This window comes from Streptopelia decaocto (genome assembly GCF_964273445.1).
Source record: "Streptopelia decaocto genome assembly, chromosome: 2".
NCBI classification, from domain to species: domain Eukaryota; kingdom Metazoa; phylum Chordata; class Aves; order Columbiformes; family Columbidae; genus Streptopelia; species Streptopelia decaocto.
In genome coordinates, this window is record NC_138655.1 from 76,132,371 (window position 1) to 76,276,549 (window position 144,179).

Consider the following 144,179-nt stretch of genomic DNA (forward strand, 5'->3'; position numbering starts at 1 on the left):
AGAGTCCAGCAGACAGGACAGGCCTACAGGTTATAGACTGCTGTCTCTGGGTGACTGCAAGTCCAATAGCTTTTGCTTAAAGGTTAAGTCCTTCCTCCTACCCCTTAGCTGATATTTTTTTCAGAATCTTTCTCTGTCTCTCTTTCTTTTCTCCTGTGTAGTTGCTGACAGGAAAGGCTGTGAACCCAGAAAAAGTCTCACCCAAGTTGGCACTGAGCACGTGGAAGTGATGACCCAGCCAACTCCAGCAGATGCTGTCAGTAAGCTGCACTGGGATCAAAGATTTGTTCTTAAGAAGCATTTCTGTTAAGTTTGCAGAGTAAAAACAAGTTCACTTTTCCTTTTACACTTGAAGAGCTTTTGCTGCACAGCTGATGGAAAGCAAAATGTCTTCAGCTGTATTGACATTAATGCCAGCAAATATGGCTGAAAATAACACAGTGTGGAAAATACACAGGGCTCATATTCATTGGTTGTAGCTTATATTACCCATTAGAACTATAAGGCTATCGAAGTAATTTTCTCCATTTACATCAGCTCTAGCATTTTACCTTGAGTACATATTACAAGCTATCAAAATGCAGTGGCCCATAATGAGCACAAAGGTGCCATCTTTATTTAGACACCTTCCAGAGCAGTAATGCTAGGTCACTAATGATATTTAGAATTGCTTCTCAGAGTAATTGGTACATCTTTTCCTCCTGAAGTGCTATGCTTTAATCTTTTCACTCTATAATCTCAACTCCTTACAAACAGCCACAGAAATAGTTGTATTTTCAGAACATAAAGGACAGTAAATCAAGAGTGAAGTTCCTGCTTGATTCTGACTATTAAAAGCATTTCAATAGTATCTTCAGGCTGAGAAGATGTCTTGCCAATTGCTTTGCAGCCTTGTTTGATTACAGGCAACAGAACATATAAGTAAAGGAGAAAAGGCAAAACAGTAACCCTGGGACAGCTTTTGTAAATTAACATGGAGTTCATATAATTTTTTAAAGAATAGCTGTGGTAGGGCTTGTGTTTGTTTCTGCTGAAACTTACTGTACACTTGTTTATTAGGAACTGCAAAATTAGGACATTTTCCCCTAGTTATTAAGATCAGGTAATACTGAATTTTACAGCATGTATATGTAAAGATGCGCATGTACACCTGTGTGTTATAATAGTGATTATTTTTTCCCCCTTCCTATCTAGTAAGCTAATGTATTCTGAAGGATTTTGTTCAATTGTTTTCAAAATAACTCAGGTTGTCACTCTTACCATCTTTTCTTCAAATTTGCTCTTCCAGCAAGGAGCACTGCATAGTCAGGTACTCCTCCCAGGGAGCTCTGTTGAATTCCAGTCCCCTATTTTTGAAATCATGAGACTTATACAATGACAGACTGGGGTAATATTTTGCATGACAAATTTAATTTCACTCCCTGAAGTGACATCTTTACAACATGTTTGGGAAAAGCCCAGAAACCAACGTTTACAAAGTGGCTTAGTAGCCAGCAAACTGCAACTGAAGATGGGAGATAAAGTCATCTAACACTGACATTCCTCTGCAGATCTTCACAAGCACAATCCACATAAAGCAAAGGATCTGCCCGCGAGTCTTCTCTGCCATTTTTCAGGTTGACATGTCCTTAACAATGTCTGAGAAGACAGATATTTGGAAGTCCCTACCTCATGTAAAATAACTAGTTTGACACTCACTCCAGTCCTGCAAAATAAATCTGAAGTTACCTTATTTTCTTTGGAGAGTATCACTGAAGTTAACAGGACTCCATAAACACAAAGTAGAAATCCTCTCTGAAAGACTAGTGGCCTTCATGAGATGGGAAAATAACCTGTCTTAAAGAAAAATAATCCTAAATCTCCTAGGGGAGGAAACTGTTGAGATGCCATTGGTAACATTTTCTATACCTTCTCAGGTATAGACTCTGCCTTTTAAGATTCTGCCTTTTAATATTCTGCCTTTTAACCTGTTCCCACTGAACAAAGTTGTATCTGTTGCAAAGGAGCGACCATAAGAGGGTGACGCGCTGTGCACAATGACAGCCAGGAAAAAACCTGTGTCTGTAAACAAACTAAACATACAAACTTAGAAGAGAGGAATATTGTGAGTCATGACAAATAATCAGATCACACTCTACTATTTCCGTAAATATTTGTCATAGCAACAATTGGCTAACGGTGAACCAGCTATTAGCGTGCAAAGTAGAGCTCTCGCTCCAGCGTGTACATTGTAGGAGCTGTTTGGTGCGGTGAAAAGCGAGGCTGTGTGTTTAACAATTGTCCTCACAATAAGTTCAGTTGAATGGCTTATTTAAGGCTTCAGCCTTTCATTCCAGACCCTTCCAGCTGTCACAACTGTCACATCAGCAGTGGGGTAATGTTTATTCTGTTCTGGATGATAAAGCAGGCCCTAAAAGAGAATTCCAGCATTTGCTATTCATTATCTTTCATCCAGAGAGTAGGAATTAGATAAGGCTTCTAATGTAGGTTTTTTTATTAGCAACTCAGATTTAATACAGTGAAAAGATACCTGCAAAAAGGATGTAGAAGGTTTTCACCCAAACTGTGTGTTCTAAGGAATCTGATCCCACATTGCTTAATTCCTCTGAGATGAATAAAATATTTGATTTCAGTTCCTAAAACTGACTGTTCTTTCTCTTTGTAGGTACACACACGCTAGAATATTAATGAGGTCTCAGTTCAACTAGAATATGTCTCAGTTCCACATCCTACATGCATACACACCCAGCACTAGCTTTTGCAGCAGAGAAATATTATATATTTATTTATACTAAATCTTGTAGGTTGAAAGAACCATAAATTTGTTAAAATATGTTTGTATTTCCAGATTTTCCTCATACAAAAGTCTCTCCCATGCAAAAAGATTCAAGGACATGTAGATTTACAAATCAATGAATTGTATTTTCAGTACCTAATTAGGCAGTGGAAACTGAGGTTACTGAGCAGCACAAGAAATGGTCAGTATCCAGCTCTGAAATGAGGTGATAGCTCAGTTTCTCTTATCATCTTCTAACAACAGTTTTGCAGAGCACAACTGAATCCACTTCTGTGCTAATCCATTTACTATTCTAGTTTTAATACTTGAGGGTTTACTGATTTAGTCACAACTACTGTTCACTGCAGATTTAAATATATTAAGAAAAATATTTAAAAAAAAATGAAGTGCAGAACATTCCACCAGCACGTGCCCCAGTCTACTGGTCTTCAACAGGGAAAGCTACAAGACCTTTAGCTTCCTCGGAGTTCCCCACCATGGCATTACAAACCCAGCTGACCAGCCCTGCCGCTGGGGACAGGCCTGCTTGGAGATGACCAACTGAGGTCCACTCAGCCCATCTGATACTCTCATATCAGATACCAGAAAAAAAACAGAGGGAGGTGAAAAAGATCAGGCCCATATGTCTGCTCTGTCCTGCTGATTCAAGACTGCTGTCCCCACCCCTGTCCCTGACATCCTGGGCCTTCCCTGGCAGCTGAAGGTTGCCCGCTGCTTTGTATCACCTACCCTCCTTGTGAACCACTTCTGTGGGCTCTCCCTTTACTCCTTGACATCAACCAACATTAGGAGTCTCTTAGCAGGAATCTGCTGTACATGGCTCCTGTTTGTGAAAATCTGCTCTGAATTCACAGAAGCAATAATGGATTAGAAAAGCTTTTTAAAGAAATGAACCACGAGGTCAGAAGAACTCAAACAGGTTGAAGTTTAACCCTCACTGCAGAGTGACACGTCGCTTGAAAAATGAAGTGAAGCCTAAGATTAGGTGTACATGATTTTAGAATAAAGCTTAAATTAAAAAAAAAAAAAAAAAAAGCAGCAAAGTTTTCAGATAAATAGAGTAGATTCACAAGTCAGTGTAAAACAAGGAGAAAAATGATGCTTCTCTTCCTTCAGACCCAAACACAGCACGCTGGTGCAATTTTACTCAAAATAGCATTGAGCATATCTGTGGTTTCAATCACATCTGAAACACAATGAGATACTAGTCACCCTGGAGGTGTTTAAAAGGTGTATAGATGAGGCTCTTAGGGACATGGTTTAGTGCTAGATTTAGGTTATGGTTGGACTTGATGATCTTAAGGGTCTCTTCCACATGAAGAGATTCTATGAATTCAGTTGCTGGCAACATGCAGAGATTAGTAGCTCACTTTTGCTTTTCATTTAAACTAAATTCACCATTCTGTATTTCAAAAGACACTTCTGCTTTAAGAGGGAAGCCAGGTCAGTTGCTGCACTGTCCACTGCACTTCCTTCTGTCTATGTAACAGTGATGTCATTATCCTTCTTAACCATCCACACCTGAGACAGCCTGCCCAAACAGCTTGTGAGAAGTTATTTGACATACCTGCATAACCTGCCACTTGTTTTTCAGCCAGAAAGAGGCACAAAGAACATTTTGCTGAACCAGCTTTAGTCACAACATTGTGAGAATACACCAAAGGTAACACACGTGTCCTTACCGCTGGCTGTAGGGAGCTCACAGCTCAGTAACAGCTAAACAACTTTTATAATCCTTAAAATCACCATGGATTACAAATGCTTTTCTTTTTCTAAAGCCGCGAGTGACCTACAGAATGCCAGCCACTCGAGTTTTCTAAAAATATCTCCAATGCAAGCTGGGCAGCAGAGATTGTATTACAGGGCTTCATTCAAGGTCACTTGCAAGATCTATGCTTGCAATGGCTTTAGTACCTGTGCTTCAGTTGTGCTTCGGTTGTGTCCGTGGCAGCGTTGGGAGTGTGTTTTGCAAAAAAACGTCAGCATTCATATGTGTTCATCAGCTCCAAGCAGTAATAAATTGCATTCTCAGAAAATGGTATTGTATTATTGGTCTCAGTTCTGAACAGCATCCTGAAGGGAAGGGAAACAGTCTCTGCAACAGAGCTGACTTCTTCATTCATGGAGTGCTTTGTCAAATATGTCCCATCCCGCCTCTCCCCTCAGGCCTCCCATCTAAACACTAGTGCTACTATTTTATGAAAAGACTCAAAAAATAGTATGCACTAGATGCAGTCTCTTCTTTGACGGGGGATTCTTAAAGCAGACCCAAGAACACAGCAACAAGCAAAATACAAACCTCCACCTTCCTAAGAAACACATGTGCATGCCAGAGGTGCAAGAGAAATTTTGAGGAAAAAAAGAATTCTTCAGTAAAGCAGATCAGGTACTCAGTAATTACCTTTACTAATTCTACATAATACAGTCATGAACAGCACTTACCAAAGGCTATAGCTACAATACAAATTTATTTCACCCACCTGTTGAAGAAGTCTGATGAAGATTTACTGCTGTAGACTTGACTCAGTTTCTTCTCACCGAGACTCCTTCAGCCACTATGATCTGCATTCCTCTTTTACTGACAGAGCACATAATGTTAGCTGTAACCAGTCATATTTAAGCATGTTTATCTTCTAAGGGAGGAGGTTTGTGAGCAAAGAAATTCAACTAAAACAGATTTATCTTCTAAAATCTTTACATCGTTGCAGCATCAGATGAGCAACACCTCTTCCCGCTCTAAAAGTAACTGCTCCCTTACTGACATCCCCACATTTTCTAAAATGCAATTAACATTTCTTAATCCTATAGCTAAAGGCATTGGCCTAGACTTAAATGTCATTTTAAACTTGATATACCCAAATCTGAAGGAGACATAAGAAGTGATTTATAAACCCCACCTCCCTCCTCTGTGAAGGTGATGAGTATTCAGAACAAAGTTATTCCAAAGGGACAAAAATGTATGTCCAATCCACCCCCTTTACCTTTGTATGAAACAAATTGCTGCGAATATTTTCATTAAACAGCCAGAAGCATGTCATGATCATACTACCATAGATAAAAGTAAAGTCTTATTTTTTAAGACATCCAATGACAAAAGGGGAAACCATACTGTTGAAACTTGAAGTAAATAATTTCTGATTACTAATAACATGTGCAATACTGCTGACAGCAGGGCTATAGAACTTGCAATAATTATGGAGAGCTCAACCAGCAGCACACCAGACGTCATGCACATGCATTTTCCCCAAATTTTAATGAAAAAAACAGTTTTTGAATAATGTAGCACGTCATTATGTGAGTGTTGAGTCTAAGGATGCAACACTGGAATAGTCTCGGGGCAGTAAATCTATCATGTCTGCACTATATCACATATTTTTTATATTACATATACACTACACATATACTAAATATAGGATGTTTTAAAGTATTAGAAAGCTTCCAGAAACACCATGGCCATTTCCCCAAGGTCTTCTGTGAATCACTTGTGTTACGGCATGCATTATGTAATTTTAACTGCAGTTTTATGAGAAGCTTACCACTTCTGATTACAATACTTTCTTTTCTGAAAGAAGATTAGAACTTGAAAAGCAATGGAAAATGTTAAATTTAATTTCCTTTACCATACTGATGTATTACCAATCTTAGATTCCATAGCTTTGCAAAGATCCAGTGAGGATCTCCAATTTTGTAGTCGAAAAGAGCAACTCCCATTCTAGCTGGCAGCATCTAGTTCTTATTTTGAATGAGACTGGACTATCCAAACCAGCTCATCCACTGTGTCATAAAATTTCCTAATAAACTTCACTATCTATAAAGTGTTGATTAGTTGTGCCACAATCTGTAATAAAATCCCATAAACCCCACAGAACTGCACCCTGCTGATTTACATTGTACTTACAGGAAAAAAAAAACCAAACAGCCCAATATATATCTGCATGCTTTATTGTTACATTATCGCCACATTGACGATTACAGAAAATTTATTTTGCAATCATTTCAAGATAACATCTGAACATCTCCTGTGTTTGTATGTTATTGTAACATACTTTAAAATATCAATAATCATCAGTAGGCAATCCAGATCACGATTCTTTATTTTGGGCATGGTAATGCTTTGGTAAGGACACCAATGTATAAACATGGATACCTGCAAACAATATATAATATGCTTTCATACAGTGACATTTTCTAACCATATAGGAATTCCTGCACTCTAAAAGCCACTAAAGCTATCTTGAGAGTCATACTCCATTGTACAAACTTACATACTCATCTAAGTAATCAAAGACAAAATTCAGGTATTGTCTATATATATGTTGTGTACATTGCATTAACAACCAGAAGCAGTAGTTTGTCATTTAAAAGCATCCATGTTCCTAAGTTTCAGTACTAGAATGGAAATGTGGTGTTGCTTTCAGAAGACAGAGATATGCATTTCTACGAGCACATTCTGTGATTCTGTGTGATTTCTAAACACAGAGTAGAGGTACCCAGCCCCATCTAACCGTGTGCTCCTACCCTAGGTTATGCTTTGTTTTCCACTGCAGTCGACGGAGTCAAGAGTGACCCAGCTCATCTTGAAAGACACTTCCATTTGGTTGAAGACGCCATACCTAAACTCTACCAACTGTCTTGACTACATCACCACTGACTACAGCTGCAGCAGAGACGCTACTCCAGATGTGGGCACAAAACCATCCAGCTCACTCTCAATCCAGCAGCTACCAGTACCAAACAACTGTGACAATCTGCTTCATCACTGACGCATCACTGACAGCTGCTGGCTGCACCATCAACGAGATGCCACCACTTTCTGTCCTGAATCTGCAAACGTTCCTGCCAGAAAACTACCTCATGCAGATATTCCATGAGACTCAACAATGCTCCCCTTGTGAATGAGTTACTCATGTGTGAATCACTTCTACACTCATCAGTGGCTACGAACAAGGCCTCAGACGTACCAACATCAAAAGCAGAAAGCATATTTTACAAATTATGCATATTCTAATACAGAATAATTCTTATAAACAATACTCGTTCCCTAAGGCAAGTATGGTTATTTAATTAAATTGAAAATAAGGACTGCATATACAGATTGTACATCCTTCCTTGGGTGTAGAATAAATATATCCACGCATATCCTTTCCAAAACATCATTTCCATTTCAAGCCTATGAAGAGATGGAAATGCCAAGTCTCTCTCACCCAGATCCCACTTGTGAAATGGGCCATATTTCACATGGTTTTTTTGTTGTTGGTATTTTAAATCAGCTACTCGGGGAATTAGTATTTAATCTGCAGAAATTTTTAAACATATAGTATTTTGAAAACTCTCCTCACTGGTTTACTATAGTATTTGATTTGAAACATAAATGAACTAGTAAAACCCCAAGTGAACCCAAACTTCCACTGATTTGCCAGGTGTATGCTTGCAGTACTAGCTCCGGTACCCACTTTTTTGACATTATTAGAAGTTTTGTAAACCTAGAGAGTACTAAAGGCTTTACTGTATCTATAGTCGGTTAAAAACGGCAGTACACTTTCAAAATGTAGGTAGAATGTTTAAAAAATTTTTTTTCTGGGTTTTACAGAGATGAGTTGCAGAAGCAAAATAATACAGCTAAATGATTTTGAACTGTGCAGCCAAAAGATTTAAACTAACCAGATTGCTCTATTTGAAAAGTAACTTTTTTATTCCCTCATGTTACCACTGTCCTTATTCACAATAAGAAGACTAGGAAAAAACACAACAGAGGCTGAGTCATAAAGTTAAAAATATTTACTAATGATATCTCTTAATTTCAAACGGTGTCCTCAAACTGCAAGTTAAAAAAATAAAACATATTTTTCATCAGTTTATTTTCTTTAAGTTCAATTCTGGAGGGTCCTGAGGTCCTTCAGTTTGCTATTGGAATTGAGAAGTCAGCACCTCATAAAAATACAGCCCCCAGTGAGACCCATGAGACCACAAATCAGTTGCTTACAGCAGCAGCGGTCTCGTAACCTTGATTTCTCTCCCCTCTCCACACCCACAGACCTTCAAAGACTGTGCAAAGGGGTGTGAAGAAGATTCAGCTGGATTTCTGCCCACTTGAAAATGGTTTTGGGCTCTTTTTTCATCTCACTAGTTGAAATCAGAGGGCACAGCTACTGGGGTGTAACACCGTAGGCTACTGAAGACTCCAAGGGTTCTAAATAATCAAGACAAACACCAATTTGTCTCAACAAACTCCCTCCAGATAGTCAAGGTACCAATACAAAAGGGCTATTCTTCCTTACTAGCTTAGCATAAAAACTACATTAACTATCTGCTATTGTGACTTCACAACTAAAAGTACAAGTTTTAAGCTCATTAATCGTACTAAAGTTTTATCTTGGCAATGAGAAAATCTTATTAAAAACCCACCCTTGATCAGCAAATACTTAAAAGAGAATTTTCCATGTGGGATAACAACTAAACAATGTCTTCATTTTTATTAACCCTTGAGAATTAAAGTAAAAGAAACAGCATATTATTTTAGTGATTCGACAGTGTGAATCCTAAAGGGTTTTGGTCTTATTTTGAAAACTTATTTGCTGACGGCAGTTTGGTTGAGATCTTGTCGGAGAGCTCACTTGCGAGGCTGGTGGATGTGCTGTTTGACATGTTGCGGGTGAGGAAGCTTTTCCACAGAAGGATGTGGTTTCTGATGAGCCACCTGAGCCGCAGCTGGAGGGAAGTCCTTATCACCCTGTTCAAAGAACACACCAGGAAAAATTTAAGAAATCTCGAAAGTGTACTTTCCAGTTCAAATGTATTTAAGTTTTAAAAGTGTGAAGAGCAGATGGAAAACACTGTTGCATGTTTCTCTCAAGTCCCCTTGTACACATCCTATCTTGACATTCTTTTAGCCAGCTTCAAAATTTCACTTACACAAGTTTCACTTCTTCCAATTACACACGCCATGCAAGAATGCAGTATCTTAAAATGATCCAAGGGAAAAAAAAAAACCCTCTCCTATCTTCAAGTGCTTAAAGGCTCCTCACGCTCTGCCACTTTCACTGGTATCGTCAGATCTCCTTGACTTATTTGGTTTTCACAGAGCCACTGGTAAGAGGAGATTACTTCACCAGCAAGGTAAGGTAGCATGAAAAACTGCCTGCAGAAGGAAACCTACTGCAGGAATGCCAGTTCCGTGGGAAGAAAGGTGGGATCTAAAACTACTTTTGGCCCCAGTCTTAGGGGTGGCTGGCTTTTAAGATTAACGTGTGCTTTTAGCCAGGTCTCCCAGCGTTAGTTCTCAAGTGCCACTGCTAGGCAGGGTCAGTGCAGGTGTAACCCTTACGCCACCTGTTAACAACTGTCATTTCTAGAGTCAGTCCCATGAGGTTTTCAAAAAATAGCGGGAAACAACTGCTGCTGGTGCTCAGTGACGGGGGAGCAAAATAGCACCACAACTTCCCTCTGGGACAAACGTAAGTCAGAAGCTCCCTGTACGCCATCGGCTCATGGGGTGACAATCTTACACAGGCATATTTTTTATAATATTTTTTTATGAAGCTTATGTTTCACATGGCCTGTTTCACACCTGACCCCATTTCAATCTACTCCAAGTTCTTCCTTTCTGTTCTGACACGACTTTTTAAAAAATTTTAATCACTAGGTTAACTTCTTACATTTTTTCACTACTCCAGTAGTTTTCAAACTTCTCCTCTGCTCAGACTTGACATTTTATACCTTCTTTCCCCCTGATGCTGCTGTTTGCTTTTTCCATGCCTCTTTGAACCCTCACACCTTGTTGTCTCAAACAGGTGATGTGAATGCAGCTCTTCTATGACTCGTGGGTACTGTAACAGTTGAGCAGGTGACAGTCAGTCTAGTAAGTACGATAAGTACTGTAAGTGCTAGCAAAAAATGCCTATCTTCAAATCATAATATTGTAAAATAATTCAGGTTGGAAAGCATCCCAGGATGTCTCTAGTCCAACCTCCTGCTCAAAGCAGAGCTAGCTATCAGATCAGACCAGCTTACTCAAGTTGATTTTCAAGACCACTAAGGACAGAGAGTGACTAGCCCCTGTGGGCATTTTCAAGCTTTTGCATGCCCACGAAACTGGAGGCCTGTGTTTTTTAGTCTGAGATTTCCTCTATCACTCATAAAAAAATACCACTACCCTACAACTGTTAAAGTGCTATAAAAATTACTAAACATTAATGCAATAATTAGTTAGAGGTTAATTAGGCATCTAAATGCCTAAAGAGGTATCCACTTTGGTGCAGATGGAGCTCCAAGAAATACAGCAGTCCCTGTCTACTTACCCCTATGGGCTGGGGAAAATGGCATCAGCTTACTCTTTCCACCTACGTGATCTGACACAACGATAGCATCTTACAGGTAAACCAACCTATTACACACCCCAGTGGTGTTAAGGCAATCATGATAAAGGTACTCATCAGGTAAAGCCATGATAAAAACCCTGTCACAGCACACAAGACATGAATTACTGACCATATGATTAATGGCTAGTAAATACTAATGATTTAGCTTATGGATTTCCAGGTCCTGCCTGCTGTTAAAATCCAGGGAACAATGCCTGGAAATCCAAGTACCTCAAGGCACATATGGCAGCTGAAGCACATATCTTCAAACACGTATCCTTGCAGGCAGGAGTGTTGCTCCTCATCACAGATCAAGCTATAGCAGCATATTACATGCAACCACTTTCAAAGAAAATGAATGCAGTAATATCTAGCTTAGATATGAAAAGAAGATCCAATAAACTGAAAGTGCTAAAATTCAAAGTAAAACGGTGGGAGTAATTTCAATAAATAATTTCAATTTCACACAAAAAGAATGCTCAAAGGGAATTACACAAATACACAAAACATTAAGCCTCTTCTCATGAAAAAGGAAGGGGAATGAAAAAGCTTAATTTTGCTGTGATCAGTGATAATTCTGGAAAGCCTACAATCACTTTTCTATGATTGAAAGAAATTTAATGGTAATCTTACCCTAGCAATGACACCGGAGATGAACACCGTTGGTTTAGGTGGGCTGAAAAAAATAATACAGATTATTCGTACAAATTATTTAGCAGGTAAAAATGAAAATTATATCACACATAGAAGGCAAAAACCAAGTTGCATTTTTGGCATTTAATGAATGTTTCAAACAGACAACACAAATTTCCTCTTCAAATGACTATTGCCTTGGTATTTACAGCCAAGAACAGATCTATAGGTTTTGGCTGCTATTCCTTCACATTAATTGTGACAGCAGTAAAAGGCTAGTCCAACAACACTCTGCTCCTTGCTTAAAGCTGAGTGTCTTTGTTTGTTTGCACTGGTTTCTTAATCCTCAAATTTCATGTATAAGCTGCCAGCAGTACTTTAGGCTTAGTATATTTGTATTGCAACAATGAAAACTATAGTTGGACTAAACTTACTGCTATGATAGAGAATAAAATTAAATTCAAATTTATATCTGTCAAACAAATGGATTAAGATTCTGAGTCTCAGGAAAACAACACCCAGTACGTTAAACCGAGATTCTCAAGCAGATATTTATCTATTCTGTTACATAGGAGAATCATGTCTGCAGTAAAATAAATGTTAAAAAACGTAAAGCAAAGTCTGCCCTGCTTTTTCATTGCAGACCTTCATCCATGCCAAATGAAAAAGACTCTCCACAGCTGAAATTCGACCCTGAATTCACTAACAAGGAGTGTCTGGTTGAAGTCGTAAAGGTTGAGGGCTGCCTTGGCTGCAGAGACCATGAAATGATGGCGGAGTTCAGGATCTCATGTAGCAGGAACAGAATACCAAGCAGAATCGCGACCCTGGACTTCAGTAGGGCCCGCTTTGGCCTTTTCAAGCAATTGCTAGGGGAAATCCCATGGGTAAGGCTGCTTGAAGGTAAAGGGGCCCAAGATAGTTGGTTAGTGCTCAGGGACTGCTTCTTCCAAGCTCAAGATCAGAGCATCCAGACACGTAGGAAGTCAAGGAAGGGAGCCAGGAGACCTGCGTGGTTAAACAGGGAACTGCTGGGTAAGCTCAAGTGGAAGAGTTTACAGATCATGGAAGCAGGGGCTGGCCACTTGGGGAGAATATAAAGCTATTGTCAGAGGGTGTAGGGAGGCAACTAGGAAAGCTAAGGCCTCCTTAGAATTAAACCTGGCGAGGGGGGTCAAAGACAACAGAAAGAGCTTTTTCAAATACATGGCAGATAAAACTAACACCAGAGGCAATGTAGGCCTACTGATGAAAAAGGTGGGTGCCCTGGTGACAGAAGATACAGAGAAGGCAGAGTTACTGAATGACTTCTTTGTCTCTGCCTACTCCGCCAGAAGCTGTCCTGACAAGCCCTGTACCCCTGAGGCCCCAGAGGAAGGCTTTAGTTGATGAGGACTGGGTTAGGGACCAATTAAGCAACCTGGACATCCATAAATCCATGGGTCCAGATGGGATGCACCCACGGATGCTGAGGGAGCTGGCTGAGGTCATTGCTAGACCACTCTCCATCATCTTTGCCAATTCTTGGGAAACGGGAGAGGTGCCTGAGGACTGGAGGAAAGCAAATGTTTCTCCAGTCTTCAAAAAAAGGGCAAGAAGGAGGACCCGGGTAACTATAGACCGGTCAGCCTCACCTCCATCCCTGGAAAGGTGATGGAACAACTTATCCTTGGCGCCATCTCAAGGCATATCAAGGATAAGAGGGTCATTAGGGGCAGTCAGCATGGCTTCACCAAGGGGAAGTTATGCCTAACCTATCTCATAGCCTTTTATGAGGACATAACCAGGTGGACAGATGATGGTAAAGCAGCGGATGTGGTCTATCTTGATTTCATTAAAGCATATGACGCAGTCTCCCACAGCATCTTCATAGCTAAACTGAGGGAGTGTGGACTGGACGATCAGGTAGTGAGGTAGACTGTGAACTAGCTGAAGGAAAGAAGCCAGAGAGTCGTGGTCAAGGGGGCAGAGTCCAGTTGGAGGCCTGTATCTAGTGGAGTGCCTCAGGGGTCAGTACTGGGGCCTGTATTATTCAATATATTCATCAACAACTTGGATGAGGGAATAGAGTGCACTATCAGCAAGTTTGCTGATGACATCAAGCTGGGAGGAGTGGCTGACACACCAGAAGGCTGTGCTGCCATCCAGCAAGACCTGGACAGGATGGAGAGCTGGGTGGGGAAAAATTTAATGAAATATAACAAGTGCAAGTGTAGAGTCTTGCATCTGGGCAGGAAAAACCCCAAGTTCCAGTATAAGCTAGAGAACGACCTGCTAGGGAGCAGTGTAGGGGAAAGGAACCTGGGGGTCCTGGTGGACAGCAGGATGACCATGGGCCAGCACTGTGCCCTTGTGGCCAGGAAGGCCAATAGCATCCTGGGGTGTATTAGAAGGGGGGTGGTTAGTAGGTTGAGAGAGGCTCTCCTTTCCCTCTACTCTGCCCTGGTGAGACCACATCTGGAATATTGTGTCCAGTTCTGGGCCCCTCAGTTCAAGAAGTACAGGGAACTGCTGGAGAGAGTCCAGCGCAGAACCATGAAGATGATTAAGGGAGTGGAGCATCTCCCTTGTGAGGAAAGGTTGAGGGAGCTGGGTCTCTTTAGCTTGGAGAAGAGGATCCTGAGGGGTGACCTCATTAATGTTTATAAAGGGTGAATGTCACGAGGATGGAGCCAGGCTCTTCTCGGTGGCAAACAATGATAAGATAAGGGGTAAGGGGTTCAAACTGGAACACAAGAGGTTCCACTTAAATTTGAGAAGAAACTTCTTCTCAGTGAGGGTGACAGAGCACTGGAACAAGCTGCCCAGGGGGGCTGTGGAGTCTCCTTCTCTGGAGACATTCAAACCCCACCTGGACACATTCCTGTGTAATCTCGTCCAGATGTTCCCGCTCCAGCGGGGGGATTGGATTAGATGATCTTTCAAGGTCCCTTACAATCCCTAACATTCTGTGATTCTGTGCTTCTATGTGATTCTGAAGCCTGGTCAGCATGAGGGATCAGTTTCCCTGGGCCACTGATCTATTGAACTGACCACCTCTACAGGGAGGCCAAAGTACAGCCATGTCTAACAGCTCACACATGGTGGTGGGCATTGCCACAGTGCCTAAATTATAAATACTTAGCAACTTCAGTCGTCTAGCGGGCAAGTAAAACCATACATCTGCATGGGGTCTGCAGAAGGATGGAGACCAGGAGCTCCAGAAAATCTCCACAATAAAGATAATACTTCTGTCAGAAAACCATGTAACCTGAGGCATTGAGAAGGGAAAGAGGGTGCGGAGATGAAGTTGTGCCTCCCTCTGAGCACGTCCATAACCAAGGACTCAGAGCAGGTAGTTCATTAACTGGAGCACAAGAAGGATCCCTACTCTGTGATGTTATTGCTGACAAGGTTGGAACAACACAAAGCAAATACAAATCAAATGATTTATTAGAGGAATGATAAAGATTATTATGATGCACTTTACAACTACACAGCTTGTAAAGATTTATTAATATGATGCTATGTAAAGTTAAGGTAACAAGCAGTACAGTATTAGACCTTGATATAATAGTCTAATAAATATTGTCTGAGCCCTGTTTAAGTTATGGTTTTGCTACACAGTCTCTTAATACGCTAGTTATTCAATAAGACTCATCACCCCTTCAAGAAATCTTTGAAAGTCAGAAGGAGAAAGACAGGAGTAGAAAAAGGGAGAAAAGAAGGAAGTTCTGCTCTAAAATACCTCCATTTAAGAGTAGCAGTGATGTTTCCTGCACTGAGAAAGAATATTTTGATAGCTATATTAGACTTCTTCAATCTAATCTTCTGCCAATATAAACTAATAGGAAACAAAAATCAATAGGAAAACACTCTCATTTTATCCTAATCGTACTGAGCCAAGGAGTATGTTACAGTTTGCATGGGATTTCCTGGATGCTGAGTAAAAAACTCAAAGAAATAACTCTGACTAAGAAAACACAGATGTACTGCAGTGGCTCAAGGTACCATTCATAAACTAACACCATGACACTATAAAGGAAATCGACAGCAAACAGAAAAAAAAATGCATGGCAAGTTATTCTTCAACCATACATGGAATCTGGCTTTAGTCACACTCAGAGAAACAGTTGATTGCTTGAAGTCACATTATTATTAATATTGTATAGTGAGAAATTCAAATCAGATTATTTTTTTTCCTTATGTTCTTTCTATGACCTTTCAGTGTTCACTATGCTTGGATGACACATGAAATTCAAATAAATGTTTCCCAAAAAGAGCCTATATTTGCTGAATGTGCTACGGCTTGTCTGCCTAGCACCAGGCTGTATTATCTGCTGTCTGTTCCATACTTCCTGCTTTAAAAACAAGATAAATGCTCCCTGGTTTTGGCTAAAAATGACAACCAGAAGGAACCTCGAGCGCAATGGCTGTTTCAAGCACAGCTTTTCCCACTGGAAATCATAAAAGTCTTCTCAGAAACCCTACTATCAACATTTAAAGGACCCGAGTTTGCAAGTGCCAAGTTCCCTGGGTACACAATAAATCTGGATAATGTTAAAATATTTGATACATTTTTGTACTTATTTTTACTTAGTTGTACGTTGCTTTGTCTAAGGAACTAAGCTGATGATCCTACAAGAAACATTTTCAGAATTAGTTAAAACCAAAAATCCAGTCTGAGATTTATGCTTCAGGTAGCACTGCGGAATTAGCTAGCATATCATTATAAAAAAGACAAGAATCATTGGTACCATTTTCCTGGTAAAAATTATATCTTTCAGATATAAAGCACTTGAACACTACCATAAATAACATATTTAGCCCTGGTGCTTGGGACTGTCTTCAGCTGCACTGTCTTAGAAACAGAATGCTAATGAGGACAATCCCACAGGTGCATGTAAAACACCTCACACTAACTCACCTAAGGTTAATGTGGAACATTTTAGGATAGCACAGGGCAAACCACTGACACATCAGGAACAACCAAACAGTAATCCAGAATTGTAAAAATGTATCTACATCTCTATGCAGCTGAACAGATATATCCTTGACTTTTATCCTCTCCATGGCTTTTTGATTGGACTCTTCTTGCATTATGCTAGATTTCCAACTTCTAAATGGAAGAACGAATGGGAACGCTGATGTGGCTTACAGCTCAAACACCTCTAACCTTCATCCACAAAGATCTTCTGCAGAAACCCCAGGACTCATTTCTGGCTGACCTGAGTTCCCACACTCAGCTGCAGCACATGCTGTAACGAGGCTGCACCTCTCTACTTCACTAATTACAACGGCAAAATGCTTTGTGCCTATGGAAGATACACCAGCCTCTTATGGAGTGCATTATCATGCATTATTCTCTAGCAGGACAAAAGACAAAAAGCTGGCCAGAAACTTGAATGATTGACTGTGTCTATATTTATGTTCTGGTAAAGCCACTGGCTTTCCCCTCAATTTTACTATATTGTCCCAGAAAAGATCTTTAAAAACTTAATATTATCAATTATCTTTGATAATTTATAGAACCAGAATCAGGCCAGAGCATATATAATCACACATCTATACTAATGAAGAATTAAACAGAAGAGAGAAGGTCTAGATATTCAGTCGCTGATTCACACTTCAATTCCATTCTTAATGAAAAAAGTATTTCTCCAGATTAACTTCTTCGCAATAAATTCCATCTCTGCTGCCAGACTCTCAAACCATTGGCATTTTCAGACCCAGATTAGCTGCCAGGACTATAAATCCATAATTGCATTCTGGGACATCTACTGGGATTGCAGTGTTGCAACATCACTCATTATCTCTCCCAAGTACCCACCGAAAATAGAAACAAAAAGGGGGAATATGCACAGGCTATCATCGCTACATTTGAAAGCACTTTCAAGTGCTTTAAATTCTATTGGTGTTTTATGCGAAGCACAACCTACATTCCCAGTATTTTGTAAGCTGTGATGGTTGCTTTGAGGATATACTTAATCTGATGAAAATCGGTTTGACAGATGTTGTTTTGAAAACGCACCATTCCTTTGTCTAGGCATCAGTAAACAAGACAACGAAAAAAATATTACTTTCTGACAAAAACCGATTTTGTTTATACATATATGTGCTTTAAAGCTATTTAGTATTTAACTTTAAATAAATATGTGTATTAGCCACAGCCAATATTGTGCAAGGAAGACAATGGTGTGCTTGCCAAGACTGCTTAGAGTGTGTGTCAATACTTCCAGAGCAAATCTTTATTTTGTTATAACATATGGAGAAAAAAAACCCCACATCTATTAATATCTGAGTGTTCAAAGAACTCACTCTGATTTTATATGTGCCATGCTGCTAAGAATTGCACCTGTTTAACATCAGACTCTCTACTGGATTAATTCGTCCTGATCGTGTTCAAATAAAATAAAGATTTCTATTATTTCATAATACATAGCTGGAATAAGATCTTTATCTGACATTGCAAGTATATCACAAAGAAAATGGAATACTTGAAAAGATCATTAACTAGCTGAAATGAGGCATGAATAACATTAAAATCTCATGCTTTCACCTTAGAGGGATTGGTTGAACTGAATTCTGACAGACATACTGTAAAGACAAACACAGTGACATTGGGATTATTGTGAAATCTCCCACAGGTCACAGAACACACATAGGGCAGATGAGTATTTATCCAACTCCATTTAAAAAAGAAAAACAGAATAAATTACTTTTCTACATTAACAGGGCATTTTATAATTACTCACTGTATCCATCTATATATCCAGTGTATGCGTGCACACACGTGCAGAGGCTATGCATGTATACACATACAGATCACACAGATTCACAGCTGTCTAAGGGTGGTCCCAAAGGCAGGGAAGAGCGCAGCACATTTCCACAGCCATGTGGGGGATGAACACCCGTGGCCACTCTCCCGTTTGCAGCATCTGAACCCCCGACGGCACCATCATCTGACGGGATGGGTCCGGATCTGATGCCGGTTTCCAGTGGCGAGTTGAATGGCAGATTCCATGTGGAGAAAGGACTACAAGCATTGCTCACAATGTGATCCAGAACAAAAGCCTACATTTAGAGTCGACTAACCAGGAAACAGAACCATGCACATGCATCATCCCTTTCCACATGAACTATAAAAACTCCTCAAATGGGATATGGGTCTTAAAACAGCCAGCTGGTGCAGGAGGCGAGTGCTCCATGCTCACTGGTGATCAGAAAAAAAAATGAAACCAACATGCTAAGACAAATAAAGAATGAGAACAAACAATGGTAAAAATGGATCCTCACAGTATACCTCATTTAAAATACTGTATTCAGTCCAGGAACACCATAAGTAAAGAATCAGACCAGAAATAAAGGTGGAAAAAATAGCTGAGAGAGCATAGAGAACCTTCTCTCCGAGCAGATAGCTAAGAACTATTTGCATATGGTGTACAAAAGAGTGAAGAATATTGTTCCCATTTACCTTCATTATAGTAAAAGTAGAAAACTACACTTGAAGAAAGTAAAATACATATTTAAAAATAATAATAGCAGATGGCTTTATAATACCATAGGATTAAATGCAGAACCTCCTGAAAATAAGGCAGCATCAAGATCAAGAGTTCAGTGAGATTCAAAACCAGAATTAGACATTTATATGATGCAAACCCATTCACATCAGTTAGATTAGAAATGCATAAAAGTTGTATGAATGCTGATGCTCCAGGGCTCAAGTTATCTTTAAACTGATCAGGACTACAAAGAAAGCTCTTCTGTGCAGAGGTTATACTTAGATATTACCCTTTCTGTCTTCAACTAAATATCACAAGAGATTATCTTCCAGATACATATGATCCATCCAAAATTCATATACATACTGTAAATCAGGGTACAACCACAGTCTCAAGATTCCCAATATGCCAATATTTAAAACAGGTTAGCCTACTTTAAAAAAGACAGAACTACACAGATGTAAGGCTTCTGTTAGGCTAGAAGATATTTCGTTAAAATAGATCAAAAAATTTTAGATACTTTAAAACATATTAAGTTAATCTTCTAATGGGAATGATTCATATTTGTCTTTTCATATTCATGGGAATTAATGACACGTCTTATCGTTGGTGATCGCATTTTGCTGTTTAAGTGGGCCTAGCAAACAAACATATGAAATATAATAATAATAGCATCACATGTTTATCAAAGACTTAAGAACCACAGATCACATCTTAATTTAAGTACCAGAGAATAACGGTGGTGTTTGTAATTTGATGTTTCCTCCCTTTAATCAAATCACGCGGTGGGATGTACTGCGGCTCAATGTTGGCCTCCAACTGTGGAAAGCAAAGGAGAAATTCCCAGGACAGGCTGGGAACTGAAGAGGCACCTACCTACACAGAAGCCAGAGCTGCACCCAGCTCCCAGTACGGCGGGGCATGGGCAGCATGCGGGCAGCGCGCTCCCCCTCCCACCAGCACCCCAAAACTGCAGGCATCTGAAAAATGAGTAGAACCTTCTACTTGCCCATTATTTCCTTGCCCATTTCCAAATAATATATGTCATTCACTCTCGTTAACAAGTTGCTTAGGCAAGCAAAATGGAAAACCTATATGAAACTGTATGATTTGCAGTTACCCATTGATCCTCCAACTGTTACCTAATTAGAGCAAGTTCTGCTATTTTCTACCTTGTCCTGGCATGGTATTCACTCTGTGAACAGAAGTTCTCCAAATATTCTGAGCAGAATTTGATCTACCGTCGACAAAACTTCAGATTTTAATCCTGCTCCAATCTTTCTGGAATAAAAAGCAATTTGGCCAGTTGTTCAAACCATCCAGCTAATCTTCAAGGTTGCCTGGGAATTCGTATTTTCTGTGAAACATGAAAGCAAACTAGTCGTAATTTCAGTCTAATGCCTCTTTAAAGATGTCCAGATACTTCTTTATAGGGTTGCTTATTTGAATTTACATAGTTGCCTTTGATTTTGGCATTGTCTGCAAAAATAAATTCCAAGATGATTAAAAACACACTCAGATGATTAAAACCACATTTCTCAGCAATCGAGTAAAACTAACAAGCACACTGCTCATCAGCTTGCCTGAAATACTTTCCCATTGGTTATTTAGGTTATTAACTTTCTGGACAGAAAAGGAATAATTAGTCTGACTGACTACCAGAGGGAAATACTCTCGCTGATTGCATGGGGACACACAGTATCTGATATTCTATAATAACTTATCCTGCTGAGGTCATTTATTTATCTGCCATAGCTTTCAAACCTTTAAGATCACCCACAGGATGGCACTGTTGAACCTCTGAGTATTGTGTACAGTAAGTAGGGAACAACCTCAAAGAAATCCAGGTGCTCTGGCAAATACTACAACAAGTAAAAAGCAATACTTCCCCTTGATGCCAAATCTTGATGAAATGCAGTACATATATACACAAAACACAAATCCATTCACATACCTACAGACACTGCTTTTGGAAAACAATTTTCTTGTCTTTGTGTATAAGTCTGTGCCCTGATACACCCCATGGGAGACGTTCTACTCTGCTAAATTGCTCCTCCTCATATGCAGGCAAAATTAATGTGTTTGATGGAAGAACTCAATGCCCTATCAGGAAATTTTAATGACTATTTGTTTTGCTATTCACATACAAGAAAATGGGGTGTCCTGATCTTTTAATGAGGTGGTAAATTACTGGCCATTCTGTTTAATAGCAACTGACTGACATTCATTGTTCTTACATTCACTGTTAATGTATGGCAGCATATGGCCTGATTAATCTCACCAGCTTCTCATTCATCTTTGTTTTTAGTGATGTGTTAACCATAAAAGAAAATAATTTAAGAAACATATCCACTATCTCTTATCTCTATTGCTGTACATGACATTGCTATCAGAGAGCAAATTTCTCTTTCATGCCTTCTTCTGATCACAAAATGAAGATTTAAGTATTTCACCTTTTCTACAGACTTAGAGGATTTAGAACTAGTCTGTAATTCTCCAACTGCTGGTTCATTTATTAGGGTTCAACCCTGTTATCACAGTATCTACATTAGCTCCTAGTGAACACCAGCAACAAACTTCCCACAGGCAGTGACGGCAGCACTAGCCCACTTAATATTTGTAGCCCTGTAGCCACTTAACTGTGGAAAAATGAGCGCTATGAAAACTGACATAGCAAGCAGTACTTAAATGGTGACACAGCTCAAGGGAAACTAAAATACGCAATGAAATAGGGTAGACCATAAGTATTTGCAAAATGGCCAGCAAAAGCCACGGTGCAAAGGGGAAAGAGGACCAAATCTTCCACATACGAGTCAAATGCTGTAGCGTATGCACCTCCATACAGAGAATATAGCGGCTGTGGGCCTGCACTGCAGTGTCTCAGCTCGAGACACATAAGCCATCTGTGGCACGGCTGTAGCTCCTCCATCTCCCGGAAGAGGAAAGATGGAGTGGAACCAAAAAAATGATGTGACACTGTACTGGGAATACACAATGTGAATGCAATGAAGGAGACACAGAAGGCAGGAGCTAATGAGAAGGCGAAAATCTTCTCACTCCTGCCCAGGTGAACCTGTGCTTGTCTCAGAGAGACACAGCAGTGGCCCAGAATTGCCCAACTTTTCCTGTTAGAGTTTATATCTGAATCTTGCTTTCCAATGCCTCGAGCCACTAACTATTCAGTAGATGTGCACCTCTCACTCTTCTACTGCTTTGAACAATTGCAATACCACTTCTTATTACCATAAGCTACGTTGCAGGCACTCAATGTACATGTGTCTGCACATGCATAAATTCTACATCATCTTCCACAGCCACAGCACCATTGCGAGGAGTCCTCTCAAACAATTTTACACCATGCATTCTGCATGGTTTCCGTTCTGCAGTTGCACCCTACTGTTACGTGAAGCTCTCCAAAGCAAATGCTTAATAAAATCAGCATTTTTTCACTTCTGTGGCTGTTCATGGCTCCACCCTTAGCAGAACAGACCCTGACAAAGTTCTTGCCCATTTCAAGGCTCTGAGCACAATCAGAGGCATTATGGAAGGTCATGAAGACCTAGTATCAGATCCCATGCTGACGACTCTGTGAGTTGGCTGTACTGGCCAGGAACTTGCTTTAGTTCAAACCCTGTCAAAATTGACACAATTCTCCCTATTCTCCAGTGGCAAGTGGCATTTCTAGAGGCATACATCTTGTCATAGGAATGAGAGACCAGTAGATCCTGGAACCTGGAATTCCTCTTAATTCAGACAAAGAAAACATTCTTTAAGTATGCAATCTTATAAGAGCTCATAAAGGAACAACAGAAGACAGAATTAAAAAAATGTTTTCAACTCAACAGTTTTCTTTTAATAGTAAGAAACCACCTAGCCCCTAATAATGTAGTTCTGTAGTCCAGCTAGGTTTTTAGTGTGACAAAAGACAAGGAACAACGTACTCTAAAAGGGATTAAGACAAGGGTGTATCTTTGTTTAAATGAACTTGGAGAAATGTAATTTCTCCACAGAGAAACCAACCTCCATTGACCTGAAAGGATGCAACTATTTCATTCCTCTACTCCCATTACTACACCTGCTGCTGAGCTGTGGCAGTCAGAAAGGCAGCATCTTCATTTTCCATTTAGAAACATCTAGTCACCTGAATATAATCAGAACAGGCTGTTTCTTCCTTCCATATTTATCTTAAGGATTTAATCCAGAAGGTCAGCATCAGCTATTACTACAATAATCTGCAAAACTTCCAATAATGTCAATGGGACTTGAACTTGGTACCAAAAAAATATACAGAAAATAACCTTGAAGAAATCAATAGCAATGAGGTTCAAAGCATTACAATCTGAAGGGTTTCAAGAGGCATTCTTAGATGGTAAAGCTTTTGCTCATGCCTAGCTTTTAAAAGTGATAATAAAAGCTATGACAATGCAAATGGGTAATAGATCAATGTGCTGTTAAATCTGAATATAGTTCTACAGTAGTAGCCATTGATTTCAATGGGATGTAGAAATTTTAAAGCAACTACATACTCCCAAATGTCAATACCACTAGTGATTTTTCTATTAATCTAACAAAAATGACTGTTAATTTTCTAGTTCAGTCGTTAGATCTGTCACGTCCTCGTTCTCCATTTGTTTGAATGGCTTTTAATTGCTTTAATAGCTAAAGCAGTTCATTTCCTTAAAGAAGTAATATAGCACCTGCAAGATGGCAACTAATCACTTGCCAACATTACCTTCTACCATACAGAACTGGCTTAGATTACATTTTTTTCCTGTTGGTGATGCACAGGTAGCTTTGCTTCTTTGTTTTGCTTCTACAGGACAAATAGATCACCCTCTCTGAGGAATGAAAAAAAGAACAAGCACACCCAGTCTCAGCTGAGTTTACATCTATTAAATAGCAACAACAGTGTTCGTACTTTGTCCTGGTAGTTTGTAGTAGTATTTTATTCTGGTCATTTCCATACAGAGCACAGCAGAAAAGAAAAAAAAAAAAAAAAAAGAAACTAAAAATGACTCATTTTAATTTATCCACTACCTGGTGGCACAGTTCTGGCTACAGCGCTGTCTAAAGTTTTGTTTCTGTAGTTCTAGCTGAAGGGCGTCTTCAGTAAGAACACAGTCTTTCTGAAACATCTGCCTAGTGGTAGTACCTCTGGCCACCATCTGGATGTTATAACAAGTGACAATACAATAATAGGAGTTGACTTAAGAATCATTAGCTTACTCACCTTTGAAATCAAGGACAATGGGCATAAGTAAAACACATTTCTTATTTCAAAAATAAAGTGTACTTATCTAAGTACCAATTTAGGTTAGATTAGCAAAAAAACCTCATTCTAAACCTTCCTCCTTTCATCTGTATGCGTCAAAAAACTATTTCTGTCATCCTTTGCGTACTTGGACACAAACATTTTAATTAATAGATTTGTATTTGCTAATGGACTAGAATATACCTTTTGTGGAAGTCTATTAACATGCAAATGCAGAGATCTCTCCTAATTCAGTAGGTCATTTTCACTCTATGTAGTTCCAACAGTGTAATGGAGTCCCGGTACAACAGTTCGAAAATTAATGAAAACATATGACATCATGACAACAAGATTTTCAAACAATTAAGAAGTGGACATAGTAATTGTCACAAGTGCACCTTCTGTCATACACACAACGAGGAGTGCACATTTGTAAATGCTATACTGCCGTACTTTTTGTAATGTGGTATGACTTATTGACAGCTTATTCTTTTCAAATTTTCACATTGTGAAGAAACATTTTGTAAATATGAGACATTTCCACCACAAAAATGTATTTATCTCTTGATTCCATTAGATTTTCTTATTTCCATTCCAATTCCTAAATCTGCTGGGATATACAGTTAAACATCTGTGTAATGCTGAATCTTCAGTTTAAGAATTCAGTGTAAAACACATCCCCATTTAGTTTTTGTTACAAAAGCAAGAGGTTAGAGGGAGCTCAAGATCTGCAGGAGCAGGAACCAGAGGAAATTTTTAATGGCATTTTTTTCACAGAGGGTACAGGAGAAGTAATGATACTCTCCTTCTCTCCATCCCCTGCATGTCTACCTACCTCTAACAGCCTCTTAGCCCCCAAGGGCTGGCTCCCAAACCAACAGGTTTTTTTATTGTTTTTAATAATAACACTTTAACCGTGCACAACTGCAAGTCAATCACCAAATTGTTTATTTTCTAAGGTGTGATGACAAAGTCAGTGCTTTCCTGACAAAACATCTCTGTAGCATAATCACTTCACATGGAAACAGAGAAGATCAGGAATTTGGAGCTGATGGCAACCAAATTTTGCAGCAGGCTGGAGTGTAGGATGATACACTGTCTTATTCAGCTGAACTCTTCTAAATTGACATGATCTTAGAAGCAGCTGAAAACCTCTGCAATGAGAAGTCTTAAAAATACTTTAGAGGAAACACACCATTTTGAACCTTAACTTCCTTCTTTTTTTAATCATAGACTTAGGGAGAAAATTAAAGATACACTGGCCTGGGATTGCTACATCAAAGAACACCAAGAAAGGATTCAACTGGTTAACCTGCTTGCATCAGGAAAACATACCATGAAAGAGTGTGAACAGTGAGAGACAGAGACAGTAGAAATCATACTGATAGAAATGCATGTATCTAAGAAAGGTCTCAGACTCCATTAAGGTTCTAAATTCTGGTTTGATAACTTACAATATAGATAAAACTTTAAAATTGGGCACTCAAAAGAAAAAATCTCTAAGTTTTAATTTAACTGAAAATTAGAGACATTATTTGAACTTGTTATCTGGATGAGACAAAAATTCCAAAATAGTGAGGATGCATGGAAAGCAACAAAGTTAGATGTAACGATAATGTATTTGGGGAAATTGTTTATATCTGTGGTCACTTCTCCCCAGTGGCATAGTGACTTCCAGAGCACGTACTGCACGGTAGGTGCAAATCACTTGGTGAAGCTGGACTACAATTCAGGCTGCTCCCAGACACATAATGCTGGGGTCCAATTAATATCTAGTCCCTGATGGGGGCTGGAAAAAAAAAAAAACACACCCCAAAACCAACCAAACAACCAAAACAACCAAACACCACAAACAACAAAATAACCCCCACAAACATAAAACAACACAATCAGGTGGATTACGACAGGTTTTTGGTCACAACCTGATAGTTATATTTAAGAATCCAACATAAGAAGATGAGAAGTAAAATTTATACCTGATACATTTACTACTTTTACCTGTATTTACTTATAATTTTAACCCTCCTTTCACACTATTTCCTGAGATGACATTTTGACAAAATGATTTGTGCAAACTTTTCTAGCAGCAAACAATTTTGCCTACCTCTTTCATGTCAAATACCTACTCATTCATTTTGAGTTTATCACCATGGAAAAAGCAAAGCAGCTAGATCTAAAGAGAAAATCCTTGATTTATAAAAAGGCCAACCTATTTTCTAATTTCCATCCTCCATTTTTATGGCAAAATTTTATATTAACCAATGTGGCATTCCTATTATTAACCTGCACTTTCAAGAGAGAAGACAGGCCTCTTGTGTATACCTGCTTGAAACACTTGCCACTATGACATTAAAATTGACAGAAGGGTATTGGGCTCCTGTCATATTTATTTAAAATCTTTATAGAGGAGAAGCCCATGGAGACATATTCGAGGCACCCAGATGACAGCAATGCTATTGCAGCAACATAACGGCCAGCTGCGAACTGAAGTTTAATTTCATTTTTGTCTATCAGAGGGATCTCTTCTAGATACTTCCAGTTGCAAAGAAAGAGACGTTTCCACAGATTTTACAGCAGCGATCCTAATTCATTACTGTTACACATCAAGGGAAGTAGAAAGTAAAAAACTGTACAGGAGGTTTAAGGAAGAAAAAAGCAAGCTGTGTTATGAAGCTCTTCTGTGAAGAATGGTAACGTTTCCTGATGCAACACAGAGAGGACAGTAGCACAATCCACAGTTCAGAAAATACATGGTGCAATCACGCTCCTTGATCTGTGAGTGGAAGGAAAAGGCCAAGGACAGATAGCTCGAGAATTTTGTGAGTACTGGGCAGAAGTACAGCAGCAGAAGAAACTGTAGAGGCAAGGGAAAGGAAAAGATGGAGAAAGGGGATGAAGAAAAATGAAGAAAAAAAGGGGATCCTCTCCTTTGGCAGTACTACTGAATAAGTATCAGGAGATTTCCTAAAACACAGTGGAAGTGTAAGGTCCTCTGACAGGCCTACATGACAGAGCAGAAGAGACATCCAGGGACACTCTTCATATTACAAGAACTTGGTATCTTGTTTTATAGACAATATTAATACTAGAGAAAGCATATGAAAAAACATTGCAAAAATGCCACTGATTTGCCCATGAAGTGCTTTGATGTAGATACCGCAGAGTATCTATCCGTGGGTTTACGGCCTGATCCAGACAAAAACCTCATCTATGACTTTGTTAAGCATACAAAGGCAGACAACACTGGTGCACAAATATTCTCTCTCCTCTCTCTTTTCTGTGTGTTTGGGCTAACTACAGTTGCTTGTATGTCACATGGAGAAATAATCCAAGCACTCTTATTCCCTTGAAGGAGAGCACCAAAAGACAGATTTGCAACTCCTATAAAAAGCACTGATCAGCCATCAGCAGTAATGAACCACAAGGTATCTACATATGAGTTCTGGTACCTCTGCTATTTCCAGAACCCTAGCTTCCATACAGACCACTGGAGATTCCCAGTCTTTTAAGAATCAAAAGGTTATGACTTGAGGATTTGAAATAGGAAGCCCATAGCTGTCCACAGCAGAAGGAAATGGCCCAGTCTCTGTACCTGCTCTGTGCTGGCATGGTACAACCAGGATGTGTAATAGAAATGACATACCTAGCATTGTGTCAAAGGGGGAGCTATGATCATCCATGGAAGTAACAGAAGTCAGGCTGATTTTAGTATGCATTCGCTTTGCAGAGCTTCATGTAACAGAGGGGTGTTAATGCAGAACTGAAACACTACAGAAAACATGAGCCAGTTCACTGTTAAGAAAGTCCACCCTGAAGTAATTCTTGTCTGTATTTCTCCAGGCCTCACAGACCAGCAAGCAGCCTCTCCTAACTTTCTCATCAACCAGTCGATGTTCAGAAAGTCTCATTTTGATTTCACTTAGTGTTAACTCACTGTCATTCTTGGCATACGAAGCAATTTGATCAGCTGTTACCATTTCTTTTAGGTATGGTAATCTTGAGGAACAAATTAATTGAAAACTTAAACCAGGCTGACAAGTGTGACTATTCAATGGTGTTCTTTTAATGGAAATGCTTATTTAGAACTTCAGAAAGGCTTGTAATTATTTCAGGTAGGTCAGATTTTGCATCAGATCTAAATATTAATATAGCAATGTGAAGGTGTAATTTGGTAGTGTTTATGTCCTTGGAAAATCTAAGGAAAACCTATTCAGTATCTCAGCTATTGTGCACATAATATAACAGTTTCAAAAGCAGATTTAAACTTGAAGTCTGGGTAGTTTCATTAATAGACCCTTCCGCAATTTCCAAAAGGGTTAGGCATTCACAATTTCACTTGACGTAAACAGGAACACTGCACCTCTGAAAATTAAGTGAAGTAGGGTCCTTGCACTTGAGAAACCATTTATGAATTTTCAATAGAATGTGTAACAGCCTGCATAACCACCGTTAAAGCAGCGTGACAAAAGGGAAACATATGATACACTCCTTGGGGAAAATCTGAAAATAATTTGAGCATGAATGCACAAATAAAACAGGACAGAGCAAAAGAACTGGTTGTCCCCCAGCTCACACTCAATCTTGGGCTTTAGACTATGTAGTCTCATTTTCAACAGCTAACCAATATTTTTCTATAAACAATTTGGTTGTAATGATAAGGAAATACAATATTGTGCAAAATGTGGACTCGACAGCTCGAAAGATCATAGCCCTTTAAAGTACAGAGCAGGCATTGCAAGCAGAGGCCAACTCAAACACCACTGCTGAAGTGTTCTTGTACTTGGACCTGCATTTCAGTACCTTCCCAAGTGGTTTATCTGCCTGACTGCAGCTCAGGCTCTGTTAGCAGTGCCCATAAGCACACACCAGGCCACAGACAACACTCTCATCACCACAGTGATGCACTGGTTCAGTGCTCAGGGCAGGCTGTCTCTGGAGGTTCAAGTGCCCATGGCAGTTTGCAGCATGTTTCACTCTCAAAATCACTGCCTTTTCTCCCTTTGTGGAGCACGTCAGTGCATTAATAGTTTTTTTTTTTTGGACACAAAATGCACTCATCTGAACTCGCATCAGACAGTTTGGATCTGTAAATCTGTAGAAATAACCGAGAGGTGGTTCCATGTTATCCCAGCAATTTGTAACACCTGGGGATGCCTACATACAGCATCACTCTGAAAAGGCTAGGTGGCTCTCCTGGATCATCCAGTCTATGTGCTGCTTGTGTGGCTCCTCCTGGACAGTGGCACAGAAGACAAGTGCCTCCTTGAAGACCACTCTTATAAAAGGTCTGTCACTACACGCTGGATTGATTTAAAATTGCTGTCTTGGATTATATCACTCCTTTAATCTAAGTCTCTGAAGTCTGCTCAGAGTATTGGAAACACTCATTCCTAACCTATTCCCTGGATATATTATTTACAGAGTTCATAAATCAAAACTGTCTTCAAAGATTCCACTTATTTTTGAGAACTGGACAAGCCAAGACTAAAAGACAAACAACAATGAAAGAACTAATAAAACAAATTACAGAACTGTAAGTACAGAGCAGTCCACAACAGAACCACAGAATGGCTGAGGCTGGCAGGGACCTCTGGAGGTCATCTGGTCCAAACCCCTACTCAAGCAGGGTCACCTATAGCTGGCTGCCTAGGACTGTATGTAGATGGCTTTCGAATTTCTTCAAGGAGACTCCACAACTTCCCTGGACCTCCCGTGCCAATGCTCCATCACCTTCACAATAAAAACCAAGCAAACAAACCAACCCCAAACCAACAAACAAACAGCCCATAAAGCCAAAAAAGGCATTTCCTGATGTTCAGAGAGAACCTCCTCTGTTCCAGTTTCTGCCCACTGCCTCTGGTTCTGCCACTGGGTACCAAGGAAAGGAGTATCCTTCCCTCTTCTTTGCACCCTCCTTCTTCTCCAGGCTAAAAAGTCCCAGCTCTGTCTAACCTCTCTTCATAGGAGAGATGCTCCAGTCTCTTCATCATCACAGAAGAATCACAGAAGAATCACAGAAGAATCACAGAAGAATCACAGAAGAATCACAGAAGAATCACAGAAGAATCACAGAAGAATCACAGAAGAATCACAGAAGAATCACAGAAGAATCACAGAAGAATCACAGAAGAATCACAGAAGAATCACAGAAGAATCACAGAAGAATCACAGAATGTTAGGGATTGGAAGGGACCTCCATCTTTGTGGCTCTTCACTGACTGGACTCCCTTCAGTAGTTTCAGCTCTCTTGTACAGGGGAGCCCAGAACTGGACACAATGCTCTGGCATACCAGCCACTCCTCCCAGTTTGGCATAATCTACAAACTTCTTGTAGCTACACTCTGCCCCATTATCCAGCTCATTAATGAAGATGTTGAACAGGATTAGACTGGACCCAGTACTGACCCCAGGGGGTACACTGCGAATTACTGGCCTCCAGCGAGACTTTGTGCCACTGATCACCACCCTCTGGGCCTGGCCATTCATCCGGTTTTCAATCAGCTTGGCTGTCTGATAATCCAGCCCATGCTTCATCAAATCCTTGCTATGAAGATCTTACAGCAGACAGCATTGAAAGCCTCACTGAAGTCTAAGCAGACAATACATAAGGCTCTCCTTTGTCTACCCAGGCAATATTTTAATCACAGAAATTTAACGAGTTTGTCAAGCACAACTTCCCTTTGGTGAATCCATGCTGACTACTCCTATCATATTCTTGTCCTTCTAGTGCCCAGAAATTGTTTCCAGGATTAGCTGCTCTATCACCTTCCCAGGGACTGAGGTGAGGCTGACCAGACTGCACATTCCTGGCTCCTCCTGACTGCCTTTTTTCAACTGCTTATAAATATTGGGAAAATTCTTCTTTGTTGAAAGAAATACAATTGTTACACTAAGAGTTTCTCTTAAGTGTTCTCTTGTTCTCCATATAGAGCAACATTGAGATACATACATCAGATTATGCAGTGATTATTCTACAATAAATACCAAAGATAATTACAGAACTATGAACTCATGAAGTGATCATGATACTCACATTTTTTATGGTTTAGAATTAACTATGTGCATGTACATTCCTCTATGAAAAGCAGCAGAATAGGAAATCTCAGCAGTATTACACTTGCCCCATGAAATAAACTTTTTATATAGATAAGGTCTTAAAAGTTATTATCTACAAAAATAGTTTTTACATAGATCTATTTGCACAATGGAATTCAGTTTCCTCCTTCCTTGTATTTATGAACTCAATTCCTGTGTAAAACAGTTCAACCATTCTAATATCCTCATCTAACAGATGAGAGACTTCTGGGGTATGGAACCTTCAGGAATTATTATATGGAAACATATTTGAAGGGGTAGGTATAACACTAAAAATGTACTGTATCACTGACATAAGGCCTAGATAAACCTTGAGCTCCTGAAACTGCCTGGGCAAGATTAATGTAAAATTCCTGCAAGGTAAACAACTGGTGAAGCATGGACATCCACAGTTAAACTGTTCATCTTCACAGAAACTGCACTGATTAAGAGATGTTAGAAACTTAAAAGAAAACTGGTGAACTTGTGACTTAGCAGCATCTAAGTCCTGTGAAAATTAACTTGTAAACTATTCTTTTTTTCATTTGTGTTTTCATGCTAAAATAAATGGTACAAAGCTGTCCGAAGGTTGGGTGGTTGCTGTTTAACCCCACTCTGTGGTAGACCAGAGTCATGACAGAGAAAGTGAAATCTCTGTCAGAGTTAGACCAATAAATTCAAATATAAAGACTTTAAAAATCCAGTTCTGAGAGCAGAGAATAGGGAACCACTGATAAAAGTGACACACAGAAATAATTCTAAAACTGCAACAAATACATATAGGCAAACAAACAAAATTAGTGCCTAGGAACTGCCTTTTACTTTAGTAGGCCTGAGGTGCTTCATCCTGTTTATAGCTCAGACACAGGAACCTCCAACATCCTCTTAAAAAGGAATACATAATACCCTTCACATCAAAGCTTGCCCCAGCTGAGATGATTTCCATAGCCAGGAAAAAACGCACATTCCCTAAATTAGACCAATATCAACACTTTAAATAACAAGTTTCTCTTACTAGAAGACATAGAGCAAACTTTTTCCTGTTGAAAACACAAAGCTGTGAATTAAAATTTCTGTCCATGAGAAGTTATCCTTATGTTTACACAACAGTCCAGATTTTTAGAGCTTATTATCTGAAGAAAAAACACACCGAGGTAACCTCAGGCGTTCTACTTTTCTGTGTACTGAGGTCAATTAATCCAATGCAAAAAAAAATCCAGTGCATAGCTGGACAGCCATTCCTGTGCTGTATTTTGGCAGCATAAGTTCAGGCACTGCAGATGACTTTATTTAACTATGAGAGCTTCATCCAAGATAATGTATGTCTCAGTGAGAATTAATCCCTTATCCATGGCAAGAAGTGCTCTCTGAGGTGCTGAACTGTTTGATTGCAAAAGATGGATGACAATCTCACGTTTTCTGTATTACTATCATCTGAATTAAAAAAAAAAAAAAAAAAAAGAGAAAAATTACATCTGTTTCTCCTAGACACCTTAAGATCAGGGGACTGATTAGCTAAGGGTTGTTTTCTGGGATCAGCTGGTTCTTGGAGTTCATCAGCTAAGGGAAGATAAATGCAAAAAGATACAGACCTTTAAGAGATGTACAACAGAAGTCATGGGGTGGGACTTACATGACATTATTCACTTGGACACCTCTAGCTATACAGAAGTCAGAGTATGTTACCTCTTCACTTTTTAAAAATTCATCCTGATACTTCTTGAAATATTCATGCGTGACTGACAGCAGAACTGAGACAGTTTTCACCAGAATTTGACTTTCTCCACATCAATGAGATTGCCTACCCTCTGCAGGTAGAAGAAATCTCTACCACAGAGACTGCTGATCCCCTGGGAAACAGGGACGTCGCCCAGCTGTTTGGATAACTAACTTCAAGGGAAGGTAAGTTGTTCTGCCATACTGAGGGCAGAAGCAACTTTAAGAAGCAGTAGCATTGCCACAGCTTATAGGAGACTCTCAACTGCCACTTCTTTGTCAAGAATCTTCCTCCGGCATTTGTGAGCGTAGCAAAAAACCCATGAGATCTTGAGATGACAGCATTGTTCCCATGATGGCCTAAAGGCACAGGCAAGGCAAGATGTGTAGGCATCTTGAGGTGTGAAATGTAAGTCTGAATATTTCAAATATATGAAGATCCACAAATGCAAAAGCTCATCTACATTCCTAGCTATGATAGGAGGTCTAATGAGATACACCATCTGTGCTTGTAGGTAAGGCATTTGTGCTTGAATGTATCTGGTACACACATGCTAAGGCAGAGCAAATACAGTTCACCCCGTGAAAAATTCCTCAGTTTCATGGGCCAAATGGGACTGTCCTGCAATTTCAGCAGACAGCAATATCCCCCAAAACAACATATAAAACACCAGCTATTCCTTATCATCATTGCTTCTGTGTGCTGTCCCTACTATACACTGTTACGGAGGAAAATCCCAGGAGATCTGAGTGCAGAAAATATGAGCTTCACAGGCCAGACAGGAATGGATTAAGACAAAAGACTGAGATTTGTGAAAGAGAGGTAAAGCCACCTGAAGCTAAAGTGGAGAGAAACATAACAGAGAGTGCTAAGTGGTGAAATACAGGCTGCAGATGATGAGGCTGAAGAAGACATTAGACTAAATTTTACAACTAATAAGCTACATTTCTCTCATGGAGTCCTGGTGAACAGCAAGCCAAACTCAAACCAGCAGTCTTCCCTGTCGGCATGTAAAGCCGGGAGTATTTTGTGCTGGATATTATCCCCGTCTGCTGAGCACTCAGTAGACCACATCTGGAATACTTCATCCAGTTCTGGGCCCCCAACATAAGACATCAAGGAAGTGGAGTGAGCTCAGCGAGGGCCATCAGGACCCTGAGGATGTTGGACCACTCGCCCTGTGAGGAAAGGCCCAGGGAACTGAGTTTGTTCAGCCTACAGGAATGAAGGCTTTGGGGGAATCTCACAGCAGCTGGCCAAGGCCTACAAGGAGGTTACCAAGAAGACAGAGCCAGGCTCTGAACAGTGGTGCATGGTTGCAGGACAAGAGACAAGGGGGATACAGTGAAACACGGGAGGTTCAGATTGGCTGTGAGGAGAAATTTACCATGAGGACAGTCAAGCAGTAGAACAAGTTGCTCATAGGGACTGCGTAGCCTCCATCTCTGGAGGCTTCCAGCACCTGTCTGAATAAAGCCTTGGGTATTCATTCTGGTCTGACTTCATAGTTAACCCTGCTTTGAGCCTAGACTGCAGATCTCTTGAGGTCCTCTCCAATCTGAATTATCCTATGATCCAGAGCTTGGACTGCATTCATAATATGCTATGGTTTACAAGAAGCTTAGAAGCATACTACTTTAAACCAGGTAATCTGCACCAGGTCATTTGTTTCTAATAGTGACCCAATAGCAGATCTCTAGCAAAAATGTTCTTATTAAGGAAGTATACAGTGATCACTTCCCTGCTATTAATCTCATCAACAGCTTTTTGTCTTCATCTAGTCCCATCATGCTTGGTAATCAGTTAAGAGATAAGTCTCATCATTGCCTTTGCTGCCAGCATACATCTGAAATAATATCCAAATTAACTTACTCTCCCATCCAGGATGTATCCAGGTAGAACACAAGATTCTGCTAATGGTATGTACATTGTTTAAAATTCAACAGACTGTTGAAACTGATAGAAGAGTGGCATGAAGGTATGTATGAACTGGATGTTACTTCATGGAATTTAGATGACTCTGTCAACTAATAAATAGAAAATAAACAGAATTAACAAATTGCATTGAATGCTCAACTCATCTTTTATACTATACCCTTATATAACTCTGTCTTCAGCAAGCAGAACAGACCTTTGGTGATGAATTATGCAGCCCTGTGCAGAAGGAGTTCCTCTTGCTGTAGCAGTTGGAAAGGGTTTAGCAAATAAGCTAGGGAATGCTCAAGAGAGAAAACATCTAGGACTAAGGGCATCCAGTGATTTCCCAGAGAACGTGCCAAAGCTATACTTAGCAAATCACACAACCAAACTTTTCACAGATTATACGTTTTTTTCTTTTTTAAATGGTGTCCAACTTTAGATCCTCAATTCAAAGAAAGAATGGCCAACACAAATAAAGGTAATAGGAGCTATGGTTGGAAGATACAAAAAGCCACATGCAAGCTAAGTATTCTAATATGACTGCATCTTAGGGTCAAGCTGGCCAGCCAATTAATTGTACTTTCTGCACTTTTAACATTAAACTCAGCCTCTTCATACCTTAAGAACTGATGCTGGAAGCACCACTTATAAGCACCATGAAAAAGCTCATGAGGAAATAATCCAGAGACCGCTGTGAAAAAAGATTTTAAAAATGTAATAAATAGAAACTAGAGCCACAGGAAATTCATTGGGGATTAAAAAAGGTTGAGTGAGCAGCTGCTTAATGGCATTAATTCTGTGAAATAAAGCAAGTTCTGAAGAAAACTTGGAGAGCTGATCATGCAACTAAGTCTTTCAGTGAATATATAGATGGGAACAGATTTAACCCTAATTCTTAGGTTTTGTTTGTTTGAAGTCTTACTGTTACTTTAAGACAGCTTTTGCGCATATAAAGGCATATAAAGCTTCTGTCTAATAATCAAGAAAAGTTAACTCTGAAACAGTTGTTATTCACAAACATCTGGAAGAACAGACAGGTTTTCCACAGCTCCTGCTGCTTTTAGAAGAAACCACCAAACCAAACCTCAATAAAATTAAGTAGATTTTTTTTTTTAAAGCTTAGTTTGACCTAGTAACATAATATTTCTTGCAGCAAGGTAAGAAAAAGGAAGCTGGCTTTTTTTATACTTCTGAAGATCACTTTCACAAGGGATGCAGGGCTGCACACAGCTCATTAGATGGTAAGCCTGCAGGGGGTGAAATCTTCTGCAAGTTTGTTTTTAAAAAGCAAAGTGGGAAAACAAATTTAATCAGATAGCATCATACTGACCATCACACTGATGAAGATTTGTAGATTGTTATATTCACTGAGAATATCAGTTGCCTAAACCAGAAGAGTAAGTGATAATAGTAATGAGCTGTCATTCTCTGCACTGGCATGAGGTAAGGACACTCTGCTAACATCTTGTGCGTAGTTCTTGGCCACAAAGGAGCAGTAGAATTAGAAGCAAATAAGCTTTTCTGCACTCCCTTCTGTTTCTTGAGTTTAATCCCTTCTGCCATTCCACTTTGAATCTTGATTTTGATCTCCTCCTTCCTCTACCCCTTTCTAGCCAGCTCCTTCTTAATTTCACCAGGCTTCTCCGTTTTCTGCCCTATCTGGTGCAGTCCAGGTCTTCATGTCACACTTAGACAATTCCACCTTCCCATTATCTTTTCAGACAATTACAATCTTTTCTTCTGAGACCCTCCTCCTACTCCCTGAACCTCCCTTCTTTGTCCTAGAAGGATCTTTAATTCTTCCCCTTATTATCTAGCTCTGATAAATTACTGATTGGAGACGTTAGTCCCTGGATATTTCTACAGTCAGGATTCTCTGCTGATTTACTTCTTGTTGCAGGATCAAAAAGAAACTTCAGGAAGCGGAACATTTCCCTGCTGCTGCTATCCAGTACCACTCCAGAGCTGACAGCGGATTGGAGAGAGAGAGAAAAAAAGCAATAATTCAGGAAAATGCCTACGTATGTTTAGGCGTTGACTTAACTTCAAAGTTCTGCTAAAAATCTTTCTGGTACTGTTGTGCAGTTTTGGCCGCTGTCACAAGGCAAAAGCTGATAAGCATTATGCCACTTCTTCCAAAAATCTAAACAACTGGTAGAACAAAGCAAAAATAAGAAACTGGTGGCAGCTGCCTACAAAGAAAGCACTTAATCCAGATTGGTGCCTGAAGTCTTACCTTCCTGAGAAAATCGTCTTTTCTATTTCAAAGCCAGTCTCACCACACTGTTTGCCCAGGTTCTGTTAATTTTGGAGAGAACCAGCCGCATTCTGTGGCTGCCTAAACAGTAATGCCTAATTACGCTAGTTTGAAGTGATAATAATAAAACTCCGATGATTCATACAGTTGGTTCCACGTTTATCTATGCCAGTTGCCAAGCAGCTCTTTTCAGTCTTTGCTTTGATCAGAGACTGTGACCTTGCTGTCCTTTTAATACCAACTGTAAAATAAGCTTGCAATTAGTTCTTTAAAGTTCAAGTGAATCTAATGAAATCTCTTATGACCAAAAATGCAAATTAATACTTTAGCTCTACATCTTGATAGTTTAGGGAATTCAGATTGTTCTCTGTCCCAGATATACTGGAGTAGGGAAGATGATATTAACAGGACCAAAACCACCAGAATAAACATACTAACATGTTGCCAGAACTAGCAATATTTTTATGCCTATGTTAATTAGCAAAGATTATGAAAAAAGAATACAATAGATTTTTAAAGCATTTGATGAAAAGAGCACAAAAACTTGCATTGTTTCTACATAAGCAAAGTTTATAGGCAGCTGTGCCTAAAAACATGCATGTTTCAGCTATTCCTTTCTCATTGAATCAAACAACAGTTAAATAACAGAGCTGAAAGCGATTTTGGTACCAATGTATTTATCATGTTTCCCAGCACATCAAGCTGTCAGACTAACAATTATTTTCATTTCAAATTAAACCTGACAGGCAGTCCCTTGGTGAAAGAACATGTGTTAATTTAACTAAAACACATCTCTTCTCTTGCAAAGTATCTCCTTCATCAAGCACAGGGCTTCTGTGATATTCTCTTCCTGCTGTTCTTCCTGTTATCCCACAAATTCTTGCTGAGGACACAGCAAACCTCTAACTTACCCTCAAGTGGTACACAAAACAAAGTTTTCCTCCCCTCCCTAAAGAAGCAGACATGAAATCTGGACTTATGTGTTCCCATCATTCACTAGCGCAGATGCTAATAATGTATAAAAACAGAATGGAAAACTCCTACATTTGCCTGTTAAATAAGGATGACAACACCCTCTGAGGCACTGACATTTAACAAATACAGTACCCTCGATACTTCATTGCTTATCCTCAGACAGATTCTTCATCTGTCCAAGCCTTTATCTTTTTGCAACTGAGGCCTACAAAGTAGCTCCAGGATGGGGTAACAATAACCAAAATAATGCAGTGAGGACACTTGATGTTTAGCTACCAGAAACCAAACACTGAAGGACAGCTGTCTTGCCATATCTAAGTGAAAAGAAACACTCAAAAGAAACACCAGAAAAATCAGCCTTGAAGACTTGGTATTTTTAATTCAGCATCAGCCAGTGTTCCCCCTTGTTCACAGGCTCACTGTGCCTCAGGAAGAGGTGTCAGATACACAATAGTAAACAAACTATACAAGAATCTGATTATAAGGAAATTTCTTCCTAATATATCACAAGGAGGCTGGCATTTTTTGAGGAAGGTAGTTTATATATAAATGAGACTATAAACATTGCTATTGTGAGTATTTTTAAACCCTCCAACAGTCTTGTTTGCAATGACATCAAGATTCTAGGTCAAACGTGCATCAGCCAAGCATTTTTTTTGCTTGGATTTTTAGAAATACCATCAAAAGCTACCCAGTGCTCTGAAATTTCATCCCACAAAACAAAACCCAACATAATTAAAATACAACCTGTAGAAATATAATCACAGAATGATTTGGGTTGAAAAGGACCTTTAAAGATCATCTAGTCCAACTCACCCTGCCATGGGCAGGGATATCTTTAAGGGTACTTTGATCAGGTTGCTCAAAGCCCAGTCCAACCTGATTTTGAATGCTTCCAACTATGTAGGATCCACAACTTCCCTGGGTAACCTGCTCCAATGTGTCACCACCCTCACTGTAAAAAAAGAAAAAAAAAAATTCTTGTATCTTATCTAAAGCTGCCCTCTTTCATTTTAAAGCCATTAACCCTTGTCCTGTCACTATAGGCCCTGTTAAAAAGTCTATCCCTATCTTTCTTATAGGCCCCTTTTATATACTGAAAGGCTACTCTAAGGTCTCTCCAGAGCCTTCTCTTCTCCAGGCTGAACACCCCCAACTCTCTCAGCCTGTCCTCACAGCTGTTCCATCCCTCTGATCATTTTCATGACCCTCCTCTGGCCCCTCTCCAACAGCTCCATGTCTCTCCTGTACTGAGGCCTCCAGAGCTGGACACAGGACTCCAGGTGGGGTCTCATCTGAGCAGAGTAGAGCAGAGGGGCAGAATCACCTCCCTTGACCTGCTGGTCATGCTCTTTTTGATTCAGCCCAAGATAAAATTGGCCTCTGGGCTGCAAGCACACGTTGCTGGCTCATGTCCAGTCATTCATCCACCAATACCCCCATGTCCTTCTCTGCAGGGCTGCTATCAATCCCTTCATGACTCAGTCTGTACCAATAGTGACAAATGCCCTGACCCAGCTGCAGGACCTTGCACTTGGCCATGTTAAACTTCTTAAGTTAATACCAGCCCATTCCTCCAGCCTGTGTGGATCTGTGCACTGGATACAGTTTCACAGTGGGCCCTGATGGAGCACACAGCAGGAGAGGGAAGGTCATTTGTACCTCAGTGGTGATAACCCTGCACTAGGGAGCAAAGGCCCTAAGTTTAAAGACAGATAAAGGAGGCAAAGAAGTGTTTCGAGTTAGCACCTCCACGCCTCTGCTTACCCTAAGAGCCTAACAGCAATCTGATTGCCTTGCAGGGCTCCTCCATAATATCTCATCTCACCTGGGCTGAGTTGAAGCTAGCTTGCTGTCCTTAAAATGTGCCTGAGTCCCTGAAGAGTTTGTTCATATATTTCCCAGAGCGAGAGACACTGCAAATACCCATGGATAAAATCTAAAGTGGCCCCTAGGGCAAAAGAACAATTGCTTGCAACTCCTCTGTGGTGATCAGACAGGTAGGAACACAATCCAACAGTATTTCACAACCGATTTTTTTCGTAGGCTGCTTATAGGAGTAAACATTTATGCTGCTTTTGTTAACTACAATGAGATAATAAATTAACACAGTCATAGTTTCTAACTCACAACTGGGCTCCTATAAACAGAATTACTCACCTCTACAGAAACATGAGGGGAGAAAAAGAAGGCAGCTTTGTCCCCCTGCAAGGCTCTTAATTCTTTGCTCCTCAAGAACATATCTCAAATTGGAGTTCAAGGGTTAGCAGTATAGCACTACAAGCTGGTTCCCAGCTGGCCTGGAGAGTAAACATGGAACTCAAAACTCTGGCTGTCAATAACCTCAGGCAACAAATTCCTCCTTGCTGGTAGAAGCGGGGGAAGAAGGTTAACTCACACTCTGGCTGTGTCTAGACTTCAGACATTTTATCTCTTAACCGGCACAAAACTGCATTAGCCCGTGGCCAGGGCTCCAAGGTGAAGCTTGTAACTGAGGCAGAGCTACCACTAGAGACTTTGCTGTTCTACCAGTTGCGTGACTCCACTGACAGCACACTCACTGTCTCTACCTCCACCTTTCTCTCTCCACTGCCATGCTGGAGACAGGAATCCAGTCAGGATAGCAAGGTACCACATGAATATTTCAAACAGAAACCAGACTGCCATCCATTTGGGAGTTATTTCAGTGTGTGAGGCAAGGCAGAGACCACAGTGCAATTGAAGGAATCTCAGTTTCTCACATTGCTGTGGTATTTGATGATAAAAAACTCTCTATACACATACAAACCAGACAGTTTGCTAGGAGATCTACCAAAAAAGCTTCAGTGATTTCTTGTAGCTCATCAGAGAAAGGCCACATGATAAATATTTCCTTTTATTACTTTGTGTTTTCACTAGATGTTCCAGTCTCTGTTATGGAAGATGGTAAATAGAAGCATCCCACATCACCTCTCTACATTATTTACTGATACTTCTATTTGATCCTTTTTATTTCATAGTACTACAGAATAATTTAAATTGGAAGGACCTTGGCAGTGACCAGTCCAACCTTCTGCTCAAATTGGGGCAACCTTGCTGTGGCTTGGCAGTCAACTTTTGCCTATCTCCAAGGATAAGGATTCCAAAACTCTCCAGGCACCTTTTTCAGTGGTTGACAGCCATCATCACTAGAGTAGGCTTTTAACTCCGTATGTCTAGTCAGAGCTTCTCTTGTTGCCATTGGCAGCTGCTGCCTCTTACCCTTCCATTGTGGACTTCTCAGAAAAGTTCACTGCCATCTTCTCTGTAAGTGCTCATTAAGTAGTTTATCGACTAGATAATGCGGTGATCAGGTTCCCTAAAAGAGATTATTTCTCCTTGCCTGTTTCAAATGCATTTTGAAAACACTGGTACAAGACACCAGTTGTTTTGACCAATCTCCATTTCACTAACATGCTAATGTACCCTAGTAGGTGAGAAAAGCTTGACTTTTTATTTCTTTCATGTTATTTCACCACTGATGTATCTATGCCCAGCCCTGTCACGCACTATCCCAGCTCAGCCTTTCACCTGAACGGAGTATGGCTTGGATTTAGGAGAATAATCAGAGAGTAACTTCCTCCTCTCAAAACCTACGAAATGTTATATAAACTAAAAAAAAAAAAAAAAAAAAAAAAGTGAATTCCCACATGGATTTAAAGAAATAAGGCTCACTACTGTATGAGGCTTACCTTTACGCTGTAATAGTAACCAACAGTTTTGCTATTCCTCCTCCAGCTCTTATGTCCCAGATTGGTTATGACTAGGGGAGATTAATAAAACCAAAATAATGGAGGTTTTTGCTTATCACGTACCCTTATGGGCGCGTGAACCAGGGTGACGCAAGGACGCAAGTGATCAGCCAGGTCCCTCCTGTGGTGAGACCCACTGTCCAGCTTCAGGTCAGGTTTGCACTTTGAGCTGGGTGGTTGTGATCTTGTTCCCAGAACACAGTACCACCCACAGCCCAAGCATCGACCTTCAGTGCTCACCAGCCTTGCTGACACCCTGAGACTAGAGGCTGTGTGTCTTCAGAAGACTCCTCTTGCCTCAGGAAACACTGCTGTTGCAAGAGCTTAAAGAGATTTACCTTTTAACACCCTTGAGAAAGTGTCTCTGGTCCCAGCTACTGTGTGGACACGTGACAGCCATCAGTTCTGATCCTTTCAGGATTGTTTGTAATTACCAGCTGACAAGCACTACTGTGGAAGTCAATATTTATGCTGCCAATACTGCTTCTACCAAATGTGAACTCTTTCAGGACACCGTCTCCAGAACAAGATCATTTCCAAATTATTTCAGGATGCCGAGCAGCAGATGGACCACAGACTTGCATCCTAAATGAAAATTATCACACCAGGAGTGCAGGAGGCAGGGGAGTGAAGAGAAGCTCATTACTGAGTATAAAAAGTCACAAACATCAAGTACTACACACTGAATTAAAGCAACTCTACTCTGCATAAAGATTTTTCAGGCTTCTTCCCATACAGCGATATTTCATCTGACAGTTTACTTAAGGGAAGTAAAAGTAAGTGACAGATGTACAGAACCAAATTAAACTTTTAGATCAAAACCATCCATGTCTTGACATCTATCCAAAGACTGACTAGTCTCACTAGAATTTATTTGCAGAGACTATGCTAGTTAGACTAACACGTGGCACTTAAATTTTTCATCTATATTTACCAGGTTGTTTTCTCAGTTTTTAACTGGAAAAACACAGACATTTCTCTACAAAATCTCTGCCAGGTTTGTGGTAAAATTTGTTTTTTTCAGACAACTCTTACATTTCCTTCCTTTTCCATATTTTGAAAGCTAAAGTATGTTTTTAGGTGGGTGTTCTTTCCCTCCCTTTTAGTCAAATTGATCTTGGCAGATCATGAATCATCAACTAACACTACAACTTTTATCTCTTTTCATCTCAAGAAAGAGGAAATCAAACTGAAAAATGTATAAATCAAGGCTCTTCTCTTTGCTTTTCATTCTTTTCTTGTATCCGCCAGAAAAGCTCAGTCTATATTTATGCCCATGACTAGTCTAAAGAACCAGGAAATAATTAATCTTATTCAATTTATGCCACATATTAAAGATAACGGCTATAAATCTAAGCAAAGCCTAGCAGAGTTAAGGTGCTAACTCACACACTGCTATGCCAAAACTGTGCTCCTGGAAGCATTCCTTGGCAATCAAATCTTAAAAAAAAATAAACTAAACCAAAAAAAAAAAAAAAAAAAAAAAAAAAGAGACAACAAAAAAAACCCTTATATGTATGTCTTGAATTCCTCTCCTCCCCCTGCCCCAGCTAATTCTCAGAATCTAGCCAGGAGATATTTTCTAAGGTACTGTAAACAGTATCAGTGTTATGCCTGAGCAATTAGATTTACATTTCCTCTAGCCTTTTTGCCTAGGGACTCTTGCAAGATTAAAGGTATTAATAATATCATGTGCAACCACAGTGAAACTAGAGAACAACACTGCTTTTGAGTTGTCCCCTGAATTTGCTATAGAGCCTACAGATATGCTGCAGAACAAATAGGCGTGGGATGCAGAGACAAGATCCTCCTCCAAGACTAGAGAGACAGGCCTGTTGACACCAGCTCAGAGTCTAACCTACTTATGCTACTTACAATAGGGTTGAGAAAGGCAACAATTTGCTAGAATAATTTAGAATCCAGTTTTAAAGTGCCTTCCTAGAAGGTACTCTGACGCAAGCTTCCAATTTTTCAAGTCCCTAAAAATCAGCCACAAATGTTCTGCAGACTCCTGCAGCAGTACTACTGGATTGCCTCCATAATCAACTAATGCCACCATGGCCACTAAGAAACCAAATTTTCAGGTTCTCCTCTTAATTCAGTTTCAATATTTAAATCTTTCATGAGATCACCATTTCCCCCCACCACACATAACTCTACTGAAATGGCAACTGAACTCAGCGTTAAGTCAGTCTGCAATTAGCTGTACAGTGTTAGACCACATATTCACCTTGCTGACTCTAAGCAGGCAGCAGAGGACACGTGGGGGAAAGACATGAGGATGGACCATGCAGAAGGGTGCTCCTGAGAGCACCCTCCAGGAATCTGCTGCTCAGGAACTTCCCAAGCCAGTGACTATGTCCTTGTATTTCATAGCTCTCAAGAAACTATTGTCCATTAATTTTCCAGTGGCTTTTGTAATTCAAAATTTCTTCTTGCAGAGTTTAGTGATGTCTTTCTGGAGTTCCTCAGCATTGGTAGGGCATTTAACTAAGCCAAACAGCTCAGTATCACCTGCAGACTTAAGGGTTTTGCTGTTTACTTTCTTGCTGAGGTCACTGACAACAATCAATGCTCTCACTGTTTGCATATACAAAGTCATATGTCTACTATTTCCATAAATACAGCTTTTGTTTATTCGTTTAAATCCTAACGCATGAATATTTGACCAGACGCTGGGCCCATCACTGCCTCCTGTACTGAAAGGTGAGATGGGTTATGGAATCTCATGGCAGCAAACACCTGCTGAAATTACCGCAGGCTAAAGATAAACACCAAAGATTCAATAACTCCAACGCTGGAAAACATTACTATAAACACAGTGAAAATCCAGGATGACTTCTGATAGAAATTCTGCTGTTAGGTTCCTTGTACAAGCACCCTGTCCCATTTGATAATAGTCTTTTTCACCACATTTTGTAGTCACATAATTAAGTTCAAATAAAAAGAAATTAATTCCACTTGTCTCACAGAAGCTATTTACTTGCCGAGGTTTCTCCCTTAACTAGGTACAAAGAAATAACTTAGAGAATGAAATGTTAAAAATAAGCAAATAAAGAGTTAATTTGTTTCAGCAATGTGAATGCTGAATTAAATCAGCATATAAATCTATTATGTAATTCCTTTGCATACCACCCAGTGAGTGTAACAGTATTAGAAAACTTTAGCACAGGATTTTCTAGAGAGAAAGAGTGTTTTCACAGTCAAGTTACTGTACAGTTAAGTCAAGGTAGAGGTTACATACATTAGCTAAATATTTGATATGATTGGTGTTAAATCGGAATGAATGAATGATCAAGTGAAGAAAAAATCCTGCCAGTCTATTTGGCATGCACAGAATTCCAAATAAATGTAAACAAGGCTCCTCATTAAATAAAATGAGTTACCATGGGATATGGCAGAAAACACTCTCAAGGATCAGAAACTGGAAATAAAGCATAGGAATAAATCAAATATAATGATGGAGGTTAACAGTAGGATCCCACACGAATCTTGAAAAGGAGTCTAAATAGCAAGATGACAATATATGCTAATGTTAGTGAATTATTCAGGATAAAAAAAAACCCTGAATGTATACAGTTACAAGGAATCTCAAAGGAATGATGGAACAATAAAGAGAAAGATGACACCTTGATAAATGCAGAATATGCACACTGGAAAAAACAATCCTAACTGTACATACATAATGATGGGCACTAGAACCGTTATTAAACTTAGAAAAAAAAAAAATTGGAATCACTGTGAAAAGATTTTTGAAATCATCAGCTTAATACTCTAAGGGCAGTTAAAAACACAATCGTAATCCAAGAATAATTAAAAGAGGAGAAAAAAAAAGCAGAAAAATATAACTATGCCCATGTGTAAGTTCGCAGCACGCTTTTACCCTCCACACTACAATTCTAGTTGTACCCCCACAAAAACAAACAAAAACATAAAAGAGAACTCAAGGGAAAACACATAGGAGAGAGGAGAAGGTAAAACAAATACTGTTATTCACTGTTTCTTAATACATAAGACTTGGAGGGCACAGGAAAAAGTTACTGGGCAAGCAAAAAGTAAACACTTTCTGCAGCATACACAACTTTGTGGTGCTGCCTCCACAGGAAGACCATTATCGAGGTAAGAAATGTATACGTTCCCAAAAGAGGGCTAGAGAAATGGGAATGAAGTCCAATGGCAGGAATTTAATATGATCAAAAAGCTTCTATCAGTTCTTTGGGCTGCCAGGTGCTGGGAGGGTTCCTCAGGCTCATTCTACACTGTCCCTTCTTGCCCCCTGCCCCAAGTACCACCTGTTGGGCAGCGCTGCACAGGCAGGCAAGGACAGACATGAGGACAGACACGAGCTCTGCGCTGGCCCTGCACAGTCACTCATTCTTTAAAACAGAAGAGGAAGGAAGAGATTACAATCAGGTTATAACTCCCCCTTTCCTTCATTGTATTAATAGTTCTTTATTGTTGTAGAAGACGTGGCAAGAGGCCGCGAACTATACAGTGAACTATACAGTGTATTAAAAAGCCATTAGCTAATAAACCTATATAAATCAAAAAAAAATGCTGGAGAGAAAGATAAAATCTGGTGAATAACTGCAAGCAGTTATCTTCCCTTTCCTCCTCCTGTTGGTGGTGGAAAACAGCGTGCGTCAACTTGGCGAATTGACTCTTCCCAGTAAAAGGTATTAAAATGTGAAAGATTTACCAAAGCAATTAAAAAAAACAAAAACAAAACAAAAAAAAACACCACCACCACAAAAAAACAAAAAAAAAAAAAACAACCAAAAACCACCAAACAAACCATCAAGACTATTTGGTATGCACAGATTTCCAAAAAATGCAAAAAGACGCCTCAGTAAACTGAGTTACCATGGGATACAGCAGGAGACACTATTGAGGATCAGAAGCTGGAATAGCCGAACACAAAAGTGACACATCACTGCTACAAAACATATGTGACTATTACATATCTATTTCTATTAGAACTATGCAGCTCCTAAAAATCAGTTTTAATTCTCTGTGACACCAAAAATACAGAAGAGCCAACAGGCTGCCCAGAGAGGTTGTGGAGTCTCCTTCTCTGGAGACATTCAAAACCCGCCTGGACACATTCCTGTGTACCATCATCTGGGTGTTCCTGCTCTGGCAGGGGGATTGGAATAGATGGTCTTTCTAGGTCCTTTCTAATCCCTAACATTCTGTGATTCTGTGATCATCAGATCAGCTAAGTTGTTAGTAAGCTCTGCATTGAAGGAGGAACACATACACAGAGGTCTCTCAACATCAGAACTCTTTTCACACACAAAAAAAAAAAAAAAAAAAAGTCATTTTAGGAAAATACCATAGGAAGAGGACAACTGGCAATCACTAACACGGACACAATTTCAAGGGTAAGACACAACACAAAGTAAGAACACAAACACTGGTAAACAGGGTATCATAAAGGAAGAGCCTCCAAAGGGCAGCAGCAGGAATAAATAATACATTACCAGCAGGACCACAAATTTTCTGTAGTTGTGCTTGCTTACGAGATATGAAGAAAAAATCTTGTATTAGCTTCAAAGCTATCTACGGGTCATCCAAACCACCCCAGTACAGGGAAGGAACCAGAACAGCCAGTGTTATGAGCCAGGAGGCCTATTGTTTGGAGAAAACAGCACAACATGAAGCTCTACTCAATAGAAGCTTCTGAGGTTCTGGCATTTTTTCCCCACTGTAAACTGGAACAAAAATAAAATATTTCAAACACACCAGCAGAATCAAAATTGTGTAATGTTTCAAAACAGGAAATTAATTCTACAGCAGTTTTCAAAACAATAAAAAAGAATCATAGAACGCTAAATTCCATTTAGCCAAAAGCCTTCTAATTGGCCTTATGTGGAAGAATTTGTGGTAATGTTACTAGTGTCTCTGTTGATATAAAACAGCTTACAAATGGCTACATACACTTTTCCTCTATAATTACAAGTTAGCATGATCCCATAAATAAAAGAAGAATCACAGAAGTGTAAACATACCCAGTTCTGTTTACTGAAATTTCATTCCATCACATCCAATACAAAAGCAACATTTTAACAAACAAGCCAAACGGGGCTGTGTATTATCTGGTCAGTTAACTCGTTAGTGCTCCACAAAGCCAAAAGTCTAATACACTGTATGCAAATGAGTTGCTTATTAGAAACAATATCCTTTTCCATATTAGCAAATACGCTAATATGTTGCATGCAAAAATAGAAGAGTAAAAAAACAACTTAAAAATTTAGTAATGGCAGCTTTCAGACTCAAAGTAATGCAAAATACTCTTGATCATCCAAACAACCACCAAGCAGTAAATACAGTTTATCAATGTACGTTCTAAATGCTAATGTGAGGTTACAGTCTCAGGAGAGTGACCATCAGGACTGGAGGACAATCAAACTCATTATCAGTATTTAAGGTGTACAAGGACGCGCACGCTCAGTAAAGACATTGTGGTCACTGAATATTTTGAAGACTTTCAGTAGATCCAAATGCTCCCAAATGAGACAGAACTTAAGCTGTTCTAGCAAAACAATACAGCCTAGCTCTTCTACTGTAGTACCTGGAGATCTGCCTGCCTTTTTTTGTTTTAATCAAAAAGAAGGCTTTAGAGTAGGCTTTGGGATGCAATGGCAAACAGCCAGCACTGCAAAGTAACAAAAAAAAAAAGTGCACATGTCTTATATACAGGCGCCTGTATCTGTCATTTTCCCAGACTAAAATTTATAATTTGAGAAGACACCTAACCCAGTCATACCCTTGCACATGGTCATTTGCAAGCTTAATGCTACCTGCCCCCCTCCTAGAGAAACTCCCAAGGCAAGCACAAGGACCTCAGTTGGAATTAATGATCCAAGACTCATGAGAGCTAGAGTCCACCTGCTGCAAAAGACACTGGTGAAACCAAACACACTGGGGACCCGCTGATGTAGGGCTGAAGGATGGGGTGCTAGGTGAAGCATGCCATGGGTATCTCCATAGATTGAAGCTTGCCTAGTATTTAATTATTGCTCTAACAACCTTAGGGAAGATATCAAACCACTTTGGTTGTACCCCACAGCAACAAAAAGAGCTCTTCTTCAAACATGTTAACAGCCCCAGGCTCACCATGTTATATATATATGTTCTAAGGAATGAGTCCCAGAGAAACTGAAACTCATCAGAGCTAAGATTTGTATGAATGTTGCTAAAGTATTTTTCACTAATTGCCGTTTATTTAACAGGATGTCTGTGATGCCTTTGTTCAGCCTGGAGAAGAGAAGGCTGAGAGGAGATCTCATCAATGTCTATAAATATCTCAAGGGTGGGTGTCAAGAGAACGGGACCAGTCTCCTTTTAGTGGTGCCCAACGATAGGATAATGTGCAATGGGCACAGACTGAAGCACAGGCGGTTCCATCTGAATATGAGGAGAAACTTCTTTACTTTGAGGGTGCCAGAGCACTGAACAGGCTGCCCAGAGAGGCTGTGGAGTCTCCTTCTCTGGAGACATTAAAAACCCACCTGGACACATTCCTGTGTGATCTGCTCTGGGTGAACCTGCTTTAGCAGGTGGGTCAGACTAGATGATCTACAGAGGTCCCTTCCAACCCCAACCGTTCTGTGATTCTGTGATCAAGAAATGTTACAGTAAAATCAGAAGGCAGCAAGCCTACTGCAGTGAATGCTTTCCCCATCAAGTAATGTGCTGCAATGAACATCTCTATCAAATGCTACAGCAGACTAAACAGAACTCTGATAATAATACAAGAAATGTTTTCAGCACTGTCTTTATCTCCCACATATCTCCTGCTGCTAGTACCAGTGTCCTTGGAGCAGCTAAGTGAAATTCCCTCCTGTGTGGCTCAGTGACAGTTAACAAATGATAATTCTAAGTTTATTTTAATATTAAACTGTTTCAAAGTTCAGTGTCTGATGCCGCTGAGGCAGAAGAAACTTAAGGGAGAGGAAGGTTCTACTTGAAAAATCAGATCCCCCTCCTTGGCACATGTGGTGTCAATCTCACACACCTCCTACTCATTTTCAGCTCATGGTGGCTTCACTTCAAACACAGGTTTTTGAGTCTAAATAAGTGAGTAGCATCTGGTCCTCTGGCAGTTTTTTCTAGTAGAAATTTGTACCTTTAGCTTTAAAAAAAATGTTCTTAGAATTGCTGGACACTTAAATAATGAAAAGCATCTGATTATACATTTGCGGTTGGAAATTTTTGCGCTTTATAATGCCTATGTAATATCTGCTTCAACACTGTCTTTGCTTTCAAACTGGCACAGTGACCTCCATCCCGTGCATTCCACTACTTCAGAAAAGTATCAAGAAAAAAGTGCAAGGCAAAATGCAACTACTCCAGCTATTAGCTGAAGATACTTTACTTTTCCGTACAGACGTGGAATGCCGTGACAGCGAAGCTGTATCACTCAGAAGATACTACTTCCTTCCCATACATTTTCCTCTCGCCTATGTCTAAGCTTTTCTCACTTTCCTCATCACAAGGAATACAAATTACAGACTTTCATCCTTTTAAAAATCTTTTTTTTACACCAGCTTGGCTGGCAATTCAACTCAAATTTCCAGCTAATTTCTTAAGACAGCATATGTTTCTTTGGGACCAAACCCGGCCATCGCTGAGCTGGATGGTGTGTCTTCTGTTCCCTCTGAGGGGGGAAATATCAGATCTTTTTTAGTTCTTTAACACATGCACACAGTACTTGAGGAATATGAAAAGAGCTATCCATATGTCATAACTAGCATCTACACTGATGGACTTATCAACTTACTGCTTCAGACATCAAGAAATACTGGAAGCACGAAACAGTCTTTCAGAAGACTCACATCTCCCTGTACGAGAATGCTTCATTCATAATCTTGTCTAGCTTTTTCTCTATTCCCTGCATTCACAGATATTTTCACTTCTTAAATGGAGATATTCACAGCCTCTTTTATTGCCTTACAGTAGTTCTGCATTTAAAAATCAGTACTTCATATTCTATTCTCTATAGATAAATCTATAGCCATATATGCATTTGAGTGATTCAACACTGGTCACAGCAATTACTTTGCTACTTCTCCAAGTAACTGGTCATGTGCAGAAGGTATTATCCTGAAAACAACATGAAAATTCTAATATTGCTTTTTGGTTTTATAGTTAAACAAATTATGCATACATAAACTTTATTAGATTTGAGCATCTGCTAATCATAAAAACTCTATGCAAAAGATTAAGACATGAAGATGAGTAATGAGGTGGGAAAATGCGTTGAAGGCAATATCACTTATATAAAGGAGAAGAGTGTGACACTATTAAGAAGCTATTCCCTTAAAACTGGGAAGTGATTTTTAAGTCCAAAATAATAAAGACAAGAGGGAGGAGGGGAAGACAAACAAACAAACCAACACAACAGCACAAAGAACCTTTTAATCCAACACTTAAGTGGCCTTGCTGCCAGCACAAGAGACTCAGTCAATCCTCTACCCAAACTTGCACATTTTCTCTCCAAAAACTTAAGCAGAAGATGTAGCAGCCTGTCTGTTCCCACTTGTCTATTTCTTTTAACCTTAAATATTCACCATGCCGAGTCAATGCCCACTTGCTTTTCCAATATTTTGGCTTTATAGATACACGAACACAGGTAGAGAAGTCTTTTTTCAGCTTTGTGTTGGTGAACTATATGGGAGAAATGCTAATCTATTCACTGGGAGTACTTAAGGAAGCACAATGCTACCTGTTCACAGAGGTTTGGTTTCAATATTTCCCTCTGTGAAACACCCGTTGTCTCTACAACAGACAACATTAGAACTAACTGGACTTAAACACCTCCATCCATGGTGGAAACTACCTCCTACCAGACAGGTGTGCAAGCCATTTGAACACCAGACGTCATTTCCCAGGTGCTGGCTGTGCTGAAGGGCAGCTATTCCCAAAAAAAAAAGAGTCAAGACTTGGACTTTACAGTTCCTGGCCCTGGTAAATAACCAGAACAGAGTGAAATACAAGGGAGAGAAACAGTTTCAAGCATTTCCATATTTAGGGTGTAAACAAATATATAAACCTGCTCTAATGGCTTAGTTCTATAATTTACATTTTAAAAATTGTGACAGAATTTTGGACAACAAAGGTTATTACAAGGCAAAAAATAAATATTTCAATGACAGCAGAATCTTCAGTAGCAAATGAGAAATGGAAATCATGCCTGTGGCTTATTTCTTGTCAGTCGCAACAGAGCAAAGTGAGGGAAAGGAAAAACAAGTTTAATCTTGAATGAAAGTAAATACCCACAGCCTGAATTTTTGAGATTTCCACCACAAGTCTAAAAGAAAAAAAGCAGGCGCAGCTTAACTAGCATAGTCAGACTTCAGAAGTAACACAGAGATACCGGAAGGTTGACTGAGCCTTTCGACAACTCCTCTCACGCCACGGAACCACGTAAGTACCAAGAGCAGCTTTTTAACATACAGACACCCATATGCTTCATTAGCATGATTTTGCTTTTGAATCACCACATTCTAAATTATCCTCTTTTTTTTATTTTTCTTTAACCCAATGAATACAGTTAAGGCAAATATCCACATAATAAACTGAATTAAAATCCGGGCTGTATAATTTATTCTTTCTGGAGCTAATGGGAAAGTCAGACATAGTGCCAGATTCACAATGTTCAAGTAAGCTTAAGATACAAAGCACATATAATTTACATATGTATACTGAGAAACCACTCTACTGCATCAATATTCAGTAATTAAATCACTGTAATTACCCACTTTGTTTCAGAATATAACAAAGGAAAAGGAAAGAGTCTTTAAACATTAAAGCCTTTGCAGTTTACCTTGTTTGCTAAAAGACAAAATGAGCCAGATATTTGCTTTAAATTTGTTTTTAAATCCAGAGGCTGATATTTAACTATAGTTACTTCTTCTTGAGGTCCAAGACTAACAGTTAATGAAGCTCTTGTGCAAAAGTGAACAAGCAGCACTCACTTCAATTTATTTGTTTTTCAGGAGTGTTTATTATGGCTTGAGTCAGATGCTGGCATAGGAGTGAGTGTGTTATTGCAAATCTCAGTTAAACATGAATTCTAATAAAGCACAGGACTGTGAGTAGCCTAGTTATTCCACATATTTTCTATGACAACATACAGTCCTCACAAATAATGGTTTCTATTCATAACCTTACTTCTAATTATATGTTTCACCTTCATCTAGCATCACAAAAAAATCCTTCTAGCAGCAATCAGTATGACTGGCAATCCATCAAAACTGCAACCATATCCAAAAAAACAAATAAATGCAAGTCTTAAGTGAACACAGAAACATAAGAGAATCAATAACAGATCAGACAACAAGTTCATCTAGCCAATACCCTGTCTCCAACCAGACTGATCAAAATCACTGTTGTCCTGAAGAACTCATCTGAAGACCCCACCTCACAATCAAGCTCACCACTGACATCTTGACCACTGTGGTGTCACCGGCTTTGGATGCCATGCACATTTTCTTAGTTCACCTAAACGCAATGATGCAATCTCTCTCTTCTTTCATTGAGTCTTCTCCATATAACCACATCCAGCCATTCTTCTTTAAGTAAAACTATATTTATACGAGACAAAAAAATATTTCCATTACTAGCCAAGGCTGAAAACTGCCCTGTAGGAAAAGTTTAAATTCATATAAAATCATCTTACCACATATTGTTTTAAGGGATCACAAATCACCATTATGACAAGTTAGCCTACCATTTCAGGAAATGGTAGGTTGTCACAACAATTTTATTTTAAGAACCAGAATGACTAAAATACTTTGCAGAGTAAATTACAGTAACTGAATTGCAAGTTGCTAAACTGAGAAAAAGAAATGTCAATGATGATATACCTGGTGAATGTTACTTTAAAGTCACCTTTATCACAGCACAGTTAGCTACTTCAGGGGCGTTTACCTGTATGAGCTTTGTTTACATTAAGACTAGAAACACTGACTCAATGTCTTTTTCTGCAAGCATGCTGCAAAAACAACACCAGCTGTCCCCAAAGCCACAAGTACTTTTATGAACTCTAGCCAAAAGCTTTCTTGCTGAGAAACTGCTCAGATTCGTGCCACCGTGGCTAGGACATATACTCCCAGATCTCCCAGGGAACTCTGAGACAGGTCGAAATCTTCTGCCATGATTTACTGCCAGTTCCATTAATCTGTCCTCAACTAAACCAGCAATGAGATTAAAATAATCACTCAATCATCCTAGCCTCCATCTTCATACACATGCACAAATTACTCTTCTGTTATTTTCTCTGGCACCATTGTCAGCCACCCATATCACCTCATAATAATTCCCTGAGGTCTCTTTGCTTCTTTTGACTTTGAATGCAAGAGGGAGGAGTAGAGATTGCATCATGTTGATGCATTGTTGCATTCACAATACTACCTTAAAATGGTTGTCTTAAAATGGCGAAGACTGAAACTCTGAGAGCAGAAAGTTAAAAAACACAGATGTCCCCTTGGTTAGTAACGGGACATAAAATATCAGCTAGCAATGACCAAGAAACACATATATCAGTGCCAGAGAAACCAGAACAGAATGCTAGTAGCGTCTTCTCCCCATCCTGATAAACCCTTTCCCATCTCCAAATAAACCTTCCACAGGCATTGGAAATTCAACTGTTTCAGAAGGGCACTGTGAATCACCAGCAACATAGACACAGAAACTCCAGGGCACTGCACCTTCCAGCACAAAAGCAGACAACATTCTGCAAATGTAATTTAATTTTCAGAAACAACAACTTTATGTACTATGGCCTGTGGAGTTTGCTTCTCCTGTCTATGGCTAAATAATTTCTTGCTCACATTTATATCTTGTATAGCCACCAGCTGCAGTAGTACTCCCACAGGAGGCTACAACAGGCACATTAAACCCTTTCCCTCACAGATGCAAAGGTCTCTCAGTTCTACCAGGAAAACAACTTCTCTCAGGCTTGTAAACCAACTTACAGTTTTGTTTTATAATTCATGCTGGTTCCCATCTAACTACGCTCCTTATGTTCTTCCTGCACTTTCTTTCTCAAGGGGATTACATCAAAGAAATAAAAAGTTCACACCAATGTTTTTGTATAAATATACAGGCTCAAGAATAACTGTATGCGCAAGTGCCTAATAGGAACCAATAATGTAGGTTCTACAAAACAACAACAAAAAACACCAAAAAACCACAAACAGCCACAAAGTGAGGAGCACACTCTGACACTCGGAGTACATATATTGTCAACAAACTGATCAGGTGGCTGAGTGAACAGATGCAGCAGTTCGCTACTCCCTAGTAAATAAAGTAGCTCCAGAGTTCATTAAACTTTCTCCTCTGCCTTTAAAGCATGACAATTGTTCCTAGACTTGCTTTACAATATTAATGTGTAATGTGTATTTGTTAGCATCTCAGATCAGGAATGCACTTCTCCTCCTGATTGTTCTGTTGGTCACAGGTCGTTTTGCACTGTGGACTGGTCTCAGAACACCTGACCTGGACTTCTTGCAGATGAAGCTAAACTGGAACATGAAGACCAATGAGACACCTAACACAGTCCAGCTAGGATTGGCCCTCCAGTCCAGAAGGCCAGACTAAATGATTTCCAAAATACATACAGTGGGAACATGAAGTCCTCAGCTCTGTTTCCCCCTACATATCTGGTCCTATTGTGCCACAGCACCTGCTAAACCAGACACAGCCACAAACACCAAGGTTAAATTTTAACTTTTCCCTACACTATTTGAGGGAGAGGGCAACATTATAATCTTGTTTGAAGAAAGGAATAAAGCAGATAGCTATATTGTAACAGAGGTTTATATCTGTGAACAGGCATAAGAAGTCTTCTCATTTGGATGCTAAAGAGATTCTCTCACCATGATGTCGGCATGCCAAAGAAATGCAAGAATAAGCAGGCATATAACACATCTTAAATAAAAGGATGTGTCCCCAAACACAGTTTAATTAACCACAAGATACAATTTCTTCCTTTGGACAAAACCTGACTGTAATACAAACTTTGCTCCAACTTAAATTCCACTGAACAGAAATAAAAAATGACAATAGAAATACAAGATGACCAATTTGCTTAATGAATAGTATAAAGTTTCATTTTCCTGCCTTTCATTTGAATATATTAATTAAAATTACTTTTCCCTTCTAACACTCATGTTTCCTAGTCAAGTTTTGATTTAGTAAATAAACATGTTTGTTCCTATTTACACAGATATTTTCACAATGCTTATTACCATTGTAATAAAATAAGCATCATATAAATCGGTCTACTTATCAAAGCACAAGAATGGCTCTGGGTTTTCTGCCTTGAGCAAAGAGCAAGGACAAACCCATGCAATAAGCTATTAATAGTTCATAAAATATAGCCTTGGCTACAAAGAAAAACAGCTAGCCAAGGAAAGCAGCACAAAACCAGGTGGCTTTTGTATGAACAGAAACACAGCAACAGTCCACTGAAGCTCCCTGCTTTCATTTCTACACAGCAGTTACTAGCAGTTTTAAGTAGATTGTTACCTACAGTAACAACTGCTTTTTTTGGTATCTTCCACCACTAAAACTGCTAAATTCGCACTTAAAATTAAATTAATAAATTATAATAAAAAGTTAATTATTAATTAAAAGTAGATAACATTAATAGCATTTCTTTTTACTTGTCTTTTAAAAAGCACCATGTTGCGAAATACCTCACAGAGACAGGATCATGGGCCAGAGGGTAGAAGGAATCACCTAGCACACAGCAAGATGACCTCATATGCAGACTGACAGCCTAATGCTTGTGATCAAATATGTCTAGACTCTATAGCTCTGCACAGTGTGAAAAGACATTCAGAGATTTTAGGAAAGCTGATGTCTTACTTTCACTGTACTTGTTTCTCTAACCTTCTTACCTGGCAAAATCATTTAAAGGAGGCTCACCAAGGTAAGAATTCCCCACTTGCCCAGTTCTCTTGAAGGAGCATATAACTTGCTACTGCTTTAAATCAATTTTATGATACAAAACCAACTGTATCACTGGTTTGCTACCCGTGAGGAAAACAAAACTTGTGATAGGTTCAAGGTCATGGAAATTTGCTGTAGCATATGCACCAAATCAAAATGCTCACTTGCTGGTTTCCCAGTCTTGATCATCCTTATCTTTTTCTTCTTTGGCATCAGAATTGTGTGGGTGTTTCTGCACAATCCGCATCCCACCAGCTTTCACTAGAACAAAAATTAAAGAGACACAACAGACCTCAGTCAAATCAGTATAAGCGAAGAATGCTTTAAAGATGACTCTCCCTTCCCTCCCCACTCAGTATTTTACAGAATAGTTTCATAGTAATCACAGTTTGAAAGGGGGGACAAAGTGTTTAAAAGTGGCAAGTGTGAGGAACAGCTACTTCAGGACTGCATCTGCCACTCTCTTTCATATTGTGCCATCTTTGCTCATTCTGAGAAGTTGCAGATCATTTTATCACCTTCTTCCAATACCATTTAAGAAAACTCAACTCTTTTTTAACCTTCCCTCACCCCTTCAAACTTGCGGCAGTCAGAAGAAATGGAGGAGATGGTTTGCATAACAGCACACAGAAGGCCACAAATGAGAATACTAAATACTCCCATAAAACAAGAAGGGAAGAAGAACCTCACCTGTCATTTCAAGTTAGAAACTACAGCTATAACACCAGCATTTATACAAGGAAGTATTTCATCAACAGTATAAAAAAGGAAAGTTTAACAAGACTCTTAACTTTCATTTAGAACAGAGCTTTTTGTTTTGCAAAACATGAGTTTTACTACATTCTAAATCCTTGCCATAATTTAGTTTTAGAAATTATGCAAAGGTGAAAGCATCTCTTTGAAACAGAAAACAAGAAGTGAAAGCAAATCTACTCATGTCCATCGTTTATCTCCTCTGAAGTGAAATATAAAATAGGAACTAAGCCAGGCCTAACACTGTAGCTACTAAGCAGAGCAACAGGCAGTCTGCTGTTGATCTGCTTTCTGTTTTAAGACTGTACTTTTTTTTTTCTTTTGCTTCAACCATTGCTATACATGCTTACAGGACAGCGTAAGATAAGACGATGCATCTCATTAGCTAACTGGATGGGTTACCTTGCTATCAGCAACCACATCAGAGAACCACTGTAGTTCTCAGGAGTCAACGAAACTACCTACGGATGCATTGGTTTGTGTTTCACATTGCCAGGACACGGCAAGTGTGCAGGCAGGCTGGGCAGAGGCATCTCAGCCCCAGCAAGCAGGACAGCAGAGCAGCAGTCGGAAGGATCCAAAGCTGCTTGTCGGCACAGCTGAGCCCTCCTGCACCCCAGCACCGAGGGGTGGAGGCACCTCACAGCAGTTCAGCGCTCATCCCTGAAAACGGGTTCAGTTCTTAGTTCTTTAACCAGCGCAGTGGTGGAAAGGACACACCTGTGCATAAATTTTACAGCCTGTGGTAAAGAGAAAGTGACCTGTCCTAGGAAAAAGCATCAGCTCTTTGGCCCTGTTTTTTTTTTTTTTTTTAATAGATTTTAATCTTTGTGTGATACTTGAAAGATTAAATTCTGATTCAGTAAAGGACATTAAATAAGGACAGGTGATGAACAGCCAAAACCAACGAAATAACTTTTAAAATTTATCAAAACTGTATCCCCTTACCATGCATTAAAAAACAACCAACCAAACAAAAAGAACAACCAAAAAAACCCCACATTTTCTGTTCTCTCTCCAGGATAAAACCTACAGTACTTAAACAGGTGAGCAATGGTGAGCAATGTTTCACAGGGACAAAGAAATTCAGAAAGGCTTGGCAACAAAGAAATTGAGTTTTAAGAATGAAACAAAAAATAAATTTCCTATTAATTTTTCTTGACACAAACTCTTTAGAAATTTAAGTTTGTTTGCAAAAGCGAAAACTCTGAATTCTGTCAAGTGCTGCTGCATTCTAACATCTCAGTTAATCAAAGTAATTGGTATGTTTTATTTACATTAATTTATAAATTCAACATAATTGCACAATCAGTTCTTATTAGGTCCTTTTCAAATTATTTTTGTGGAAGATGCTGTCTCCACAGCAACATCTGCCAGGTTACAAATAGCACTGCTGGACAATGCACACACACTTCCACATACTTCAGCATCTAAGAGAGAACAATACGTGATGATTTAGTGCCAATTTAGGTGGTCTAAAATCCCTCTCCTCTCATATTGTATAGCATCAGGCCACCAGCCACTTGTTTTCTCTTTATCTGTCAATGGCAAAGATATGCAGCTAACCTGTTCAGGTTTTTCTGTATGTAGAATTAACAAGGATTAAAAAGCAAATAACCAGACAATTAAAAAGCATAACAGTGAATGACCAATGCAGTAACCTAATAACCTTGGAAGTCTGATTTTCTGCACCAATAGCTACAGGCATAGCATAATCAGCTAAAAGTATTAATACATTGGTCCATAATTGAACAATCTTCAGTAATCCACAGTTACTGTGCAGATCTGGGAAACCAAAGGAAGAATCGAGCAAACATTGTATTTCTGAGAACAAAAGTAAATAGACCAGCATCCTGTACGCACAGCTGAGGTACATCTCTGCCACAGGATACTTAGCTTAAGAGGAATACCCTTGCAACATAATGCACCTTCCTTTTCAAAAGATTTCTACCAAGCTACACTATCTCAGGGTTGGGTGAAGGGAAAAAAATTATTATTATATCTACCAAACCAAAGGAAAACCCACTCCATTTGTGAGATTTTCTTGGAATTCAGAGGATTCATGTACTTCCCACCTTTCTAGCACCTACTACATAATTTGACAGATGCTTACCATGGTGATTTCGTCATTTAAAAGTCATTCTTAAGACATTCTCAGATCTCCTTATAGTAAACCCTGCACAGAGCAGGGAGAGGATTTAAATGATCCAGAAACCACCTTCCAGTATGCTGCCAAAAATCGGTGCCCAGAAGAGGAGGATGTCAACAACACTGCACTGGGATTAGGAAGAAAGCTGTTCCCTCACTGAAGGGGGACCTCGGGCTGCAGTTGCTCAGGAGAGCTCAGATGGGACCTGTGCTGGGCAGGAGAGGACCAGGAACAGACGAGAGAGGCCCTCGGCCTCTACAGCATGAAATAAAGAGGGTTCACCTGCCAACATGTTCCAAGAAGAGTAACGGCACAAGTCTCTTTGCCCCTCTGGATGAGAGCTGAGTTTTGGATTTTAACTATTACTTGTCATGTTTCTCCCCAGAAAAAAGGCAGACAGGACTGTCTTGTTTGTCCTGTGAATGCCACCCTGCATTCCTCTTAAGGGTATGACTGCTCCTTTTGGAAAAGTGTTAAATAACCATGTTAATCAATTACCACTCAAGATGATCTGCAGTCAGTAAACACTCACAGTTTATCTACCATTTTTTTCCCTCCCTCTGCTGTGCTTCTACAGGAATGCTCCCAGTTTCTGAGACTGAACTCTGAAATAAACCCTGCTGAGCCACAGCCAGCACCAAGAACCCAGAGAAGCTCCACAGCTCTGCAATGGCCTCGGCCCCAGCTTGCTCAGCCTGCAGAACCGGGGCAGCCCTACCTGGGGAAACCTTCCAGCTCAACCCAAATCACCCAGTGGTCACAGCAACTGGAGAGAAACTTTTAGAAATCCAGTATATAACCAAGAGCTTTAGCAGCTTCTCATTTTCCTTGAGCATCATATTAAATGTTAACACAAAAATTATTTTAGGGACCATCTAATAACAGATTCTATTACACTGAAAAGTTATATAAAAAGCTGTGACTGATGGGGAATGCAAAATATGCCATTCTGCAAGCTTAAGGGAGCATACATTAATGTCTGACAAAACAAGAACAAAAGAGTTATTACATATTACATACGTTCATTTCACAGAAAACTTGGCTCAGAGCCATGGTTTTTTTAATGTAGGAAAAAGCACACAACCATTTTCATGAACCTACCATAAAGCTTCATAAATTAACTATTAACACAATCGCCTTGCTTTATTCCTCCCCAGTATCTACTAGAAGAAATGAACAGCTAAAAGCATAATTACACAGACCTCTTTAGAGGGACTGCAAGCTGTACAAACCTACTCAGCAATATATTATAGATGCATTGATCTCACTGACAGATGCACATTTAATAAAGCTTAAGTTGGGGCCCTCTTAAGTTTCAGAAAGGAGCTCAAAGTTGCTTTGTGCCTCCTGTTACCAGCCTGAGGTCTTGAGGTTTCTTTCTATTTCATTATCCTTTCTCTTTTCAAGTGCTCTTCTTGTCTTTTTTTTTCCCCTATGTGAAAAATCAATGCAGAGAGGAAGCTAACAGACTCCATGCAGTCACTAAGTCAGGGCTAATAGTGCATATAAAAAAACGGATTTGTCAATTTTGCTTTAATTTGATGATCTAAGTCCTTCCTACCTTTTACGTGTGTAATTCATACTCAGTGGGATAAGACACATCTGTAATTACAGGTAGGGCTCGTTATACAACTATATACATCAAAACCAGAGCTTTCAAGCCATTAGTCAAAAAAGATCCCCTATTCACATCTTTGCCTTGCTAGGAGCTAGCCTTGTTATTTATGAACACAGTTCCACCTGTATGTAGTCTTCCTTTATTTTTTTAAGAATTCTTGACTTTCATTTTATTAGAACTTGTTTGCAAACTGACCTATTACATTATATTATTATTCAAGGATCTAAACTGCCTTGAAATAGATGATTAAAACCTAGTCTCACCTCCTAGAGTAAAAATAAACTGTCACTAGTCACCACATTATTGTGGACCTTCAAAGTGTTAAAAGACCACAGGGCCACTTTCCCCTTCCAACCAGCTCAGAACCATCTTCTTCCAGAAACAAAAGCTCTGAAAAGGCACATTGTAGAAAAAGCCCTTCAGTTCATAAGTGAATGTATGGTTTACAAAAAACAAAACAAAACAAACAAACAAAAACCACTAAACCCCGAAATACTCTGACAGCAAGAGAAAACTGTATTTTACTTCGATAATGCTTTTGCACCATTTGTTTGTTTCTCACGTGGCCTACAGCAGTTCATTTGAGGTCTTTAAGAAAAGTGCACCTGTGTCAAAACACAGGTTCTGAAGCAAAACTCTCAAACATGTAACATCAGAAAATAAAGTTACAAAGCAACTAATTGAAAATATCTGCCATTTAGGTTTTGTTCCCTTGCCATTGACGGTGCAGCAGGAAGACACAGCCAAACCAATATAAGGTCTCAACCATCCCTTCATGTTGATGCCAATGCCTACCTGACTCTCAAGGTGAGCCAGCTCGAGGAGCGACAGCAGCAAGAGCTGTTGTTCTTGGGAAAGGTACTTTGATTTAGCCATCTGACCTAGCTCACCAGGAGGCCAGGCAAGAGCTAATGCCAAGAGAAGGGAAGCTGCACAAGTGGGACAACTCTGCTCAGCCAAGAGGTCAGCTTACCTGCACTGCTGAACTCTATCTGCTAATGCAAAGCCGAGTCATTATTTCTCACTTCTAGTTATCTACTTAAAGGAATTTCAGGTCCTTATTATAAAAGAAGCAGAATTCAACTAAAGTTCAAAAATAGTTTTCAAATTTAGCTATTAAATCTCATCAATTGATTTCAAAATAAAACTAATCACCGTGTGAATTAAGAATTTCAGCGTTTTTGACTGAAACACTTAAAAACTCAGCAACTGTTCCACCAGGAAACACTAGAAGACACATGACAAGTTGCCGGTGCAGGAAACAAAGTTCCCTTTTTTAAGAAAACCATAATAATGAAGAAGAAAAATTAATGCTATGCAAAAGAACAAGACAACTTGGATACTGCAAGCAACCAAACGCCACCTGTGTACCATGATGAGCTGCCGTCTATGGATGGAAGCAGATCAGTGCCACACCGAAGGCAAAACCCAGCTCCTACTCATATCACCTGCTGCTCTGTGGGCCCACGAACACGCAGCAGTGGGTGGACGCTGCCAGGGCTCCTTTGCTGTGCAACTCGCAAGCAGCTTTGGTTACTTCCTACCCTGCCAGCATCCAGAATGAAAGCTCAGAGCGTGCCAGCCTGCTCTAGCACTCGCCCCACAACGTCCACAGGCAAAATGGATGCCCAGAGTATTATTAGTTTGCCTTTAGTGTGTTCACATTCAGCTTGAACCGTGCTGCAAACAGCCACATGAGCTGTGATGTGGCTGAGACTGACCCTTGTCCCTTCCCACCTTTATCAGCCCCAGGCGCTGGGTTTGTAGGCCTCCACCGTCTTTCGAGGACGGGATGCTCTCATGAACGAGGAGCACCTAAGACGACGCTATCTGTCTCCTGGGTCAGAAGCTGAAGATGCCAAACAGCACAAACCCGGCGAGGATTTGTCTGTAACCAGACAGCTCCCCTAGGAAAAGGAGGGCAGGGAGCGCCACCCCCGAGACTGGCGAAGGCTGCAGAGGGCAGGAAAGCGGTGGGAAAGGGGGCGAGGGGCGGGCAGAGACGGGACCGGGGTCCCACGTCCCCGTCCCGCTGCCAGGGAGCCGGATCAGACGTTGCTTCGGGCGGCGGGGCCCCAGCGGAGGCGCCCGGGGACACCGCCCGGGGCTCACGCCCCCCGGCAGCGCCGGCGGGACCCGCCCGGGACCGCCCTCGTCCTCCTCAGCCCCGGCGCCGCAAGCCGGGCGCTCCGCGGGGAAGCGGCGCCCGGCCGGGCTCTCCCGGAGGCCCGCGGCTGCCCAGGCCGCCCCGGCCCCCCCGTCCCATCCCGTCCCCAGAAGTGGGAAGAGAAAGAGCGGAGAGACGGGAACCGGCGGCCGTACCAGCAGGAGGGTGTCCGGCCCGCGTCTCTGCTTTCTCTTTGGGAGGTGAAGACATTGTTACTGTGGCTCCCGCACCAGGCACCCGCACCCCGAACAACTGCCGGCGCCCAGCCTGCCCCGCGCTGCGCGGCGACACCCGGCGCGCCCCCGCTCCCGCCCTGTCAACGTGGCCGCTGCCGGGACGCGCCCACCGAGGGCGGGGCCGCGCTGCGCTACCGCCGCGGGGGAGGGGCGGGGGACGGCGGGGCCGCGCCCGGGGCGGGTCCCGACCACACCCCGCCCTCGCGCCTCCGCCAGCCCGCGCCGGGGAGTGGCGGGATCCGCACCGGGGGAGGTGGCGGTGAGGGAGTGGTGCCGCCCGTTCCACGCACAGCGCCTGCTCGCTTTCCGTGCCAGTCTGTTCCTGTGTGTATTTATCTTCCTCTCTTTGTCTGCCCGGCGTTTTGGGGCTTTTACATTTCTCTTCTCGTGACCCTCATTGCCGCTGCTAAGTGTGAAATCAGTGTTGCGACACTGCCATTCTTCCCTTTTTTTTTTTTTTTCCCTTGAGTAATAAGAATTCATGTTACGTTTTGTAACTGGTTCCTGCCAGGCTGGCTTTAAATGCTTTTTGAATAGCATATGCAGTTTTAGAGGATAATATACCCTTTTATTTAATTGCTACGGGGAAACGACACAGGCAATTATCATGGTTCCGAATTATGTGCTTATACACTTCAAACAATACTTTTCATTAGTGACTAAATGGCAATTCACACCTTCCACGTTATTTTGTTAGGTGAAACCACATATATGTGAGGTGGCACATATAGCGCTCATCTTGCGTGCACTTCAGATTTCAATGATCTTTTCCTTTGAAATTGCAGTGCTGGTTCACACTAGTTTAAGGAATTTTTCAAATACTTCCGCTACATTTTCCAAGTGATGTGGAAGGACATGGAGTACGATATCCAAATCAAATATATTTGCAGCAAAGTGTAAATTATACCATTGGTTCTGGTTTTCTTTTATAATTTAACAGGCTGCCCAGGGAGGCTGTGGAGTCTCCTACTCTGGAGGCATTCAAGACCTGCCTGGACGCCTTCCTGTGTAACCTCATCTAGGTGTTCCTGCTCCGGCTGGGGGATTGGACGAGATGATCTTTCGAGGTCCCTGCCAATCCCTAAGATTCTGTGATTCTGTGATGAGGGAAGTAAGTGTCCTCAAAATATGTGTGCAAGATGGCTGGAAACTGAACCCTCTAAAAGTGTTCAAATAGTACTGTCTCTCAGGTATGTTATAGGGAAATTAATGTAACATGTTATTTATTATTATGTATTATTAATAATGTAATAATGTTATTTACTATCTACTATTTACCAATGTTATTGTAACTCTTTGTTACAATTATATTACCATTGTCAAAATATAAGTAATAGGTAAATACACAGGGGTTTTTTTTGCAACAGTCCAAAATATAATCACATCATACTATCCTTCACAGCCTGCATGAACAAATATTATAAAAATGCTGTAACTAAGTTCTTGCATTTTGCTGCTGGATAATTTCAATTTCTTCCACATATGGCACTTTAGAGTCTCAGATTATATTTTCAGCTCTGTCATCTTCTGCGTAGCCTAACAAAAATTACTCCAATTCCCTTTCTGGTCTCTGTCAAAGTGTATTTAGATTATATAATTTTTTTTAGGGCAGAGTTATCTCCTAAATGGAGATTTTAATGCTTCTTTGTCAGCTGTCCTCTGGATTTGAATTAAAAGATTATATTTTCAGTTATTCTTGTTTTTCTCAGGTATGTTTGGTTTGGATTTCCCTGTGCTGGTTACTAGAGTCAGTATGAATCTTTGCAGTTGCAGGTCAATGAGCTGTTATAGAGTTGAAATTAAAGAAAGCATCTTTTATTACATTAAGCCCCTACAATTTAATGGTTTTTCTCTAAGAATCAGTAATAATTTCATATTTCAGTGCAAGGATTTGATATGTGGAGGTCCACTGGGAAGAAGAATTGCATTGAAAAGGTACTTTGGCTGTTCTTGTGAAAGCTGGCAACATTTCACAACATTACAAGACTTTGCATGTCACCATTAACACCATTACTTGCATGAAGGCTTGCTGTGGCTTCGCTGTCAAAATACGACATCCATCCTGGGTGTCTCAGAAACACAGGACCGAAACAGGACATTTCCTGCAAATGCAGCTGTGCATCAGTTTTGGAACCTGCGATCCCAAGACAAGCCATTCTGGTGCAGAAGGAGCAAGGACTGGAAGAGGTCAAAGGAGATGGAAACAGGAAAAACCAAGGCACGGGAGGACTTGGCCTGAGTGGGCAGGGAAAAGATGACAAAAAGCTGATTAGGGGTGGTGGAGAGGTGACATGAGAATTGCAGAAGCAGAGTGAGTGCCACAATGGGAGATAAGAAACGACTTTCCTCAAGCAATGAAGTGGAAGCCAGGACTGGTTGAGTGAGACGAAGATGAGAAGCCCAGAGGGAGGGAGGACAAACCAAAGGCAGGTCAGGCAGGAGCAAGCGTGCAGAGTCAGGCTTGCTGGAGGGAGAGGGAAGGATCTTCATTGCTTTCCAGAGCCTGGGGGTTCTCAGATCTTACTATACTTGTCAGTACATATAGTTACTCATTTCCTCAAGTGACAGGAGCCCGTGCAATTGCTGAGTTTCTGTGCTTGCAGAATTATATAGGTGTCACTATGATACCACAATATAGAATTTAATATTTGCTTATTTATTCCATGATTGTTTTTAAAATGTTGCAGGAAGAGAAAAATGGAGACAAAAATCCTTTTTTTTTTTTTTTTAATAAATAAATTGCAAAATCAAGCACCTAAATGAGGAGATGCCATAAAGGTTGTAAGTCAAATTTCACTTTTGTGAAACAGATTGTTTCTTCGGCAGATCTAACACAACATACATTTCTCTAGCTAGCAGCAGTGCCATAACATTAGCAGCCATGTCCTTCTCCATTATGCCAACGTACAAGAAATACAGAGGTAGGTGACAGGCATTAAAATGCCAAAAAGTTTTCAGTCACTTTGTCATTTCCAGCTGTCCCCTTGTTTGTACCAGCATGCACAAATGAGAGAAACTGCGGGGAAACTTTGGAGGAAAACAGGCAGAGTTTTCACAAAGAGTTGGCTGTGGAGTAATTTCCTTTGCCAAGTCAGCCACGCCTGGTGCTGACACCCTTTTCCCAGAGAGTGTAGCAAAGGCAAGTTTCTACTGGAAAACTAGCGAATGGCAGCATCACAAAACAGGGCACTGAATTGCAGCAGCACCATGAAGGAAGAGTAAATAAATCAGGCTGCTTGGAATATTTTTATTTCATGTTTTAACGTGTTTTAAAGACCAGTGGATGTTTTAGAATAAGAGCATTTTTGTGAAGGATTCCACAGCGTACTTCTTCAACTAATAGGTAAGTGCTCATAATGGACATTTCAAGTATCTGTGACATTATCCACCACAACTGAAAAGAGTACTCTTCAGCTACTACTGTTTTAAACTAGAATAGCAAGCAGAAAGAAGCTCCATCTTTTGTGGTGACAGTGCAGACAAAAACACAGCTCCTACATTAAAAAAAATACATACATATAAATAGGAAGAGAACCCTTTACAGATCCTAAAGGCTAGGTTAAAAAACAAACAAAAAAAACCCCACAACACAACAACAAAACACATGTGAAGACATCAGATATTAAAAAACCAACCAAACAAACCAACCAACGTGCATATAAAAATGATTTTCAATTGCAGTTGGCCCTTCACAACACTTCTGACAGTAATACTAGGTTCTTATTTTTGTGCCTTATAGCCCAAAGTATGTTCAGTAAGCAGTCTATTTTAAAAATAGGCAGTCTGTTGAACTATGATTAGGACATCATTTATGCCTATTTTGAAAATACTCCCCAGTACTTAACAGATGGCTGCAATTTTTGTGCTTTCACTGGGGCCTGCAGCAAAGCTTTGTGTTCTTTCTGAAAATACTGAAACACACAGAAAAGCAGTTTCTGGGCTCAAGTCAGTGGGGAAATTATAATAATTTAACCTAGGATCACTCAACAGTTAAAATGCTGCTAAATGTTTTGCCACAACCCTCTTGACTTCTGCCATCATTTCCAGCACACATATGCACATGCATGCTGTAAATCCTAGGGAGCAGGATAAACTGCTCTGTATTTAGCTCTAGGGTGGGCAAAAGTCTCTCCGCGATTATTTTTTTGCCAAATTTATAGATTAGTGTAAAGTCAATGAAAACTGCTGGCTAATTTTGATAATGCATCCAAAAGAGTTCATCCTGAAAAAAAATCAGTTGTTTTGAAAGTTGGGCCAGTTTATTTCAACAGCATGTTTTAAGATTTTGCTGGTTTTAAAGATTAAAAACCAGTGAGAAACTATTTTTTTTTCCACGTAGTCAATACAAATATCAGTTCTTCACACAGCTCTAATCCTTTGTGGCATTTTTAGAATAGCATGATAAGTTTCTGAGAAATGATAGACAAACTAAAGGGTTTTCTTTAGAATTTGATCCTTCACTTTGATTTTGAGTTTGCAGATCTTTACTTGTATATGTCTCTACCCACTACTCAAAACAATGGGTTTACAATCTGATAGCATCACAGGATGGGAAAATTCTCTGCTTTTCTACCTCGATGGAAATGTAAAGAGACTTTATCAAAAGCCAAATAACGATCTTTTCTGTTCTGTCCACTGCTATTCCAGATTAAGAAAAGGATGTAGTTTTTAGGACAACGGTTTGCTAGGAAGTATTCAGAGACTGTATGGGCCACATTCCAAAAAGGTGATTTTGTTATAATGTGAAGATGTGGGAAAACAGTTTGTGGAAGAAAACAAATTAACAATTTTGGGCAAGAAAGTGACCTATGCTTTAGTGTCCATTTTCCACTCTTCCCTTACTGACTGTTGTTGCATTGATTAATGTTTGAAGTCACTTGGGTTGTCAGTGTTTGCTGGTTTCTCCGTATCTTGATGATCTGATTGATTCCATGTTGTTACTCTAACTGCACTGTTACTCTGACAAGGAACACAAATTTACTTTCTTGCTGGATTTACTAATTCAGTTTTCCAGGAAAACTATATAATTAATTATTTTCTTTAGAATTAGAATAAGTTTGCTCTGGGGTAAACATATAAATCTGTTGAGTGTTAGAAGTTACTGAATTGAATAATAACGCAATTGTAAAACTCAAGCTCTCTTTTATCTTAGTGTTTTATTAAATTTATTTGGAGATGTTTCTGCTAAAAAGTGTACAACAGGTCTGTCTCATCAGAAAGGTGGAATGATGTTTTTGTAAAGAAATGTTGCAACATCACATTGCCACTCTTATGTTATCTTTCATAAAGTTCAGACTTTTGGACTGTTATCAAGCATTACACCAGCACAAAAATCAGTTTCTCAGTATGATGCATTACTACTGAGATGTGAATCAAATTCAGGAGATTTCCAGCAAGTGAAGAAGTTGCTCTGTATGCCTTTTTCACAAAAGCATTCTGTTTTTTCTGTTAATAGTTATGTTAGATGCAATTACTAATTTTACATTTGCTTCTCCCTATTATTGTTTACAATATTTTCTTAGTTATTAAGTTTTAGACATGATGCATGCTAGAGTGACATAGTTTGTACTAGGTTTCTTTTCTTTCAAGAACAGTTACAGTTTGTTAATCTAGGCAAATTAGAGAGCTACTCAATCACCATCACATTAAGTTCAACAAGAACAAGTGCTGGATTTTGCATCTGGGACATGACAACCCTGGCTGTACGTACAGACTGGGGGATGAGATGATGGAGAGCAGCTCCATGGAGAGGGATCTGGGGTTTCTGGTCAATGGCAAGTTGAACATGAGCCAACAGTGTGCCCTGGCAGCCAAGAGGGCCACCTGTGTCCTGGGTGCATCAAGCACAGCATTGCCAGAGGGAGGTGATTGTCCCGCTCCGCTCTGCACTGGTGTGGCCTCACCTGGGGCACTGTGTGCACTTCTGGGCAACACAGGATAAAAAGGAGATAAAGCTGCTGGAGTGTCCAGAGGAGAGCTATGAAGTTGGTGAGGTGTTTGAATAGGAAGCTATATGTGGAGCGGCTAAAGTCACTTGGTTTGTTCAGCCTGGAGAAGAGGAGACTAAGAGGAGACCTCATGGTGGCTACAGCTTCCTCACAAGGGGAGAAGGAAGGGCAGGTGCTGATCTCTTCTCTCTGGTGACCAATGACAGAACCTGAGCAAAGGGCAGGAAGATGTGCCAGGGGAGGTTTAGGTTGGACATTAGGAAAAGGTTCTTCCCCCAGAGGGTGGTGGAGAATTGGAACAGGCTCCCCAGGAAGGTTACTACAGCCCCAAGCCTGACAGTGTTCAAGAAGATACTGGACAACGCCCTCAGACAAATGGTGTGAATTTTGGTGTTGTCATATACAGGGACTGGAGTTGGGCTCAATGATCTTTGTGGGTCCCTTCCAACTCAAGGCATTCTATGATTCTATGTTATTTGCCATGCGGCTGAAGTAGAAATTTATATTTACTTCACAGGAGAATTCTGCCTTTAAGAAAAACCCAACTGAAAACCACTATGACAATATGGTCTCACATTAAGCTAAAATTCTGTGCTTTTCATTAAAATATTTATAAATGTCTCTACCACTATATACTAAAATGAAAAGAAAGCAAAATAAAGTGAATAAACCTCTGTGACTTTACAGAGACTTTGTGCAACAAAATGTTGCTATTTGTTCTTTCCTTGATTCGGTGCACTTCCATTCTGCCTTTGGACACTACTCACAGAGATAATACTACAAAAGTATTCTGATATGGAAGACTAATAAAGCCATGTATAGATTCAAATGAAGGGAGGGAGAAACAAGAGTGGGGGCTAAGGGGGAAGGAAGGAAGGAAGGAAGGAAGGAAGGAAGGAAGGAAGGAAGGAAGGAAGGAAGGAAGGAAGGAAGGAAGGAAGGAAGGAAGGAAGGAAGGAAGGAAGGAAGGAAGGAAGGAAGGAAGGAAGGAAGGAAGGAAGGAAGGAAGGAAGGAAGGAAGGAAGGAAGGAGGGAAAGGAAGGAAGGAAGGAAGGGAAAGGAAGGAAGGAAGGGAAAGGAAGGAAGGAAGGGAAAGGAAGGAAGGAAGGAAGGAAGGAAGGAAGGAAGGAAGGAAGGAAGGAAGGAAGGGAGGGAAAGGAAGGAAGGGAAAGGAAGGAAGGGAAAGGAAGGAAGGAAGGAAGGGAAAGGAAGGAAGGAAGGGAGGAAAGAAGGGAGGAAGGAAGGGAGGAAGGGAGGAAGGAAGGGAGGAAGGAAGGGAGGAAGGAAGGGAGGAAGGGAGGAAGGGAGGAAGGGAGGGAGGGAGGGAGGGAGGAAGGAAGGAAGGAAGGAAGGAAGGAAGGAAGGAAGGAAGGAAGGAAGGAAGGAAGGAAGGAAGGAAGGAAGGAAGGAAGGAAGGAAGGAAGGAAGGAAGGGAAAGGAAGGAAGGGAAAGGAAGGAAGGGAAAGGAAGGAAGGAAGGAAGGAAGGAAGGAAGGAAGGAAGGAAGGAAGGAAGGAAGGAAGGAAGGAAGGAAGGAAGGAAGGAAGGAAGGAAGGGAAAGGAAGGAAGGAAGGGAAAGGAAGGAAGGGAGGAAGGAAGGGAAAGGAAGGAAGGGAGGAAGGAAGGGAGGAAGGGAGGAAGGAAGGGAGGGAGGAAGGGAGGAAGGGAGGAAGGGAGGAAGGGAGGAAGGGAGGAAGGGAGGAAGGAAGGAAGGAAGGAAGGAAGGGAGGAAGGGAAAGGAAGGAAGGGAAAGGAAGGAAGGAAGGAAGGAAGGAAGGAAGGAAGGAAGGAAGGAAGGAAGGAAGGAAGGAAGGAAGGAAGGAAGGAAGGAAGGAAGGGAAAGCAAGGAAGGAAGGGAAAGCAAGGAAGGAAGGGAGGAAAGAAGGGAGGAAGGAAGGGAGGAAGGGAGGAAGGAAGGGAGGAAGGGAGGGAGGAAGGGAGGAAGGGAGGAAGGGAGGGAGGGAGGGAGGGAGGGAGGGAGGGAGGGAGGGAGGAAGGAAGGAAGGAAGGAAGGAAGGAAGGAAGGAAGGAAGGAAGGAAGGAAGGAAGGAAGGAAGGAAGGAAGGAAGGAAGGAAGGAAGGAAGGAAGGAAGGAAGGAAGGAAGGAAGGAAGGAAGGAAGGAAGGAAGGAAGGAAGGAAGGAAAGAAAGAAAGAAAGAAAGAAAGAAAGAAAGAAAGAAAGAAAGAAAGAAAGAAAGAAAGAAAGAAAGAAAGAAAGAAAGAAAGAAAGAAAGAAAGAAAGAAAAGGGAGGGAGGGAAAAGCCATTCTTTGAAGTTTTTTCATCCAAAGATCTCAACATCCTGCATAAAGGCCATCATTTTCATTATCCCCTGCCTTAAAAAGGGTAAATGGAATTACAGACAGGTAAAAATAAATTAGCAAAGCCAAACTAGTAGCAGAGATGAAAACAGAAACCAGCCATATTGAGGTGCAGTTCTCTCTTCATTAGTCCTTATTAGTCCAGGACTTACTAAAGAAATTGCGTATTTTATCTTTACAGATAATGGGCACATTACTGCTGCCCAGTTAGAGAGAGTCTTGTTCTTCCAGCTCTGTAGATGACAAGGCTTTCCTCCATGTGGGTGTGAGGGTGCACAGCCTCTTGGGTTTTTTGAGTCACATGGCAGCTTCAGTGTCAGTGGAAATGGGGACCGTGATTGCTCCTGGGAGCTCCTGATGTGGCTCCCAAATGAGGCTCAAGAGATTTAGGTGTTGTCCTCAGCTTTGGGTCTTACTACTTCTCTGTTTCTCATCTCATTATGTCTTTGGAATTCTAACTGATTTGGACCTGTGGAAACTGTGCTATTTCATTAAAGGAAAGCATTAAAGTTGGTTCAAAAAGGAAAATGAAAAATTCAAGAGAATTTAAATTCTTAGTGTTTCCAAGCACATTGGATTCAGTGGGATTTTTTTTCTACATTTTTTTCTAAAAACAGTTAACATCAGAATGTGGGGGCTCTTGTGATTGTGATGGGAATGGAGAACCTGGCTGACTACAAGCCTTGCAGTAAGCACTAATTACAGAAGTGATGGTTGCTTAATGTCCATATTTCATATTTAGAGTCAGATACCACATCCATGGTAAATAACACCAAAGTTCATTGATTTCAATACCTTCAGATTCTTTCTGTTCTTTCATAGAAATTATTCCTGGCTTCAGAGGGAGTTTTGCATGTACCCGAGTATGGACAGTTGGCCCTAGCTTCTAGGACATAACCTTTTTAGACTATAGGGTTCACTGTTTCAGGTGCTAAACAGCTGCAATTAACACAAAGCTTGTTGGTAGCTCAGCACCTTTCAGTGCCTGTTGGGGTGACTCTCTTGGAGCTTGGGCACCAGCAGCTGCCCCTGAGACACAGGAGTGAAGTTGGTACTCAGCTTCCCACGGTAGCAGTACCCGACGTAGGCTTTACCTGACCCCACTTTATCCTTTCAAGAGACAGTCAGACCTATTTTAAAAAACACTTTTTCTCTTGGAAGAGCCTTAGTGCCTTAGTTTCAGACCTTTGGTAGTTGACCTATGATTTCTGTTAACTTTGCAGCAAAAGTATCAATTGCAAAGTTCAGGTCTTTATGCATTATTTATTTAAGTTCCTTCCAGAGAACATTAAGTAATAGACAACAAGAAAATATATGTTGTGGTGTATATTTAGTCCAAATGTGTCTTTGTCTACAGTAAGGTAGTAGTTTTTAAATCTTTGAACTAATCTTAACACACAGCTCCTTTGTAAATCTACCCAATAATTTTCCCTTAAAAACACTGCTTTACGTTACAGAGAACTAATTGCTAAACAGCAGAAATCCCTCTTCAGTTGCATTTCAGATGCCAGATTTTCAACTATAATTCTTCTTCGTTCTTATTAGAAGGAGTCTGAGTGTGTCAACATTCTTATTGATGTTTTCTGCTGGATGCTTTGTTATAAACTGAACATAATTAAATGTAAGTAGACTGGTATTTCATCACAGCTCAAGGGTATAAGGCTAACACATTCTTTTCCCCCCTGTTATCTCTCCAGTCCTCTTTCTTCTTACCTGAAAAGAATGCAAAGTTTCAGCATTCTTTAGGTGTGGGAAATCTTATGACCTCTCCTTAGCAAACTGCAGCATTTGAACAATGGTGGATGGGTTGTTTTGCTTTTCAGTTGTGTTTCAGAATTATGTCAGTTTTAATGAGTATATTTTGAAAATACTTGCTGGCTGAGAGCTAAAAGGTTATAAGAGATTTTTAAAGTATGCATCTTTGTTTTGTTTTTCTTTGCACAAAGATTCAGTTCTGCTTAGCAGTCCAGACTACATAATTTAAATTAATTTATTTTAGTTGCTAGTATTACATTTTCTGTGCTTTTCACAGAAGTCTAGTTTTGTGTTCAACAATCATCCTCTGTTGAGTGTTTTTCAAAATATCATTAGAAGGATTTTCATGCTTGTACTGGGTCTGGCTGGGATGGAGGTAATTGTCATCATAGCAGCCCCTTATGGTGCTGTGTTTTTGGTTTGTGACTAGGACACTGTTGATGGCACAGCAGTGTTTTTGCTATTGCTGAGCAGTGCTTGCACAGCATCAAAGCCTTTTTTCCCCCCCCCCACTCTATGCGCCCCAATGAGTGGGAGAAAAGGAGGGAGTCAGCAGCTGTGTGGGTGCTTGGCTGTCAGCCCAGGTCAACTCACCAAAATGCCAGACTGTGGGAAGCTGAGTACCAACTTCAGTCATGTTTTTAAGAGTGGCTGCTTGTGCTTAAGCTCCAAGACAGCCACCCTGTCAGGTACTGAAAGGTGTTACTGAGCTTGTGTTAATGGCAGCTATTTAACACCTGTAACAGTCAACCCTATAGTGCTAAATGGCTTCCAGGAAAATTTGTTCTTCAACTTTTCCATGTGGTTGACTGGCCTGTATTTCTCCAGATCTTCCTTCTTGCTCCTCTTGAAGAGGGATGTGACATTTGCCTTTCCCAGTCTTCAGAAACTTACTTATGATTGCGATGACCTTTCAAAAGTGATGGAGATCTTACAATGACAGCAGCCAGCTGTCCCAACACGGTTGCATGCACCGCATCCAATCTTATATGTCCAGCTGTCTTAAGTGATCCCTAACTCTGCTAGTGACCTTCTACCGTGAGTAGTGCTTCCATTCCACTGACTGCTTTTAGGTTCCTGGTATACCTGAGGGAAGAACATACCAGTAGAAACTGAGGAAAAAAAACCCACTGAGTACCTCACCTTCTTCATATCCATTGTCGCTTAGGTAGGAAATCTACAGCAGATCTCAGTTTTCTCTAATCTTCATTCTGCTGCTGATGTATTTACAGAAGTCCTTCTTAACAGACCTTCCTAGCCATTACAGTTTCTCATCCAACTAAGCTTTCACTTTGCTAACTCTATCCCTGCACATAGAATAATATATTACAGTGTATAAAGATGTAATTAGATAGTATGTATATACACATACACAGCTATATCTAATAAAATACAATAGAAGTACTAAACAAGGTGAAGAACCAAACGTGGAGTGGATATGTCATCAAACTGTATATAATCGGATTTTATATTAAAACAATAGTATGTAGAGGTATATTTGTTGCATTCATAGCAGGTATGGATAGATCAGAGAGATTTTTATATCAGGAATCACTTTAGTTTCTTGTCAAAACTCCAAAAGAACAATAAGATGCACTCTAGTATGCAGCACATATGCTACACAAATAATAGCCATGTGTGAATGCAAAGGTCTGTCTAGCCTAATGAGTGAAGTTCTGTAACTGCTAGTAAGTATGAAGACTGTATTTTCTCCACTTGTTTCCAAAAAATCCAGTTCTGACCATGTCTCAGTCCCAGCCTGTGAGCTGGGGCTCCTACATTGTCCCATAGAATCCATCAGCCTTGTACTCAGAGCAAGGGCGATGAACTGACCTTCTCTACTGGATGTCTCCAAGCCCTGCTTGATGACAAAATCCATATTGTGCTACATATGCATTGCAGAGGTCATTTTTCTCTAGATACACTTTCCCTGAGAACCTCAAAACCCCCACAGAACGTGGTTTTACAGGCCCTCCACATCTTTGGTGCATCCCTTGACTTGACCCTTACCCAGGGTCCACAGGCACAAAGGCGTTGCCCTGAGCAATCCACTGGCTGAGGAGCTAGTTTCCCAGACAAGCCTCAAATTGAGAAGAATCATCCTAGATAGATACATTTACTCAGGTCTCCTATGTCCTTATTTGGAATAAGGTGTAAAACCATCGTCACTGTACCACAAACTCCTCTCAAGATTCTATTATGAGGAATCATGTTGCTCATTAGCAGAAAAGCCTCTTTTGTATATGACCATCAAATTTTGCAGTGGGTAGTGCACCATACCTTTGTGCAATTACTACCACTATACATACAAGATCTAAGTGTCCCTAGCAACACCTGCAATTGTTTGAATGATCATTCTTGTCCCCCTTGTCCTAATTTCTACCCACTCCTGTGGCAGCATGGATTGGTCCTGTATGGGTGTCTAGCTTGTTGACCTTCCCAAGGCAGCTTCTGTGGAGAAACCCTCTGTTGTCTTATGTGGCCATAGGGACTTCTTACCTCCCTGCTACCACAGTCCTCTATCACATTGTTGTCTCCTTCTCGTCTTCCTTCCCACCCTTTTCAACAAAATCCTGAGGACAGTGAGCTACCAGAGGCTTGACATGTCCCATTTCACTGCCTGTACTACGTTTTGACAATTTGCCAGAGGCTGTACCTGCCACCGAGCAACCTATTGACATTGCTTCCTTGAAGAAATACTGTCCCTGGATCCTGAATCGCAGTGAACTGAAATCATGATGGTGAGCTGGTACTAGCTGAAATACCAATTTGGTGTTACAATTTGCTAGCCATGTTACAAGGCCATGGGGAAGAATGACTGATACTGCTAGGTCAAGGAAAATATGTATCAAAGAACTAATTGAGGGTCACCACCATCATTTATGGACACTTTGTGAGGATAAGAGGGGGCTGAATGAATCATTCTGAATTCATCGCATCCTTTTGTCAATATCTGTCCTAGAGGAGTAACAGGATCCATAATCCTCTTTGCAGCCACCTCATTTATTATTTTTTTATAGGCCATTTCTTTCCAACCCTTTACTGATTTTAAATTCTTGGAACTCCTGGTTCCTCCTCAATGACAACTCTACTAGAAATATTGTCTCTTGTGATCATCCTGAAACAGAGCCTCAAGATCATACAGATTAACCAGGAAAGTTCTGTCTCCCCAAACTACCTCATTCTTCTGTCCAAGGATTACTGCTCCATCCTTGCACTTTTCATATAATCCTTATCATCCTATTTGCCCTTTTCCATGGCACAAACTTAATCCTAGTTTCCAAACTTGCACCTGGCACAGCAACGTGGAAGTTTATAGGCTGCTTAAAAAACAGAGCTCTACACTGAAACTGAACTGCACTTTTTCTCTCATTATCAACGGCCATAAGCCACACTTCACTCCACTGTCCCTTGTCAATCAGTTAATTCTCACCTAAATTCAATCACAGGTTGAAAGTATATCTTTCAAAAAACTCTGTATGGCCTGCCTCTGCTTCTGTAATTCTTGTTGCTAGCTCTGGCTTTTCCTTTCTCTGCTCTATTGCTATCTTTTCCCAATGTGGCAATGAAAATATTTCCGTGTGGTCATGTTCTAAATGTCTTCCCAGAAAATTAGCCAGTCCTCCATATTGCTACCAACTCTGAACATTTGATGGAAATCCCTTCCTCAGCCTATTTTTCAGGAAGAAATGCCCTGTTTCTTTGCTCAGTCCCATACATCAGTTAATTACCTGTTATTTTGCCTGCCTTCTGTTCACATAATCTTGTTTGTCCTTTGGAGACAACCATGGAATAAAGTTCTGCTGCACCAGACTCACTCTCAGCAAATGAAATAAATATGAAATTAATCTAGCTGCTTTTTAGTCTCATGGGCACTTCTCATACCTCATGAGTCCCAAGATCGTAGCGAAAAAATGAAATTAAAAACCCCAAATGAAAAATCTCACACAATCCTCAAATGCTTCCACTCCATCTGTTTGACTGGGGTTTGTGGCTTGACACACATACTCCTTGTCCCACCTGGGCATCTCTGCTGTCCTCTCAGCTGGGAGGGGCTTTACCCTGAACATCTTCTCAGCAAATGCTGGAACTCTAGCAAACAGATCCTGTGCCTGGAGGACTCTTCTGTTCCTGCAGTGGCCTTGGGGTCTTGCTGCAATGTCTGAGAAGTGCTGCATGAGAGCCTGCATGCTGCACTGACCCCAATTGGCATCATGGGCCAAAAGTGAAGCAAACCCCATGCTACAAATGTAACTGTCAGCTGGGGATGCCCTTCAGACATCCCATGCCTGACTTACCCTATGAGGTAGAGCTTGGTTGCGTCTGGTCCAGTGATCATATCTGATAGGCAGATGTGGCATAGTCCATCATTATGTTTGTATAAAACACGGGTGAAGCCTTGTGTGAAATCAGACCTTCTGATTAAAGAGATAACGCACACTGACTTTCAGAAGTATTTTTGATTTTGATCAGGTAGGAAAAGAAGTGTATCACTTGGTGATAAACTGACCACTAGTGTGCTAAAACTCAAGCCAAGGAGATGACTATGCCTGGTTTGTCAAAAAGAAAGTTGCATTTTCAAAGAGGCAATGGCAACTAGTAATCAAGAAGAAGATCCAAATTGAAGGATCACCTTTCACTTAAGGTTCAAAATTTTGTGGGAAGAGAAATTTAATTTTGAACGCCTCCTTAAAATGTATTCAAATGAACATATTGTGAAAAGTAACATTCTCCCCTGAGCCAAGATGTGCTTCCATGACCCCAACATGAGACTAGAGCTATTTTAAGGCTGGATCCTCAGTCAAGAGAACATGAATTTCTAACAGTATCTCAGTTGCCTCATAATAGGTGAGAAGAAACTTTAAAGCCAACATAAATAATGGCCAGAGATCTACATGTGTTTTTGATTTCCTTTTGGCATTTTGACTTTAGAAAATTTTGCAATTGCTTATTTTACATTCTTTAGGCAAACATTTTTCTTCCCTTTTAATTTAGGCTGGTTTGAATTAAGGATGATTTCATGGTAAATAGCTAATGACTTAATGTCATAGGTGCAGCTAATATTAGAAGCAGTTTACTGGAACATTCATGCAATGCTCAGCATCCAAATGCATTTTGTTCATTTGTTTGTTTCTAGAGCTTGTCAGATAGGGGTTTAAGTGGAAGAGTCATTTTCTGTTGACCAGTGCTAGTCAGAGAAGCTGCAAAATAGTGGAGGAGAATGCCTAACCTGAGAGTCTGCCAGTTTGGATGTCAAAGCATTTCCTAACACTGAATGAAAGGCTTTTTAAATGTCGAGTTTCATAAAGTGAAAAGCATGCAGCACTGTGAGAAGCAGTAGGAAAATGATCTGCTATAAATATTTGAACTCTTGCTGAGCTATCTTTTATCCTTTGTCCTCCCTGGAATAGCTAAAACTAACATCTCTATTGAGCTTAAAGAACCAGGTCAATCAACTATTGAACACAGAGCATTTGTCGCCCAGAGGAATGAATAATTAATGTAGCCTCACTAATCTGATATCAAAGGGAAGGAAATGTAATAGCAAATATACCTATGCATAAGAGGGAAAAAAAAAAAAAAGAAAGAAAAAAACAATAGTAACATCATATCAGGTCTGCTTAACCGGTTCACACACATGCACCTGAGCTGAAGATGCAAACTGAAATGCCTGGCAAAAATAGGCGAACTGAGAAACCAGAATAATTTCTTTTGCTGGGAAGAGAAGTGAGATGAAGGCAGTAAAGATTTCTGAGCCTGTTCAAAAGGAAGCAAGGAAAGTATTTCCAGCAGGAGATTTTGGACTTAGAGATGGAATCACTGCTGCTAAGCTTGCCTGTTCTCTAAGGTAATGAAAGATTCAGGCTTGTTGTATTTCTGTAACTTTTTCAGTATATCCTGCCTCTGAATATAACTTAGGCAAATCTAGTGGTAGTAATCAATTTCATTTTATATTCACTGTCAGAATATTTCTTTTTAATGGTTCTTTATTAAAAAGTAAGAATATGTTGGGCAAAAAAAAATATTCTGAAGATATTTCTAGAAACTTGGTTACATTATTGAAGAGAGACGCTATAGTCTAAATGTTCAAAATTACTCTAGAGACAGTACAATCCACAGAGACAGTGTGGAAAAAGCAGGGTAAAAAGGGAAACAGTAACTGGTGGATAGGAAGTGTAAGCACAACAACATTTTTGGAGATCATTGAGGTCCCCAGAAGCTGCAGTGAAATTTATGCAAGTTTCTGTTTTGGGAAACAACTAAAAAATTGTGCTTGTAATCAGAGATAGAAGTGTGAAAAAGATGGGGACCTGACAGGATAGAGGAAAAAAAGCTCTAGGGGATTGTATATACTTTTTTCTTATCTTACTGTGTATAGATTAAAGCCTGTCCTCCACGAGAAAGTTGCGCCAGTCTGTTTAGGTATGCAATTTTAAATAAGTATGACAGATATTCCTGTTTAAGCTTAAATGAATTTCTTTTATTTTTAATTCAGTACAATGAAAAAATTGCATATGCAAGAATTTACATTAGTTAAACTAGATTGGTTTAAAACCTGGTTTAAATTAAATCAGTGCATCTCTATGTTGTAAAGAAGGCTTTCAGCATGTGCACTGCCCACATCAGAGAAAAACCCGATAAAAATATTTGACTACTGAGGAAGTACAACTGAGGACTTACTATTTTTCAGTGAACTACTTCAAAAAAGAAGCTAGAATTAAGAAAAGTTGACTGCCTTATAGAAAAAAATAATACCACAAGCAAATAGGAAATTCCACATACATAGCATGAAATTGGACTACAAAATCAGGAATTAAAAGCATTGAAAGACAGAAAGGCCTGTTCAACAAGCAGCATTAAGGAAAGCCAAGATCATTGATACAGGCAGAGAAGCATCGCATTTAGCTTGATGAAGAAACCAGTTGAGAAATTCAGAGAATTTAAAGCATGTCATGTTTAACAGTCTGAAAGACGAAGGAAGACTCAGCGACGTGCCTGTTTTTAATGGATTGAAGTAAAGTTGGAAAGGCTGCTGGGTTTACGTGTCATAGGCAAAGAAGAGCACACACAAAGTCACATTCCTCCCTGCTCCATTCAGCACATAACAGAGCTGCAATCTGGACTTCAAAAAAATCAATGTCGCATCCTGCTGTGAGGTGGGTGGATCATTGAAAGATCTGTTGTGGGAAAAGGAAGCAGAAGTCCTTTCTCAATAGGTTGACGTGGAGATTTTCTCTTCTCCAGCGATTCACATATCTTTGTAAAAACATTGTAATCAGTAGAAGGGAGTCCAGGTAGAAGGCAGACTCTACAGATCTAGAAAATAACGCAAAGTACAGAATTTGAGAAGAAATAAAGGGCAAATTTTGCAATAGTTTAGCTGAAAATTTTCCTCCTTTTTCAATCATCTGTATGTTCTAATACAGTGACTGTGAGAGAAGTATGAAAAGCTAAAGCATATGAGATTCTTTCAGTAACACAGAATGGCAGTGAAGGGAAAAAAAACAACTCTAATGATAAATGTAAGCCAGGGAAAGAAAGAAGGCATAGCTGAGAAATAAGAGAATCCATGGACTAAAAATACCTAGTGGTAGTAGTAGGAGACCATTACATGGCTGACTGCAGACTAATTGCATTTGTTCAGTCATTCTGAAAATGGATACAGATGGGATGCACAACTTGGGCAATATCCTAATATTAAAGAGAAAATAAAGCAAATGTTACATGATAAGCCATTACCTAAGATGATGATGTTGGAGATAACTTAAAATATCATATGTCTAAAATATTATTTTCTGCTTTAGCAGCTCTTTTAATTATTTTTTGCTGATTTCTTTTCCATCAAAAAGAAATACAGGCTGGTGATTGGCAGAAAAAAGAAGGAGGCAGGTCTTTGCCAATGAGGTAGGTTTCCCACTGGCTGATGTAACAACACTTCTTGCTTGAAACAGAACTTAGTTCTGTGAAAATCTGTAAGAGCTGGTTGCACAGCTTCAGTGTTTCAATGAGTATTTTGTGTTTTCTTCGCTGCTGTGGTGTTGCAAATTCTTACTCGTATGCCTTCGAAGACACAGTCCAGATTTTACAAGATTTTCTAAGTAGAAACAGCTGGGGAAACAGCTGATATCAAAGTTAACAATTCCTCAGAGATCTGAATACATTCCAGATTAAAAGGGAGAAAAATAAAAGCCCAGACCAGCCTCTTATATCTGGTTTTCATGTACTGATAATACACCTAGTGACACATGGGACTCAAAGCTATTATTCCCAACCACTCTGATTTTATTACATGGTTCCTGGAAAGTTACATTGGGTCCCAGCAAATCTTGTATTGGGCAGAGGGAAAGCATGAAGCATAAAAACTGTGTCTCCAGCTGCATAAACAACACACTGGAGTCCTACTTAGTTCTTAAAATAGTAGGAGATGGCTGATGTATGCCAGGGAGGAAATCTTCCTTGCCAGTTAGTGTCTATCATTTCCCACAGTTCAGACAGATTTACCAGTCAGAGACACTGGGCAGCCTTTGGGCCAGATGGCTGGCATGTCATTCTCCATAGCTGAAGAAGGACGTGTGTTACCCTTCATTAGAGAAATCATAAGATGCACTTGGCAGTACATTCCTCTGAGCAGGGTGACTGTGACATTTAGTGAGAGTCTATTAGAGATAAACTTCACTTTCCATCTTTGCACCCCAGGTAAATCAGCTTTACTGTGAGCACTTTTGTGTTTATTTGTCTCTCAGAAACACCCTGACACAAAAAAGTACTCTCTTTTTTTTTTTTTTTTTAAATAAATGTTTTGAGGCTGCTCAATAAAAGCAAAAAGAAAATGCAAAAAAAAATTTGTGGATAGATTTAAGTCCAAAGATTAGAATACTACTGCATGGTGAGCAACACTGAGGCATTTATGTTACTTCCTTAGGCTCTATCTGTTACTCAAATAAAAAGTCAGAAATGCAGGCCCCAGTGCTCTAGTAATTTAACACAATTTTTCATTCATTTTGGCTGAATTGCTACAAACTTATGCAAGCCACATTAATTAGACAAGCCTGGGGAACTTTCTGTATTGCAGCAGGAAGAACCTGTAGGAAAGGACCTTATGGCCTTTGAAGAAAATTCTAGAAAAACACAGGAAAGACTAAAACTGTACTGCAGAAACTCAGAAAACCAAATTGTCAGGGGAAAAAAAGAGCTTAGGAAGAAAGGAATAATAGGGAGGGGGGAGACAGAGCCAGTAATAATAATTTCAATATCATTTAGCAGAAATAGGATGTCAGGCAGAGCAGTATACACCAAAGAATTGTCTGAATCTTCACAACTCAGAAGGAAAAGCTCTCAGACTTGTTACCAATAATCCACGTTTCTCACATTTAAATAATAGCGACAGGGGAGACTGAAAAAGCATGCCTGCGGGTACATAGCTAAGAAAATTTGGAGAGCATTACTATTCACTCTGTGAAAGACAGATATTAAATATTTAAATTAATTTAAATGCAACTGTTCTGTTCTAAGTCAGAGAAAATCCATGAGTGCATCAAAGACGCATGAGGATTTTGATAGCAGGCTTTCCAAGGAAAGGACCCAGAAAGCAATTACTTGAGATGTACTATCTAAGCATCTGTCAACCATGTCTGAAAACTAGGTGCTTTAGCTGGTATGACAAAGCTATTGCCCAAACTTTTGGGCTGGGGCTGCAAAGGAGAAGTTCAAATTCGCATTCACTGACACATGTCCTATGGGGTCCCAGCCTTGAAGACCTTCATGTGTTCTCCCATCTGAGCCTACAACAGACTAAGCAGAGAGGCCTGAACCAGGCTACATTTCTCACAGTGTCACTAAAACCATGGTTTGTCTGGCTGAGTGAGAGATGAGCTTCCTGGTGGGCTGGCTGGACACTGGATGTTGCTCGGCAGAGTGGAGTACAAGGAACACATGTTATGGAAGTGTTGCACAGGCAGTGACCATTAACACCATATTACCTAGTGTTTTACCATTTCTCTGAAGTCCTTGACATCAAGATTTTCACATTTACAGGAACCTCTTATTGTTTCACTTTACCATCTTTAGCTGACTATTTTATTGTGTATTTTTTTGCCCTGGAACAATGTGGTGGTGTGTCGGTTGTCTGTGTCCAACTGGCAGTTCCTTTTGTGTGTGTGAATTAATTATTGCCTTTTTTGTGCCCCACCGATGTGCAGCCCAAAGTTACTGGCTGCTTGCTGGGCTGGGACTGCTGGTTTCTCTCAGGGAGTGCTGAGGCTCCTGTGCTGGTGACCAAGCTTGAACGATGGCACCCATGGGTTCGTTATCTGCCTTAATGCCCCTCTGAAAATTATCAGTAGCAACTGTCTTTGTGAGCTAGGAGCCCAGCTCTGCTTTCCTGGTATCTCCGCTAGCGCAGTGAGATTGTCCTTGCTGCCCCACTAGCTGACCCAGGATGGCTGGAGCTGTGGCCAGCAGCCAGTCTCCTTCCCCACAGTATTTAATGGTTGATTCTGCAATGTTTCTTTCACCACGTGCTGCATGTATGTTCAGATCAATCCAAACTGCTGTTCAGGGCTACAAATGTTTCAATGAGTGAACCATCCCCTTGAGTATCATGTAATCTTTTCATGAGTTAAGGTTATTAGTTGGGGGACGGTCATCATTGGGAAGAAGATCCAGAGCTACAGGATTTGCTGTGTGTCTGAAATAATGTCTGGGCAGAGGATGCCCAGAGGCTTGATGTGATAGCAGCTTTAACTTTCATCCCAGGAGGTGAAGCACAAGACTAATAGTGTACTCTTGCCTGAATCCAGAAGTTTATCTGGACATGGAGCCATGTTGATGATGACTTCCGGCAGTCTTGATAAGTGATGTCTTGTGGTCAGCCTGAGATGCCTCCCTGCTGCACATAGCTTCATTAGTCTGTGGTATTTACTAAAAATTCAGTCTTCATGATAAAAAATTGTTTGTATCTTTTCTCATTATGTCTTTGACATTTGATTTATTTAGAGTTCCTTTACTTAAATATTTCATTGTTTTGCTTAATCACTTCTTGATAACTAACTTTTACAGAACTTCAGGGACTTCCCTGTCTTCAGAGGAAGCATTGACCAGCTGCATTTTTTAACACAGTACTACGGTCTAAGAGTATTTAATTAAATACCTAATTGTATTTAATTAAATACCCAATTAACTTCAGTTGCGAAAATATAAATGGGCCTGTTACTCTCAAATTAATTTGCTAAGTAGTTACTTCTAGCAAAATAGTTATTTAGTTAGTACTTTTTTTTCCAGAAAATTCTTTATAGTAATTGCCTTACCTGATTCTGAGAGGTGGTAAATACTCTGTCTTCCCATCTTGCCTAAGACATTTTTCTTGTTTTCATGAAATTTCCTACCATCTATACATATATGCATATTTATATATCTATATATATATATATATATGTCCTGGTACTTGGGTCATATGTCTGGTAAAGTGAGCAAAAGCTTCAAGTGGCATGACTTAGATTTTCATGGCACCAGTCTTTAGGTGATAGAAATAATGTGTCTTTCACTGGTTAGAAAAAGAATTTCAAGGATAACAGCTTTTAGGAGGAGGTCCTGAAACCATTATTCCTATTATAAAGCACTGGCTTTTAGCAAGACAGGCTCTTCATACTTCCTGAAAAATTAATGAATGAGAAATAGAAGTTGAGCATTAATTTGATAAACACTGCATGGCAAATTCCAGCAGGTTAGAAAGAAGAGCAGCTGAGTGGATGGCAAACGTGCCTACAATTCTTGTTTAGTTCTCTGCAACATATCTGAGGTGGTGGCCTTAAGCAAGTCACTTACTAATTCTTTGGAATCAGTTGTGTGTCTGATGTCATAGATCTTCAGTTTGACGTACACAGTCAGCTGAGTGGGAGCTCTCACTGGAAAATGGAAATCAAAGACCTCACTTCCTCCAGTGCTTGAGGAAGATTCAAATCCGCATCAGTGTTTTTCTAGGAGAATATTCCCAACACTGAACAGTTTGTTATCCAAATGGAAGGGAATATGAGAGACCATTCCTTCTGGGACATACCTCTTGGGTGTACTGGCTGGAGCACACCTAACCTCTGGATCCACATTATATTTAGAGCCAACTGCTCAGCCACAATGAAATCTCTACCAATACACTAAACAGGGCTAAGGAGTATTCTGTGACCCTGAGCTTTGTGGACCTGGCCTGCCTTGGCCTGAGAGCATTGACAACATAGCAAATAGCCTTAATTCTCCTCCATGATGTGCTTCTGTGGCTCCAGGATGCAAATATTATGCTTCTGCCTATCTTTCAGCTCATACTGTCCAAAACCATGAGAGTGCTGTAACATCCTGAAACAGAAGGTATGGGTTACATGCATTACAGCGTGGCATGGCAGCATATAAAAATGCTGCCTAGTGTTCTTGGTCTTTGGTTCAGCTGTCTCAGAGACTGCAGGTAGGCATGGGGCAAACCCATGCAAGGCAGCGTGCTAACAACGAGGCGGTAGGAACAGAATAGGGCAGCCAAAGAGTGCTTGAACATAGTTGTAAATTCTGTTCTGGTAAGATGCATAAGCACAGCCAAAACAGTATCAGACTGTGTATAAGAGCAAAACTTCAGGCACCTAAGTAACTTGACTGCTGGAAACAGAAATGCTTATTGTATTAGAAAGGAGCTTTTAAGAATTAGGTGCTTAAATTGATTTCTGGTCTTCCTATGCCCCAGTTTGTCAGCAGTGAGGGTAATCACATACCTCTCTACTCAGTGTTGTAAGGATGAATAATATAACGATTTTACATGATTCAAATAAAAGAGTAATGAGGGCCAAACAAGGACTTCAAGTAGTTTGACCATGAGAACAATAATGCAGTTTGACTGCGGTAATATCTTTCAGTGTTGCGGACTATCTCAGCTCTGTCAACTACAATTAACTGCAGTATTGTAAATTGACCATAGTATTGTGTTGGATTTTTCAATTCCAGGTGTCTGTGTAGCCACATGGATGGTCACTGAAGCAGCAGTATGTGCCTAAACCTGGTTCTTCTGGTATCACTGTTGATGAGGATACAAAAAATTATTATATAGAAGAATGTGGTCTTTTGCCCAAACACATAACATGGCAGCATTTTAGTTTAAAAATGTGAAAGCCTTTGCTTGGGGTCATTGGCAAATTTGTGAAGTAACAAAAGGGATAATAACTTTAGTGTTTGCACTAGAGTGTGTGGACTGCGTTGCAGGGAAATGGGATCTCTTATTTGGGCAGCTGCACACTCATTTCCAAGGTGATGTACAGTTTGCTTCATCTATAAAAGTACTCTGTACTCTTCGTTAGAGGAGCAAAAGCTACTGATGCTGGACCAACAGACTTGGAGTAGTCTGTGATCCTTCCTCTGATGAAAGGCAGTTCTGCTTAAAGCTCCCACAAATTTAAGCACCCCAACAGCTTTTCAGCTTCATGGAGAAATTACATTAGGTGAGGTTAAGTGCTAGCAGAAATCCCTATTAGTTGGTTTTCCCTCCATAGACCAGAGAAAATATTTTAGGTGTCTTCTAGTGTGTTGCTTTTGGAGTGCCTTTAAACATACTGAGCTTTATGGAGCCCCTCTCCTTTAGGCTTTGATGATGTTCATGTAAAATATTACTGCTTCCAACCACCATTCCCTTTTAAAGCCCTGCTGGAAGCCTGGCAATGCCACCAACCAGAGATCCTTGGGGAGCGAGACCACAGGGTTCTATGGTAAGTGGGAGGGCATCCCTGATGGTAAACAAAATGAGAAGGACACAGGTTCACAGGACACTGTGTGATGCCTGTCCAGACTGCTTAATTGCTACCATGTTCCCTCATACAGCCTTGGCCCATGGTGGCTAGTATTCCCGGAGATGCTGCCAGGACACAGTTTGGAGTTAGCAAGGATCAGGGTCTGTTCTCAGCTGGCATTATGGGTCAGGACACTCAGTTTTGGGAAGGAAGGGTTTAGCCGTATGTCTATCAGTCATGTCATGATAGGCCAGAGCAGAGGGTATCTAGGTGATTATGGGATTTAGGACAGAGAAAGAGGCACTAGTGCACTTGGGTGGACAGTATGCTGACGCTGTAGTGAGGCATATGTTTGTCCTTCATCTCATCTGGTCGCACTTCATGTACAATATAAGAGTTGAAAGGGACCTTACTGGTTGGTTTCCAGACCCAGAATGGCCCGGCAGCAGGGGAGAGTATCTTCTAGCCCAAATCATGCAAGCAAAGAGCCAAACTCTGTGCCATGCATCCCACACACCCCTCCCAATCTCTGTGCCCATGTAATGCAACCCTGGGAAGACCCAACATGTAGCAGGGAGCGGGGGCCCCAGGACATCTGTAGCAGACAGAGGGTTCACTGCACTCACAGACTGGGCTTAACATTCTTGGAAATTTGACCCTGCAAATTGAGCTTCAACAGTTACAATTTCTGAGGTTACCTTTTTAATGCTCTGGTTTTCCACCTCGCCTGAAGTTGAAGAACTAGCTTCAGATTTGCTTTCTAGTTTAAAAGAGAAAGTTTCTGCATAGCAATTCTGGACTGAGTTCCTGCCAATGTGAGTTGTTTGATGACATGACTGTCTTTGTGCAGGGAATTTTCGAAACTATTATTGCTCCAGTAGAGAGATCTGAACTGTAAAATGTTTAGCAATTGGTTGGTTGATCATCAGCTGATATATTTTTCTTTATCCTCCCATTGTAAGACTTGGCAGGTTTTGCAATTTAAATGCCCTCTGCTAGATTTCTAAACTATACTTTAATAGAGCACAATGTCTAGTAGTGGCCTCAGGATTAGGCAACTGTGGTTAGAAGGCTGGTGATTAGGTCTCAGTGGACTCAGACTATCAGAAATCAAAGCTATCTGACACTGAGTTAATTTTTATTGTTTTTTTCCAAATGTGAGCAAAACTTCTCTGTACTCAGAGGCAGTTTTATCGAATGTTCAGCCCCTCACTGCACAAAAAAATCCCTCCGGCTGAAAAAAAAATAAAAAGAAGAAAGGTTCTGTAGTATTTTTTCTCTTGAGATTTAAGACTAACAGTTTTTAATTAGTAGTACTTGATTTTTTTATATATCATTATACCAGATAACTTCAGTAAATCCAAGTGAAATATAAAGATATAAATACCTTTATTTTTTCAGGTAGTATTATCAGAATGATAATAGGGAATATGGATCACAATAATGTATAAGTGTTGCAATGTCTGTGCCCATTTCAGATGTAGAGTTTCAAGTTTTTAATAAGTTGACCTGAAGATCTTTTTAAGCCAGAGAAAGCTGCATGTTAAACATTCAGTGCTAACTTGAGGATATTAAATAGAGTTCCAGTCTTGCCAGAAGCAAAATTCAACTAGAGTGACAAGAGATTTTTACTACTGTACATGTCCTACATTTTGTAAACAGTGAAAAAAATGACCATAATAACACTTGGTAAACTTAGCATCAGTATACAAATGAAAATATTAAAGATAATGTATTGGTCTCTACAATTCTATGCAGTCTAATACATGAACTTTAACTTTCCCTTTTGAATCTGTCTGGTGATTAACTCATCAATCCTCTGATAATTATTGCAAGAATTGTCACTCAAATGGTGATAATTCTGATGCTTGTTATGTGTGGATGTTATTTTCAGTGTTTTCAATGACAATGCAAGAGGTTCTCCTAAATCTTTTTCAAGCAATAATTCAAATAAAAATCTGTCTAAATAAACACTGAAGATTGTTTAAATTTGAAGATTATTATAGGTCTACATGCTATAATATGACAAATATTAGATACTACAGAATCTTTTTGTAACTAAAGGCTGAGTCTTCATGGAATACTTGGCAATGTTTTATAGAAGTTGACAAAACCCCCAGACTATTGTTTTTGTTTTGTTTTGTTTTTGTTTGTTTGTTTGTTTTTCCAATTTTTTTTTCTGCTTTTAGAAATATTTTCAAATGAGCCTAGCTTTTACATTTTGGGGTATTTTTTGCTAGATAGGGAGGAGTAGAGCTTCAGCTTATTGAAATTGATGAAGAACTTCAAAAGCCAGTGAAGAACTGATTTTTTTATCCCAATTGAACATGTGCAAGATTTGTATCAGACATTTTCAAAGTACTGGCTCTATACTATTTCTGTTTTTCATGTATATCCCCTCCATGTAAGGTCATCCTCATATATACATAGTGTAGCCTAATTTTACATCTGATTTTTGCTGTTCTGGAGAACACACTGAAACTATGAGTTGGCTTTCCTCCAGTATTTCCTTGTAATATGACGAGAAGTCTTGCCTTCCGCTATAGCACAGCTTCAGATGGTGAGCAAGTCCCAGTAAACCTGGGCAGAACACCATGATAGCATGGACTTCGTTGTATCTGAAATGGCAGTGGGCAGTGAGGTGCCAAGTCAGACAATGACATTCTTGAAACTCTGCTAATCTTTTTCCTGTTCATGGAACTGTCTGAGTTCCTCAGATCTGGACGTTTCTTAGATTGAAGTTTCCATGGTGCCTAAGTTTTTGTGGATGAGAACTCACACAACTGCTCCAATACAGCTTGTTAAGTCTTGAGTTTTGACGTACTGACTCTTCAGGAGGGACAGGCTGGGAGGCCAAGAAGGAGAAGTTGCCCTTTACGTGGGAGAGCAGCTGGAATGCATGGAGCTATGCTTATGATGAGCCGGTGGCAGCTTATGGGTAAGGAGGCAATCTGCACAAACTGACACACAAGAAATTCTACTGAAACCTAAGAAAAACACTTTTTTTTTACTGTGAGGCTGAGTAAGCACTGGAAGAGAGGTTGTGGGGTCTCCATTCATGGGGATATCAGAAGGTCACTGGATGTGACCCTAAGCAACCTACTATAGGTGACTCTATTTTGAGCAGGGGACTAGACAATCTTCAGAGGTCCTTCCAGACTCAGTGACTGTCTGATTCAGTGATTCTGTTCTATCTCCATTTACAAGGTTTTTCTGTCTCACAGGGATACTACAAGAGATGATGAAGGCTGCAAGATGTTTAAACACTACAGTAATAGTATGAAAGTTATCTAGAAAGCCTAGTTTTTAAAATATAGTTTTCCCTGTAGCATATTGAAGAATGAAGAGGATAGTGATGTCCTCCTTCATGCCTAGATACACTGATCACTGAACCCTGTGCAGTTTCAGATGTTCTAAGTACAGAGATACAGTTCAGGCTGTCCAAGCACCTTTAAGAACTGTATCAGGAACTAAAAGAATGTGGAGTCAGTGCAATGACTGCTCTACTAAGAGTTTTCCATCTTCGTTTTCTGTCATGTCTTAGCAATCATTTCACAGAATGCACTGCCAAAATTTAATTCTGGTACAAATTGAATTTATTTACTTATTTTAAGAGGAAATTTGCTTTGGTATATATTCTAAGTAGCACAATAGAAATATTCCACAATTTGAAAAGCCTGATGTTAAGTTACATTGTGTTATTGTTTTCCTGTCATGACATATTTCATCATTGCCAAGTAGGGTGCATTTCTGTAATGCCATGGCAGATTCTCAGTGGAATGAAGTTTTTATCTACCATATTAATGAACGGTTTAATAATACAGTAAGAAAGACTACTGGCATAAAATGCCTTAATGATGAATGTCAGAATAGTTTCTAGAATGGATTTGTTTTAACAAAGGCAAATGTGCTTCCTCAGGCATCTCTGGGATTGCTACTAATAAAAGGAATGAACGTCATTAAATTGGTAACATCATGTGCCTATGCTTTTATTATCTTTACTTTTTCTTTTATTACGTTTTACTAGATGTTTTTGAAACATGAATTGTAAAATACTCTTTGTCACTTTTATTATTGAGTTGGAGAACCTGTGTTCATTGCAATGTTCCCCACATCGTGTTCCCCTTGTAACATGTATTTAAATATATCTAAGCCACACAGATACAGAGTTTAGAAGACTGCTTGTCTGCCTATTAAACTGATGTTCCCAGGGAATAATCAATAACAAATGATGATACTATAAAAATGCAATCACTGTTCTGTATTTGAGAGTGTTATAAGCTGTTTCTTCTTCTTCTTCTTCTTATTATTATTATTATTATTGTTAACCAACAAGTCATGGCTGTATTTTGAATCCAAGCTGGAATGAAGGCTCCACCAGGCAATTTAGATTATTATCTTAAAGTACTAAGCACCAAACCTTTATTCTTAGGGTTTCTGTAAAATATAATTAGAAAAGTTACGTGGGTTTTGTTGTCTTTTTGTGTTTTGTTTTGTTTTGTTTTCTGATACCACACACAGGAACATGACAGGTGAGGAAAGGAGAAGTCCTGAGCAAAAGTAGAAAAAGCAGAACAGATTTAAGAACAGTACAGATTTCTTTACAATACTGGAATTCCTTGGGATTATAAAATAGCAACTCTTTGAATGTTTCCCACTGTAATGTTGTACTAGTCTCTCAAATAACGTACAAAACAATTTTAAGTAACAGTCAATACCTGCAAAATATCTAGCCTCTCATTTGCTTGCTGAAGTTGAAAAAAATGTATTAATTACATTTCTTTTATATAAAAACATATTTATGTTATGTATGTCCTGTGTACATCTTAGGTAATGCACTTGGGAGCCAATCTTTCCTCCATGCATGAAACTCTCATTTATTTGAGCATATTAAACCTCAGATTAAATTATTTATTCAGTCTCCTGTTACTCTGTTTTTGCTGCATAGGAACCAAGTAGTTGCAGGATTATATAGAATATATTTCAATTCAAGTCTGAAATACCGTCTCTGGCAGTGGCCGACACTTGGTGCATCACAGAAGAGCTGCAAAGAAAGAAAACAAAATCTATAGTTCAGCTCTCTGATTGTGTACTACTAAACATCTAGGGGAGAAATTTCATCTTCATTTTTGCTAAGATGATTATTAGACCTGGAGCAACAGACAGAAATGCACCTGTTTGTAATATTTATGTCCTAATTTTGTTCAAAATGAATTTCTGAAAATCTACTGGTGGTAAAAGGAATGTCTAATGTAAAACATAAATAGAATATATGTATGTATGTATGCATATCAAGTAAAAAAAAAATAAAAAAAAATATATATATATATCTCAAGTAAAACACAAGCACAGTACTATATAATTTTAGTCAGGCAAAATTGCTATTCTGAGAAATTTTCCACATTGTTAGTTTCATTCATGAAAATAACATTCAAAGGTCAAGTGCAAATTTTTTTAAAGTATTCCTTTTCTGAGGTTTTTGCCTTTACAGCTGTACTCTAAAGCTTTGATAAGCTTCCAGGGGAACTAATGGCTACAAATATGACTGATAGTTGAATAACACAATTTTATTTCCTGATAGTACTACTAAATCTAATTGGCACAATGCATTTCCTGAAATCTTTGTGTCTTTAAAAAGTGACTCTTCTTTCTTCACTTCTACAAGAAATACATAATTAGCCCTCATTGTTACATAGAAGTATGATTTATCCTTTCTTCTGCCACTCTAGAAAGCTGGGAAAAGATGGTTACAACCAGACCCACATAACTACTTGGACATGATTTAGTTGTCTAAGACCAACATTTCAGTCTTAAAAAAGCTGTGCTCTGCTCATACCTAACTCCCTCAAAGTCTTTCTTTTTCTCCCTTTTAAAAAATTTTATTTTATTTTATTTTTAAATTACAGATGCACTTCCGCGTGTGAGCAAACTTAGAAGTGTCTCAATCTTGACAGGGCAGAGCCTCTCGAAACCTATTCATGCATAAGCCCCATTAGCAGTCACTAGACAGGTACTTGGACACCTATTTTGCCAGAGGGACCCTGTCAACAGGCACTGCATGAGTGCATTTAATGGCTGGGTTTCTGCTTGGAGGGCAGTAGCGGCTGCCATTTCCCTCCACTTCCACTCGCTTCTCCTCAGTGGCTCTGCGGTCAGTACACTGGCTCAGAAAACCTGAATTTAAATCCTTGCGTTTGCTTTGTGGAAGATGGTGTTTAGAATCCAGCTTTGGCAAGACATGTATTATACAAGTTGTACTTTTTCTGTATACAGAGCTTCTCAAAAATGTCCTGTAATTGACTGAATAAATGCTTCACTTCATATTGGAAAGTGGCAAATTTTTAACAGATTTCCTGATTCTCTTAGGATTACCCTTGGTATGTCCGAGGCTTCTGTCATCCAAACAGGGTCCCTGAAGTAAATGAAAGTTATCAATAACCAAGTCACCAAATCTGGCAAGTCATAAAGTTGGTGATGGGAGAGAATGGTAGTCCCTGAGTTATAAACAAAATCTCATTATAGGCATATATGTGGAACCAATAATTTATTGTAAGTCCAGTTAATGTTTTAACAGCCTACTTGTAAAAATTATATAGTTAATGTAAGAAAGCCTCATTAGTAATGCAGTTAAAAGTGTTGTACAAGAAAACTTATCGATGCTTATCCCTTTTCTCTGGTGTTGTGCTCATCCTTCTAATGTCCCTCTGGGAGCCTTCCCCAAGATGAATGTTGGGAGTCAGAACAAGTCATCGGTATCCTCAGGTCTCGGCTGGGCGCATTGTGATGCCAGTGATGGGGGTATCCCTTTCTCCTCAGCCTTGGGGTCAGCTCGTGGCTACTTGTATTAGTTTTCCTGTCAGAGCCTGTCTCCTTCTCCTTGCTTTCCAGATAAAGTTTGGGAGCTGCAGGCTGCCGTACCACAGTGCTGTTATTCCAGAGAGGCTGAATTTTTTTTTCTGGCAGTGACTATGGAGAGGTGCCAGCCCCTTGCCACTGTCACTCCCAAAGTGAACTCAACACAGGGAAGGCACAGGCACTTGGCCACCAGGCCATCAGTGCCACAGGTAAAACGACCTCTCACCGAGGCAGAGGCAGACACGTCCTGAGACCCTGAGCTGCCAGCTGCTTGCCAAGCCTTGTGCTAGTGCTGAAAAAAATGGTATTTACTGGGTTGCAATATGCTTGCCTTGTTTTTATCTTTGTCCTAAGTTTTGGTCAGGTTTTCCAAGTTTTGGTCATTGTCACAAGTAAGATACAGATTGTTGAACTTTTGGATCAACCTAGTAGAGCTGCTCTTATTTGCCAATATAAGGGTCTTTCTCTGATTTAGGGCTGATGTGCTGAGGGAAGGGGTCATGAATCATTCTGTCCCTCCATCTCTAGTCAACAGATATCCTACAGATCACTTCCAGCCACTCTTGAATCTCTTCTAATCTTCCCCCAAAGGATAATTTTTCTGTTGAAAAATTCTGCCCCAGAATGACAACAAAATAAATATTCACTTCCTCTTCGAACAGAAGAGTTCAACCGTGCCTGTACATCTACAAAGCCTTGAGCCAGCTCTGTCTCAGGTTAGAAATGTGGGATTCATATAATTCCTTTAATTAAGCTTCATCATATATTTTGCTCAAGAAAATTCTGTCAGAAATCAATGTAATAAAAGCTTTGGAGTTTGCAATCGTTGCAATTAAAAAATCAGTTAATAAATACTCCTTTAGGATATCCACGGTGCTTTTGAAAAAGAAGAGTTATTCCTCATTACACTGAACTTGCATAAACATTTTCGCTACTACAGAATGCCATATGTCCAAACAAGACTATAGCCTGACACTAAATCAAGGCTTTAAGAACACACAACTTTATTGTGCAAGAATTGATGAAAGCAGAGAAGATAGGGAAGGGACGTCAGCCTCCTCCAATGTGCAGGGCGAGTGACCAGATAATGGTGAAGGATGCTCCTGCCAGACTAAATTCAACATCAGTAATGCTCCAGTTTTTCTCCAATTTTAGTATCTTTTTGTCTTTGTTCCATCAGCACAGTATGTCAAACACTCCAGGTGTGGAGGGGTCTATGGGCACATGTACACTGTTCTTCCAGAAGGGCTTTGGGACTTCTGAACCATAAAAAACATGATTCTGCTGTGATGATATGCTTTAGCCCCAGTAGTTTGCTACATTTTTATCTGTTTTTTGCTACTCTTCTTTAAAATAAAATTTAAATAAAAAACAAGAAAAAGGAAAGACTCAACTTCTTAGCTATTCCTGCACTGTTTAGCTGGAGTTATGCTATCAGACTCAGATCAATAATCATATCTGCCAACTTCAAGTGAAGGTTTGTGCCTAACTACGCGGAAATAAAATAAAAGTTAGTATAGAAGGTATTTATTTGCATCATGATCATTTTTCTCCATTATGTTACATAGAAGTGTCACAGAGATAGACTGCATATAAGACACTGAAGAGTACTAAAAAGGCCACAAAATGTTTATTTATAGACAGTTGAAATATTTCACAGATGACTAACTTATCTGCAGCAACCTCTTTACCCCAGTGTAAATGGACTCTGATTTTAAAGGCAAAACCTAGCCCCTAATATACATTTAAGTGATCTTCATAATGTCTCACAGAAGAAAATTCCTCTTCTTTTTTTCCCTTCTTTTTTTTCAGCAGCACACAAATATCTTTCCATTTCAGCACACAGCATGGTCAGAAAAAGGCTCAGGGACAGGCATGTGCCTGGCAGAAAGCACAGAAAATTGCTTTAGATATTGAAATTGTGCCCTGTATTTAACAGTGCTGATTGAAGCTCAGCAGTGAATTTCCTTAAGAGCAAAACTCCTTACTCTGCCTAGATAATTTCCCAGCTTGTAAAGGATATAGAGAAATTAATGTACAGTTCCAAGTGATCTTTAGATTTTTTTTTCTTACAATTAATGTGTAAACTTTGCACAATAGCACTCCATCTGCATATCACTGACTATAGGACACAGGAATACTACTACTGCTACTACAGTTCCAAGTGCCTTAACTGTTGACAGATGACAGCAGTAATCCATACCTCCCATCAGTTTAGTTTTGCACTGAAGTGTAGTATTCAGGTAAAGGAGGTGCTTGATACATCTCTCTGGAATCAACATCTTCTGTAATGTTTTGAAATGACAAACAGAGGCGCATTTCTTTTAACTGATCTTCATGCATGTGGAAGGCTGTTGTCCTGGTTTTGTTGAAAACAAGACCAGTTCTCTTTTAGTGAATTTTATTTTCAGCTAAGTTCTTCTAAGTACCTTCTAAGTAACTGCACTTTTCTGAATCTAGCTACATGTTTTTTGAGATGCTCTTCTCTCCAGACTGCTAAAATGACCAATGGAATACAGGAGAAGCTCATGTTTAGATTAATTGCTATAACAACCAAGAATTCTGAAAACGGGACATAAATGCAAGGAGGGACAAACAGAACAGGTGATTAAAACTGACCAACTGAGTATTCAATCCCAACCACCCCACACATCCTGTAAAAGAGGGAGATCACGAGTCTGGCATCTGAAAGGACTCTGCCTATTGTTCCTGCAATCCAAGGCCTGAGACCCTGCATCCCTGAATCCAGTTTTGGTTTGCCATGAAGTCCCACCCAGGACTTCTGGGTGCCTGCCCTGCAGATGCTGGAGTCACACCAACTCCATCCTCCGCCAAGGTGGAGGGGGCAAAGATGCTACCCCGGGGGATTCAAGATTGGTTTTGTATATTTTGTATTATTTTCTCTCTTTATTAGTAACATTAATAAAGCCTTTAAAACTTTTCCAACTTACAAGACTCTTTCTAACTCAAAATCTCCCTTCCTCCTTATCATCTTTCCTATATGGGGAGGGTGAGTGTGAGGGGAAAAGAGAGCATCTGCCACGGTTTATTGTTACCTTGCAATTAAACCTTGACAGCTGTGTATCTTTTTTTTTTTTTTTTTTTTTTTTTTTTGTTAAAAGCCATTTCAAGGTTTTCCAGTAATTATTTAGATAAAAAATGGTGTTCAAAATCCATTCCTAATTTCCAATGCATCTGCATACAACTTTTTTAGACCAAGTCCATTAATTTATGAAATTTCTTGTTCTGCCCATTCAAACATGGCAAGTAACAGCCACTTGTTCCAGGCACTCCGCTAGGTGATGCAGAAAAGATATTCCTACATCAAGAAGCAGGCAAGAATTCTTCTTTTGAGGTTATTTATAAAACTACTTATTTTGCAATCACATGCAGGCACTTGGGTTAGAGTCAGGCTCTACTTTGTGGGAAGGCTTATGAAGCAGAAGTACATCCTATATCCTAAAAATATTTTTAGTCCAGTGTTCCAGTCACATTGAGATTTCTGTTTCTACTTTGGCAGGGCCCTAATGTCAAGCACATGGAGGAGTGCTTGAAGGACTGGACCAAGCTAAGGTAAGAGCCAAGAATAAGCATAAGAGAGGTGGGGAAGACATGCAGAACAAAATTGTAAGCATGTGATAAGAGAAAACATCTGTGAGAACTAAGATGGTTGGTTTTTATTTTCAATTTAATTGAAAATACCAGACATAACCTATGGAAAATGTTACAACTAGCAGAAATAAAAAGTTATTAATGAAAAGCATATTTCTGCTATGAGTTTTATCAGAAGTTGCTACAAATACTTAGCCTTCTTCTAACATAACTCATATTTTTATTTTATAGGGTCTTGGCAGATACATGAAGTGAATCAAAGACACACTAAAGCTTCACTCATTCAGGAGACCTTTTGCAAAACAGATTACACCGGACATGTCTCAGACAAAAGACATACAATTGAATAAATGCAGTATGCTCCATTATATGTAGTCCAACTTGAAATAAACAAGGTCCTGATTATCTATCATTAAAAAAAAAAATAGAAATCCCAGAATGGTTCCAAATGGTTCCAGCAGGACAAGCTTATATTGATAAAGTTTCACTTCTGCTTTCATATGTTAGAAAAAAATGAATCCAAGTTGGAAGTGATGCTGGAAAGAAGGTCTATTAGAATGATGAGTGTGGTGGGTTGAGCTTGGATGGACACCAGATGCCCACCAAGCCACTCAATCACTTTTGCTCCTCAACTGGACAGGGTGAGAACAAATGTGATAAAAGGCTCATGGGTTGAGATGAGGACAGGGAGACCACTAAGCAACTACTGTCATGGGCAAAACAGATTCAACTTCAAGAAATTAATTTAACATATTACTAATCAAAATGAGAGTAGGGTAATAAGAAATAAAATGAACATTAAAACACCTTCCCTCCACTCCTCCCTTCTTCCCAGGCTCAACTTTTCTCCTGAATTCTGTACCTTCTCCCCCCGAGTTGCACAGAGGGATGGAGAATGGGGGTTGTGGTCAGTTCATTACACATTGTCTTTGACGCTCCTTCCTCCTCAGGGGAGAACTCCTCACACTCTTCCCCTGCTCCACTGCGGGGTCCTTCCCACAGGAGACAGTTCTTCTTCAATGTGAGTCCTTCCCATGGGCTACGGTTTGTCATGAACCAGTGTGGGTCCCTTCCATGGGGTGCAGTCCTTCAGGAACAGACTGCTCCAGCGTGGCTCCCCCATGGGGTCACAGGTCTTGCCAGCAAACCTGCTCCAGCATGTGCTCCTCTCTTCACGAGTCCATAGGTCCTGCCAGGAACCAAATCAAGAGCAGGCTCTGCACAGGCTCACGGCCTCCTGTGGGCATCCACCTGCTGTGGTGTGGGGTCCCCCATGGGCAGCAGGTGGAGATCTGCTCCGTCAGGGACCTTCATGAGCTGCAGGGGGACAACCAATTTTCACTGTGGTCTGCACCATGGGTTGCAAGGGAATCTCTGCTCCGGCACCTGAAGCATCTTCTTCCTTTCCTTCACTGGCCTTGGTATCTGCAGATTTGTTTCTCGCACATATTGTCACTCCTTTCTCCAGTTGAATTTGCTGTTAAGCAGTAACTTTTTCCCCATCTTAAACATTTTATTGTAGAGGTGCTACCACCATCAGTGATAGACTTGGTCTTGGCCAGCACTGGGTCTGTCTTGGAGCCAGCTGACATTGGCTTTGTCAGACACGGAGGAAGCTTCTAGTAACTTCTCACGGCAGCTGCTCTTTTAACTCCCCCACTGCCAAAACCTTGCCATATAAACCCTATACAATTAGGAAAAGAGAGGTTAACATACAGAATATTCAACAAGACTTGGCAGGAAAAGGAGTATGAATGTTGTCTAAAAAACATCAGGGTGTAGGATATTATATCAGAAGGGAAGAAGAAGTATTTAAAATATTGGACAAGTAGGAGAGGTATTCACTGGAGCACTCAACCAGAATTCAAAAGACTCACCTTCAACTGCATTCCCATTGGAATGTGGATAGCGATCTACAGTTTCTTTCTGCCCAAGCAGGTACCCAAATCAGTAGGTCAGAGGCATGTTTATTCTCTCTTTAGTAGTTTCACATGAGGTGGAACTAGTGTAAGAGAAAAAACAGAATGTGCACCAAAGTCTTTTACACCAGAATGTTGCACCGTGGTGGGCTTCCAAATTATTGTGCCCCACAAAAACCAAAAGAATGCTCTAGCTTCTTCCCAAGAAGAAGATAGGAAAAGGTTGCAAAGTATATCCTTTTACACAGCCTTCATCTCCAGTGCAATACAACACACTTTGCTTTGCTAAGTCTTGCACTTATTTTGGGATTTCTGGAGCTGGATGGTCAAAACATTTTCCTTCGTAAGGGTTATATCAAGAGAGAGCTGAACCAGAAGCTCCCACTTCAGTAACTGAGCTGTCACATACAATCTATTTCTGTCCTCTTTTTTTTCTGTGAGATACTGCCTTTGGCACCTGACCCTAGGAGAGGATACAGAAGCCTGAAGGGCACCAGGCACCATCATCTTCATTAGGGTAAGGCACGCAGGCTCTTTTTGGTAAGGTAAGATAGCTGCCCAGCAGAGCCAGCCAGCTGGCTTGTGTAGATCCCTTAGTCATGTATCCCTCTGTCTACATGGATTATACAGAGAATCTAAGCCTGAAAAAACTTATTCTACCTCACTGATGGCTTCATGACACCAGTGTGCAAGATTTAGGAGTATGAGAAGAAAAAGTTGTGACAGTCAAATTCCTTCACGCTCTACTGGAAGGTCCTCAGATGACAAAGATTGTAGCCTAGTTTAAAAATTTCTGAATGCCGATTGGTTTAGTGGAGGTCCTTTCTTACATAAATCTAGCTCTAAATCCTGCAGTCCAGTTGAGGTTATTGTATGGAGCAAATTGGTATTGTTTTACTTTGGTACATACATACTTAGCCTGTAAATTCAATACATGATTTTTAGTGCATCAGTGTTCAGAAGACTAGAGGCTAAGATGTTCTGATCTTAGTATAAAGTTTTCCATTGCTTTGTCACAACAAGCTTGTTAGTCTAAGCAGACACTGAACACAGTGCCACTAGCTTTGCCTTGGTGCTTTTTTTTCCTCATGCCCCATTTTCCCAAAACACATAGCAAAGTTATGAAAAATTGAAAAGTAAAACTATTAATGAGTCTCAGCCAACATGACAGTTTTTCTTTTTTTTTTTCTGTGCATCAAAGAACCATTCTTTTTTTTTTTTTTTTTTCTTTTTCAGTGTAGCACACTTCCTTAAGGCATCTAATCATAAAAATGTTGGATCCAATCAAGGAAAGAGAGTGAAATGTTTAGCCCAATCAAAGTCAAAACCTATTGAAAAATCCATGTCAAGAACATAGTCTAATGCCACGTTCCTTGACCATGCTTGCTTTCTGAGCAGTCTGCCTGTAGCGTAATTTGCAGCCAGATCTCAGAACTCCCAGAAGATGGCTGCCGGAACTGGTGAGCAGCTAAAAGGAAGATTAAAGGTAAAATTACTAACACTGCAGTTGAAATGATGTGTGAAAAACTGGAATAAAAAAAAAGGTAATTAACTTGGAGACTGTTACCAGAGGAAAGGCAGCATAATGAGCACTACAGATTATTCAAAATTGGGGGATTTAGTTTTGTTCCTAAAATAGTATGCAGATTACCTTTTGAATGTCTTCTTTTTACCGTCTTGTTTGTGAGTAATCCCATGAACAGCTGTTTAGCCCAACATTTTGAGCAACGAGCCTGAATGTAACCTGATGTAACCTCTTTCCAGCTACTGCCCCTCTTCTAGACTGCAGTCAGAGGCTGTTGCTACTCTACAATGGCTGAAGTTAATGAACAGATCATTTTCACTCCCTGTTTTTAGTATTTCACTGAAAAATTACCATTGAATAGCCAAGCTGCAGGCGAAAGTTATAAAGACCTTACCACATAAAAGGACAAACAGGAAGTAACTCATTATGCCTGAGATGTGCAAGACTGCATTGCAAATTAAACACAAAGGATTTTACTACATGATTTTTCTCATGTATTTGATTCTTACTTTCATACACACATGCTTAAAACCTTTAGATGTTCCAATTTTATCCCTACACATAAAACCATCTTTCTAACGTTGGGTTGTCTTAGGACATTATTACAGTTGAGGCTTCACAAAACTAGTATGCAAATTTTTTCTTTAACATTTCAGAACACAGCCTCATGTCTAGGTCCTGCTGTGCACTGCTGATTAACTGCCCAATCTATAGTAACCCTTCTTTGCTATAGTCAGTATGTGCCTTAGTACTATGTACTAATGACAGAGTAATAATTAATTAGGTTCTAGCATTTCTAGGGGAAATCATACATTCATCTCATTAAAATCTTGAAGTATTCAGGGAAAAGGTTTACAGGATGCTCTGGAAGGAAACCTTTCTCCTTTGTGGATCTCCTCGTAGAAATCAGCATCTTTCTTAGTCAATGTGTTTAGCTGGTGTATTTTGGATCATAAAGGCTGTCTAAGAGAATGATTTGGTGAAGTTTTGAAGCAAATCCCATTTCCATTTTACCACTTCTTGTTAATTTCTCAGTATGCCTTAGGTGCACAAAAACTAGATCTACTTGGAGAAAACACAACTGGAAGTTCTTCTTCAAAAATCACTCTAACACTTAAATAGGGGCATTAAGTTCTGAAATACTGTGTGAGAACATCCAATTTTCCAGCATAACATTTTTTTTCTTTAGAAAGTTTTGAACCTCACTTATATTATAGCGAAAGTACTTGGGGCAGGGAATGAAGCTAAATTTAATTAAATTTCCTCTCAGGGAGCAGCAAGAGCAGACTGCTCCACAAGGGAAGGCAAGCTAAAGGCTGAGGATAATGGTGGAGCAAGCAGGCTCAGCATCCTCAGGGATAAGGAGAGCAGAGCAATGCACCTGAACAAGAAGAACAGAGCCATAACGAGGCTCAGCTGACAATGATCACCAAAAATATCTGTAGTGATAAAGGTGGTCACATCAGCAAAGCAAGGTCAAGATCAGCAGGATACATGACTGGGCACAGGTGCACCTACCGTGTAGCTTAGGGAAGGAGCAAGGGCCTGAGCTGAAACACAGCTCCTGAACATGAGCTGCAGGCCCCGGACAAGGCTTCTTACAGCGTAGCTGTTTTCACAGGAGAATAATGCAAGGTTTCACTGCTGCACCATTTCAGAGGTGATCCTGAACTCAAAATGCTAAACCCCACTTAGTGTGGGATGTTACAGATCCGGTTGGTGCACTCATGGCCAGTTTCACCCAAGGACTTGCAGGTTTTTCCAAAAAGGAGACTCTGTGAGCTTTACAAATAGAGTGGGAACTGGCATTAGCAAACTGTGAGACAGTGACACAAAGGAGATTTGTAGGCAATTGTATATTCTGTCTCTCATTCTTCTGTCACCTTTGAAGATTTGTCTCCTCACTCTCTTGACTCTTCCTCTCTGTTGCTGTTTTGTTATCTGATCATCCAGATGTTTGTTTCATCTTGCTGAAAACTGATAGGTATCTCATTAAGCAGGTCATGTCTGGGGTTTTTTCTTTTCTCATGTGGGGAAAGACCCCATGTAGGTTCAGGGACTTTTCCCAACCAGTCTGTGTAGCGGCTTTGGGACAGCAGGATTGAAGACTTTCAAAACAAACGAAAGGACACACTTATTTTTTGCCTGCAGAAAGAAGGAGAGCCTTTGCTGAGTTTCCTGTGCCATGAAAAGAATTTCTGCATCAGCCAAGATTTACCTGAGCACCAGCCTGAGATTAGCTGAGGCTGAAATGAAATTGGGTCAAAACTTGACCTGTGCCACAGAAATTAACACCGTGTTTCCCAGGGCTTAGGACTAAGTTTACAGGACTTAGGCCCACGTTAAATACTCCCACCACAATCTCAGGACAAGGCTAATTTTGCCTTATTTCTTATTTTGTTGTGAAGTATCACGTTATTCCAACCCAGTCAATGTACTTTTGCTAATAAACTGAATTCCAGATGTGTGTCGGTTTTTTTGTGGTGGTTGGTTAGCTGGTTGGTTGGTTGGTTGGTTTGGTTTGGTTTGGTTGTTTGGTTTGTTTTTTTTTTTTTTTTAATCATCGTGTAAGATCACTAAATCTTTAGCAGGTAAGATAATTTTGCTGTCAGTACATCACCAACATTTGGGCTGGTTTGCTCTTTTCCCATTCACCATGGCAAGGTTGACATCTGAGGTGCATGCCACCACACTCTTCTCACATAATGCCAGTGAAATCATTCCAGAGCAACTCTACCAACTCCCAGGGGATTAGGAAGTGTTCAATGGCTTTGAAAATCAAGCTCCTTATTTAAAGACTTAACTCCAGACATGCAAGTCTCAGTAAAGCTTAGCTTTCAGTGCTGAAATCAGAGGATGATAAAGGGGTACGGAAGAGAAGCAGGGGAGAAAGATACAGTGCAAAGACCTGGCAGCTGTTAGGCACACAAAGAAAAAAGGGAAAAGAACTGTGAAACAGGCTTTGAAACAAGTTTGGGGGAATGGTTTGAAAGTCACAGCCCCTCTTTCAGGCAAGATGTCCCAGCTGGATTTCAAAATTTTATATAGATATCCTAAATTCTTAATGTTTGAAGTCATTGTTATAGTTCTACTGGAAGAAACATTTCAGGAAGTGTTCCCAGTATTTCCAGCTAATCTGACTGTCTTGGGCAAGAGTGTGCCAGGCAATTTAGATTTCAAGTTCTCACACAGGGTAAAGCTAATTGTACAAAACCCAACAGTGACAGAGGTGTTTGAATGAGACAAACTGATGAGCAAGACTGGAAAAGCTTTTATTATGGGTGGCACTTTCAACCTGAAGGCTGCAGTGCATATGGGAAAGATCAGAGAGGATGATAAATAAGAGTAGAATTAATTCTGGTTTTACTATGTCAAGCTGGTGAATCTGAGAGCTGTTCTACTGTTTTACCTTTAGTTTATTTATGATACAGGTAAGAGCTTCTGAAGTGTGCCAACTTCTGCCACAAAGGTAAGAAGGGTATGAATACCTATACAGAGACAGACATTCCCTGGTAAGCAGATCTTTTTGAGATGGACCTGCCAACTTTTGATCATTTTAGCAGTGGAAGGTGTATATGGTTGCTTTATAGACTTGTCTTGGTTTTGTTAAAAAACAAGTTTCTCTTTTAGTGAATTTGCCTGCCAGCTAAAGCCTTCATATTAGCTGCATTTTCCTGGAGAACCAGATACAAGTTTTGGTAAACATAGCAATGGAATGCAATGTTATGATAACAATTGATGCACATCTTGCGAGAGGGGCAACAAGAAACAGGTGACCAAGGAACTGACCAACTGAGTATAACATCCCATTCACGTGAATACTTCATGTAAAAGTGGGAGATCACGAGATCTCATCTCTTTTCCTTTTCCCTTCTTTTCCTTATGGCTGATGTTAGGAGAGGACCTTGCTAGTCGTCCCTGCGAACTGAGGCCTAGTGACAGACTGAATCCAGCTCTGGTTGGCTTCAGAGTCCAATACAGGACTTCGTGTGCTGGCTCTGCAGTTGCTGGGACTTTTCAAGATTGGTTTTATATATTTTGTATTATTTTCTCTATTTTTATTAGTAGCATTAGTAAAACAATTTTAATTTTTCCAACTCTCTTCTCTCTGTCCTTCTTTCCCTCCCAATCGCTTGTCCTTAGTGGGAAGGGGGGAGAGGGAGGGACTGAAGGGGGAAGGGGAGGGAGAGGGGATTAACAATATGGTTTTATTGTCACCCCTCAATCAAAACCCTCGACAAGACTTCAACAATTATTTTGTTAAGCGACAGCTCCCTCAGAATTCCCCTCACTTTCTTTATGTGTTTGTACTCATTTCTGAATCATTGCTACATGATCTGTTTTTTATGTCTGGGAAGTCAGGCCACTTCTATGCCACGGCAGGCATAGTCTGCCAGCAGTGTAGTGTGATTTCCCCTGATGTGCAAAGGCTGACACACTAATGACGTCCTGCTTATTAATGTTGCAAGGACTGGGAAATAATTATTCTGGTTTTGCAGACCTTCTGCCCTACTCTTCTCTTCTCTTCTGTGTGTGTATGAGTTTAAGGAACTTGCAAACAGCTCCATTTGTGCTGAAGGCTTGATCCATTAAATAGGTTTCTGAATTAGCTCAGGCTAAGAGAAAGCAGATGAAAGCTGAGCGGATGGAACAGAACACTTGTGAAATCCTACTTTTCCTCCATTGACTTAATGATGGGTAATGACTTCTCAGTCTGTTCCTCAGCCATTTGGTAGAACTAATATGATGACATGTTTGTAGTTAATCAGCAATTATTATTTTAATATAAACTGCAGCTTGTGAAATGTAGTGAAGAAGCTCAATGTGTCAATGTGTTAAACCAAGGTGCTAAAGCACTCAGTGAGTTTGAAACTTCAATTATTTCTGTATTTAGTAGGCATAGTACTCTCAGGTTAGGCCTGAAAAACAAAAATAATAGTATAAACTGATGTGGTTCCTTCAGGCTAGCAATGCCCATACAGGACCAAACCCTCACACTAAGTACACAGTGACCTGGTAACATCCATGATTAGTGTAAAAAAAAAAAAAAGTCTTACCAAAGAGCAAACTACAGGAACTACAACTACTGAGTAATTATTACATTGCATGATGGGAACTCATGCATGACCAAACTCATTGACTTTTATGAGGACATAACAAGATGGATGGATGATGGCAGAGCAGTGGTTGTGGTCTACCTTGACTTCAGTAAGGCATTTGAGACTTCAGTCTCCCACAGCATCCTTACAGCTAAACTGAGGGAGTGTGGTCTGGACAACCGAATAGTGAAGTGGGCTGTGAATTGACTGAAAGAAAGAAGCCAGAGAGTCGTGGTCAGTGGGGTAAAGTCTAGTTGGAGGCTTGTATCTAGTGGAGTGCCTCAGGGGTCAGTACTGGGGCCTGTATTATTCAATATATTCATCAACAACTTGGACAAGGGAATAGAGTCAGCAAGTTGCTGATGACACCAAGCTGGGAGGAGTGGCTGACACGCCAGAAGGCTGTGCTGCCATCCAGCGAGACCTGGACGGGCTGGAGAGTTGGGCGGGGAAAAATTTAATGAAATATAACAAGGGCAAGTGTAGAGTCTTGCAGATGGGTAGGAACAACCCCAGGTTCCAGTATAAGTTGGGGAATGACCTATTAGAGAGCAGCATAGGGGAAAAGGACCTGGGGGTCCTGGTGGACAACAGGATGACCATGAGCCAGCACTGGGCCCTTGTGGCCAGGAAGGCTAATGGCATCCTGGGGTGTATTAGAAGGGGGGTGGTTACTAGGTCAAGAGAGGTTGTCCTCCCCCTCTGCTCTGCCCTGGTGAGACCACATCTGGAATATTGTGTCCAGTTCTGGGCCCCTCAGTTCAAGAAGGACAGGGAACTGCTGGAGAGAGTCCAGCACAGGGAAACAAAGATGATTAAGACAGAGGAGCACCTCCCTTATGAGGAAAGGCTGAGGGAGCTGGGTCTCTTTAGCTTGGAGGAGACTGAGGGGTGACCTCATTAATGTTTATAAATATATAAAGGGTGAGTGCCACAAGGACGGAGCCAGGCTCTTCTCGGTGGCAAACAATGATAGGACAAGGGGTAATGGGATCAAGCTGGAATACAAGAGGTTCCACTTAAATTTGAGAAAAAACTTCTTCTCAGTAAGGGTGACAGACACTGGAACAGGCTGCCCAGGGACGTTGTGGAGTCTCCTTCTCTGGAGACATTCAAAACCCGCCTGGACACCTTCCTGTGTAACCTCATCTAGGTGTTCCTGCTCCAGCAGGGGGACTGGACTAGATGATCTTTTGAGGTCCCTTCCAATCCCTAACATTCTGTGATTCTGTGATTCTGTTTTGTTTCCAGAATCTAAGTGTGGTGTGTTTTGTTTTGTTTTTTTTTTTAAGCCTTGCTTGGTTATTAAGAAAATCCAGGTCGATGTTTGGTAATTTATCGGTACATAACTTATATTATTTTGCAATATATAATTAGTTTAACTACTGAATATGTTGTGCCTTTGAAGGCAAAGACACATGTATGCTAGAAGAACAAATCAGATATTAAGAGTTTCTAGAATCATTCCCATGTATCAAAATCATAAAAGGGCATAGTCAAAATTCTCCGTAAGTTAAAATAAGTGATTTTAAAGCTAAAATCCTTCTAAGCTAAAAGTGTTATTTTATAGTGACAGTATTTTCTCTCTTGAAAATAATTCTTTTATGTAAACAGTTTGGCATAGGATATAACATCTAGTTCAACAGCACCAGTGCTGACTCTGTTTCCTTTATTTGAGATGAAATAAGTTACTGAGGCCTGAGTGAGCTTGCCTGCACTCTCAGGACTGTAAAGGATGAAATATGCTCTTTGGCTGGAGTAGCCCCTAGCATTTATAGTTTTTGCAATCAACAAAGGCTGCTGCTGCCAAAAAGATTACTTTCCATGGCCTCACTAATGCCTGTGAGCCTGTGTAGAACAATCTGCATTCTGCAGTACACACACAAGTCATGACTACAATGACCCAGAGAAACCCTCCAGCACCCATGACTTAGTGAAATCTTGTTTCAAACTAATCTGCAACCAGAATGTAATAATCATCTTCACTCCCAGCTGCCTTGTCTCTGATAGTGTTGGGAACCAGAAGTGCACATTGGAGGCAGCTTCAGGCCAAGGTGCAAAATTCTCTCCTACAGAAAATCACTGTATTGAGAACCTAGTGACTTGCTGGACTTTTTGCTTTGAGGGATGTTATCTGTGTTTCCTCTTGAAGAATTAAATCCTTCCTTTTGAAACTCTAAAGCCTCTATAATGTGGTAATCATCACAGCTGTAAGTGATAGTGACAGATGGTCTCAAATGCTTGGACCCTAAAAAGTATAATATCTTCAAGGGTATCAGTGAGCAGGTCTTCTTAAACGTAAAGCTTAGAAAGTGGTAATTAGCCATTTATTTAGTTGGTTTATTTGCTGTAGTTTCCAGAGGTTTCAAAATGGAAATTCGTGTTTAAAAACGCCTTCTTAAACAGTAAAATCTACCTGATTGTAATTAAAGAATTACCTTGCAATACCAGAAGCTACAGTATTTGAGGAGGCTCTGCATGGCACAGGGTCTTCCAAGTATATCAGTTTGCAGGATTGAAGCTTTTCTGAGCTGCCAATAAAGGGAAAGGTTTGAACAGCCATGCAAATAATGTCAGAAAGATCTGGTGTGCTTTGCTAAAGTACTGACGTTTTAATTTTGTGCTCATTGCTTAGTGGCCAACATGTTTAGGCACTAACTGAGCTGCCTGGATTTTGTCCTGCTACACAAATCTTTGCTCACATACTCCTGGGAGCTGCAAAAGCAAAGCCCTGCACAGCAAAAAGCCATCAGACTCTTGTTGCAATTTAACAGTGATTTTATTTCTTTGTGGTTACAGTTTTATGTAGCATACATTCATACGTAAAGATCTTAAAGTAGCTTAAAAGTAAAAAAAATAATAATCCTGAGAGAATGTGTGAGAAGCAGCAAATCAGAGAAACCCTGTGAAAGAAAATGAAATAGTTTTAATCCTTTTGCCACTAAACTCTCCTCTTTTTTTTTTTTTTTTCCCCACATGTCAAGCACAGAAAAGCTGTACACGTGGAGTCTGACATCTTCCTAACCCTTCTGCTAACTTCTGAAAATCAACAGGGCAGAAGATATGCAAGTTTATGGTTGGTTCCCAACACACATTTTTGGGGTATGACAGGCTCCATAAAGATGTTGTAAAATCAGCTATAACTAGATAAAGTCCCATGGTGAGTATGGCCCTAAACAAAGTAGTCACCTGCCTTCTGGTTAAAGCCATGGGGAAGCAAAACGATTATTGGGTGGGAGGGGAGGAGAAAGAGGAGGCTGCCTATTTTACCTATAGTCAGTCCTAAAATGCCAGGCTGGCCACTGCTGCTATCCCAGATATACCACGTTCTCCATGAGAAGGGGATCCTGGCTCCTCCCAGCAGTCATGGTTGCCACCTCCCTGCTTCCTGCTCCCAGGCAGCCCTATGAGTAGTAAGCCCAGTTCTACAGGACTCCTTTTTTAATAACAAGGCGTTGGTGCTGGTCTGTCATCCTTGGGTGAGAAAAAATTGATTTTGCATGTATTTCCTGTGTCTTGAGCCAGTTCCACTCATGCATGTCACAGCTGGAGCCAGATGATAGAGATAATTTAGAATCTGGAAGATACCTAATTCATAAATAAAATATCAGCTACAGAAATCAATGCAACTCTCTCCATGAAGTAGTGTAGATTGCCTGAGACAAGCTCAAGGAAGTTAAATTGTTATGTCACCTGCAGTGCATAACATAATACCCTTCAACCACAGATGTGCATCTCCCCATCATCAGTTTTCTGGAGGAAACTTCAGCTTACTGAGAGTTGTCAGGCTTCCAGACCTTCCTTAACCAAATTCCCTGCATTTCATACTCATATGCCAACCATCACCAATGGTGGTGTTGTGAAATGGAAAAGTCAGGCAGGGGACATCAGAAATGTCCCAGAATACTTAGAGGGAGCAAGTTAGTATGGGGTGATAAAAAATGAGGAGCTGAGTTTTCATGACTGCTATAATGACACCTTATATCACCCAGAGCATTGAAATGGCATTATTGGACCTCTCTTTGTGGTTAGGACATCAAAAGGGTGGATAAAAACTGGAGTCAGGTTGTACCATAAACTAAAAGACTAAGCATTTAAAAAAAAAAAAAAAAGAAAAAAAAAAGAAAAAAAAAATCAGGATGAAAATGAGCAGAAATAAAAGGACTTTTTTACAAGTCTTCATTATGCCACCATGCCTTTGCAGGGTAAGTGCCTTCTTACAGGCTTGCTACTTGCTAACTTCTGGTTGTAATAAGACCTGGGCCATGTCCTGTGGCCCTGTAGGAAACATCCTCCTGCTGTTACATGTCCATCAGTTTTTTGCTTTTCTCAACAGGCTCCTTAGCCCTTCTGCAGACTCCTTGCTGGCCATGCTCAGTGGCTCCCAGAGGAAGGACTGTCTTCTGCTCCATCCAGAGGTTCCTCCTAACTCGACTGCAGCAGCCAGGACAAGGCTGTGGAATAAGATAGTGCACATCACATAGTAAACCACAAACACAGCAGATGTTAACTGCCAAAGCTACTCACTTCCTTCAGTTGTCTTTCTGTTGGTTTTGTGGGTCTGTGTGCAAGAAATGGCATTTAATACTGACAATGTGTGCTAGAAATACTGCTTCTACCAACAAAGGCTACAATAAACACTGGTGGTAACACATGGGTAATAAAGAAACTTCACTCACAGAAAAAAATCAAGGAAACTGTGCATAAGCAGCTAGAAGATAATAAGGTAAGGTAAGGTAAGGTGGCACAACTAACATGGACTTCTCAATCTGTTTTTATTTTATGCCAGAATTACAAGTGTTGTGCATACGGAGGAAGCATCAGATTAGATTTATCTTGACTTTAGAAAGACATTGCCTTACATTACAGTGTAAGCAAGTTAAAGAAACATAGTTTACTGCATTAATTAATTTTACACAGGGTAAACTGTCTAGAAAATGAGACATTGTTTTAACAACAATTCACTGTCAAAATCGGAGAAAATAATTCAAACAGCATTCCACTAAGGGCTGGTAAGCATACAGTGGGTTTTAACCTTTTCATTAATCTGCATCACGAGATTTGGGAGCAGAAGGTGGGACAGTGGAAGCAATGAAATGAATCTGCAGGTGGTGTCAGACTAGGAAGGACCTTAGAGAGCTGTTATGTGTTGACCTTGGCTGGACACCAGATGCCCACCAAGCCACTCTATCACTCTCCCTCCTCAACTGGACAGGGAAGATAAAATATAATGAAGGGCTCGTTGGTTGGCATAAGGACAAGGAGAGATCACCCACAAATTACTGTCATGTGCAAAACAGACTTGACTTGGGGAAATTAGTTTAATTTATTATCAATCATATCAGAGCAGGATAATGAGAAATAAGCCAAATCTTAAAAAACACCTTCCTGTAACACCTCCTTTCTTCTCAGGTTTAATTTTACTCCTGAATTCTCTATCTCCTCCCCGCAAGCGGTGCAGGGGGATGGGAGTTGTGGTCAGTTCATCACAGGTTGTCTCTACTACTCCGTCCTCCTCAGAGGAAGGACTCCTCACACTCTCCTCCTGCTCCAGTGTGGGGTCCCTCCCACAGGAAACAGTTTTCCCTGAACGCCTCCAATGTGATTCCTTCCCATGGACTGCAGTTCTTCATGAACTGCTCCAGTGTGGTTCCTTTCCATGGTGTGTAGTCCTTCAGGAACAGACTGCTCCAGCGTGGGTCCCCCATGGGGTCACAGGTCCTGCCAGCAAACCGGCTCCATCCTGGGCTTCTCTCTCCATGGGGCCACATGTCCTGCCAGGAGCCAAATCCAGTGTATGCTTCCCACAGGGCCTCAGCTTCCTTTGGGTATCCACCTGCTCTGCTGTGGGGTCCTCTCCAGGCTGCAGGTGGAGAATTGCTCCACCATGGACCTCCATGGGCTGGAGGGGACATCTGGCCTCACCATGGTCTGCACCACAGGCTGCAGGGGAATCTCTGCTCTGGCACCTGAAGCATCTTCTCCCATCCTTCTTCACTGGCCTTGGTGTCTGTAGAGCTGTTTCTCTCATATTCTCACTCCCCTCTCTGGCTGCAGTTGTACATGTCTTTTTTGCCCTTTCTTGAATACAAAGGTGCTACCTTCATCACCGATGGGCTTGGCCTTGGCCAGTGGCAGGTCCACCTTGGAGCCTTTATGTAAACAGTCCTTTATGTAAACAGAAGAGGAGCAAGAACTGGCAAGAAATCATTTTGTAGGAAAAGAAAAAATATTTTATATTTAAGAACATATGTCAGCAGTGTCACGTTATTGCTAAAAAAAAAAAAAAAGCAGCACTAAACCCGTTATACTTAAAGATATTTTCTATTCTAATATTTCTAATATCTCTCTATATAGATAGAGAAAGAAATGATTATAGCTGAAAAGACTGAATTCCACTGTGGTCAGCATTGCCAAGGTCTCAGCATGAGGACTACATCCATTTTGGTGACATGCTTTAAAAACGATGTGCAAAAAAAGCATTGCAGAGAGAACAATGAGAGCACTGAAAAACATCACATACAGGGAAAAGTTAAGTAAGTTGAGGTTATTTAATCTAGAGAGAAAAATGTCAAGGAGAAGCATAACAACAGTCTTTGGATGTGTAAAGATGTTGCTGCTAAAAGCGAGTGAATAAGCTCTTTTCTATGTCCGTAATAGGCAGGAGATAAAGTAATAGGTTTCAAGTCAGGAGGAAAGATTCAGGTTAGACATCTGGATATCAGGCATACTACATGTTTCCACAGAAAGAAGCAAATTTAAGTCAATTGAGGTTGATTTATCTCAGCAAGGGGACTGCACACAATAGGGACTCAGGGAATGATCAAAACTTTCCTGACAATTACTGAATTTGATGCTACTGTACTGATGCCAGAGAATGAAAGAAATGGAGGAAATAATACACATTGTGATGTGGAGAGGTAAAGTGTGGAGTACAGTGTAAATAACATCACAGAAGGAAGATTAAAGAGAAGAAGTAAGAGGCAGTAGGTGAGAGGAACCAATGGGGAATAAATTAAAGTGGTGAAGGTAAAGCAAGGATACACCTGGAAGATGGAAAGGTGAGGATGGGTGTGAGAAAGAGAGGACTTGACACAGAAGATCTAATCCTAGCTATATCCCTTTACAGGTCTGGGGTATAGACACAGAAAGATGGTCAGAAAGATTTATTGCTTCCCAGATCACACTGCTTTCCAAACATTTCCACAAAGTTGTCTGTTTTCATTATTCTGTGTTCAGGAATGACCATGAAACTGACTGGCTGAGAGTTTTGTCACTTTCCCCTGCCTTGTTTTCTCATAACAGTTCACCGCACAGACTCAGGATTTCTCACTCATTGTTCTCAGAAATCAACACTATGGCAAACCCAGCTCTTTCTGTGCTTAGTTTTGGGTACCAAGGAACTAATTACTATCCAAAGTTTAATAATGAGCATCATGTAGGAATTCTCCATCAGGAAGTTGTGGGATAAAGTACATTTCTGCATGGCACCATTACACTAGCTTATCCTGTCTTTCTATTCCTGCAGGCTCCTTCTTTACTCTCCACATACTTCCCCAAAGCTGCACCATGGGAATGAAGAGTGCTACAGGCAACAGCACAGTTTGATGCTTTACTGTCCCTTCTACCTGCACTTAGTTTGCTCTCACTCCAGATGCGGCACAACAAACAAGGCCCAGAAGTCAGGCATCCAAATAATACTTCTGAGGGTCCAGCAGTAACATGCTGGTGTCATTCACTGCTGCTGTAGTATAAATATAAAATAATAATCATAAACATGCAGAGTAAAGGTATCTACACTTGAAGAAAGGATGCATAAATAGCACAAAGATGGCTGTGCTTTTTGGGCAGGTAGTTACACGCTCCCACTTTTTCTGTGGGAGTGGAAAAGTATCACCGGTCATGATGATTACTTTGTGCAATGCTGGTGTCATTCGCAAAACGACAGGGAGGAGAATGATCAAACAACACACAAGAGGGAAAAATGTCTGAGCAATTTGCTTCCCGTGGCACTAAACGTAGTGTTGCATCATTGGACTGCCAAATACTTTAACTGCTAGGATCACACAGAGGAGGCATTAAGAGTTTGTTGCAAAAAATCCAAGTTCTTAAAAATACGTCTCCCCATTAATGTTTTCAGCCGTGTGTCTGTTATTCATTTATCAGCTAATTCTCTGCAGGTGCGTTGTCTTGGAAGTACAACTTTTTCCCTCTCAGTGACACTGTTTAATGTGATGAGCAATGTTGTCATGATGAGCCTCAGTAGTTTTCCCCTAGCCAATAATTCATTGAATTACAGCCATACTAGAGGAACTTTATGGATTAAAAAAAAGGCCCCAACACATCCTTTTGTGAGAAAAGCTACTGAGCACTCTGGTGCTTTCTTGCCCAGGAATGGGATAAGATGACTGTGTCACCAGCTTAAAGAAGTCACAAGCGCAGACCTGGTAAGGTTATTGGGGAGTCTGGGGCTGTTACTATAGGCAAACATTTTTCACCATTTTAGGAAAAAAAACATGAAAAATAGAGAAGCCTCCAGTTTTTATGAAGCCATGTTTCTCATGCCTTTTTTTACCTTTCAAGAATGCTTTCTAGATGTATTACCATTAACATCTGTATACTTTTTTCAATGTAGGTTGTTTAGCTGGGTAGCAAAATTCAGAGAATAAAATCCTGGTAATGGACACTGAGATCTGTCAGGCTGAAGAAAAAGTCGTGAACACAAGCAAAGCAAGGTAAAAAGGGCAAATACAGCAAACAGTCTCCAAATTTTGTGTGCAATAAAGCTCTCAGAGGCTGAACACAGAGCCCTATATCTGTCTTTCTGCCCTTTTTGGCCTATTGTATCCTCACTTTTAAGACTATTTCCTAATCACAAGTGAAGGAAACCGGACAACCCTGAGGTCCCGGCAACTGTACAGTGCCCCTCTCCACATCCTGAACTGACACAGAAGAGCATCCCTAGTGTAAGAAGAAAATGTGTTAATGATCTTGTTTCATCTCCCACCTCAAAGATAAAAGAGAGTTTTCCTGAAAGGGAGTTGCTGTTATATCAATGGCAACTCATTGAAGTAAATCAGCAGCAAGCAGCAGGTTGCCATCAATTCTGGATTTCACCAAGACCAGAGGAAATTATTTTCTTGTTTTGAACGGCAGATAAATTTCTGCATTTGAAAACAAAATTCAAAAGTGTTACAATATAAATCTAGCCTCCTGCTTTCACCTCGTTTAACAGGTTCTCTCCCTGTTCTCTTCTCCACTAGCAAAAATGCACTGCTTCCTTAAGATTTCCTCATACAGGGATTATGAAATCTCAGCTCGCAGTCTTCCTCCAGCTTTTCAGTGGGAATTTTAAAAAAAGATGAAAGCATGAGAAAGCACTTCTTAGATGTCCCAGGGTATTTCTTCCATATTGGAAACTGAACAGTCTCCAATGAGAATAAAATATCTCTTGGTTTCAAAAGAGTCTTCACTAACAGGAGGGCTAACTCTACTTTTACTTTTTTCTTTCTGTCTTAGTGGTGGTTTGTGTTTACTTTTTACAGATTCAGTAGTCCTTAAAAAGAAAGCTATGTTTTCTACCCTTCCCAGAAATGGAGAACCATGCTTCATGACAGAAGGAAACGAAGCTACTCAAGGATCATTGCACACAGCTAGAAAGAGTATCTTCTGAAATCCCCCAACACACTGCTTTTTGTTCAGTCAGACAGATTTTTATATAGAAGATTGTTCATGAAGGAACAAAAAGGAAATAACAGTAGAAGAGGCACAATATTATTGCAAGTGAGCTACCCTGCATGACTAGTTATTTAAAGATGGGAAACTGTGCAGTGTTGCAGCATTGGTACTGCAGACGAAAGAGCAATGCTTCTATGCATCAACTTGAAAAGAAAACCAGAGGATTAATACAGTGACCTCAGGTGCTGTGCCCCGGCCATTTGCCTTGGTGGTGAGGTACTGGCAGAGGCTTCCCTGGGTGACAGCTTCCAAGGACCCCAATCCTTCATTTCCCCTGGATACGCCACAGACTGGTGACAAGGATGCGCCTTCAGTTTAGCTTCACTGTTCCTGCAGTGTCTGCTGGGGCCTGCAGTTCCCGTGACTGGATCAGGGTGTTTGAAATTATATACTTGCAGTCAACAACAAATAGCTTTCTGAAGCATGGAGGCAGGCTAGATTGTACTCTACATGCTTCTCTTTAGGGATGAAAAACATCATGTTGCCCCCATGGCATTAAAGATCTGAACCAAATGGTCTCTGTAATTGAATACTTTTGGCCACCCCAGACAAAGATCAGATGGTCAAAAGAACAGAAGGCTGCTTTTTTTTTTATGGGAGCTAATCATCAAATGCCTGTCTGGAAACAGAGTAGATACTCTGTGATGAGAACATCTCAGAACAAAAACAGTGACAGACACAGTTCAGAGGGCAACTTGTGAAAATTTACAAAGGTAACACATGTGGAGCTGCAAGACAGCAAATCTAAAACACAGAAAAACCTCAGTTTTACAGCTGTGGTATATGGTCCATTATTGCAGACATCTTGCAAAAACATGAAAATACTGTAGAAACAGCAAACATTGTGTTCAGGTTTTCCACAGTCCAGCCTAAAGTAGATGAAGTTACTGTAGCAGATGTGCTTGTGCTGAGCAGGAGTAGAATCAGTGTCTGCTGTGGATGGAAGGAGGTGCATTGTTGAGGTATATCAGGATGATTCTAGAACACTAAATGTTGGAATTGACTTAGTAATTTCTGTACATATTTGAATCCATTATCCCACAGTTCTTTTTGAGTTTATAACTTCTTTACCCTACATTATGTGGTTGGTTGGCTGCATGCAAATATGTATTTTGATATATATTATGTAGACAGTGAATCCTGTATAATGCACAGTTGTACTGCTGTGCCAGACAGAGATTTGCTTGTTGCACTTAATATGCAAATAGCAACTGATACACTGTTTCAATACTACCAACCCCATTAAAATGCAAACTACAGTTCCTGTTATAGTAGACAGTACTCTGAAGGGTCCTGGTTGTGCAGTTTGCTCAAAAAATTAAAGTTCAACATAATGTGGCTTTTATATGAAAAAGAAATCCCTCTTGTTTGAGTGAGAAAGGTAATTCCGCAAAAGCTTAAAAAACTCAAACAAGTTGTTTTCTGGTTGGCTGGGGTTTTTTTTTGTTTGTTTTTCTCACCTAGGCTTCACTAGGATGTCTTTTGATTGCTTTAAGAGAATCAAATACAGCTGTGCTACTGACAGTCTTTCACTGTCCAGGATGGTCAGGGACCTGCAGTTAGAGCGAGCTGGGCCTGTGTAGTCTGCAGGAGAGGACAATAAGGGGCATGTAACAGCTGCCCACAGCTCCTTCAGGGAAAGTCACAAAGATGTGGGAGCTGAATTGTGTGTAAGAGTTTCAGGTGATACAGTGATGTACAAAGGACTCTGATTGTGGCTTGGGATGTTCAGATGGACTTGAGGAAAAACTTTGTCACTAAGAGCTTAATGCAGCAGAGGAACAGGTTACCTGGGACAGTGGGAAACCTTGAAGATTTTCAAGAACTGGCCTGAAAAGTCCATGGTGACCTGACTGCTCATTACTATATGGTGACACTTTTGCTTTGAGTAGCATGTTGGACAAGACAGCCTTTAGAGGTCCCTCCCCACCTACACATCTATGATTCTTTCATCTCTTACCAACCTGTAGTACAAATCGGAGTTTTTGTGCCATCAGCAATTGCAAGCCTTTTTAGATCATGTATCCACAGGGGCTATAAGCACAATGTTCATTTCCCAGAAGAACTGTATTGCATTTTTTCTGATAAGAAACAGTTCCAGCTGTTCACTTTTCAATTTTACCTTCTACTTTAGGCACAGGATGTTCAAAATAAGAGTGATTTCCTGAAATAAGGACATATAAAATATCATTAATATAGGCCTTCCTTCTGATGATTGTTGTTATATTGAACAAGATTGGCTAAATAGTGTTGATTTTTTTGCATAATAATAACATTTAATAGTGCCGAAACCTCTTTCACTACTGTATCTGTTGCTAGCCATAGTAAGAGTGAGTCATTGCCTTAATGAATGGGCAGCCTAAGGCAAACAAAGAATGGAAGGGAGAAAATATAGTGGAAAGCTGAGACAGGGAAATACACTGTGATTCACAAAAGTTTGCTCAGGACAGGGAAAGTTGAGCTATTAGTTAAATGCTATTCTTCTAAGGTCTAGCTCAGTATTACCACAACATAGCTATCTTCTAGTAATTGCTAAAATTGGTGGTGTGGTTTATTTTTTTTTCAATAGTTAATAGAAAGGAGTTTTCATAAAGTAGTATTCTTCAGCCTCCCAAAGAAAAAAGACACTTTCATAATGCTTTTGATGAAGTGTCTTGGGTCGCTGCCCCTGCTCCTTGCAGGCAGAGAAGCTCTCCAGGCAGAGCAGCTCCCACAGATTGTTTCATAAAGAACTGCAGATGGTTTGGGTGACAGCTTTATTTCATTCACTGCCTTGGCAAGTGTACTCATATTGCCCAGGGCAGAAGCACAACTCAGTGGCAAATTAGTGAAGTCACAATTAGTATTTGGATGTTCCAACAGCAGAGTCCTGGCTGACTCATTTATAAGTGGGGAGAAACAATAACATCAGAAACAAAGCTGTGGATGTAAAGCTATGGTCTGCAGTGTACAAACACAGGAAACAGTTACCTGACCTGATTTGTTTCTTGGGTTTAGCTAATCTGACAGATTTTTCTTGTGCTGTACTGTATTTTTTGTAAACCAAGGGTGAACACCAAGGCCAGACATCTCAAATATTGTTTCCTCCTTTAGGAATTCCAGATTCTGTTCAAAACCCACCTCTTTTCTTCTGCCTACAAGGTACTTAAGTAAATGCACTTCAGCTACCAGTAGTAGGTATGTTGCAAAACCAAAGTCAGCCATTCCACACAGTTGGAGAACAGCATAGATTAAGCTTTGTGGACACTAAGAAGATGTCGGTATGGATATTGTAATAATATGCATAGTGATATGTTCTTGCACATCTTTACAATTATGTAGAAGTTTCTGCAAAGTTTAATGACAACATGGGAATTTCTATTTTTCTGTAATGTAAAGCAGAGCAGGTTTACAAAATGCACATGCCCCAAAGCCCTCGTTCAGCTCACTGGTTCCTGTGAGATAACATGATGTACACCCAACCTTGCAAGAGAAGTGATCTTCATGGGTTTAAAAAGTGACTGGACAAAATCATGATAGAAACAGTCCATTCACAGCTACTAACTATATAGACACCAGCTCTGATTCAGGAAGTCCCTAGAGGGGTGGCAATTTACTGAAAGCTGTTTACGCTCAGAATCTATTTGCTCTCAAAACCTTGTTATTGGCAAAATGGAACATAGTTTAGCATCAGCTCTATTGATGTTTCAACAGTCTAATAGTCCAAATTACATGCATTTACAATAACATACACTCTGAGTCTGAATTTAATATAGGTAAACCTCATTAGTAATACAGTTAAATTTGTTTTACAAGAAGATTAATTGATATATCCTCCTTTTCTCTGGTGCTCTGAAGGACTTTCCAAAGTCCCTGTTGGTGCTAAGGTCAAGGACCAGAGTCTACCTCATGAAAAATGAAGTGGGATTTCAAGAAGTCATTAGTGTCCTGAGGTCTTTGCTGTAAGCAGTGTGATGAATGTGACAAAGGCCACTTTCTCCTTAACCTTGGGTCTATTTGGGGGTGTTTTTGCATAATGTTTTATCACAGCATACCTCCTGCTTCCCAGACAAAGTCTGGGAGATACAGGCTGTCTTCCCCCAGCCCCATTACCCCAGAGCAGCTGTTTGTCCCACAGTGACTACATAGGGGTGCCAGCGCTCTGCCTCAGGCACTTCCAAAGAGAAGAAAATGCAGAGATGCAACAGGCACATGGCCACCAGACAATTGATGCCACAGATAAAGCCTGTGGCCTTTTACTTGCTGTTGTCAAAGATCATATTTGCAAGGCTACAGCTAGGAGAAAACTTGAAAAAAATATTGCCCTTGTTGTACATTACCTTACTTTATAGACTCTTCCATGTACTTCTGCTGTTGGCTGCTGCTGAACCGAGGATCCTGGACTAGACAGACACTTGGCTTGACCCACTGCACTCCTCTTTATGTCTTTCTAAATACAGTTGGAGCCAAGAGCCAGTATCCTGTCAGCTATACATGATGCCAGTGCCTCTCTACCTTCTGCATTTATAAAACAACCACCTAAAAAGCACATCTTTAGCAGGGAAGCACCCTGGTTTGTGCTTACTTTTGTCTGAGGGTCTGAAGAAATAAAGTCTAGTAGTGGATCTGAAGGAAGAAGGGCAATATTAGTAAGATGTGTAAGAGAGTCTGCAGGGCATTTAGTGGTAGAGTGAGGATCACAATATGATACTGAACATGTGGTAGGAGGCCAGGGAGGGTGAGGTTAGCACAGGAGTGGTGAGTAGGGAATATGAGACAACTGAGATGGTGATGATTCTTCACGTAAACGTCATCTTATATCAAGAGGAGATCCACTACAGGACTTTGTAAAATTGTTAATGTATGATTGATTGGCTCATTGTAGAATTTTTGCTTGGGTACCCAACAAGAGTTCACATCTCTCAGCGGAAGAGTGATAAATACAAACCCTAAATGTAATAAAAATTATATCCTGAAAAAATAGGTTACTCCTTTCCTTATGGAGTTAGGGCATTGACAAGTTATTACTCATTACTTTGCTTATCACGTCTTTTCTCCACAGAGAATGATTTTCACATTGTAGAGTACTTTTCCTATTCTGTAATGCATTCACATGTCTAGGGATACATCTATCAGTGGAGTAGTTACACTGACATCAGTGTTTCAGGTTTTGTAAATTAGTAATAATCTGACACATTCTGACTTTTTGATACAGTGTATATTAAAATTGTGTATTGAATATAAACATTTATTTTCACAAACCAAAATTATAATAAACTTGTGTTTGAATGCTTTTTTTGAAATATGCACTTTTGGAACATGTTATTAGGAATGTGTTGAAGCTATTGATCGAAAAAGAGTAGGGTGATAGGTCTGCATTTTTATATGCTCCACATTGCTTTTATAAGCCAATTGATCTAAACAATCTGCTTCACACTGAAGCATGAGTCTTTCAACTTTCACTGTTACTTTACCTCTGTTATTAAATTACTTTCTAAATGAGATATGTCTGATTAAATAATTTTAAAGACCAAAGAAACAGTTCCAAATTTGATTAATTTGCTATTCATGAGTCACGCTGAAGTCAGAAGAGGCTTTGTTTAGCAGCAAATTGATATTAAACAATGCAAGCTCATGTTCATACAGTATCACTGGGAACCCAATAGAGAATATGCGTTACTTAAGTAGCTTCTGACTAATAAAGAATAAATCAACACGTTTAACAGTTTCTTCCTGCTTGCACTGTAAAAAAGTTGGGAATATTTGCACTGAATTCATTGTTGTTGCTGAGATGCAAAGCTTGTCATCAATAGAGGAAGGCCTATACTCCTTGTAATGAAAACAGTTTCCTTGTTTGTTTTTTTTTTTTAAGAAGTCTGCAGTGAGATTATATTGATGTGCATTATCATGAGAGATGGGTCAGGCCTTGACATTCCTGGGATTAATGAGAGGCAGAAGTTAAGGCTGTCATCTGTCATGCTACTGTGTTTTTTTCTTGTTTGCTTGTTTTCCCTCAGAATCCTTATTTTTAAAGCCTCAGTTCCTGGAATCATGAGACTATATTAGGGTTTTACCTTACTTTTCAAGACTATTTTTAAAGTCTTGGAGATCATTTGACATCAAGGGCTGCCTGTTGTGTTACTTGTTTGTAGTTAATGCTATAAACAATGACTCACACGAACACAACCTCTTGACACTTCCTGATAGAAGGAGAACCAGCTTACATGGCTCCCTCCACTCAGTAATGCTTTCCAAGCTCACTTGAAATCTTTCTTGTTTGCCAGGTGTTTGCAATCATCTTGTCCTTTTCTTCCCATGTGAATTTAGCAATCTGTGTTTTAAATGTCTATATCTAGCATAAGTATTGTCCTTCATTTTATTAACCCCATATGGTGAGTAGGAAAATCATGACTACTGAATATAATGACACTAGGTATCACTAAAGATAATAATGGAATTCACACTTCATCATCCTGGAGACAGATCTTTGTTTTACAGATGGTCATGTAAGCTTGCTTCATAGTTAACAGAAAAGAAAATAGGCACCTTGAGAAGTCAATTCATCCAATAATAAGAGAATCTCTCTATATTATAGAGGAAGCCTAAACAACCAGCTTAAACTAGATGCCTCATAAATGGCTGCAGTTTGATGGGATATGTCTCGCCCCTGTGTCTGAGGAAGAAAAAGAGCTGCGACATCTACAGACTGAAATTCAACATGGTTCATAATATTCTTAATGGCGAATACTTGAAAATTCATCACTGATAACTCTCCCAGAGTTGCAACAGGACACTGAATTGCTATTTATAGTGAAGCTTATTATCATTTATCCTACTCAGGTTGAGTGACCTTGGAAATTTTGCTCATCAGACCCTTGAAATTTCATTTATTGCCTAGTCTCTGGCAAGGGAAGGACTCCAGGTGCATGCTCTGATTGTTAATGTGAGCAGTAGAAGCACTACTTGCTACAGTGTCCTAGCTCTTCGCATTGGCATTTTACCATTGCCCAGTGTCGACAGCAAAGTGCTACTGACAGTCCTGCTTTCTAAAGAATGGAGGAGCTACTGAGTTGCAACCTAGCACAGCTGCTGCTGTCTGAAGTTTATTCTGTCCTTTTCCCCCTTATTTTTAATTCTTCTTGTCTCTTTCCGTCACAAGCACCATGAGTAAAGCTTTCAAGGCAGGGTGTCACAACCCAGAATATGGATAGGAAGACAGAAATATAGAAAACATAAAACTGTGTACAGTGCAGAGAGCTCCCTTAATTCTGATCAAATAAGCATAACCTCCCCCGCTATTCCAGGGAGACCAACATTTGTTGTTGTTTTCTATCCGGTGCAGAAGACTTTTGTGTGTGTGTGTGTGTGTGTGTGTGTGTGTGTGTGTGTGTGTAAAATGATGTGATTTCCCAGACAGTGGAAAATCAGGTTCCCAGGCAGTTGCACATGTAGATAAGCACATAGACACAGTGGTACAAGCTAAGGGGTCAGGGCATTCTGACTCCTGCTGGTTTTCTCTGGTGTGACCTTGCAGCTGCAATAACACTCTTCCTGTGAATGTGTTTTGTGCATAACTGACTATAATTTTTAAAATGCAAACATAAACATAAGAAAAACAACATGAGTAATCCTGTCAGTGAACCACCAGTAGTATCAGAGGGCTAGAACCTTTTTATCTTGAAGTTTCTGTATTTTGTGGCATTTTTTAAATTGAAGACATTTTTTAGCACTCTTGAGTCACAAATGGCTATATCTCAACACTTCAGTACACAGGACAAGGTTCTTCAAGATAATTTCATATTTACATCTGATCTCGAAGTGGTCATATCACTTTTACACAGAACTGCAGCCTGCAAATGCAGAATATTCTGTTTGTTCTTTTCAGGTTGCTATCACTTTCATCTGCAGCCTTGGATGGAAGTTCATGTAGACACTAACTTCATATAGATATTCAAGTCCTTCTTGTGTGTAGACAACATAACTGATTATTCTAGCCAGGATCCCTGATGGATGCTGGGCAAGGCTATCAAGACAGCAAGCACATAGCTGCCCCACACTTACATGGTAAATCCTCCAGTCCATCCCAAACTGACACTCCATCTTCTGCAAACTGGCTCTACTTTCTGGTTGTCTGCAACAATCAATGCCTTCCACTAGAATGAAAAATATCTAAGAAGGAAAATGTTCTTTAAATGTTCCTAGGTATTTCATTATGAAACTTGTTCAAGCAGACCTGAAAATTATCCCAGAAAACTTCAGTTTATTCAGTTGCCACGACTTGCAATGGCGCTGTGTCCTGGTTTTGTTAAAAACAAGTTTCTCTTTTAGTGAATTCTCCTGTCAGCTAAAGTCTTCTTACTAACTGCACTTTCCTGAAAGCTGGATACATGTTTTGGTAGACACAGCAGCGGTATGCAAGGTTATTGCTAAGGATGGATGCATATCTCATGAGAGCAGTGAACTGAAACAGGTGACCAAAAACTGATCTACTAAGTATTCCATCCCATTCACGTTATACATCATATAAAAGTGGGAGACCACAAAGATCTCGTCCCTTTTCCTTATGGCCGACATTAGGAGAGGACCTTGCCAATCATCCCTGCGAACTGAGGCCTAGTGACAGGCTGAATCCAGTTCCAGTTGGCTGGAGAGTCCAGTTCAGGACTTCCAGGTGCCAGCCCTACATCTACTGGAGCAGTTGCTGGGACTTTGAAGATTCGTTTTGTATGTTTTGTCTTATTTTCTCTGTTTTATTAGTAGCATTAGTAAAACATTTTTAATTTTTCCAACTCTTTTCTCTCTGTCCTTTTTTCCCTCCCGATTGCCTGTCCTTAGTGGGAAGGAGGGAGGGGGACGGGCTGAAGGGGGAAAGCGGGAAGAGGGGGTTAACAATACATCTGCCATGGTTTTATTGTCAGCCCGCAATCAAACCTCGACACACTGAGAAAGGAGATGTAGAAGGATTTGATTGCAACTGATGCCAGGAAAAGACTTTGTGTTCTGTGATTAAAACCAAGGTCTGAAAGCCAGGCTTTACCTACAAAGATGTAGCCTAGTTTCCCAGAAGTGATTGCTCTCCTCAGCAGTGTGTGGAGCTTCCCTGAGGAAGCACAAGAAGATGTGGACACAAAAAAAACATAGTTTATTCCCCGAGTTCAACTGTCTATTTTAAATGCACCTGGCTTGTACACTGCTTAGGAGAGCAGTCACTTCTGGAAACCAAGGACAATCTCAGTGGCTGTATTTAGCTATTTGTTTTTTTTGACAAAGCCTTCTCCAGGACCCTCAGTAGAAGACCCTAACGTTCAACAAAAAAGAAAGAAACTCTAAAAATGCTTCCCATACAGCTCTTGGACATGAATCTGAATCCTCTCAAATCCTCCAGAGAGGTTATCAGAAAATCATGGTTGCTGTGAAAGACTGCTCTGTCCTACAGCAGTCAGGGTATCTGAAAAGACAATCTCCCAACACTCTCTCTAGCCAGACCATAGACAGCATGGTCACCCCCTCAGAGGAGGGGAATCTATCCATCATCTATTGTTTTCTGACTCTAAACTCAGTCTTGTTAATACCACGAAAATATATTTGCCTTCCATATCACTAGTATTCCTGGCGAGTGGTCTTAAACTTACTCTCTTCTCTACTAATCACAGAGCATATACAGGTTAGCACACCAGAGGCTTACAAATAATACTGACATCTGAATTTTACAATGGCATTTACTGTTTTTTGTCTCACACATTCCGTTTAATTCCTCAAAATTTTCATTTCACTTCTTCCCTTTTATTCATTTTGGAATAGGTAGTATAAAAACAAAGTAGGCTCATGTTATTTTCAGATCAGCTCTCTGTGCTCTCCTTCATTGTTTTAAATAGTACCCATTTCTTTGCCTTATGCACTGTGTATTATGCAGTCTCTGTGGACTCTGCAAATTATTTTCTGTAATGTCTACTGAAAGGTAAACTACTCAAAGTGCAGCATAATCTTTCCAAGCCTGACTCCTTCATTTTTAAAACGCATATATGTAAAGATAACCAAATGGTGTGCCACATGGGGCCTATTCATAACCTAATCAGGCAGTTTCAAATTTGAAACACGTTATTCCAAGAGCAGCTTATATAGGTAGTTGCTCATCATTAAGAAAACAAATATTCCAGTTTCTGCTGAATATTATGTCATACAAATTCTCTCTGCTTTGTGGATCAATGGAGAATTCCTGACTCCAGGCACTTCTTTCTTGCCCTGTATAGTTTAAACAGGTCTCTGGCAGCTACTTGTATGCTGTATTCAGAGAATCAAATCTTCAGATCTTTGTGTTGCTCTGTGTTCAAAGGGAAGTCCTCCTGCTTACTACATCTCAGGAGACCCATCGAGGACACGGGTAGGTTACTTCATGTATGCAAGTAGAATTAGCTAGATAATGAAAGATTTCCATAACTCTGGATGCTCTTTGGGTATTTTTTTATTTAATTCCTTTGATCATGATTTTGAAGACTAAGACTGCTTCCAAACACCCTGCAGTTATGCTCTTCTGCATCTGCAAATACATTTTATAACAACTTCAAATACCAAGTCATGTTGAGAAAAACCTGTGACCCTACACTTCTTTCTGTTTTCCAACGTACTATATTGAATGATAGCTTTTAATTTTTCAGTGAGAGTACAGATCCTTGATCTATAAAGGGTCAGGATTTGAAATTAAATAAAACAGCAATTATAGATGGCTTTATAAACCTACAAGGCCATTTATATTCTGTCTGCTATAGTACGCCTGCACAGAGTATCCTTGTTCCACTTGCATGCCAGCAAAAATGCACTAAATTACATAAATATGCAAATACATAAAAACATTTCTTCACTTTTTCTCTCACTCCTTTCAATCTACACTTTGCATGTACTTTTTGTACACAACTCCTAGTAAATCACTCTAATCAGAAAAAGTCCATGCATCATTTGGTGTTTACCACCCCAGCCTGATAGTAAAGTCATAAATGTATAAACACGTGCAGCTTCATGTCCGCTGCTGCTCCATGTAAGAGCCACTTCACAGCAGCAGTGGAAGACAGAGACAAGTCCTCTTCTGAAAATGCACAGGACTCTGCCACCTGGACATAAGGGGAATAACCTTTACATTTATAGCAGTACATAACTTATTGTGGCTCCATGGCACAGACACATATGCACGAGACAGAACATTACAGCATTTTTTTAAAATCATTACCCATTTCCCTTTCTCACTAGCCAGGTTATTTGATTGGTCATTGTAGCTATAGAAGAGTATAAGCTTATAGTTTTGAATTTCAATTTCCAAAAAAGATGATCATGCTAAAAGCAGATACGGAAGACCATATCTTAGAATTAAAAACGAACTAACCAAACACAAACACAAAAAACAAACCCAAAATAAAATAAAACAACAAAAAAGAAATATGTAAAAGGAATCCTAAAAGGTGGATAAAGTGTTTTATTAATGAGTGCCTGAGTTCTTATCATTTCTACTTTGCATTAGTTGTAAAAGGTAGGTATTTTCTTGCAAAGCTGAGGCTATTTAGAGAGAGTTGATGTTACTCCTTTGGCTTAACTGTATATTTGACACTATTAGCTGGGTGTTTACTGCTTGATACCTGGTCTTAAAATTTACTATGAAGAACACAGTAGACATAACTCAAACATTAACAAGCAAAATGGGACATGCTTGAGAACCATGTTAGTCATATCTCAGTGTCCTGGAATCTACATGGCCAAATCTTGTTCTTGGTTTTTGTCTCCTTCATAGCATTATGGGGGTAAATATTAATGGCACTGCTGAAAGCCATTTTTTATTCATTCATTTTTTCTCAGGAGCACAGAAAATTGACATCTTTCTAACAAGAAGGCCTATAACCAGAGAGCACTTTAAAGTGAAAAATATGCTAACATCACCCAGTCAGAATGCTTAGCAGTGATGACATTATCTTACTAACAGCAGAAAACATTCCCATACAACAATCTGCGCAGAGGTCGCAAAACAATGACACTTCACTTGAAAGTAGACCTGAAACTGTACTCTTTCAACTGCAAATATGTTAATCATCAGTCAGGAAGACTGATTAGACTTAATGTCAGTAAACTTACAGGCTAACTTCACCAGTTTTCCTGTCCACCAATCTGTTGCTCCATATGTCCAAATCTATAGCAGAGAAGCGTCTCAAGAGACAGCAACACATTTTGTGCTCTGAGGCATCCCTCACAGCTGGGGCTGGGCTCTGCCTCCTGAAATGCTTCCACCAGTGCCTGCAACTGCACTCCCCATTGAGGACTGCATTTCCAAATGAGACTGACTGCCACAGTCATTCAGCTACTGGAGTTGACAGGAAAATGTGGAGCGGGAGTCCGAGGACTTACAAATTGCAAGCCTTCCCTTGAGTCCAGTCAGTTGCCAGACAGAGGTGGAAGGCACACAGCCCAGCAGGTAGCCTAGACAAGATATTGAAAAGCATCTAATGGTATAGGAGCTGTTGCACTGTCAACAAACATCATATGCAATGCCTCAGTTTGTTCTCTAAGAAAGAAGATGTGATAAATGTACAGAAGAGCATTGAGACACAGCAGTGACATTTGCCTTGCTTTTCCACATCACTGAATGAAAGTCTAGACAAATGACTTACCTGGAAGTGAATAGAAGATGTAGTTACACGCATTAATGTAGCTGATTTGTGCATATTTGCCTGTGGCTAGGAGACCTATACTTGACTCAAATACAGATAGTGCTTTGCTTCTTCCCCAGAAAATTGCTATAAGAAAGAATGCTTCCTAAAATAATCTAAAATAACAAAGAAAATGCCTTTTATCCCTGTAATAGGGCAGGTAGTCTTTCTCCTTTAAAAGATAATGGGGCGTAAGGCCAATCCCTAGTATGCTACATGATGCGACCCCTTTAATTCAGCAGAAGTTTAAAGGTGCCACAGGCAAGCCAGGGAAGGAAGGCCAACTGCTAATCAAAGAAAAGACCCAGATCAAAAGAAAAGTCCAGCTGGCAACTCAGTTTAGAGGAGTTTTTTTGGCAGTTGGTGTTCAGCTAGAGCAAGGCTATCAGTATTGCCTCCACTCAGAGCCTCCATCATGTTAAAGAGAGGCTGATGAGTGGAAGTCAAGTTTGGAGAAAAATCTTGTGATGTGGAAAGTCTGGCAGAGAAAGGATTTTCCTCACTAGGGTTTGTAAGGCAACTCCAAGTAGAAAGTTATGTTGACACTCTGTTTCAGCATTAGCAAGAAATGAGCGTCAGGAAGCCTGCAAGAGTATGAAGTTTGACCACAGTCCCAGATTGATGTGCAGGACACGAACCTGATCCTCTTGACTGAAATGGCCTTTAGCCTCTTCATCTGTGTACTTGGTTGAATTGTCCTCCTCAAAAACTTTTTCTCCTGAAGTAAATAAAAAAAATCTTTCTTGCTTAACACCTCTTGCAAGATCGTGACCTAAAGGAAAACTTTGCATATATTTTTAAATATTTTATTAAATGTATACTATGACTATATAATTAGAAAGTATTATATAAATGAATGCAGAGCTATATTTCTGTAAATATGTAATATACAATTTATAGTACACAAATATGTGATATACAACATATATATGATAAGTAATTACAAAGCTTTACAGAACAACAAAATAACCCAGTGAAAACCAGACACCTTTGGTTTGCTTTTCACGTTATCTTTTATCAGTGTTTTTATTGATTTCAACCTTCCTTGGAAAACAATAATTAAAGGTCACTGCAGACTGTGATTTCTAAGACTCAAATTAATTCTTCTGTCTTTCTTCTGGCAATATTCTATGTACTTTTGTAACCCCTTTTTACTTCCATCTTCCAAAAATGACAGTGGCTCCCTAGCCCTTAAAAATGTTTCTTACTTGTTTAGATTAAAAAAATTGTTGCCAGGAACATTTTCCATTCTTTTTCTTTTTAAGCACTTCTGCATATTCCTACGCTCTCTTGATATACACAGTGTAGCTGGGCCAGGCAGGAGCTTCTTTGGGGCAATATTTACTGAAACCTACTCATAGCATTCATGCACCTGTTCCAGCACCTGAGTGTTTGAAAGGATAAGTTCTGTGATAAGTGACACAGTGTTTGCAAGAAGCCTTGGCATGTATAAAAACATTTCTACAGATAAAGAAGAAGGTAGAGATACACGGATATGTATGCAGCTGGTCCTGACAGACCTGACTGAGGTCTTGATTGGTTTGAAGAGGAATGGAAATGAGTAAGAGAGCACAATATGTTGTTCTGTATTTTAGAAATGCTTCCAAGGAACTCCAAACTCTAAAAAAACTTATAATTTGGCAATACCCAAAGAATATAATGCTCCATTATTTCTGGATGTGCTAAAATTTCTTTAAAAACTGGGAATAATTTTGAACTATAAAATGAAGAAGCTACTTAAGGTATATTTTATATGTTAAACAACACAGAGTTTCTATATCAAATAAAACTTTTGACTGAGAAGTTAGACTGTACAAAGAAAAATTAAGAGTGTAATATGAAAAATACTTCAGAAATGCCATTTCTTGCTCTTCATGCCTTGGGTAGCCCAATCAGACTTCATTACTTTGTTTCAAATGGAATAGAAGTGAAATATATGTTGGCTTGAAAAGGGCAACAGAAGATCAGAGAACTGGAGCTGCTGCCTGTGTGAAGGGAATTGCGAATGACCATGGCTATTACTGGACTGAATATTAAAATAAGGTAAAAGGGAACATAAAATATTGTTGCAACTCAGGACAGACAGCTACAGCTCAGGAAAGAGATCTTGGACCCATTGATGACTATTTTCCAAAATCACTGACCTGTACAACTGCAGCTAGAAAAGCCAACAAAGCTCTGGGCATCATCAGAAGTATTGGCAGTACCACATTTCAAGAAGGATGTGATGGTGTTAGAGAAGGTACAGAGAAGAGAGGAGGGGAGGGTAAGAGGAGGGAAGGGAAGCTGCAGCAGTCAAAAGTTGCTTAATAAGGAGTGGCTGAAGCAGCTGCAGCTCCTCAGTGAGTGATAGAGGAGAAGGATGTGGGATTAAATGAATGAAGAACTGGGCTGTCTATCAGATCCTGTGAAGCACTGACACTGGGGATGCTTGAGGAAACTAGTAGGAGACTGGTTTAAAACAGAGAAAGGAAAGCACCTCTCTGGGCTGTGGGTGGTGAGCATCTGGGGTTTGTAGTTGTGGGATGCTGTGAAGGCAAACACTGTCAGTACATCCAAATGGAAGAGGGGAGTAGTTAAATTCAGGGTCTGCATGTCTGCACACACATTTTAAAGGGAACAAGCAAAGCTGTGTACCCTCTAACATCTCTTACACATAGTCCCAAATGCTGGAGGGGTATGAGAAGGGTGGGCTGCAGATAGTGGCACTAATGAGCCACCTCTAAGAGGTGGGCAGTTGTTCTGAACTGGGCATTTCAAACATTCTTGGCATTTCAAACATTCTTAATACATAATATAGTAAAGGGTAATTGGGAGATCTCCTTACCACGACTCTATAAAATGTAAGCAAAGGGCAACTTTATTTATTCCATAATCAGCAAAATATAAACAAAAAATTGAAATTGTCTTGCATATTCCAAATTAATGGCAATAATTGTGAACGACATGGAGTTAAGTAGGTCATCCAGCCCAGACATGAGCCTATCTACCAATTAGGGTAACATCAAGAGGAATATTTGTCAGCTAATCCCTGAAGACAGGAAGAGATTCTTTCTCTGTATAATTCGTCAATCATAGTATGACTTGGGTTAGTTGGTTTGTTTTCTGGCACAGTTATTCTCTTGCCCATGTGGAAGAAGGGAATTAATTCACAGTGTATTGCTGCCACTTTCTACAAGGGCAAAGACTTCAAAGGGCAGGCAGTAGAAGTAAACTTTCATAAATAAAAATTCATTTACTTCTGCTTCCTTAACTGTGGCAATTATAAATTCAGGAAATGTTGCTGTGTTCAATGCACAGATTTTGGCTCACAAAAGAAAGCTGATGGACTTCATTAAACAGGTATATTTGTAAGCTTCATTCATGCAAACATTTTCTTGAGTCTGTATCTCCCCAATGGTCATGTCTGCCAAGTTTTCCTGTTTCTTCCTATTATCTATCACTGTATGGAGTCGTTTTTCTTTTGCTTTTATATTAGAGTAGCTTGATGACCCGTACTGCCAGAGTTGAGCTCTGTGCTGCTGAGACACAATGAACCATGCCGAGTAAAATCCCCAGTAGCACAAGTGAAGTCCTCAATCTAATGGTTAGAAAGCATTTTATAACTGCAAAACAGGAATGAAACCCCAGGTGGTGACAATGTGTGTGATATTGTATGAATACACTAATGTTTACAACTTCTAGCCTGATAGAAAAGCCAGGCTTTTGACAGCCAAATTAATAGAAGTTATAGGGGGTTATTGCTATTTTCTCTCTAATTATAGATTGCACCTGCTCTTGTATTTAACAAGATAAGTTCTAAGACAGTGCTTCTAGCCACTGCATGAAAGACTGTTTTGTTGTTGTTTTATTTTGGTTTGGTTTTTTATTATTTTTTTTTTCAAGTTTCTAGTTTAATAAAGCCTTGAAGATTTAGACATGTTTTGATATTCTGTTTTTCCTCCTCTCTTCTTCTTAGAAAACATGAATATTGTACTATGAGAGACTCTTGATGTGGGTCTTTAGAAGTTACTGCACAATAATGTTGCTAAGAGTTATTCCTAGTGTTCAACCTCTAAATTAAGAGGGAATGACTGAAAACTCACCTACCATATTACTTCCATGTGAAGTCACAACTATCAGAAATGTTTTGCTGGAACTTTGATTTAGAGAGAGTTTAATTGCTGCTGACATTTCTGGAAGACATGTGATTGTTTCCCCTATAGCCTCAATAAACTAGTACCATTTCTGCAAAATCTGAGCAGTTGAACAAAACTAAGCCATTTCAGAAACTGTCTTCTATTCTGCCAGAAGAAAAAGCATTTCAAAACCTGCTAAATTTTAAATGCTTTATATTAAAAACCTACTTTCCTACCTTAGTCAGCATCCAAAATTCCTGGACAATATGACATACCTTTGTATCAGCTCCTGCCCAGATAATGCAACAAGCTAGTCCACACATCCTTGTGTCTCTTTGTAAATGCAGGTGCCTTGGATTACAGGATATACTGAAACTGCAACATTCTTGTTTTACCACATATATGTGTAACTCTTGTGCCAGGACCTGACTGACAGCAGTAAGGGCCCAGTTCAAATTTCAGAAGTCACTTATAAAATATTGACTTGTATTCCCATCCAGAAACTAAGGGAAATGAAATTAAACTGGTAATTACTCAATGACCTAATCTCCTTCACTGTGAACAATGAATGAACTGATTTAATAAAGGAGTACAGTATGAAGGGATAACATGTGAAATATCCCCACAGATACATTAAAACAGGACATGCTCTGTAGATCTGTTTTATCTCTTCTCTCTTTTTTTCCGTCAGATGTCTAGAGGAGAGGCTCTTCCACTTTTTTAGGCATCAGCCACTTCAGCCTCCTGTGCCACAACAGACTGCCTGCCTTGACATGAAATGGGCCTGTAGCTGCAAATGTAAGAAAAGCAGTAGTAGCACATTCTTTAAATGGAAACAAACAGGGTATCTCTGGAAGAGGTACAGCATTTTTATCTGTGACATAGTACAAAATTTGTCCTTCTGCATAAAAAGGACAATAACTTTTAAAAAATGAAATAAAAAAGCATGTTTTTAAAGTAAAGAGGAAACTTTCCTGCAAGTCCTTCTGTGTATTTGCAGTAGCAAAAAAAATTGTGTCACTGATCATAGTGGCCCCATAAGCAGAGGTGCAAGTGCCAAACATGCCTGGACCTGGTATTGGTGGGTCACTCTGCTATATAATCCCAAGGTACAACTGAAACACTTTAGACAGCTCATATCTTTCAGATCTCTCCAGCCACTACTGAACCTGGTGTGCAACTGAAGGAAGAAACAAGCAAACAAGCAAGCCACTTAGAGAAACAGCCTGGAAAGAATGAAGAAGCACCTGAAATCCCCAGGAAAGCTGAACCTTTCCAGAAGCCTTGGAGGACACCAGGGAGACTGAGAGCAGCCCCTTCCTCTGGGTCTGCAAACAGCAGCTGCCAACATGAATGACACAGAGGGTGCCTTCAGTTTTAATTCTGATGGTTTTACTAATTTTCAGTTAATTACAGATCTGTTTCACAGACATGTGAATGGTATTTTCTGTGTTTACAGGGAGTACCAAAGAAAATGAAAACAAAATAATTTGCGACTGACTTAAGGCAAATGAATATACTCTGTAATCTTGGCAATGATGCCAAACTGCAAAAAAGGATGTTTATCTTGATATCCTGATTACTGTTATCACCCAAGAAAAGCAAGAGAGCATACAGGTAGTACAAGCATTATAGGAGTTCAGCCCACATGTAGATGAGAGTCACGTCAGACAAATCCACTCTGTGAAGTCACAAGCAATGCCACCTCCAAATTCCAGAAAAAGGAGACTGAAGGTGGCTGGTCTTGCCTGATGAGATGTTAGCAACAGCTGTAGTTTTGAAATTAGAAGTCCAGAACCCATGAATGTCAGAGAAAAGACCATGCGGTTCACAAGAGGCTACTGCACAGATTAGCCATTAAGCTCCAGGTAATGCAAACTATGTAAGGGCTTCAGTTTTACGGTGTGACAATTTTTTATGCTTAGCTACCGCTGTTGGATTTGTTTCTGAGAGAAAAGGAGAAGGTTTTGTCATGAGCCAGTTGGAATAGGTCACTGAATTTGGGGGCAGCTCATGATCTGAGTGCAATGCTGTGAAAGAGAGCTAGTGCACTCCTCAGTTACCCTGCAATGAGAACACAAGGTCGGGGACAGAGGATATGCTGATTGTGCCCGAAAGAAAGGCTGGAGACCTCCAGATATGTTTCTTGGAAGCAGTGCTGCCCAGAGACACTTAGAGAGCAAGGACATATAAATTGAAGTCTAAAGGGACAAAGACCCATCAGCATTTAATACCTTATGCTCAAAACCGCATGTGACAGGACTCCAGATGGTGAACAAATGCGAGGAGGATTTGCCTGGGCCTTGTCCTGTCGTGAATTCCCCAAGCAGCTTTTAAGCTCAAAAAAACCCCAAATTCACTACAGTACAAAACTCCACTGCTTATATTTGTGAATGGAGGCAGCACAAAGCTACTAATGGGGTTGCAACACCAGAAAGGGGGCGGCCAAGGAGATATAGAGAAGGATAAGGGTTTGGCAGGAATAGTGAGTATTCAGTCAAATTTGCATTCTTTTTTCAAGTACCTATACAATTTTAACGGTCATTAAATTGAGCTGGCTTTGGAAATATTTCCCCCAACTCCTTCCCAAAGTCTAAATAGTAGGCTTTGGGGTTTTTTAGAGAAAAGTTTCTTGTTTTAATTAAGCTCAAAATGTTGTCTTCATGGCTGGTTTTCAGATCCTCTCTTCCTTCCATACTGCCTTTCTAAAGAGATCTTCCTCTAAGCAGCCCCACAATATTTTTATCTTCACATTGTGAGACTGTGGTAATTAGTTGGAGCTTTGCTGAGTTTGTGGAAATTTTGTGAGTGAAGTTATTATAATAGAGTTTAGTGTTTCAACCTCTTGCTTTTATTTGCAAGATTATTGGCTTGATAAAAGAAACACATTTTGACAATGTGATGGCTGTGGATACTTGAAAAATTGTCTCTGAGTTGTTTTCTTAGTTAAGTCTACAGTACAGTCCCTTATTTAAGGAGCACAGTGACACTGTGTGTACGAAATCTGGGATATGGTGACAAGTAGGTACCCTTCCGTTTACATGATAAAGCACACACTGTCAGCAAATTAGTTATCAGGCCCCAGCTGTGGCTAAACTCATATATTTGCATCTTGTTACCACTTTTTCTGGGTTCAAATTTGCCTTTAGGGTTTTGTTATTGGTTTTTTTTTTTTGTTTGGCTGTTTTTGGAGTTTGTGTTTTTTTTGTTGTTTGTTTGGTTTCGTTTGGTTTTTGTTTTGTTTGTTTTGTTGTTTTGTTTTGTTTTAGGGATCTGTCTATTCTATTCAGTAGGAATTCAGACAAGGTAAAGTAAGTTGTGAATTTCAAAACCCAAGAAATTCAGTGTTATTAATAAAAGCACAAACTTAAAGGTCTTTAGAAACGAAGTCTTCAGCTTCCTCCTATATCAAGTGCAATCTCAGAAAGATAAATCCATCCGAGGCAAATTGGGCATCTGCCAATGTAGCTGTCTGCATAGAGTATTCAAAGTAAAATGTTATGGTAGAGTAGGTGATAAATTGACGCTGGAAAAGGCACAATGAGAACAAAAGAAAAGGTGGAAATGTTTGCAATAAAAGGCCGCTGATGGGGAAACCAAACAAATACTGAGTGAAAGTTTACCTGACAGTTACACCAGGTGTTTGTGATTTTTGAACCAAAAAGTATGAAAAAGTCAGGCCAGGGTAGAGATGGCTGCTTACTTAACTTCCACCCTAAAAATTAGCTAATGTGAAATGAAAGACAATGAAAGATCAGCTTGGTTTCGGCATTGGAGCAGGAATTAAAAATTAATATGTTTTAATTTCCAGTATTGTTATCCAAGGATATGTAAGAGAGTCTGTACACCAGGCTTCTTCATCTGTCTTGATAAGAGGGAGACAGGCAAAGAAAATTAATCCATGTGTCTTCTAAAACTTGTTTATTTTACTTAGGAATTGATTTCAGACTTGGAAGTCTTAGAATCCTTATGGCTAAATAAAAGAACTCAGTGCAACAAGCAAAATATGCAAATGATTTTATGACAATTGTAGCGTTTTTTCTTTCAGTAAATTATTTGCCAACAGGCCATGAATTTTGAACTTGTTCCAAAACCAATTTCAACATAATTTTAGCATAATTTTTGTCAGCTTGCTATTATGAGTATTCATTGTTTATTTGTGCCCTATGAATATTCATTCAAATTTGCAATGTTTCTCTCCACTGATTTGGCAACAATCATATAAGCAAATAATTCACTGAATATGTGTAATTTTTAAATACATCTTTGATCTGAAGTCTACAAAGAGTATTGCAACACTGAGAAATTTTTTGTCCAGATACACTCAAAAGTATTTCTGTTTGTGCATTTGATGTTTGGCTTTTGATAAAATGTCATGAAACCATTATCCTCAACTTGCCACCTCTGTGCTACAGCACAGGGTTCAGACACAGTTTTGCATAGCTGCTGAAGTTTGAACTAGTGTTTTAATAGCTTATTCATGGACTAAATAACATAATTTAAGATTTGGTAAACCATCTTTTGTTGCCTATAGGCATGGCTGTGTTAAATGTTACATACTTATGCAAGATTCAAGTTGTCAGCTAAAGCTCTTAAAGGCAAGGTGAGCAAGGGGACTTCAAGATAATATTGCATAATGAGGATTATGTATTGATTATGTTTAATGCCAATGATTTTGATTTAATTATCCAGTTTCCTGATAGAAAAAAAATTAAAATGTTTTTTCAAATGGAAATGGATTTCAGAAACAAGAACCTTTCATTTTCCATTGCCTCTTGTATTCTTACTATACCTCCATATTTCATTTTCTATTTTAAAATAAGGAGAAAACAAACTGAAAGTATATTGGTGTGTAATACTTTTTCTGCTGTCATCACAATTTTTTTAATGTCTCCCAAGCCCACAAAGAAATAATAAGGTCATTGTGAGGCTTTTCTTCTGACTTTGAATTGATAATGACCCACAGAGACTGTGTCATGGTAGCCTTTTTGAGAACATCTTCTGTCTGAAAAAAGTGTTCATTAAAAGACAGTAAAAGTGATCCACAAATATTGCAAAGGGCTAAAGAGGTTCAAGCATTTCTTTCATAAAATTTTTAGGCAGTATATTGTGAACTTCTCTACAATGATTCATCCTAGAGCTGTTTTGCAGTTTGTAGTTTACATTTTCCATGATGTTTGGAATAGAATAAAACCCAAGAACAGAATTAAAATAAAGCAGCAGTAAAACTTCTTCACCTTGGGTTATGTTTAGTGTTTGGCAGACTGAGAAATTTATCATGCAAATGCAATGACGAATTTCTATTTCCATAATTGCTCTGTGTGTGATAAGGTATTTCTAAAATAGAATGTTTTGGATGCAAAACAAATGCATTACAATTACTGCTTTATATATATTTGGTTCAATTCCTTGGCCATTTAGTAAAAGGAAAAAACATTAAGCCTTATGATCAGGTTCATTGCTATAAACTGCAGGTAAAAAGGAACAATAAGCATGGCTTGACTAACTGTTTAACACGATTTACCTGTTACTTGGGTTAATGGAGCATACTGCTTAATCTCTTGCTTAATATCCCGCTTTATTCTTAAAGCGGGTAGCAACTGGCACTCAAAGCAAGTGGTGGGTTTGGAACTGACAATCAGACGTGTACTATGTGTATGCATACATGTATGTATCTGTGGGCACATCAGTGTAGAGCCAAATGCATGCACATTCTAGATCTTCAAAATAAAACTCTGAGTTAAACAGCTAATACATTCTGCTTAAGTGTTTTCTCGGATTCCACTGCTAATATTTCCTTATGTTTTGTTTCTGTATACTTAGTTTTGTGTTGTTTCTTTTTTGGTTTTGGTTTTGTCGTGGATCGGGGATTTAGGGTTCTGCATTCTGCAGACCAATATTTAGATCATGCAAAGAAAACTGCCACTTAACTGAGTTCTATGGCAAGGTTTACTCTATTACTTACTGCATGGAGAAAATATGCCAGGCAGAATTGGGTGAGAGTCATTTTAGAGTGATTTCTATGGAGACAGGAGATGTGAAAATGTAGAGGGAGGCCCTCTCGTTGAATCACAAGGTTCAGTATGGACGCCCTTACTTTCTAAACTCCTTCTCAGAGAGGAGCCTAGGCACAGCTGGCTTCAAACTTAGTCCCAAACCTGGTCAACAGTTTGTGTCTAAGATGCATAAAAGGTAAGGGAAAACGGGTAAAGTAAAGGGGTAGAGGGAGGCTCTCCCATTGAGTCACGAGGTTCAGAATGGAACCCTTTGCTTTCTAAACTTTTCAGAGAGGAGTCTAGGTGTGGCTGGACCCAAATTCAGATGAAGACTTGATCAATGATTTAAGTCTAAGACACATAGAGGGTAAGAGAAAACAGGTAAGGGATTATATGTATTTATGACCCAAGGGTATTATGTGTACACCCAATTCTTTATATCACTTGGCCAGGATTTCAAAGTGTCATTATTCTGCATCTCAACCTATTTACCTGCCTTCCAGTGGCCTGGTGTCAGATGACTCTGGAGCCTGGATCCTAGGTCTCTTAAAGCAAGGTCTCAGGCATCAAAGTTCATAGAAATAGGTAAATTAATACAGTCATATAGCAGAAGGCATGGCTCGAGCTGGTTGCCTTTGCAGAGGTCCCCACCAAGCATAGAAATTCCTGGATTTTTAGACTATTACAGACTATTTACCTGTCCCTCATATAATGATTCAGTCCAATATCAATATTTGAGTTTGGGGTCTTCTTGCTTCTCATTGGATCTTTTCATTGATCTCAGATGGGTCTTTGTTTTGTTTAACTGTAGATATTGTTTATAGTTCATAGCCTTGAAGGTGCTGTTTGGTTTGAATGAATCCTATTTCTTACCAGCAAAGTGCAGAACAGGCCCTGTTTCACAGATGTCCGTAATGTTTTTGTGTTAGCTTTGAAGTCATTTTCTCACCAGTCAATTCTGTTCTTCCCGTCAAAGTACAAACCAGGCCCTATCTCACAGATGTTCACTGTAGTTGCTTTGTTTACATTAAATAGATGCAAGCTTGGTAAATATGAGCAGAACTTTACAGCATACAGTTTAAGATTTCAGCAAATTCAGATTACCAAGTAACATGAAGCAGATAGTCTATTGGAAATCATACAACTTTATAATTCTATGTGATTTGTTCTATTTAATACACATTTCCTTATGCTAAATGATGATATGAAACTGAAATGGGGCTCATCCAGTGATTTCTGAGTAGTAAAAAACCATTGCCATACGGCCAGCTTATTTAGTAGAGAGAGCTCAAAGTAGGCTCACACAGGCTGTCATATCTATAGAATAAAGTGGTTGGCCCATAGTCAAATTGCATACAGTAGGAAAGGTATGCACAAGACTCCGTGAACCCACAACTGATCGGTGTCCTGTGTACCCTTCTGTTTCAGTGTGGGTTTCCTAAAAGGATTTCTTGGCCTGGGTATGGCTCAGGTCTTCACCTGCTTTGGAACCTGGACCAAACTGCTGCTGGTTTGGCTGGGGTCAGGGAGGGGAGGGTGGCGAGGGCATCCGCCACAGTTCTGAAAATAAGCAGGCAATTTCACATCTGAGCTTTCCCCAATCACATTATCTTGCCAAAGAAGATGCAACTTCTATTTTCCATTTCATGTTCTTTCTCAAAGAAGCACCCCCACCTCCTTCTCCAAAATCATAGGGCTCTGACAGCTGGCTGCTTTGAACTGCCTTTATTTTTTTTTCTGGAAATACAGCATTCTTGGCAAACCAACACCCTGTACTGCAGATGCTTTGTAGTTTTAAGTTCTTCTCCACCCTCCAAAATCATTAGTCACTTTCTCTTCCCTGTGATGGATCTCTCTAACTTTATCTTGGCACCATGATGAATTTATCCTGTACTAGTTAATGATGTACTCACAGAGTCAATTCATAAAACTAAGTTAGGTATGTAGTAAGAACAATGATGGAGAGATGAAATTGCATCTACCTTCTAGCAATGTGCCCACAGACTTCAAATCATGCCCTCTTCAGACTTGTGCTCTTCAATTCCCATGCAGCTCAGTTGTTGATTTGAAAAATAGCTTGTAAAGGCTTGGATTTCTCACAGTTATTCTAGTATCAGTCAACCATTGTCATATCTGTATGGCACTATTATAAAGCCATATATTTATTATTTTTCACCAGGACAATTAGCTTTAAGACAGCAGGTTGAAAGCATTATATTGACCTGTGCAATTAGCATGGTGTTTACAATATCATCTAGTTAATTACCTTTGGTAGAAATCCCATCGATGCTCCTCCTTCCAATAAAGAAAAATGCCTTTGTGAGAAGTCTTTAATCTGCTTTCCAACACAATTAGTGAACATTAGGCAATATTTTATGTATTGTTTTATGTGAAACAAATGTGTCTCAGAGAATTTTATTGTAAAATCTGAGTAAAACCTGCCTGAACCTGTGACCTCCCACTTCTTTACTGACAGATACAAGCTCAATAAGCAAAAGCATGACTGCACTCCTTAACTTTGGGCTTGTGCGTGGAGCAATAGCAATGCCCAAACTCTTCCTCTCTCCAGAGAGAAAAGGAAAAACCCCATCCATTTGAAGCCGTCCAAGACAATTCACTAAGGGTGGGCAGCAAGTGACTTCTCCCAGTTCTCCTGCATGGTTGTAACCAAAAAAGGCAGCAAGATGACAGCCAGGTGAGATGGATCTTTCAATTAAAAATCACATCTTTTTTCTGGAAATGAAAGTTGTTCTCTTTTACAAAGTAGTTTATTCTTCAAACATTTGTTCAGAGTGTTTAGTAAAATCTGTTTCTGTGCAAATGATGTGAGACTTTTGCAAAGTGCTGAAAAAATATTTAACTACAAAAAAAGGCTGAGGACTCTGTCTTTTCACAATTATACCAGAACTTCCAGAAGTTCATTTACTTAATTACTGTCAAGAATTGTTTGAACAGTTGTGAACGTAGGCTCAAAACTACAGATGATAATTACTCAGGTCAGAGTGTGATGCTCTGCCATAACTGGGATTTTAAAATTAATTAACATAATAGAGAAAGAGAATCTGGGGCTGTTTAGCTTGTCAAATAAAGGCTTTTCTTGGGGTGCCCTGCTTCCCAACTCTTCTTGTTACTCCCAACAGGGGTTGTTCAGAATCTCAGTGTGGATTACCTCTGCCTTTGTGCATGGTTCTTGTTTCGGAATGGCACCAGGATGTTGAAGTATCTTCCTGCTATGAAACAGGGCTGTGACCCTGGGGAGCAGGACCCGGGCATACCATAGGGTTGGCTGGTTAGACTGAGTGCTGAGACCATGGTTTCCTTGTTCTAGTATTGATCTTTGTAATACTGATGGTCCAAATTTGTGTCTGTGATTTTGTTATGAATATGTAGATAGCAAGCATAAACATCTAATTGAATTGGATCATTAACAACATCAGAATTGTGCTAAGCCAGCTGCTGAAACAAATACTTCTGTACCATACATGCACACCTACATGCACACACATGCAAAAATCTATGAATATACATACATATGTATAGTATACCTATGTATGACAATGCACAATTATTTAATAGCACTCCACAACTTCTCTGCAAATGTTTTCGTCTCTGAAGGTACTTCTGACTTGGGTTGTCACTTATAACAGCTGGACCAAAATTCAGACCTATGCAAAGCACATCACTAGTAGGAGATGTTGGCTGGCAGTGTGCAGGTACAACACCTCTCCTCAGTGATGAAACAAGACGTGAAGACTCTGTCAGGTGGACCTTTCCTGGCAGCCTGAAAACAGTGACAGTCTCTAGGCCCAGGAGGGGCCATTTCCCAGGAAACAGAGATCTTAGCAGCTTCTCTCAAAGGGAAATGCCTTTTGATTTTTGAAAAGAGAAAAGGAAAAGCTGGAAATGGAGACTAGTCTACAATGCAGTGTTTCCATACTGAAATAGTATACTCCATGGCAAGAGACGTTGCTTGCCATAACAGATATTTTATGACTGAGCTGCTAACCACTGACAGTGGGTTCTATTGGAGAAGTCAGCAGACCCCTATCTAGAGCTGAACAGGGTCATTTTTATCATACATAGAAACCAGGAAAGTTGCTTGGACCAAACTGGACAAGATTTGTAAATACTGAATAATTTGAAGCTAAATATTTTCTTAAGCTCAACATAAAAAATGCACATCATGTGTTCAAATATGCAGGAAGTTCAAAATTTCAGACAAGAATGACTTGCACTGAGAGGGTGTTGCCTGTTGTCAGTGTATTATACTTGAGATGTCAGAGAAGGGACTGCTTGGTGAGCCTGAAAGCTGTAACAGTCTCAATGGAGAAATTACAAACTGCTTTACTGAGCAATGCCTAATATTACAACTAAGATAACATAAAAGCAACAAAGGAAAACCCTAGCACCTGGATATGCACCCAGATGAGCTGTGGTGCCCTGAGTTGTTCCATGCAACATTTTCCATCTTAATTTCATCTTTTGCTCACATCTGCTACCAGTCACAACAACATTATGAAACAGGAATGTCATAAAGACATTTTTGAGGTTTTAAATATAATCTCCAGGGAGTGAATGGAATCAGGTCAAATCAAGGGGAAAAAAGTGTTACTAGTTTTAAGCAGGAATTCCACTGATCTGGTTGGAAGTAATGAAGGAAACTATGGGATGTGTTCACGTTCAGGTTATGGAGGCATATTTTGCACCTTTTAAACCATCAGAAGTTAGGACTCTGATCATGGAAATAGTTCACAGCC

The 144,179-nt window shown here is 39.9% G+C and overlaps 1 protein-coding gene across 1 annotated transcript; it reads right to left on the reverse strand.

The window, feature by feature from the left end:
- Positions 1-6,723: 6,723 nt before the first annotated feature.
- On the reverse strand, positions 6,724-64,219 carry DAP (death associated protein). Its single transcript, XM_082044474.1, has 4 exons — positions 64,039-64,219; positions 57,361-57,457; positions 11,788-11,830; positions 6,724-9,527 (listed from the first exon to the last, which is right to left on the reverse strand). The coding sequence occupies exons 1-4, from the start codon at positions 64,091-64,093 to the stop codon at positions 9,408-9,410; spliced, it is 315 nt and encodes a 104-aa protein (XP_081900600.1). The 5' UTR covers positions 64,094-64,219; the 3' UTR covers positions 6,724-9,407.
- Positions 64,220-144,179: the final 79,960 nt, after the last annotated feature.

Bases quoted from the DNA above. Each gene is read 5' to 3' on its own strand.
- DAP (XM_082044474.1), bottom strand. From the start codon at position 64,093: ATGTCTTCACCTCCCAAAGAGAAAGCAGAGACGCGGGCCGGACACCCT. The intron at 11,831-57,360 runs GTGAGCATTTTG...TATTTTTTTCAG, and splicing joins CAAGACTGGGAAACCAGCAA to CCCACCTAAACCAACGGTGT. The intron at 9,528-11,787 runs GTAAGATTACCA...TTCTTTGAACAG, and splicing joins TCTCCGGTGTCATTGCTAGG to GGTGATAAGGACTTCCCTCC.